The sequence below is a fragment of the Lynx rufus genome, unplaced genomic scaffold (genome assembly GCF_022079265.1).
Source record: "Lynx rufus isolate CCGP_SWC_20201006 ecotype Redwood Valley unplaced genomic scaffold, mLynRuf1.p SCAF_11, whole genome shotgun sequence".
Taxonomy (NCBI): Eukaryota; Metazoa; Chordata; class Mammalia; order Carnivora; family Felidae; genus Lynx; species Lynx rufus.
Window position 1 is genome coordinate 12,902,298 of NW_025814825.1, and position 141,206 is coordinate 13,043,503.

The 141,206-nt window shown below is 49.3% G+C and overlaps 3 protein-coding genes across 4 annotated transcripts; 1 reads left to right on the forward strand and 2 right to left on the reverse strand.

Moving 5' to 3' along the window:
* Nucleotides 1–12,301: 12,301 nt before the first annotated feature.
* Nucleotides 12,302–23,079, reverse strand: TBATA (thymus, brain and testes associated). The gene is made up of 10 exons (XM_047073701.1): nucleotides 23,033–23,079; nucleotides 21,435–21,670; nucleotides 20,333–20,488; nucleotides 19,396–19,472; nucleotides 18,240–18,245; nucleotides 17,768–17,944; nucleotides 15,782–15,863; nucleotides 14,925–15,069; nucleotides 13,398–13,450; nucleotides 12,302–12,387 (listed from the first exon to the last, which is right to left on the reverse strand). The coding sequence occupies exons 1-10, from the start codon at nucleotides 23,077–23,079 to the stop codon at nucleotides 12,302–12,304; spliced, it is 1,065 nt and encodes a 354-aa protein (XP_046929657.1).
* A 17,529-nt stretch (nucleotides 23,080–40,608) lies between these two features.
* On the forward strand, nucleotides 40,609–99,847 carry SGPL1 (sphingosine-1-phosphate lyase 1). Of its 2 annotated transcripts, none has more exons than XM_047072887.1 (15): nucleotides 40,609–40,683; nucleotides 41,467–41,528; nucleotides 65,746–65,911; nucleotides 72,388–72,455; nucleotides 75,976–76,123; nucleotides 79,128–79,204; nucleotides 81,331–81,459; nucleotides 88,307–88,395; nucleotides 89,808–89,913; nucleotides 91,524–91,622; nucleotides 92,250–92,399; nucleotides 93,952–94,190; nucleotides 95,501–95,647; nucleotides 96,616–96,736; nucleotides 97,237–99,847. In XM_047072887.1, exons 2-15 carry the CDS (start codon nucleotides 41,502–41,504, stop codon nucleotides 97,375–97,377), a joined length of 1,707 nt encoding a protein of 568 aa, XP_046928843.1. In that variant the 5' UTR covers nucleotides 40,609–40,683; nucleotides 41,467–41,501; the 3' UTR covers nucleotides 97,378–99,847. The 2 variants fall into 2 exon arrangements, with proteins under 2 accessions (XP_046928843.1, XP_046928844.1); XM_047072888.1 differs by lacking the exon at nucleotides 40,609–40,683 and adding an exon at nucleotides 40,730–40,818.
* Nucleotides 99,848–102,470: 2,623 nt separating this feature from the next.
* Nucleotides 102,471–107,169, reverse strand: PCBD1 (pterin-4 alpha-carbinolamine dehydratase 1). The gene is made up of 4 exons (XM_047072889.1): nucleotides 107,115–107,169; nucleotides 104,218–104,349; nucleotides 103,615–103,695; nucleotides 102,471–103,001 (listed from the first exon to the last, which is right to left on the reverse strand). The coding sequence occupies exons 1-4, from the start codon at nucleotides 107,115–107,117 to the stop codon at nucleotides 102,903–102,905; spliced, it is 315 nt and encodes a 104-aa protein (XP_046928845.1). The 5' UTR covers nucleotides 107,118–107,169; the 3' UTR covers nucleotides 102,471–102,902.
* Nucleotides 107,170–141,206: the final 34,037 nt, after the last annotated feature.

The following is a 141,206-nucleotide window of genomic DNA, read 5'->3' on the forward strand; positions in this document are numbered from 1 at the left end:
ACGAGGGCACGCGTTGGAGGCCGAGAGGGTAGAAGGAGGGCACAGTCAGGGCTTTCAGCCCTGCAAGGATTCCGAGTGGGCTGCCCTCTAGGGGTGTCAAGGTCCCAGCCCAGGGGCAAATCCTGGGGGAAAAGGAGCTGGGGGGTTGTTTTACCTGTGTCCGAGCAGTTAGATGGAGGGAGGGGCCTCTTAAGAGGCCTTGGCTATGCCACTTGGGGGGACATTGATACAAGGCAGGGTCCACCAGCACTAGGACTGCCAAAGGCTGCGAGCTGCTGTTGAAGAGCGAGGGGTGATATCTAGGGGCTTCTGCAGAGCTGATGGGGAGGGGGGCGGGAGGGGACCCTTGGTAGAATGGCAGGGGCTGACAGCACAGCTCTTCCCTGGGACCCACACATCTCCAGAGATCCCAAATGCACATCATGATTGGATTCCTCGTTGCAGTTGGTGTAGGAGTCCAATTCTGCATCTGGGTTAACGTGAAGGGCGGAGCAGGGGGCAGAGGCCGAGGGGCCCGAGATGCCGTCTGTAGGAGCTCTGGGAATCTGTAGGCTAGGGAAATTGGGAAGGTTCCTGGAATGCCACGGCAGGGGGTGGAGGGTCCCAGAGCCACACGGGACTAAATACTGGGCAGGGGCTCTGGACCAGGAGCCTGTTTTCCTCCACGTGTGTTAATACTGAACTTGGGTCTGACGTCGGCAGCTTGTCAGTTTGCGAGGTGCTGTCACTAAATGATTTTGTTCTGTTTTATTCTCCCACTTTATACGTGTGGACACTGATGTCCTGAGAAGTAAAGGGACCAGACCCAAGAAGGTGTTTGGAGCTGGAATGGGAACCCAGGTGCAGGGGGGCCTCTGTCCCTTTCAGGCCAGGAGGGAAAGGATTTGTCTAAGTCCCCTGGACCAGAGGGACACAGGTGACTCCAAAGGCCATTCTGAGGGACACCTACTCCCTGCCTCACTTCAGGTGCCCGAGGGCTTGGAGGAAGGCAGAGGTGTGGCTGGGGATGTGACCATACGGGAGAGAAGAGGGGCATTATGGCTGGGACAGTGCCCAGGGACCCAGCTTCCACTGCCTAGAATATCCCAGGGCCTCCACCTCAAGTCTTTTCTTCTTTAAGAAATTATGCAAGAAATTATATGCTCATTATTGAAAAAAAAGTCTGGAAACCAGGTGAGAAAAAAAATCCATATTCCTACTTAGCAGTAATCACTGTTACCCATTTGGTTATCCTTCTAGACACATGCAGATATGTGCATGTATGTGCATGCGTGTGTGCGCGTGCACGCGCACTCACACGCGCCTGGACGCTATCGTGCATGCCATCAGAAATAGGCTTCCCTCCCCCTCCGCCCCCGCGGAGGCGATGTAAGAGGGACAGCTTGCCAATCTGAAACATGTCAAGCCGCCTCTTCATCCTTAATGACACATAATACCCCATTATATGACTAGATGATCATTTATCTAACCAAATCCTCTAGTACTGGAAATTTACATTGTTTTAAAATTTTGCTATCATAAACAGTGACATAGGGTAAGTCTGTTTCCACTTACCTGGTTTTTCTTAGGAGACATATCCAGAAGTGAATCTGAGCGAAAAATGTACCCAAACCACATTCGGAGGGCCCTGAACGTATATTTCCCGATTAAGGCAATTGGGAAAGAGTGTTCCAGAAAGGCTGTTCAGATTTTAGTCTCTCCAATGGTGTAATAGGACCGTAGCCCAAACATTCTAAATTTGGATTTTCATCATCTTCTCTCAGAACTCTTAGAGAAGTCTTAGGCATCCAAATGGATGACATTGCCAGAACTTTTTGAATTTACTGTCTGCACGGCAAGAACTTGGCATTCATAGCGATGTTCCCAGAAGCCTAGTGCATTTGAGGGGCCTTCTGGATCACCACCACAGCTGATCTCATCTTGCTAAGCGGTCAGCAGGATAGAGGAGGACAGAATACTGGTCGAGGAGGCAGGATACCCAGGTTCTAGTCCGACTCTGCCTGTCTTCACGTCGGACCACCTGTCACCTGTCACCTGCAAGACGGCGAAAAACATCTGTGGCCCGATCCTTTCATGGGACCGTTGTGAAGATGGTATGGGAGAGTGGCCAGGAGAAGTTTTTGTGTTAGCCTGTTCCTTGTGTAATGAGTCGCCCAGAAAATAAGTATGGTAACAGTAATGTGGTTTGCATTCTAGACGAATGTTTGGAAATGGGTGCTTGAGTGTAGGGGTATATATTGCGAACATTTATTGAACACATACTATGTGCCAGGCACTGTGCCACGCCCTTCACCTAATATCTCACTAAATCCTTACGACAACCCTACGAAGTTGGTGCTGCTCTTATCCCCACTCCACAGATGAAGAACTGAGGCTCAGAGAGGTTGACTCACTTGCCTAAAGCCACACAGCTAGGAAACAGTAGACACAGTCTCCATATAAGCAGTCGGAGAGAGGCCATGCAGTGGACAAAACACAAGCCTGGGATTCTGTATGTGGGACAGCCTGTGTCATCCAGTAAGTGACAGTGTTCACTAAAAGGGCTCGATCTCAGATAACCCACTTACTGATTAATCTAATGCTCTGGCTGGGAACAGTTCTACCGAAGCAGAAGCTGAGAGAGTAACGAAGGAACTGAGGAGTGTCACACGATGAACGGCTGAGCCCCGCTGTGAAGCCACCAAATCTGTCCTTCCGCCACACCAAGCAATGGCAGACCTGGAACATGGTCAACCAGGCAGTCGATCCATGCTTTTTGCAACGAATGGAATTAGATCTCCTGCTGCTCGTTTTCTGTAATTTAGAAGGAAATGCCACAAAATATACTTCACGCAGAACTTCCCTGACCTGTGGGTGAAACCTTCCATTCTCCAGGGCTCAGCAAATTGAACTAAAAGCTCACTAAGCAATTGTTCCGGCCATAAGCGTGCCGGGTTGTCTCAGGGCCTTGAGGCCACTGCTACGTCCATGTGGAGCACAAGGGGGTGGCGAGCTGGGGAGTGAGGGGTGGAGGGGCCAGAAGAAGCAGAACAGCCCATAATAGACAACATGTGTGCCGGAGCAGGGCTCCCAGCCTCAGGGCAAATCTTGTAACCGAACGTAGGCACTATGGTGGGTGGGGACCCATGCCAGGCAGAACAGGGATCCACTGTTTCCATAGCTTCTGATGTTTCCGGAAGACACTCCAAATCTTGATTTTTAAGTTGTCGCAAGACATCGACTCCAAAGATCAAACGCACCTACCGATGGTCTGGGTTTGCTCCTTTGGCCACGTGCCGTCTCTGGTCTGCTGAGCTGGCCAAGGGGAGCTGGGCTGGACCCTTCCAGAGCCACCAGCACCTTTTCTCGAAGCCCCTCCTGTCCTCCTTTGTTTTCTCTCCTAGTGCAGTGCGTGCATTTCTAGGTCAGATTACTTTAAAGGGCCGGGACCCTACAAGGAGAGCCTGTTGGTGATTTTTATCACTGGGAACCCCACTTATTCTCCAGTTTGAACTTAGAATCATCATAGACTGTCCAAGCGGGAAGAGGGGGGCGTGGCGAGTGGAGGGGTGAACAGAGGCCCAAAGAGAGGAGGGACTTCCCCTGGGAGAGGTCGCCAGTTGGGGGCAAGGCCAAGTGCCTCCTTGGTTGTCCCCTGGCAGGTTTTGGAGAGAGCCCCTGGGTCGTCCTGATCGCCGGCCCTTCCATGCTGTCCGTGCTTGGGGCTCGCTGATTGCCCACCTTTCTGCGTGGGCAGCCATGTTTGGGGGCCCACCCCCATCTTAGCAGAAGTGAACAGATCTAGGAGAGCAGCTAATAGGCACCATTTTCCCCCTTTCTACTGGCAGGAAGAAAGAATTTAAGCCACCATTACCCTGGGTCAATTATCTCCAATGGCAAATAAAAGATGAGCTGAATGGAAAAAACCAGAGCTGGGCTATAGCAATTTAATACCAACTCTTATAGTCTAAGCAGCCACAGATTGCACAGGACAAGCCTGTGGTCCGATAAAATCAAATTTATTGACTTGGTGCGGTGAGCAAGTGTGGAATGCTATATGACAAGAGGCAGAGGGAGTGCCTTTTCTAAGGTTTGGGTTTCTACTGGAGAGTTCTGGAAGCATCCAAGGGAAGTAGGGGTCATTTCTGGATTGGTGACTGTTTCTGAGGCAGGATGAGGGATTAACCAGGGGGACAGGGTGCTCTCTGGAGGCAAGGGTGACTTAACAACTGAGTATCCCCAGGAATAAATCAAAATAGCAACACAGATCTGGGGGGCTCATTGGTAAGAGAGCGATCGTCACTCAAAGAGGGGGCGAGTACGGCATTTTACAACCGTTGCTTGACCTTGGGCAAACCAGCATTTCCTGTTAATGTTGCAGCTTGGTTTCATCTGTGTCTGTCCCCCAGCCTGATGCATGGCAGGACTGCTTTTGTTTTCAGTCTGAGGTGATTTTCACACTTTTAATCCTATTCGGGGCGGGGGGGTTGATTCCTCGGCCAAGTCAGCGAAAATTAAAACACAATTAGCACCACAGCATCTCTGTTGCTATTTTAATTTCCTTTTGCATATTGAAATGGCCCAGAGAAAAAACAAGTAGTAAGGAATGGGTCACTAGGCACTCAGCAAGGGTCTCAACCAAAACCACATGCCTCATGAAGATTACCCCAGAGACCATGCCATGATTTGGGCCAGAGTGAACGAACATTCCAGGAATAGATTCGTGCCTTGTTTTGTGAAAGTGGTACAATGATAGGAGTTGGGCAAAGAGAAGTCTCAAAAACTCATGGTTCCCCCAGTTTGGTGGAAAACGGACTGTGGATTTGTAGGTGCCCAGACGGCGTCAAAACACCTGCTATTTGTCTCCCGTGAAGGATAAAGAGCATCCCAGATAGAGATGGAAGGACGGCACTTTCCCAGGCACTTTCCCCTCCCAGATGGGAGGGAGAAAATATGCAAACAGTGAGTACCCTGTGTTAATAATCTCTGATGGCAAAAAAAAAAAAAAAAAGGCTTAGCTGGGTGGAATTAACCAAATGCTGGGCCAGCCCAAGAGCATACAAAAACTTGAGCCCCGCGAACCTAGGGGACTGGTGGGCTTCTCAGGGCAATCCCCATAGAACTAGGAAAGTCCCAGACAGGATGGAGTATCCCCATACACAAAATAGGACCTTTGCTGTCTTACAAACAACATCACATCTGAACAGACATTTTTTTCCAAAGCAGATGCACAAACGGGATAAGCACACGAAAAGATGCCCCAAATCATGAGGCATCAGGGAAACTCACATTAAAAACCACAGTAAGAGGGGTGCCTGGGTGGCTCAGTCCGTTAAGCGTCCGACTTTAGCTCAGGTCATGATCTTGCAGTTCGTGAGTTCGAGCTCCGAGCTGTCCGCACAGAGCCTAGAGAGTGCTTCAGATTCTGTGACTCCCTCTCTCTGCCCCTCCCCTGCTCTCTCTCTCTCTCTCAAAAATAAACATTAAAAAATGTTTAAATAAAAGAATAAAAACCGCAGTAAGATATCACTTCACGCTCACTAAGATGGTTATAATTTTTAAAAAGACAGATATCAAGCGTTGACAGGATGTGGAGAAATTCACACCCTCATACGCTGCTGGTGGTAATGCAAGATGGTGCACTTGCTTTGGAAAACCGTCCTCAAAGGGAGTAATCCTATGACCCAGCAATTCCACTCCTAGAGAGCTACCCCACAGAGTTGAAACATGTACGCACACAAAAACTTGTACATGACGGTTCCTAGCAATATTATTCACAAAAGCCAAAAGGTAGAAGCAATCCAAGTGTCCATCAGCGGATGAATGGATAAACAAACGTGCTGTGTCCATAGAATGGAATATTATTTGGCCATAAAAGGAATGAAATACTGACACACGTTACAACATGGATGAATCTTGAAAATGTTATGCTAAAGTGAAAGAAGTCAGGCACAAAAGCACAAGTTATATAATTCCATTTACATGAAAAGTCCAGAATAAGCTGTGTGTGAGTGTGTGTGTGTGTGTGTGTGTGTGTGTGGTGGAGGCATAGGGCAGAGGGAGTGCTGAGGGAAAAGGAGAGTACAGGAGTTTCTCTTTGGAGTGATGAAGACGTTCTGGAATGAGCTATATTGCACGACTCTGTGAATTCTAAAAACCGTTGAATTTTGTACTTTAAACGGGTGGATTTTGTAGTTTGTGAATTGGATTTCAATAAAGCTGTCATATAAAAATAATAGTGGGGGAAACTGGGTGAGGGAACTCTCTGAACTATTTTCACAAATTGTCTGTAAACCTGAAACAGTTCTAAGATTAATCTCTTATGTTTCAAAACTTACAGATGAAGTGAACAGAGACCAGACTGATTTCCTGGCTTCCCAGGACCCAGTCTTTTCCAATCCCTCTATCCCAGGCAGCTTGAAGAGGGCAATAGGGAACATATAAACCAGTGACACTCAGCCCTCAAGCTAATGTTCAGAGGGGAGATGCATGCAGGGCCCAGATAAACAAAGGCAAATGGGAGGGTTGGCTATAAATGTTCCAGATCCAATGTAAGCAAAGGCAAAAAACGGACGTGGTGCCTAGACAAGACTTCCACAGGAAAAAAGGGAGGAAGGAATCAAAGAAGAAAGAAACGAGAGAGAGGAAGGAGAGCCTACAAGGGAAAGATGAAGTATCCATTCTGGAAGAAGACACCCCCAGGAATTGGAGAAAACAGACAAGAAATGTTTTGCGTTCTCAAGAAATTAGAGATGACTTGAATTATTTGAAACGAGACATTCAAGTCAAGACGAGGCAATAGAATGAGTTGACAAGGACGTTGTGGGGACTAAGAAACCGAGGACAAAAATAACACCGCACTGCGAATGGTTATAGTAGAGTCAGATCAAGGGTATAATTGACACGATAGCAAAGTGGAAGACAGATTTGAGAAAAGTCACACAGCCTGGGGCAGAAATTAACCCAATGTGCAGTAGAGGTAAACTCGGAGACCGCCAATCCTCCCATGGGAAAGATGCACCAGCAAGCTGTTTAACCTCTCCTCTGATTTCTCATCCATGAAGTCGTGCTAATAACAATATCTGCTACACAAAGTTCTGGGGGTGTACAGGCTCAAGAGGATGGGCTCTGCCCATTCAAGCTGCTCAGGATTTAAATCCTGAGTCTCATTCTTATTACGTGTATAACCTTGACCAACTTACTTCTTTCTTCAGCCCCTTATCTGTAAAATTGTCGTAACAGCAGTAATACAGACTTTGTAAGTTTCCAGTGTGGATTAAACACTCAAGAACCGACGGATACTTCTTGACATAACTTAATGAGTATGTCATTGTTTCAGCTCATGTGTACTTCATAAGTAAATGTGCGTACTTATGACAAATGAGAAGCATCCCCATTAAATAATATTAAAATGCTCACTGTCATCATTCTTATTTAACATTAGTCCCTGGAAGTATTAGCTAGTGGAATCAGACCAGAAAAAAGGTATAAGTATTAGAAGGGAGGTAGGTGTGGTCTGATTGAGACTTACAAAAGAGTATTGACAAGCACAAAATTAGGTAGCCAGAGGAAGAAGGAAAGACTTGATCTCGGTGGCTGGGGACAGAACTAAGGTTTGAGAAGCCAGGAAAGGTAGTGACATCTCTGTTACTATAGCTCCAAGGTAAAGTTGGATACCACGTCATGGGTGGTCCAGTGAAGGTTACCCATGGTCTGGGAAGGTTGTTAGAGAGCTTCTGAGGGGTATCCAGCCATGGGATTCTAAGGTGCTACCAGTGAGGATACAACCTCCCCTGCCTTTGCTGCAAATGGGTCTCCTGCCTATTCTCCTCTATTTATGGGGAGTGGGGTGGGGGAGGGGTGGTTGTTGAGCCAGCAAACTGGGCCGGGAGAAGCTGACCCCCCACATGTGTCCTTCAGCTAGAGTCCCAAGTGTCTCATCTTTAAACCGCAATATGTTCTAGTCAATGTCACCCGAGGTGTGGGCGACATAACTCTGGGGGTGCGATGATGAACTTAGGTGGCACAAGGAGGAGGAGTGTTGATACACTGCTATTTATCTTCATGTGTTTGAGGAACTTTTATAAAGAACGCATCGAAAACATGATGCCATGGGCATTATTGCTTAGATCAAAACAATATTTAAGTAAAAAAACTAAGAAAAGTACCTTTAAAGAAACCTTAGGAATAGTACAGAGAGTGAAGCATCATAACACATTCGCGATGGGGGCATCAGAAGGGCTCAAGTTTGGGAACCCAGGGCTCTTGTCAGTGACTCCGGAGTCTGACAAACCTGGATTCTAATTCTGGAGGCTTCACTTACCAGTTGCATGGCCTTAGATTATCCAGGATCCCTTTCATCACGTGGCATAAAAATCAATACTTTCGCACACTCATCTCCTTAGCAACCCTGTTCACAACCCAAAGGTCCATCGATGGATGAATGGAGCAACAAAACGTGATGCGCACATTCGACGGAATGTTATTCAGCTTAAAAAAGGAAAGGAATTCTGATGTGGGCTGCAACACGGATGAATCTTGAGGGCGCCACGCTGAGTGAAATCAACCGGTCACAAAAAGGACAGCTACTGAATGGCTCCACTTACTCGAGGGACCTGGAAGGATCAAATCTATAGAGACAGAAAGTAGAAGGATGGTTGCCCAGGGCTGTGGGGACGGGAGGGAGAGTTCGTGTTCAACGGGTGCAGTTTTGCAAGATGGAGAGAGTTCTGGGGGTAGATGTGGTGATGGTCGCACAACATGCACATGTTATTACTGGACTATACACTTGACGATGGGTAAGGTGGTAAGTTTTACGTTAAAAATGCATAGAAATCAACTATAAGAAGTAATTTTATGGGCTCATATAGTGGGGAACGATGGGGGACAGTCAGGGGCTTCAGGTGTGACTGATGCTTTCCAGTGATGGCATCCCCTCAAAAGCCAATATTCCCCTCCTCCCCCCAAATCCAAGGACAGTCTGTGATTGGCCCAGCTTGGGTCACATGCTCATCCTACCCCTGAACCAGTCCCTGTGCCCAGGGATTGGGGGCGTGGTTGGATGGAACTAGTTTCAGTCCCACCCTAGAAGGAGGGTGGGGGACACCTTGGGCAGGCACAAACAGCGGCTACCACAGTGGCTAAGGACACTGGATCCCAAGAAGGACCCAGAGCCATAGGGGAGAAGGTTGGAAAGGACAGTCTATCTTCATGCTTCAGGCAGAGAGGCAAACGGTAGGGAGAAACTTCAGGGTCTGGAGCCAGGGGAAACCTAAGAGTGACCTAGAAGTGGCCAGTGTCCTGGCACCATGATGTCCAAGTGGGTGCAGAGTCACCGCAGACAGGGGGCGCTGCTAAGCATAGAGACTCTGCAGAACCCTTAGGAGCCACAGCCCTGGAACCAGCCTGGCCTCCAAACCACATAGGATCTGAGGGCACAGGTGACGAGGAAGGCAGGCTGGATGCCACTGGCATTTCCAAGAAGGCCAGCGACAACTCTGACCAGTGCTTTGTGATATGTCTGGAACCTCCGAGTGCCCTCTGCTGCCTGTCCCCATGGGGGTTAGCGGTGATTCCCTTAAAACCTGGAGATAGGACACGGGCCAGTTGAGGGACTTTGAAGAGAGTCAGGGAGTGACAACAAAGCCCGACTTGCTCCGTATCTGAGAGATGGGGGAAGAGGAAGCAGGAGGAAGGTGGGTGAAGTGGCTGGGAGTGAGAAAGCAGCAGGCCAAGGGTGGGTGGCCCGCAAGAAGGCGGCGTAGAAGGAAAGAGCACTGACTAAGGAGCCCCGCAGCCCTGCGTCTGATCCACTATTTATTGGCTGTGTGAACTCTGATGTGTTACTGTTGCTTATGCTCTAAGCCTCGGGTTTTCCACCTGTAAAATGTGGTCATGACTGCTGCCTTACAGGTTGTCTTGAGCGCCCAATGGGGTCAGGGTATCCGTACGAGCCCAGCTCGGTCCTCCACGTCCCTGCAAGGTAACAGTTTCCCATTGGTAGAGATTAGTGTTCTCTTCCACAGTGTTTTTCTGTGTGCGTGGTTCAGCTCGGACCCTTTATCTTTCTTTCTCCCGATAGACCGCAGGGCTGCGGAGAAAGATCTGTTGGCCATCTACCCTCCAAATATATGTATGAGAAGCCAGGCCCAGAACACCCTGTCTTTTAAGCGCAGTGATAAAGGGTGCAAAGGCCAGGCGGTGACACAGGCATTTTGCAGGGAGTTGCAAAAGCAAAATAGATAAATAAATCTCAAGGACCAGCTCAGCAGCTCTGGAGAGAGGGATACTCTCTGGAATAAGACAATGACGAGAATCTGCAGTGGCCAATATTAACCTCTTGGCAATACTTCCCGAACAGTTAAAGGGGAGGTAGGAGGCTTACCGAAAGAGCCAGGTGTTCTGTGCCAACAAGTATGATTTATTCTGGAAGCAGATACCTTCTAGGATGTTCTACTGTGTGGATGGCTAAAAATTATTCCTAAGGGAGGAGGGAGAGATTGTCATAACTACAATTGCCAAGGGGCAAGGGCCCTAGTCCAGGAACAGACCTCTAGGTCAGCCCGTTGACGGGGCTGGACAGCCCAAGGGAGGGGCTGGAGAGCCAGGGAACAGGGACTGGGGAGGGGGGAAGCTGAACTATTGCATCGGCAAAACTATTAAATGAGAGAAAATTCCTACACGGGCTACAACATGGATGAGCCTGGAGGACATCGTACTAAGTGAAATAAGCCAGTCACCAAAGGATAGATACTTTGTGACTCCACTGATACGAGGTACCTAGAGCAGTCCAGTTCCTAGGGGGTTGCTGGGGGCAAGGAGGGGGAACGCGGAACAAGTGTTTGATGGGCACAGACATTCAGTTTTGCAAGGTGAAGAGAGTTCTGTGGACAGATGGTTGGTGATGTTTGTACAACAACGTGAGTGTACTTAATCACCGAACTGTATACACCTGAAATGTGGGTAGAGTGGCAAGGTCTATGCTATGTGGATTTTAGCAAGATTAAGAAAAATGGAGAACAATGAAAGTACAATGAACGTGGGCTTTCTGGAGGCGAACGCGTGGTAGGGGTGCAGACGGGGGAGGACGAAGCCTGCAGGATGGCAAGGGGCGTGGTTATAAAAGAGGCTGCCGCAAGGGGGACGTCCTCTGTGGGAGAGGGGACTTTAAAAAAAACAAGGCGATCTCATACGACGTGAAGCTGTTGGCTGGATCCACAACCAATCCCCGTCCAGCCCCTGATCTGGACCGAAGCCTGCGGCACACACAAGGTTTGCGTGAACGGGGTATTTGAGGAAACCCGGAGGGACACAATCGGTCTGCGGTGCCGTGAGGTGGGGCCCAATCGTGTGGCCAGAAGAGGACGGAGCGGTGATCCACGGACCTAATTCAGTGGAAGCAGGAGCTCAGAGCCACAGGCGACCATGACACTGTAGATCCTCAGCGCCTCCCATATCTCCGCGCCCCGGCTTTCCAGGGAATCTGCAGAAATCCCAAGGCTCACGCTGGACTCCCCAGAGGGTCAAAGGCCATCTTGTCTAGATCGTAAAGGGGAGCGAAACCCCAGCAGGGTCACGTTTCCGCCACGTCCCCTCCTTGATCTTGCCGACCACCGTTTTTGTTAACGCTCACGCTTTTTGCATTGCAGCCACAACCTTTGGTGAGGGTTGCTGTCCGCAAGGCAGTAGAGCACAGCGGGGAAGAGCGGGGGTTCCCGAGCCAGACGTGCTGGATTTGGGTCCTGGATCCGCCACTTACAGTGTGGATTTGGACAGATGGTTTGAGCCCCGATTTATTCATCTAGCAAATGGGAGCGATGATATTAGGAGAGCTCCTGGGAGAAGCAAATATGGCACCTCATGTGAACTATGTAGAACGGCTCACACAGTGCTCACCACGATCTATTGTCTAGAGCCCGCCCCCACAGAGCCTGGTAGAACTCAACAGTTGATACTGATGGAGGTATTGGTATTACTTTATGGAGGGCTGTGGGTTCTTGACCTCCGCTCTGACCGACCCAGAGTCCTGTGTGTGTTGGCTCGGGAAGGACAGAGCCTCGTTCTCAGGCTGCCTTTCAGCTCTCAGGAACACAGAACCAGCTGAGCCCCGCGTGAGTGATTCCACTTGGGCGTTCTTCAAGGGAGTGGGGCACAGACCTACTACCGAGAGTAGGCATGGAATTGTCCTCTTAAAGGGAAGGCAGGTTTTTAATAGGCTCCCTGTGATAGGAAAGTCGGGGTTGCTGTTGAGGCCGTAGGGCTGGGAACAACCTTGAACCTGGGGGCTGCTCTTGAGCAGGGCGGGGAAAGTGGCTCGGACTCCTCAGCATTCTGCCTCTGGCTTTGACGGTTTCTCTGCTGCGTTCTGGCTTGAATGCATTCGGAGGACTTGGGCTTTCCCGACATACTCTGGGAGCAGGGAAGACATTGGTCAGGAGAGGACAGGGAAGGGACAGGCCCCAACTTGGGAGCTGCTCGGGAGACCCAGGTGGACCAAGATGTGGGTCAAGCCCCGCTTCTGCTCTGGGCTCCGCTGGTGACTCGGGAGGGGCCGACTCCCCTCCCTGAGCTTCACCACTGCCTCTTCTGTCTACACCCAGGGAACAAATACCCAAGGAGTGCCTACTCTGTGCCAAACACTCAGTCGGGCCCTTGGGGCCCCTTACAGTCTAGTGAGGGAGAACCGTGTACATGCTGGGTATCTGTCCTCTTCTCTCCCCCTGCCCTGGCCTAAGGCACCAGAACCATGTAGCAGCCTCCTCCCCGGTCTCCCCTCATCCCCGCCTGCCCCCAACAGTCCATTTTCTACTCAGCAGACAGAGGGGTCCCCCATGCCCTGCATCTAACCCTCCAGCGCACGCCTATGCCCTCTGCATGAGACCATGGGCCGGCCCTGCCCACCTGGCCCATTTCCCTTCTTACTACTGTCCTGCCCCACAAGGCCCCGGCCACCCTGGCCTGCTTATGCCTGCTCGTGCTCTCATGCACACACCGGGCAGGTGAGGGCCCTACTTCTGGGCTCTCCCCAGACCTGGACAGGGTTGGATCCTGCCTGTCGTTCAGCCCAAGGAGCCCTCCCCCAACCCTGCCAGTCCTTCTTACTGTCCCTCATTTTACCCTGCTTTATTTTCCTCTGGCACCTTCCCCTCAGGTGTTTTTATTTGTTGTCTGCACTCCTCCTCACGGGGCTAGAAGCTCTATAGCAGCAGGAACTTGTCTGGAATCTTCCCCAGAGCCCCGCTCACAGCCGCTAAGCAAGCCTCTCTCAAATGAATGAGTGAATAGATGAATGGATGGAATGGGCAGCTTCCCTAGGACAGGGACTCATCTCTGGGGTCCTTGACCCCCCCCCACCCGAGGAGTACAGCCAGGGTGGGCCTCGAGGAGCCCCCAGGATGATCCACTGCGTGGAATCTTACCCGGTTTGTCGCCTTTGGGTAGAGGCGGTGTCTTCGTCTTCTTCAAGGATTGGCTATAACCGACACAAAGACAAATCTGGGAAGGGGAGGCCTGAGCCCTCTGCTGCAGAGTGGAGGCAGGGAAGTGCTCCAGGGAGACGCAAGAGCCCCCCCTCCTGGAAAGCCCCAAAGTATCTGTCCCTGGCTGGCACCACCCAAGCGGGACCCCGACAGACAACTGTGACTCCATTGCCTGCTGTGGCCCCAAGGAGCCAAGGCCCTTCTGCCCCAGGAGCGGTAAGGGAGGCCCCCGCACCAGCCCACCCCAGCCCTCGCTTGGTCCCTGCTTCCTCGCAGAGAGGAAGCCTTCCCCCGTGAGTGGAGAAAACAGAATTTCTGCTGCCCTGATAGAGGACTTCAGCTTTGCACCAAAGCAAACCTTTTTACGCGCCCAGTGTAATTTTCTTCCCTAGGGGTCTGGGAGAGGGGTTTTGAGACGTGAAACGGAGGCCACCAGATGGGCGGTGGCTTGCCCCAGGTCATAGTGAAGCCTGCCTTCCTTCTGTGCCTCCCCTGGTCTCTCAAAGTGGAAAAGAGCACCCCGTTCCGGGCCAGAGCAAGAACCCAGGCCTTCTGGTTAATGAGCACGAACACCTGCCTCCTTCCCCCCTGCCCATGCTGCAGCCACCCCACACGTGTCCCCTGGAGCGAGCACATTCCTGCCTTCCCTTCCTGACTGCCCCCATGCTCTCATCTGCTCCTGCAAATCCTCCCTACCCCAGTAGTGTTCCCCAAGCTCTATCAGAAAAGCTCCGGAGATTGTCAAAATCACGCATCCCCTGGTTTGTCCCCAACCTGCTGTGTTGGAATCCCTAGGTATTCTCATTTTTTACAAGGTCTCCGGCAAATCTGCGCGCCGCTGGGCTCAGAAGCTAGACCAGCACAAGGCCGAATCAACTGTTCCCGAGCCTTAGGTGTCTCATCTGTAAAATGCAGGCGGTTGTATGGACCACAAACGTGTAAACTGTCTGTCTGGACGTGCCAGGCAGGCACGGTGGGCACCCGCTATTGCTAGTTCGTTGCTGACACCCAGGCCCTCCTCACCTGCTTCGTGAGGGCTTCCCTTTCCCCCTCTCCTCCAGCCATCCAAGGCGCTTAACCCCGGCATTAAGGTATTTCTGCTTGCCTGTGTTAACTTTCCTCCTCTACTTGTCTTCTCAAAGACCAAGAGCGTCTGGAGGGGTAGATGCGGCTTCTCCGGCCCTGTCTTGTTTATAGCTGACACAGGTCACCCCTTGGGCATCCCCCACAGCCAGCCGCCAAGGTCCGGTCTGGCAGAGGGGCCTTCATGCAGCACCGGCTGGACTGGAGGGTCCCTGGGGAAGGGCCCGGGCCCGCTCCCGCTCCCCCAGCATCGGCTCCCGCAGCCCAGGCGGTGGCCAGCGCCAGGATGCCTTTTCTGGACCACCCTTGGCCTCACCTGGGAGGACAGGAGGCTGAATGCGAGGGAACGGTTCTGGGAACTGCGGGGAGGGGTGCAAAGCTCACCTGCAGGGTGGCTGTTTCCTCTCTTGAGATGGCTCTTGGCCTTCCTGGAGCTGATCCAGAAGTTTTTCTACTGGGATGGAGTCTAGGGGCTGAGGAAGGAGCTGCGCCACCGCTGTCTGCAGGAGCCCCAGGGCCAAATCTTTCTCTGCAAGCACAGCCAGGGGGCGCAGTCCTCAGTGGCTACACCCACCCTGTCCTTGTCCCCACAAGGGACGGGCTGGAAGAGGGGCCTCCAGCTCTCCTGCTCAGCCTGGTCCAGGCAGCTTTCTGCCTCCAGCTCGCTCTTCTGTCGTGGCCCCTGTGGGCACGCGCCCCCCCCCCCCCGCCCTTTTCTGTCACTACTCTCTCATTTGTGTACACCTTGTTCTCGGCCCCCTCTGGCCCGCCCACCAGCCCACCGGTCCTGCCTCCTCCCCTGCCTTCTGCCCCTCCCCCGCCCCGCCTCCGCTCTCTCTCTGCTCGACCCTTGCTCGGATACACCTTCAGGCGCTGTCCCAGTGTGCGAGCGCATGCGCCTGTGTGCTTATGTGCACGTGTTGCGTCTGTGTGTGCGTCGTGTGCCCCACGGCGGTGGGTGAGGGGGTGTGTCTGCTGAGTACACCTTTGGACCCCTCCCTCCCAGGTGCCATGGCCAGTGGTCAGCGCAGAGGCGCCTCCGAGAAGCAGGCCCGCTGAGGACGGAGGAGGAGGGTGCAGGGGCGTGGTGCAGCTGGGAAAGGTTAGTTTGGGGCTCCAGAAAAGGAGAGGGGGCCCGGCGGAAGGCCCTGGGCGGGAGCCGAATGACACCCAAGTCCTGCAGAAGCAGAGCACAAGGCCCTCCACTTCGAGAAAGGCGTGGGCACGGGCTGCGTCCTCACCCTTCGGGGGAGCGTATAGTAGCCAGAACTGGATAGCGCTCAAGGAGTCTGTCTGCAGGATTTGGCAGAGGAGCTCCAGGATCTGTGGGCAGGAGAACAGGCCTTGGGTCAGGGTGCCTGGATGGCACGTGCCAGCCAGCAGCACAGACCCCCCTCCCGCTCCCACAGCCACATGCTTGGCTAAAATGGTCCCCGCGATGGACCCTGCCCCCCCAATGGTCCCCTTCCTTGTGACTTCACACTTTATGGAGTGCTTTCTCTCCCGCCAGTCCTGGAGGGAGATTCCTAACCTCCTCACTGGCCAGATGAGGAATCTGAGGCCTTGAAAGGACACCTAGCAGGGAGAGTGTGGCAGAACGCAGCCTCTGAATCAGGTACGTGGGCCCCTCATTTGTGAAGCCTGCGTGGGCTGATTTTACCCCCAAAGTCCCTCACTGGGGAGGCAAAGGCAGAGCTGGCCAGTCAGCTCCTCGGAGACGCACCGAATCCTTGGTGTGGGGGTTTCAGGGACCACACAGGCCTCCCCGCCCTGGAGTTCCCAGGGTCTGGAGATGCCAGCAAAGAGGTGGGGTGATCCCAATGGGCGGGCTGAGGGCCAGGGCTGGCTGATGCCGCAGATCGCCCAGCGTGGGGCTCCGTCCCGCCGAGCAGCGTGCACACTTCGCTGTCAGCCGGTTCCTCAGCCTCTGACACCTTTGCCACTTCGGGGCCCTCTTTCCCCCGTGTTCTCCAGGCACGGGTCATCGGGGGAAGATCCAGCTCTGTGTCAGATGGGCTAAGGGGGCGGCTGTGCCTATGGTCGGCCGGAGTTGGGGCCTGCGGTGGGAGGCGGAGCCCCTGCAGTCCTGGGAAAGTGGGGTCCCCTTAGTGCTTGGCGGTCAGTCTTCCCATGACCTGAAGGGGCCCCGTCAGTCCCCAGCAGGTCGGCCTCATTCTTGGCAGAGTGGGAACTAGGCCAAGGCTCTTCCCAGGCCTATGCCTGCTAGGGTGCCCCCTTATCCCCAGATACCCGCCTGCTGTTGTGACCCCCACCCTGGGTGTGCCCCTGGGCCCTTCTCCGTTCTCCGCATCCAACTTACCTGCCCTGTGCCCCCTCCCCACAGGACCTGAGAACCTAATTCCAGGCAAGATGAGGCCGCCCTATGGTGGAGAAAGTACTGCTCTAGTCCCAGCTATGCTGCTCCCTCTCTGGGGACCTGGGCCACAGAATGTCACCTGGCAGGGCCTTAGCCTCCCTATCCGTGGAACGGGGATCCTGGGCCCTGTCTGCTCTATCCACTTCACGGGACTGTTGTAAGTCTCCAAAGGGACCGCGTGCTCGGAAGTGCTGATCACGGGGAGGGTGTCGAGATGCTGGCTCAGTGTCTAACCTTTCCTGGAGAATACGTGTGCGTTGTCACAGGGGACCCTCAAGTCGCCTCAGCCCAGCGGAATCAGTCACGGACTCATGCTAGGCCTCGATGGGAAACTTGCACGCGGAGGAGGTGGGTTTCTGCTTCATGTGGTACAGACCAAACCCCCCAGAGTGTGCGGGGACCGGGCTGGGACTGGCCTTGCAGCCTGCAGGCTGCAGCACGCCAGGGCGTGGGCTGGGGACACGGCCGGCAGGACCCTGCTCTCCACGCGTGTCACTCCCTCCCTGAACTCATCCAGTGCCACGGCTGGAGCAGCCCCTCGAGACATGTTCCTGCTCCCAGCTTGGGTAGATCCTGGCACTAAAGCCCCGAGGGGAAAGGCCTTCAAAGAGGGGGGGTGGGGAAGGCTCACACAGAAACCTGGAGGCGGCAGGGGATTGGATCCAGGCTCCTGACTCCCAGGTCTCACAGCCTCGGGTACAAGCGTCCCTGGGAGAGGCCGCACTCGAAAGCAGTTTGTAAGCACCTTGTTGGGATTACTGTGAGCCTGGGAGCAGCAACCACCACGTTCTCAGCCCTCAAGACGAGGCCTCGGTTGGGCCTGTGGCCCCCAGCCTTCCCAGGGCCTCACCAGCAGCTCCTGATCCGGCAGCTTGAAGGTCTGGACTCTTCCATCTTTACCAGAGGGATAAATCCGTGGGTCCTGGCGGGAGTGACGGTGGCCAATGGCTCTGGTGCCAGTGGGGATGAGCCTGCCGGTCTCAGCTGAGTATTTTGCTCCCTGCTCCCGCGGAGGCTCCTCCTTCTGCTGGGAGCAAAGTAGCTAGAGACTCCAGGCAGTGAGAGACAGAGAGAGGGAGAGAGAGGCTCAAGGAAGAAGCCAGAGCAGAAGAGAAGGAGGCCCAGTCACACCTCCAGGGCACCATCACCTCCTGGAATCCCAGCGTCACAGCGTTGCAGGGACCTGGGAGGATGACCAGGCCAGCCCCACCCTATTCTGGACCCCTCTCCCCAGCCGGGAGCCCATCAGTTAAAGCCAAAGTTCTTCCTCCTGGAACTTCTTGAATGCTGGAGCCCCTGGTGGTCCTCTAAAGTCCTCATACTTCCTCCTGGGTAGACCCTCCCTGCCCAACCCCCCCAAGCCCATCAGAGATTTGAAAGCAGTGTCCTGGGCCAAGGCCCCCGTCACCTACCTTAATTCCTAGCTCAGCTGCCCCCAGGTCTTTCCCCCAGAGCTTGGCATCCTTTCTTTGCCCTGGGAAAACCCTTCTGAGCCAGGCCTGTGGGTACAAGGCCTGGGACCTCCTACCCCTGCAACCCCAGTTGAGACTGGTAGTATCTTTCTTCCCATTTTAAAGGTAGGAAAAGTGAGACCCAGACAGTTTAGCTGAGTTGCAGTGAGCATTGCAGTGAGTTAGCTGCAAAGCAGGGATGAGAACTCTGCTGCCCAAGACAAGGGCAGGGGGTGCCTGGGTGACTCAGTCGGTTGCTTTCAGCTCAGGTCATGATCTCATGGTTCGTGAGACTGTGCCCCATGTTGGGCTCTGCGCTGGTGGTATGGAGCCTACTTGGGATTCTCTTCCTCCCTCTCTCTCTGCCCCTTCCCCGCTGTTGTGCTCTCTCTCTCTCAAAATAAATAAACATTAAAAAAAAAAAAAAGACAAGGGCAGGACCAGACTCTGTCCCCAAGGGCCAGGCCTGTCCTAAGTCCAATTCCAACTACCTTCAAGCTGCCTCCCAATTGCCTTTACTGGCTTACCAGCAAATAGCACCCGTGAGGCCACCCCATCCTGTTTGAAATCCTTCGGTGGTCCTCCGCTCCTTAGGAGATCTGACACTCCACTAAGTTGAGAAACTAAGAACAAACGCCTCTTCTGGCCCACATTCAAAGTCGGCCCCTTCCCACCCTCCCCCCGATGGCTGCCCACTTCAATTCCCTGGACCTCAGCCCCGGTCTCTAAAGATGTCCCGCATTTCCCAGCTTCTGAGCGTTTGAGCCGCCTGCCCCCACGAGGAATGCCTCCCCGGTCGGGTTCTAAACATCCCACCTCTGTTATGAACGCTTCTTGGACTTCTCCACCTAGCCACGATGGACCCTCCCCCTTCTGCTGGTGCCGCGCAGCCCCTCCTCCCGTGCCAACAGAGCGCCCCTCGTGAGCGCTGTCTCTGCACCCCATTAGGTGGAATCCACTCGGGAGGGATTCCAAGGGACGGCCCCGTCGCACCCCTTCCCAGACAGCTCCTGTGTTCCGCACCCACCTCTTTGCTCTTCAGCTCGTTCTCGGTGAAGACAGCCACCCGAGAAGCCAGGTTCTTCAGTTCCTTCTTCCAGGCCTCTGGGACGAGGGGACAAGACGTTGCCAGCTGATACCCGGGGTCCTCCTCTTTGCCCTCCCTGCGGCACCCGGCACTGGGAGGGCTGTGGGGGGTGGGAAGAGCCTGCTCACCTCCCCAGCCTTCTGCCCTGTGTCCTACAGGGAGAGGGGGAGGCGGTGCCCTTGAGGGAAGGAGCGGCAATGCCCCTATTGGTAGGTGAGTGCGGTCGCTACTGGAGGGGGCTGAAGTTCATATCCCAGCCTGTGGCTTCCCCGGGGAGGTGCTGGAGATGCTTGGCTACAGGGGCCGAGCTGCCTGTGGTTTAATCTAGCTTTGCCTCTTTTAGGAGCCGGAGGCTGGCACCGAGGTTGGCTCAGTTGCTATGCTGTGCCAGTCACTCAGATACTGGACTGTTCCTGGCGAAGCCTCCCAAGCCTCTCTGCGCTGCAGGGCTGTCCTGGTTCCTCCTCCTTGGGGGCTCTCCCCACCCCCACCCCCGCCGGCGGGCTTTCCCTTGGCCCTTCCAGAAGGGTCAGACTGGGCAGGGCAGGGCAGGGGCCTCCGGAAAGCTTTTGCTCCAGCCCCGTCTCTGGCTGGATGGCTCTCACTGACTGGTGCCTGAACATACAAGCTGCTCAATATTTCCAATATCATTCCTGCCTGTAGTTGTCAATCACGTGACTATCTGCCCGTCCTCTGTGATAACGCCTCAAACACCTCAAATCTGAGTAGGGGCCACATTTCTGAGGACCTGGGCAGCGGGGAAAAACGCAGATTCTGCTGTCTGAGGAAATGTGGAAAACTCTAGGGTGCCCCACGGAACCCCACTGACCTAAGAGCACTGGTCCTTTCCTTCCCAGGCACCTGCCGAAGTACCCACCATAAGGAAGCCAGGGGTCCCGATTGGACTGCGGGTCTCCGATGGGGACAGGGATGGTGGGCATCGCCATCAGACAGCGGGATAAGAGTGTGGCTTGAGGCAAGGGGGCCAGAGAGAACTTGTCTCTGACGACACAGACGGGCTTCCCGGTGAAATCTGTGAAGGGTTAGAGGCTGTGGGAAGGAGGGCCTGGGCCTTACCTCTGATTATCTCTAGAGCAGGGCCACTAACTCTTCCGCTGCTACCTCCTTGGTCTACACCACCATCAGGCAGGCCAAGAGAGTCACTCCTGTCACTTCTTTGTCTTCAACCTTCCAGTGGCTCCCACTGACTCAGTGAGATGGTTTAATGGTAACTGGGGTGACCTCTAAGGCCCACACAATCTGGACCCCCCCCACCTCCTTTCTGGTTTATCTCCCTTCTACGCCTCCTTACTCTGTTCCAGCTGCACTGGCTTCCTTGCTGTTCTTCCAGCAGAACCAGGATACCTGCCTCAGGGCCTTTGAACTTGCTGTTCCCAGCTGGGACGTTCTTCCCCCAATATCCACATGGTTCACGCCCTCTCTGCTTTAGTTCTTTGCTCAAATCCTGTGCTGTTAATCAGGTCTCCTCCCCTCTAGAGCCTTGGCACTTACCACACTCTGACACCTATCTATTTCCTATCCTTCCCCGTCAGAGTCAGCTCCATGATGGCAGGGACTGTCTCATCCTGCTGTATCCCCGGGGCCTAAAAAAAGTGCCTGACCCAGAGTTCCCACTGAATAAGATACCTGATGAATGGATGGCTAAGTGGATGAATTGGCCTGCGTTAGAGAACAGAGTACAGTTCCGGGGCCGAACATTCATCCGTTTCTCTGATTTTTAAAATGGCAGAATCGGCAATGAGGGAAATCCTGTAGGGCTACACAGTCTGCCCTTGAAGTCTGCCCCACAAGTCCAGTCTTCCCTTGACCAAGTGCTTGCCAGTGGCCAGGCAGCTCTGTGACCCAAATCTCCATCCTCTCTGGGCCTCAGCTCCGAAACAGGGGCTGTGTCCTCCCCTTTCCAGTTCTCAAGACTGGCCCACCACCTTCAGCCAGGCCCTGACCTCCCCCAGGCCTACCTTGGATGTGGGTCACGTGTTGTGGGTGGGGGTGGTGCCGGGAGAAGAAGGAGTGGTGGCTGAGGCGGCCAAAGCGGTAGGCCCCGGGGCTTTGGGGCTTGGGGGTCCTCAGCGCCGCTTGGATCAGCTGGAAATCCACGATCCCTGGGATCATCAGTTCTTTCCGTGGTCTGCCATGCCCGTGGCTCCTTGGGCTGTGCCCTAACTTCTTTTCAGGCTTCAGCTGAGCCCTTGGACTGAAGGAGAAGGTCAAGGAGAAGCTAATGGAGCCTGCTGGCTGCAGTGCCCACCCAAGCTCTGAGCTCAGTGCTTATATGGAGTCTAGTCCCGAGACACGCTGAAGTCACTTTCCAGGATTTCACTTCCACCCCCATGGCACCCAAAGCCAGGCCTCCCCCGGGGTCCTTTCCCAACTGGCGCAATCCAGTCCCAGGGAGCCTTCTGTCTTCCTAAGGTGCTTTCACAGGGAGCTAGGATCTACTTGAGAAAACTCAGATGAATCTCCCAAGATCTCCGTTTTCTCCCGGAAACCATCTCTAAAGCCGGAAAAAGGACATAGACCCACCTACTCGTCCAAATACGTGGGTTGGAGCAAAGGTGCATCATATACCCCTCCAGGGGCAGGGGGCAGACAAAGAGCCTCTCCCCAAGCCAACTACTGGCAGCCCAGGAGAAGCCAGCTATAGGCAACACCCCCCCCGCCCCCCCACCCCACCCCCACCCCGTCCCTGTACCCTCCGGGCAGACTTGGCCCAGACTCAGCGTCCAAGGGCCAAAGCTGGAACAACAAGGCCAGACCATGTCAGCAAGTCCTTTGCGGTGGGGGCCGCTCCCAGGAGATGCCGAGCTGACGGGGCAGCTATCAGAGTTGCAACGCTTCGGGGAAGCGTCAAGCTCTTGCTTGGCTTCGCTGGAGACAAGCTTCTCAGGTTGTCTGTCCTCCACCCTGCACCCCTTCCCTCTCCTGACGATGCTGGGCCCTGCCTCCGGAGGAGGAGCTCGAGGTCAGTCCAGCAAGGATCCAAAGGGGGGTTGCTCTCCGCCTGGGGCCTGGTGAGACCACCTGCCTTCTCGCTGTCTGCATTCCCTTCTCCCGGTGGCCCTGGCTGAAGGGAGTCCCTCTGGAGAAGAGACGGACTCTGGATATGCTAAGCAAGACGCTCTGCCCCGGGACCCTCTGAGGATTTCGCTGACCAGGCCCCTGAGTTTTCGGTGCCGTCCTCCATCGGCCTCTAAGGGATCTGGGACTTAAAGAAATAAAGCAAACCTTCTCTGAAAGGTGCAGTTACTTGGTCTCTCCTACCCCAACTGACAGAGGGAGTCACCCCTTAAAAACCCCAGGAATTCTTGCACTTGGTGCCTCTACCCCCTGCCACCGTGTCCTTTCCCTCCCCAGGGAGGGACCCAGTCTGGGACCTGTGCTAACTTAGGCCTGAGAACCCACGGTGGGGGGGGCCTGGCGGATGGCAGCAGAGGGTGAGGGAAGGACTGTGTCTCTTGGCCCCTGGGTCAGGTGAGTTCCCCAGGCCACGTCTTCCCCCCCTGCCCCACCCCCCCCCCAAGCCTTTGGTCAGCAGGGCAGGCGCTTGGGGTCCTACCTCATCAGTGGATATTCAGCCAACGGGGTCTTCGCCTCTGTAGCCATTGTAGACTTTCTAATGGATAAAGGCCGGTGCACTTAACCCTAGCGTTGAAATTGGATAACAGGAACTCTCACAGACTGGCGGTTCCTGGAGTTGTAAACCGGCGCAGACCCTTGGGGGAGAGGAATGGACAGCATCTCATAAAACCGAATACTTGCGTATGCTGTACTGCTCAGCAATTCCCTTCCTAGACATGCAGCCAAGAGAAGGGCAACCGGGGCCATTTGTGAGACTGTTCAGACTAACATTGTTCAAATTGGCAAACACCAAACATCCCATGGCGGAAGAATGGAGCTGTGCTCCGTGTGGTCAGCTGAACATCACCTTGCAGTGAAAACGAACCACAGCCACACGGAATGACATGGGTGAATCTCACAAATACAATTGCAAAGTCAAGGCAAGCAAGTCCCAGAAAACCTTACGGCCCGAGATCCTTTTTAAAAATAAAGTATAAAGGCAAGCAAAAGTCTCACAAATGTGATCAAATGAGGGGAAAAAGGCAAGAAAATGCTAACTGCGGTGATTCAGCTAGTGGCTATTTCCAAGGGAAGTTGGGGGGGGGTGTTGAAATGGGGAGGGAGTACATAAGGTGTGTTGATGATGATATTCTCGTTCTTGGTTTGAGAGGCGCATTTGCTGGTGCCCATTATAATATGAAATAAACTAAATCAGTGGAGTGGATGAAGGATCATAGTTGTTGAGGAATTGTGATCAGTCTAAAAATCTATAGATCCGAATATAGCTATACAGCTATGCATATACACTTACATTTACATTTACATAGATGTATCTATTTATCTGTCCCCAAAGTGCAGGGATTGCGGGTGCTAGGAAGGGGGCTGGGACAGGAAGTCAGTGCATTCTGAAAATTAACTCTTGGTCACAAGATCTGCAAGGGACCCCAGAAATCCCCAGGGCCAAACGGTTATCAGGCTAGGGTGGAACTGGGGGGGGGCGGGCAGCACTGCCTGAGACTGGGGAAGGAGAGACTTGAGGTCCCAGAGCAAGGACCCAAACATCCTGACTTGACGCCTTTAAAGAGAAAAACAGTTGGCAGAACTTCCTTCGAGGGAAGCTGTGGATGTTCTCGATGATGGTTCTGCGATCTAGAGCACTTACATGCTGCAGGCTTGAGAACAGGCCATTTGGAAGCCCCAAACCCATCTGCCTACAGGAGAAAGTACTTGTTAGAACGGAGACTTTCGAACGCTCTTGACTGCCTCGTAGTAAGAAACTCATTGTTACATTGTGACCTGATTCACATGTGCGTGTGCACACGCTTTTGTGTATGTGAAACTGAAGCAGGAACATCCCGAAGCAACACTTATCCTTGCTACATCTGATGCACAGTGATATTTTCATCTCACTTTTTGTTTTTATTTTGTAAATGTTAGCTGTGACCCATTAAATTGATTTTATAAGCCACTGACGGGTCACAACCCACAGCTGCTGTGGAAAGGTCACCAGGGACTCGAGCAGGCCAGGCCTGCTTTTCCAGAGCGGGATGGGACGGGCCCCACTGGGTCTGCCTCTGCCCTCGCTTCCCTCTCTGCCTGGGGCCCCAACCAGCTGAGTCCAAGGGGTCTGAATGCTCACACCAAGCCTGAGACCGAACATCCCTTTCCTGTCTCAGCTCCCCCTGGGCCCCTGTCTGGCTCTGGTGTCCACTTCCTCCCCTGGAGAGATCCGTGGACTCACCGAGGTAAGTGCCTGCTACAGCATGTGGGTGAGAAGTCCCTGGTGCCCGAGCAGAAAGGAGCAAGAGGGCACATCAACAGGGAAGCTCGGCTGATTCTGCGGGCAAGCCTGTCGGGCTTTGTGACTACGTGAGCCAGTGGTTGCTAGGTTACCCCTTCCCCACAACTCCAGAACCAAGCTCCCCAGCGCCCCTCTCCTCACCACCCCAGCTCCTCTTACCCCTCCAAGTTCCCTTTCCTCCTGGCACTGTGTTTTCAGTGGGGGCCCAGGGAGACGATGAGAGTCTGGGGTTGCTTTCAGCCAGCAAGCAGCAGAGAAGGTTGATGGAGCTGGGGCCCTGCTCTGCCAGCCCGACCCGGTCTGATGCCACCATAGCGGGCTCTGCCTCCACACGTGCCGGGCCGTTTCTGGGGATTGACTGGCAACCAGCTGTCTCTTAGCCGGAGGGAAGGAGGCTGCCCAAGTGACCCAGAGCATCCCTCCAGCCCCGCTCTAGGCAGGATAGCTGGGTGGAAAGACTGGTCTTCAGTTGGGCTGGGGTTTTGACTGATTCTGTCAGATGTCCCACCTTAGGTAAGTCGCCTGTGCTGCCGGGGACACAGAACGGTGGTGAGAAGGCTCGGTTCGAATACCGGTTGTGCTCTTTCTCAGCTGTGTGGCCTCAGACAGATTACCTGATGTCTCTGACCCGCGATTTCCCATATCTCTGAAATGGAGATGCTACTTCCACTCACTCTCATGGGATTGTCGGGAAGACTGAGTGACTCAATGCATACTGAAGTGTTTCCGACAGTGTTAGGCACTAAGTAAGAACTCCTACCTCCTTGCCTGTAAGGCGGGGTGGCCTCCCCTGTTCCCGCGATTAGGGAAGCAATGCATCGAGGCTTATGCCTGGCACACAAGAGGTGCTCTAAAATGGTAGAAATAATACTCATTATGTCTTGATGGAGATAGGAATTTTTTTTTGAGGGAGACAAAAAACACGCGTGTGTGAGTGGGGCAGGGGCAGAGAGAGGGGGTCAGAGGATCTGACGCGGGCTCCGCACAGACAGCAGAGAGCCCGATGTGGGGCCCGAACTCACGAACTGTGAGATCGTGACCTGAGCCAGAGGCAGATGCTTAACTGACTGAGCCACCTGGGCGCCCCTAGGGATCGTATACAGGTGGGATGGGTCCTTAGTCTGAGGACTACCTTGGGTAATTCACTTGATTGCTCTGAGGCTCAACTTGGGCGTCCGTAAAATGAGACGAGGCTATCCCTCAGTCCCTACGGGTGTGAGGAGATCAGACACTGTGGCAGGGGCAAACAGGTAAACTAAGGGAAAGTACCTGATGCTGTGTCTTCTTCTTCCAAGGAAAAACAGGAAGGAGGAAAGCTAGAGACAGACCCGACTCTTTCAAAAGTTCTGCCCCTCCCAGCTGAGGGTGCTGACCACTTGTGGGGTAGTCCCTGATCTGTTCCTTGCCCCCAGTGCTTCTCCATCCATACAGGTCACGATGGTCTCCTTATAAGTATGGCTTTTCCGGGGCCTGTCTCTGCAGGAATGAGGGGACCCCTTTGAAACCATTCTGCAACCCCCCTCTTCCACCGTCCTGGGAATCCTGGCTACTATTGCGATAAACAATACTGTGTTTGAAAAAAAGACAAAGCTTTCTTCCCTCCTGCCCAGCCCCTCCCTGCTGCTTCCAGCTCACTTGGGGGATCTAAAGCCCCCCTCCCCCTTCCACTCCTTCCATTGTATTCTTCAGGACCAAACACCAGGCCTGCAGGGAGATTGCAGCTGCCTGCTGTGGAGGGAATACCTCAGGGAATACACTGTTGGGTAAGGTTGTTACCAAACTTGCTTCTAGTCGCGTCTTTTTAGAGCATCCAACACAGGAAGGTCTGTCTGCCTGGAAATGCTTTGAAGTTTAGCCCTCCTGCCTGGATGCCTCAGTTATAAGAGGAGCAATATAAACTTTTATAGAGCACTTGCTATGTGCCAGGCCCTGTGCTCATCCTTTCAGATGGGTTATCTCAGTTAGCCCCGTCGATGAGGACATTAATGATCAGAGAAGTCCTTAGTGACAGGTGCTACAAATGTTTATACGATTTCTGAAATTGCCACTTTGTTCTTTATAGCTTCTATTTCTTTGCTACAGCTTCCTATCCCCACCCGCCTTTATTGCAAATGTGTTTCTAAGTGCTCACTGAAACAATATTTTTTATCATGGCTGCTATAAAATCTTCATCGGATCATTCTAACATCTCTGTCATTTTGGTGTTGGCTTCCATTGTGTTTTGTGAGGAATTTCTCCAGAAATTTTCAAGTTTGGAGCATAGGCCGTACCTTTGCATTGTCTCCAGGAGGTATGGTGAGGCCTGCTTTTTCATTCCTGATATTGGACCGGATTTGTTCATTCTCTCTTTCTTTCTCTTTTGTTTTTCCTTGATTCATCCGGCCAAGGGTTATTATTTTTGTGAGTTTTTTTTTCCTTAAAAAACTCCATTTTTTAGGGAGTTTCTTTGGGCCTTGTGTTCCTTTCTTTGGGCCTTGTGTTCCTTTTATAATTTCTTGATAGGGATACTTACGTCATTGACCTTCGGTTTCCTTCTTTTCAAATCCATGCTACATTTAAGGCCACAATAGCTGCATCCCACACATTTTTCAAGTTTGCAGGAGATGAATGCTGCCTTAGTTCGGCTTTAATTTGCATTTTCTCTAGTCAGATTGAGCATCTTTTCCTATGCCTAAATGCTATTTGGATACTTCTTTTGTGTGATTTCTGTTCATATCTTTTATCCACTTCTTCTCTTTGTTAGTCCTTGTATGAATACATGCATTTATATATTAGAAGTTATCCCTTTGTAACATAAGTAAGAAAACATTTTTTTTCTGGTTCATTATTTTTCTTTTGACGTTGCCCAGGCCTTGAACTCAGTTTTGGATCCCCGTTCTGCTGAGGGCTTACTCACTGACTTCTGGAGTTCAAACAGGAGAGCTCATTTTGACCCTTTCTGCCTTGTTGGGCTTTCATTTATCGCCACGTAAGGTCCACAGAACAGAGGCCACAAACACAGGCTCCAGAGACCCTTGGGCCTGCCATCTCCTGGCTATGTGATCTCAGATAAGTTTTGACAACCTCTAGACCTCAGGTTCCTCTTCTGTAATGTAAACATAATAATTCTGCCCCTTATGGGGCCGTTCAGTCCCTAAATAAGATAACGCACCTATAATCACTCAGCACAGCGCCTGGCCCATAGTGAAGACTTGGGGCATGGTATTTTTTTTTAGATGATTGTTTACCCAAATCATGTGAACATTTCATGAATAGCTGCTGTGTTACCCTAGTGCTGTCCCCCATCAGTGCGGGAGAAAGTCCCGGGGTCACATGCCTCTTGGCTCACCTGCTGTGTCTTTTCTGTTTTGTATGTGGAGCTCTGGATTGTGGCCAGTCCCACTGGGTGCTTTGATGGCTGCCCTGAAAACGGAGAGTCGGCCAGGCTCTTGGGGTACACCTGCCATGGCATTGCCTGTGCCTCTGTTGTCTCCAAGTCCGTGTGACTAGCCTTCTGGTGGTCTTTTAGAGAAGAGGGGAGGAGAGAAGGGGTGTAACTAAAGACCACACATGGTTCCCCTGGGATGATCAAAGTTACCTGGTTACCTGTCAGCTGAGCAGGACTCACAGCTCCGGAGCTGACAGGTATAGACTGGCCTAAGCCAGCGCTCAGGAAGGTCACCCAACTGGAAGAGCAGGCATCACAGAAGAGGAAAGAAGCCTGAGCCCTCTAGAGACATCTAAGGTCATGGGACCACACAAGCTTCCTATATTCATCCTTTTGCAAGCTAAGTGTCTCTCTGACTCCCACCCCAAGTTGTCCCCTCACACCCCCTTTTGACACCCAATAGTTCATTCAATTACGTCTATTTCTTCGCCGCCGGGTCGGAGGCCAAATCTGCCTTGTTCATCGGCTCGCATAGGCCGCCACTCTGCACGGTGGTTACATGGGTGTGTTTGTTCTGTGTGGATTCATTGAGTTCCTGGTGCAATCCCTGGTCAGTAAATACTAGTTGAATACATGAATGGATGAATCATGGAGCATAACGTAGTTATTTAGGCCATTCACCCACTACATGCCCGAATCCTTGCCTCAAGATTCCTACCAAGCGTGTGCCACAATTTGTCAATAAAACAGCTCTGGTGACAGAAAGCTCTCTACTGCTCGAGGCTCCCTGTTTATTTTGTGTAGTCCTGTTGGGCGGCAAAGCTCTTCTTTTTTTTTTTTTTTAACGTTTATTTATTTTTGAGACAGAGAGAGACAGAGCATGAGCGGGGGAGGGGCAGAGAGAGACGGAGACACAGAATCGGAAGCAGGCTCCAGGCTCTGAGCCATCAGCCCAGAGCCCGATGCGGGGCTCGAACCCACGGACTGTGAGATCGTGACCTGAGCTGAAGTCGGACGCTCAACCGACTGAGCCACCCAGGCGCCCCAGCAAAGCTCTTCTTAATACTGAGCTGAAATATATTTCCATGAGGCTTCCAGTTGGTATTCTTGTTCTTCCCTTAGGGTCTCATAAAGCAAACGTAGGTCTTCCTTGTGATCACAACCCTCCAGACAAACGAAGCTAGTGGACACATCTACCTCTTGTCCAGGCTAATTATAAAATCATTGACTAGATACCTATTGAGTACCTACAGCATGGAATGGACTAGAGCGTACAAAGATGTCTTCAAGAGGTGTCTTGGGGGCACCTGGGTGGCTCAGTCGATTAAGCGTCCGTCTCTCGATTTCAGCTCAGGTCATGATCTCACGGTTCATGAGTTCGAGCCCCGCATCTGGCCCCGCACTGACAGCACAGAGCCTGCTTGAGATTCTCTCTCACCCCCTCTCTCTGCCCTCTCCCTGCTCATGCTCATGCATGTGCCACTTGCACACGCTCTCTGTCTCTCTCTCAAAATAAATAAACTTTAAAAAAAAAATGGAGGCTACAGGTCTTGTGGGGAGTCAGGGAAGTGGAGATAGAATGTGGTAAGTGCTGGGGACAGTGGAGACACAGGGAAGGAGAGCCCAAGCCCACCTAGTGGTCTTGGGGAAGCCTCCACGGAGGGATGGGTTATAGACAGTAGAGCAGGGAGGAGAGATGTTCCGAGAAGAGGAGAGCGTGTGCAAAAGTCTGGGGATACGAGAGCCGGAGGCATGTCGCAGGAACTCTAAGTAGTTCCACACAGCTGATGAGACCAGAAGACCCAGATTGGGCCAAACAGTTCAGTTTCCACCTGTTGTCCCAGAAAACTTCATGTGTCCTCGGCCTCAAAAGTGTCCCGGGTTGGATGATAAGCTATGTGGGCACTCGATGTCTGGGAAATAAAGTCTCAGTGTGGGGTAGAAGTGAGGGAGATGACGGTGAAGAGAGGCAGAGACTGATCATAAGGGGCCTTGTGGGCCAAGTTCAAGAAAAGCATTCCGTCGACTGAACTTTGTATGGTGTCTTCCCTTTGAAGTCATCTTCTCCAGAGGTAAGCTAACTCGCAGATCAGTGCATCTATTGACAGATGATTATTACGATGGGCTGCCATTTACGGAAGACTTCCCGGGCAGGTGCTTTCCACGCAGCCTGGGCTATGGCCCTGGCAGCCTTCGCGGACCCTTGTTGGCGCCCATACTGTAACTGATTCTCTGCCGGGAGACCTTGGTTTGGACTTGTTTTTTATGGTTGTAAGGTTGTGTCCTGAGACAACACTGGGAAATCCCCTCAGGGCTTTCTGTTCCCAGCTAGAAACTTTGTAAGGCTTCCCTGGAGGGGGCGAACTCCGGTGGAGGGTAGGCTTATTAGCGATAAACAACTCGCTTCAAAGGACTGGAATGATTTGTGTACTGGAGACACTTGTAAGAATATTCGAATGAAATGAGCTTAATTGGGTCTACCATGATGCAATACCCAGGGAGCCTTGACTTAGATGTTTGAAGGGCAGCCAATGGACATAGTTTAAATTTTTGCAATTCTTGAGATACACGAGGAGTGGACAGTCAGAGTGGGCATCTGAACTATGTCTGAACGAGCGGTTTCCTTTGCAGCACCTCCTGGAACATTCGGAAGTGGCAGGTGTTGGTGTATGTCCCCAAGGCTAAATGTAGCAGTCGCCTCAAGGATTAGCTTCAGGCTGCTTTTGCCCACCAGCCAGCAGTGGACCCGAGGGCTACTGGGGGCTCCCCGTCTCCGACCATTGTTCTGACACTTGGCTCAGAGGGGACATGAGGTTACTAGGAATGGATAGGTCACCCTGCCCTTCCCATGCTGCCCGTGTCAACCCACCGAAGTTTGAGTTGAGTTTGGGAATCTCAGTGTATTAATTTGCTAGGGCTGCTGCACCACGGGACCAGAAACTGGGTGGCTTGAATGACAGACCCTGTCTCGTAGTTCTGGAGACTTAGAAATCTGAGATCAAGCTGTCAGCAGCACTGGTTCCTTCTGAGTGCTGGGAGGAAGAATCTGGCCCATGCCTCTCCCCTCGGCTAGTGGTTTGCTGGCAATCTTTGGTGTTCTTTGGGTTGGAAAAGCATCATCTCGACCTCTGTCTCCATCTTCTTCATGGCATTCTTCCTATGTGCGTGTCTGTGTCCAAATCTCCCCCTTTCGAAAGACCTCTGTCACACTGGCTTAGGGGCCCACCCTACTCCAGTACGATCTCATCAGTCCAAGCACCCATCTTCTCTAGAAGAGAAGGTCATCTTCTCCAGGTACAATCTAACCTCACAGATAGATCAGTACATTTACTGATAGATGATTATTGCGATGGGCTGCTATTATGGAAGACTTACCAGGTAAGTGCTTTCCGCATAGCCTGGGCTATGGCCCCAGCAACCCTTGTCCTCCCCTGGAACCGACCAGCTCTACTCCTTGCCTAGATGAATGCAGAAGCCTTGGAACTAGTCTGTCCGTTTGTACCTGCAGCTAGCCATTCTCCACAGAGTGCAGAGGGACTGATTTAAGACCCAAATGTGATACAACCAGCCCCCTGATTAAAATGACTTCAATGTCTGCTTGCTGATATTTGGATAAAGATAAAAATGCTTCATCCTACGGGGCCCTGTGGCCTCAGACAGGAAGCTGAACATTCACCCCCAGCCTCAGTTGCTTTCATTTAAAAAACAATCGAGGGGCGCCTGGGTGGCTCAGTCGGTTGAGCGGCTGACTTCGGCTCAGGTCGTGGACTCGTGGTCTGTGGGTTCGAGCCCCATGTCGGGCTCTGTGCTGACAGCTCAGAGCCTGAGCCTGTTTCGGATTCTGTGTCTCCCTCTCTCTCTGCCCCTCCCCCGTTCATGCTCTGTCTCTCTCTGTCTCAGAAATAAATCAACATTACATGCTGGAATTTTTTTTTAGAATTGCATTAAATTTGTAGGTTAATATGGATATAATTACCATATTTTGAACTTGGAATATTACCACCAATAAATATTGTATATCTGCCCATAAAAAAAAAAGAAAGAAAGAAACATTAAATAAATAATTAATTAATTAAATAAAAATAAAAAACAATCGAATTGGCAACGCCCTTTTCCTTAGTAGAGGTGCTGAATACGGCTGTTGACTCCCTGAAGATTCATGAAGCTTGACTTTGATTTGTGGACTTGTGTGTCCACGGGGTATATTTCAATTAAAAGACAAAACTTCAAGACGTTTGGATAAGTTGCCCAATGTTCTGGGAGTTCCTAGGTCACATTCCCCTTTATAAAGGCCTTTTAGATCTCTTGACAACCACCATACAACTACAGATTCTGTCTCTCTCTCTCTCTCTCTCTCAGGGGGAGGAAAGCGGGAATTAACAAACCGGGGTGATTCAGCAAGTTACATCATGGTCACAAGATGAATTATGGAAATTGCAACAAGAAAAAACGACATGGTCCCTCAGCGTTTTTGAGCCCCTTTTGTCCGGAATTCATGCTGTTTCCTGTTGCTAACGGAGAATAAAGAGTGATCTGTATGTTGCGTCTGTCTCCCCAGTGCCCAGAGGGGTCAGGAGTGTGCTTGGGTGTCAGCACCGCGCGTCCTTTCTGCTCTAGGGAGGGCGGCTTCTCCGGAGCAACAGTCTTCCCGGCAGAACTTGGGCGAGCAGCGGGTTGTGGCCAGCTCCTCCGTGTCTGCCCCAAGGGACAGGGACTTCGAAATCGCTTGGGCACCTGAGAAAACAGGAAGAGCTCTCCACACAAGGCTGAAGGCGTCACTGGTAGTCTCTGAATGTGGCTTCTTTGGGGCAGTGACTGGCCCTGTAACTGGGCTCTGTCTCTCCGGGTGCTAAAGGCACTACAGGAGTCCTAGCAAAGAGAAGAAAGTAACTGCTGACTCTAGCAGGCTCCCAGGACATCACGATTTTAACGTTGAGAGATTTTACCAAAAAAGTCTGGATTTATAACTTACGTTGAAAAATGGAAACGTTGGGCCTATTCTCCCATTCTGCTTACAACTGCGGTGCCCATGACACCCTGCCTCATGCCCCACAGTTTCGGTTTCCCACACTCAGCTTTTATTTTATTTATTTATTTTCTTTGCTCCATCCTGGGCACTTTCTACCGAACTGTTGTAGTTTACTTATTACATTTATTTGTCTGACTCCTTCCACTAGACTCTGAGTCATGCTAGGAAAGAGATCTTTGTTCCATTCAGTGAAACATCCCCTGCCCAGGATACTGTCACCTAGCATTTGAGTGAATGAATGAGTGAATGAATGAGCCAGAGGCAGTCACTTCACCTGCTTGGGTCCCTGAAGGTGCGGCTGTGCACTTGCCCTACACAACTGTCCCTACTGACCTGCACCCCGGCCTCTCCCTCTCCTCCCTCTTTCTCTTGTCTCTCTGGCCACACCGGCCTTTTTGTCCCTGCCACTGGGCCTTGGCACATACAGTGTCCTCGGCCAGAACACTCTGTCTCTTCCTCTCTGTCTGGTTAACTCCCGTTCATCCTGTGCACTCAGCTCAAGCTCTCCTTGATCCCTCAGCCGGGTCAACCCCCCTGGGCATGGAGAATGACTGCCCTTAGTTTTTAAAAGCCTGCTAGAGAGGGGCGCTCGGGTGGCTCAGTCGGTAAGCATCCGACTTCGGCTCAGGTCAGGATTTCTTGGTTTGTGAGTTTGAGCCCCATGTAGGACTTTGTGCCAACAGCTTGGAACCTGGAGCCTGCTTTGGATTCTCTGTCTCCCTCCCTCTCTGCTCCGTCCCTGTTTGTGCTCTCTCTCTCTCTCTCAAATATAAATATAAAGTTTTTTTTTTTTAAACCTACTAGAGAAAATTACTTTAACTCTGTTTCTAACCCCCAAGGTTTTTATTTGCTGGTGGGGATGGACGTTCTCCCCTCCTCCGCTGACCCTGAGCTCAGTGTAAATCCAGAGCTCCTCTGAGTGAGTCAGCCTGGGAGCTGGTTCTGCAGGGCCAGGAAAGGAGTAACCACGGGCCAACGCTCATAATTACCCCCTTAGTCCTCTGTTTACACCGGACTTGTATTACCTGGACCTCTTCATTGCACCCTATCTGTGTCAACACTGCTGGGAGAGGGGGAGGGGGCCTGGCCTCCTTGGGCATTCTGGCCACACTGCTCACCCTGAGCTCAGGACTGGGACAGACATCCACCCCAACCAAGTAACTGCATGATGGAGGGCCCTTGCCGGGAACCTGGGGACAGAGAGGTGGTGTTTCCACGCAGAGGCTTCTGGGAAGTAGAACCAAAGTGAGGCGTAGAGAATTCTAGACTGCCAGAGTTGGACTGTAGCTTCCCCTCTGTACCCAATTTTGAGGTGAGAACATTGAGACCCAGAGAGGGTAAACGGTTCATCCAAGGCCACATAGCGCCCGAGTCCCAAAGCTGGCACAAGAACCCATACATTTCATTACATTTCCAGAGCCTGGGCTCCTGGAGCTGAAATGCCAGGAATTCTAGGTTCAGTCTCCACTAGCTGTGGGACCAAGGCATAGAAGCTGATGAGAATGGGTAGAACGTGGCACCTCTCACCTGGGAGTGTTCAAAATACAGACGTCTGGGCCCCACTCCCCATTCACTGGGTCTGCAGGAAAGCCCTGACATGTGGATTTCGAAAAGGTTCTTGGAGATTCTGACATGCAATGCTACCTGGGGAGGCTGGGCCTAGTTGGTGCTCAAGTCCCTTTTAGCTTGACAGATACTCAGCCTCAGATAATAAAATGAGGCTTGTGCTCAAGTGCATTCCTGGCCTCAGTCCACGGTAGCAGGTCTCAGTGGGTCGGCTCAGCTTCCAAGGGGGCATCCTACAAATTTAAAAATTTTGCTTGTCACATGATAAGGATAGCGATCTTGCCATACAGACATTGCAAGGGCAGCCCCTCACAGTGAAGAATTGCCCCTGGGTCCTGCACATCGTTTTGACATTTTGCCAGAATGTTCATGTAGGTAAAAAATCAGGTCATGGTCACATGAGCCAAAAACCCAATGTCACTTTCATGCGAGGAGTAGATTTCTTTGAAAACATGGTTTTATTAGGGGCACCTGGGTGGCTCATTCAGTTGAGTGTCCGACTCTTGATTTCGCCTCAGGTCATGATTTCACGGTTTGTGAGATCGAGCCCCATGTTGGGTTCTACTCTGACAGCATGGAGCCTGCTTGGGATTCTCTCTCTTCCTCTTTCTCTGCCCCTCCCTTGCTCATGCATGCGCTCTCTCTCTCTCTCTCTCTCTCTCTCTCACATGCTCTCTCCCCCTCCCCCCCCAAAAAACCCCATGATTTTATTATACATGCTTCCTGAAGTGCAGCCACCATGTGGAAAGTTGCATGTGAGTTGTCCTACCTTGCCTGAAACTTTACAACTCCTAATCCACCATTTTGGAAAATCACATCACCCATGGCAGGGCTACTAACATAGTGTTTGAGTCCCTGAGACAACACCTCCATACCGGTGTGCATTTGTAGCTTTCCAGGTCACAATGATTGTAGGTAGTTCTATAAGGATCCTGATTTAGCCCTTTTTTTTTTTTCAAATGTCAACAAAGGAAACGCGGCAATATTCAAACAATTACTCTTTTCTCTTAAAAACCTGCTTATCCATTGTAAGTCCACATATCTGCCAACTTCATGTATGATTTCATGATCCTGGCTTTCACTTTTTAAAAAAAAAAAATTTTTTTTTAACATTTATTTATTTTTGAGACAGAGAGAGACAGAGCATGAACGGGGGAGGGTCAGAGAGAGGGAGACACAGAATCTGAAACAGGCTCCAGGCTCCGAGCTTTCAGCACAGAGCCCGACGCGGGGCTCGAACCCACGGACCATGGGATCATGACCTGAGCCGAAGTCGGCCGCTCAACCGACTGAGCCACCCAGGCGCCCCTGGCTTTCACTTTTTTTTTTTTAATTTTTTTTTTCAACATTTATTTATTTTTGGGACAGAGAGAGACAGAGCATGAATGGGGGAGGGGCAGAGAGAGAGGGAGACACAGAATCGGAAACAGGCTCCAGGCTCTGAGCCATCAGCCCAGAGCCCGACACGGGGCTCGAACTCACGGACCGCGAGATCGTGACCTGAGCTGAAGTCGGACGCTTAACCGACTGCGCCACCCAGGCGCCCCTGGCTTTCACTTTTAAAATTAGGTCACTGTACTGCTTTGCGAGACAATTATATGCGTAGGTCGGTACACCCCCTGATTGTAACAAATGTATTTTGTAACCCCCATAACCAGAGAGTGTGAGGTCTGGTTGATTTGAGACGTACTGGTCTACCAAGAACAAAACCTGTAGCAACAAATAGATCTGAGGCTCTTGGACAAGCCTTGATAAGGCCTAGGGTGCCCTTATGGGGCAAGGGGAACTTTAGAAAGACTGACCAACCATGAAGATGGGGTCCCGGTGGGGAAGGAAGCGAGGCCAAGAGCAACACGGTGAGGGGGCTGGGCTTGGTTTAGCCAGTCACAGAGCCCAGATTTGGATCTCAACTGAGCTCACCCTAGACATGCGTGGTTCAGATTAAACTGATGTTCTTGGGTCCCTCTTGTGGGTCTGGGCCTGTGTTGGGTACACATGTTCCCCTCCCGAGGTACCACCACAGCCCTGGGGTAGATGCTATTAACCCTTGTTTGACAGCCGAGGAAGCCCAGGCTCAGCCCAGCAGACTGAGTTGTCTGAGGCCAAGCAGTAATCTCTGGGTGGAAGCCGCTCTGCCTGCCTTCAAAGCCATTTTGTCAGCACAGCCCCAGCTGGTTTCCTTCTGCCCCAGGAAGTTCGTATTTGTTTGCTTTCTGATAAGCAGCCGCTCTGGTTTTGATGCTTTGCTAGGAGTGATCACGCAGCCTAGACGGCAATGGGTGGCTTCCTCAGGAAAAGCGGGCTTCCTTGGGAAATGACTCTTGTTTCTCAGGGCTCGGCCGCTCCGACTTTTGGCACCTGGGACATGTACCTCGGTGGCCCACTGCACCTTGCAGCCTGTCCCAGAGTGGCAACCTCTGGGCACAGAGTGCTCCCGGCCTCAGGTGCTCCCATGTCTGGCTGGTCCTTAGCTCTCCCTTCTTCTCAAGGCCACTTCTGTTTGTGTTGGCTGGTTCCGTTGTGTCACCCCAATCTGCTGCTGTTGCCTAGTTTCCCACCTCTCCTTGGGGAGGGCACTTTAGACTCCATGAACAGAGGTCCTGCGGGGGGCTTTCCCGTGGGCCCTTCCTTTCCAGGAGGGGCTCAGAAGCTACGAGGACATCTGCCCACACCCCTGTCTTGAGGTGAGCTTCCACAGAAGGTCCCCAGTTGGGAGGGGAGGTGTCAGGGACAGGAATGGAGTCATGGGTAGCATGTGCCTGCGTTTTAGAGTGGGGCATGTGTCCTCATGGATGGGGGGAAGGCTGTCACTAACTTGGCCATGGATAGCTGTCATTTTAAGAGAACCAGATTTGCTGGCAAGAATTGTTTTGAAAGAAGCCGTGTAGGGAAAAAAAAAAATCCCAGACCATATTCCTTCTCACTCTGCCCCCTGGCACCCCAAGCCCTCTGTCATCAGCATGAATTTCAGTCCCTCACCTGGCTCCCCCTAGGTATTCCCAGTCCCTCCCAAGTGTTTGTTATCCTGGAAGGCACCATGACGCCACCAAAGGCCAACGTGGGGAGCATTAGTTCTCCTCCTCACCCCTCTAAATATTCACCACCCCCCTTAAACCGTCCCAAACATACGGTCTTAATAAAAACACCATGCTTCCTCTGCAAGCAGGGCATCCTGGGAAGTACTTCTCAAACTTTATGGTGTATGTCGATCACCAGGGGGTCTTGTTTAAATGTACCCTCGGATTCAGTCTTCTGGAGTGGGGTTCCAAGATCCAGCATTTCTAGCAAGCTTCCGGGTGATGCCAGTGGTGCTCCTTGGGAAACCACACTCTGGGTGTGGAAGTCACCCCACCTCTGTCTCCCACCAGCCAGCGAAGCCTCTCCTAGCGAAGCCCCTACTGTGGGAGTGTCTGATGGGGGCAGAGGGGAAGCAAAACTGCCCGTGTCCCTTCTTGAGCCCCCTCTTCTTTTTTCACATCCCTCTTCCCTCGGCACTGTAATTCCCTCTTTTATTTATATCTTCTTTGTTCTCGTTCCTCTTGCTTTCTCCCAAGGGCCCATCAGTATAGCTAGGACATGTGAGGTCGATAGGCAGTGGGGATTTTGTTCCATTTTGGTATAATGTGATTCCCCTGTGAAAGTTGAAATTATCTCCCTTAATCCCCATGCATCTTTTATCTTTAGCAGCTTTCTACTTGATGTTTCTCTTGTAATCCCTGATGTTATGTATAGTTAAGAGGAGTGTGGGGTAGAGGAGCAGGGGGCCCGAAGTCTCTCTCTCTCTGTCTCTCTCTCTGTCTCTCTCTCTGTCACACACACACACACACACACACACACACACACACACACAGATACAACTTCTGTGCTCTGCAAGGAACTTCCAAGAGTCAAGTTCCTTTCTGGTCCTTGGTTTCTTCATACATATACTATGGGGTTGTGCTGGCAAATAGGGGAAGGGTCCTCTCCCTCTAACATTCTTTGAGCTTAATAAATCAACCAGCATATTTTAGTTTCTCCCTACAAAATCTGGGGCTTTAACTTGCCATCCAACTCTACCCCATGCTTCTGTGTGTCTTCTGAGTGATCACTTATCTTCTCTGAGCCTTGGCACCCTTGTTTACAAGTTGGGAGATGATGAGAGTCGCCTGATCTGGGCAAGTTAGGACACAAACAGGGCCCCGGATGTGAAGGTGCCTATCATAGTTCTTGGCAAAATAAGTTTCTTACTCAGCTCGGGCTGTTATAACACAATGCAAGATAAAGGTGCTGGCAGGTTCAGTTTTGGGTGAGGAGCCTCTTTCTGGCTTGCAAACTGCTGCCATGGCATCATGTGCTCAAGTGACCTCTTTGTATGTGATTGGAGAGCGAGAGAGCTCTGGTGTCTCTTCCTTTTCTTGGAAGGACACTAATCCCCTTGCCGGGGCTCTGCCCTCATGATCTCATCTAAACCCAATGACTTCCCAGAAGCCTCACCACCACATTGGGGGTTAGGGCTTCAACATACGAATTTTTTTTGGGGGGGGGAAACAAACATTTAGTCCACAACAATAAGGATTAGTCAATGAGGCCGAATTGGTTGGTTCATCTGGGAAGAATGAACAGACCGTTCACGATGCGTGAGGAGCAGTGAAGTCGCACCACAGAGGTGTGGGGAGGAACCAGAGATGGACCCTGTCCTCCAGTCAGCTGGCACAGAGATTTTAGAGTAAAGGATGAGAGGTGGCAGTTAAGAAAGAGACCAGGGAGAGCAGATCCTGGGATGTGAAGAAGAAATAAAACACAGGGGTGGAAGTGGGGGTGTGGGGAGAACGTGCCTGGAATCCCAAAGTAACTCTTGATGGGTAGGCATCGGCTGGAGGTCCCAGGACATTTTTCTGACCCTCCGACGCTGAGAATGCGAGTCTGCTGGGAGACAGCAGCAAGAGCGGTAAGGGTCTGGGGGTGTCAGTGCCTGATGCAGGAGCTCTGAAAGGCAGACGTACCTCGGACTTCTGATGGGGTGGGGCTGAGGGCAAGGAAGCCCAGGGATAACTTGCTTGACTCTTTCAGAGGCTTCACCATTCTGGCTGGGAGTTTGGGAAATGCTGAGGGGGTGTGCAGAGAAGGGCCGGGCGATAAGGGATTTCATCCTTGAGAGAACTGGAGGAGTAACGATGGCGGTGATGCCACCCTAAGTTAGCGTCAGGAAGACATTTGCAAGGGGATGGAATTGGGTACCCTCGATTGGTGTCATCTTTGTTAAAATTTCAAGATTCCGCCTAGGGGTCATTCTAAAAATCGGTTGCAGAAAAATACCATATGCTGTTCGCTGTCAGTTACATGTAACTGTGGTGCCTTTGATTCTGCTGTATTAGTGTCGTGGGTAAGTCATGCAAAATGTATTTGAGACTTAGCTATTTCACCTGGAAACGAAGGGAGAAGGGGCAAATCTCTGAGTCACCTATTAAAATCCCAAAGGTCTCTCTAGAGACCCATCTTCGGTGGTTGCCTTGGATCAACCTGTACAGTGCTCGGCAGGCTGACTCTCCAGGGCCTCCAAATGACCAAATGTGACCAGGAAGTTCGTTTTTATAACCAACGTCTAGCCTTAAGGCGAAGTTGCGGACCCTCTGCCTCCAGCGGGTCGCACCTCCCCCGCCCAGCGCCCTGGTGCTGGCCTCTGTCTGGCCAGCAGGCGGCGCGCGGGGCGGGGGGGCCCGGAGGGGAGGCGGGTCTCTGGTCCGGGCCGGGACGTGCGCGCGCCCGACGCCGGCGCCGCGCACGCCGGGGCTGGGGAGCCATTTCCGGGCGGGGAGGGGCGGGGCCGCCGGCGGTGGGACCTCCAATCTCGGCGGCAGCGGCTGCAGGGGGAGCCCGCGCTCCGCCGCCCTGCGAGTCTGTCGCGTGGTGAGGAGGAGCCGGGCCGGCGAGAAGGGAGAGGCTGAGGGGAGGAGCGGGGAGGCGGACTCGGGGCAAAGGAGTGCAAGGGGGCCGTTGCGGCTCCGGAAAAGGGACGGTCGAGCTGGGGCCGAGGGCTCTCGGGTGGGCTGGGCAGGGCAGGGCAGGGCAGGGCCGGGCAGCGCGGGGGAGGAGGGAGGGTCCGGCAGAGCGAGGGGCTGGCGGATGCCCGCGGGCGCGCGCTGAGCCTGGGCGCGGGGGGCCCGTGAGTGGGTGCGGGAGAGCGCCGGGGCCGATAGGGAGCGGGCTCCGAAACCCCAGTCCCGCGGAGGTAGGAGCGGACGTCGGGCAGCCCGGATATGCGGCTCCTTGCGAAGAGAGGAAGGGCTCCGGGGTGGGAGGGATGGGGTCGCGGACGAGGCCAGGAGGCTGGACCCTGGGACGGGCTGCCCCCGGCGCCCGTCCTACTCTTCGCCCCGCTGCGTTTGTGGGCTGGGCCCCGGGCTCCGGTTGGCGGCGGGCTGGGCGTTTCCCCCGGGTGTCTACCTGGGGGGCTTGCTTCGTGGGAGGCTGGGCCTGGATTCGTTTGCTCAGCTGTGGGAGGGAAGGCCGGTGCCAGCAGGGTTCTCATTCGCTGGCCCGGGTGCTGGGGGTGGAGTGTCCTATCTGGGAGTGAAATCTGAGCTCTCAAAGGAGGGAGAGAACCATTTCTTGACTGCTCTAGCGACTCTGGGCGGGCAGACGCGACAGTTTAAAGCTTTGGAAGTAAACAAACCTGGTTCCCTTTTGCAGAGGGGAGGCTCCGTAAGGACAGCTGGAAGAGGAAGATGCCGAGTACGGACCTTCTGATGTTGGTGAGCTTTCCCAAACATCCCCTTTGTCATAAGGCGCTTGTCCCTTAAGTTTTATTTTTAGTCCAAAGGATCTGACTGTGTAACTCTCACTTCTGATGCTTGCTTTTCGTAGCTGAGCCTTCCTGCTACCTTTATTTTGGGTTTAATGTTTGAGATGGGTAAGTGACTGAATTAAACATATGAATATATTTGTATTTAATGAATGTGAAGAATCTTTTACAGAATTCTTGCAACTTATTTTAATCTCTCCCTTCCCGTACTACCGGAGCAGTATTAAAACTTGTATTTAATTTTGTTTGGGTCTGCCGTATATTCGTTTAAAAGCGTGGGTCTCCCAGACTAGAGTTATGATTCCTCAGAAAGCAGATATCCTGTCTTACTTGTTTAAAGAGGAATAAACAGGGGCGCCTGGGTGGCTCAGTCGGTTAAGCGGCCGACTTCGGCTCAGGTCATGATCTCACGGTCCGTGAGTTGGAGCCCCGCGTCGGGCTCTGTGCTGACAGCTCAGAGCCTGGAGCCTGTTTCAGATTCTGTGTCTCCCTCTCTCTGACCCTCCCCTGTTCATGCTCTGTCTCTCCCTGTCTCAAAAATAAATAAAAACGTAAAAAAAAATTAAAAAAAAATAAAGAGGAATAAACAGCTGTCATGGTGCCCTGTGTATAGTAAGTGCTTAACAAATGCTTGGTGAGTTAAACTGGTTTGAATTTGAGTTATTTTGTTGGACTGAGGAATATGCCTGCTTTGGTAGAAGCTGTTTTTCCCTCTTGAGATTTTCTGTGCCTTTTTTTTGTTTTGTTTTGTTTTGTTTTTTGTTTTTAAATAACTGAGCAGGGAGAATAGCATTGCCAAATGCATGTTTACCAAAATGAAGTTTTATTCTTGGGACCTTTAGGATTCCATAGAGGCTCTTTATTGTGAGAATTGCAGGGAGCCTATGGTTTTTCAGTAGCTATATAGAAAAAGAGAGTTTCATATTTTTTTAAAGTTTTTTTTTTATTTGTTTTACATTTATTCATTTTTGGGAGAGAGAGAGAGAGAGAGAATGTGAGTGGGGAAGGGGCAGAGAGAGAGGGAGACACAAAATCTGAAGCAGGCTCCAGGCTCCAGGCTCCAAGCTGTCAGCACAGAGCCCACGCGGGGCTCAAACCCACAGACCATGAGATCATGACCTGAGCTGAAGTCGGTCGGCCAACCGCCTGAGCCACCCATGCGCCCCAAGCATTTTATTTTTAATAAGCTATTTCTCTGAGTCTGAGGTCTCTTTGTGCAAAAGCATTGATTTAAAAACCATTCCTTTCCCTTTTTTTTTTTTTTTTTAATCTCACTATCGCAGAGAATTGGTAGCCATCACTGGGAATTTGGCAAAAGTGAGTAGTGAGGGCGTTTTTTGTACCCGGTGCTGACTTTCTGTAGTGGCAAAACCTATAAAGTCTGTGGGAAGGGTAAAGAGGGAAACTAAGTTGTGATAAGTTCAGGTGTGAGGCAGAGAGCAAGGATGATTTTAAAGACAGGTAAATACTTGGTTTATCCACAGATCCTGGTGAAGAGTTCCCCTATAATAGTTTCTTGCCTCAAATGTCATAGATTGTCAGTGGATAATAAATAGCCTTATGTGATTTTAAATTCTTACTGCAAGAGCCACATGTTAGGAAAATTGGGAGCTGTAAATAAATAAAAGGAAGCAGCCCCCAATAATTCCACTAGTCGGAAATAACTACCGTTAGTACCTTACAGGGTTAATGCAGAATGATTTGTAACTATTGACAATTTGCTTACAGATCAGTATCTTTATGTAAATTAGGATTTCTGTGTGTGAGTAGGATATACCCTCGTGCCCAGAGATGTGCTTATTACTTCTAGGGCCCGTGGGCTCTCTGTAGCAGTGCTTTTATTTAGAATGTTAACTTTGGAATCAGTTTTGTTTTGAAACATTTCTGTAGCAATCACCACTACTTTTCATTTTCTCATTTGATGATCTATAATATTTAGGGTGTTGATTTGCTTGTTGGTGTAGAGAATTAATTCACACGGATAATGACTGGCCCTCAAGAATCCTCATGCTCTAAAGATATGGCACTTGTTCTTGAGGTGCTTTCTCTGAAAAAGTTGTTATTCCTACTTTTCTTTTTTTTTTAAATTTTTTATTTAAAAAAAAATTTTTTTTTTAACGTTTATTTATTTTTGAGACAGAGAGAGACAGAGCATGAACAGGGGAGGGGCAGAGAGAGAGGGAGACACAGAATCTGAAACAGGCTCCAGGCTCTGAGCAGTCAGCACAGAGCCTGACCCGGGGCCCGAACTCATGGACCGCGAGATCATGACCTGAGCCAAAGTCAGACGCTTAACCAACCGAGCCACCCAGGCGCCCCTTCCTACTTTCTTTCCTTCCTTCCTTCCTTCCTTCCTCCCTCCCTCCCTCCCTCCCTCCCTCCCTGCCTGCCTCTTTCTTTCTTTCTTTCTTTCTTTCTTTCTTTCTTTCTCTCTCTCTCTCTCTCTCTCTCTCTCTCTTTCTTTCTTTCTTTCTTTCTTTCTTTCTTTCTTTCTTTCTTTCTTTTTGTTATTCATTCTTTGCCTGTGCTGTGCTAAAGAATCAATGGCCAGGGCCCGGTGTTCAATGGGGGCATTAAACCATCATTATCTCTGTTCTTTAGTTACTTTGTATGAAGCAGGAGACTTGTTCTGGGCCCTTTAACTGGGAAGAAAGGACCCTAGTTAATAAAAAATAGCCTGCATGCAGGGCAGCGTATTGTAGAACCTTAGAACCTCAGAATTAGAAGTAATCTCGGAGGCCGTATGATGCAACTTCTTACTTACGTTCTATAGGAGTCCTTTTTTGAGCATCTCTGATAAATGATGTCTAGTCATCCCTCCTTTCTGCTGGGGGAATAAGATAGACATAAGCTAGGAGATGGTACACGGTGGATCCAGGAATAATAGAAGTCTGATAGTTAATATTTATTGAACAGGTATTACATGTTAGGTGCAGAAATAGATACTCTACATATTTATTTAATTTTCACAATGACCCGTGGAAAAATATGCTGGCATCCTCCTTTTGTAGATGGAAAACTAGGCTTAGAGAGGGCACCACGGTGATGAAGTTTTAACCATACTTAAGTCTTACTTCGAATCCCTCCTTTTCTGCTTTGCAGTGCTGTCTCTGGGCCACATTCCCCATAAGGGACAGAAGAGGTTGGTGAGCTTTGTGACTGATGCGAGGGGGTTTGTGTGGACCGGGACTGGGGCAGGCTGAGTAGGATAGCTGTGCCCTCTAAGGGAGCACTTTGGAAGCGAGTGTGTGGGGTGCTTTTGTTTTCTAGTACGATCTTGTGTGAAAATCCATATTTTTAAAAAAATGTTTTTAAATGTTTATTTTTGAGAGAGATAGAGACAGAGTGCGAGCGAGGGAGGGGCAGAGAGAGAGGGAGATACAGAATCTGAAGCAGGCTCCAGGTTCCGAGCTGTCAGCACAGAGCCTGACACAGGGCTCGAACTCATGAACCGTGCGATCATGACCTGAGCCGAAGTCAGATGCTCAATCAGCTGAACCACCCAGGCACCCCTACATATTTTTTTATACAGGTCTTGTGTATTTTCTCTCACCTTGCAGTTAGGGCACTATATTGCAAACTTAAGAGTTATATTCATGTAAGTGTAATGCTGCAGTCTTTGAATTTCGTTTCAGAATAATAAAGGGGCATACCACATATTTGTTATAAAGAGAGGGCGTTGGGTTTGATAGGGTTGGAAACTATTGTGTGGACAGGATACTGTGAACCCAAAGCATGAAGATGAACTGGGGTCTGTCCATGACAGACCTTGTATTCCAGACTACAGAGCTTGGGCTAACAGCCCTCAGCGCTTTCTTGCCCTTAATTTTGTCCTCTTTTGATAAGGTGGTTTGCCTGCCTTCTTCCACTTGCTTACTTACGGCATGTCACGGCCTGTAATACTTTCCACCTGTGTCTCACAGAGAGTAAGAGGGGTGAGAGTATCCATCGGACACTTGCGATGCTTTCAGAAGAATGTCAAGTCCAGAAATTTTTTTAGGAGTTTTTCTCCACGTTGGCAACCATTCTTTTCATCCAAGTTCTCCTCCTTCCTAGTGCTAGGGAATGGTATCGCTTCGCAAGTTGTCAGATACTTCTGGTTTTTAAGAAAAGAATACTTTATGAAGCCAAGTCTTTTCCTTAGGTGGCTTTTCTCTTGTGAATGGTGCGGTGAATCGTATGCACCATGACAGTGCTGGGTAGAGTTTGAGATAGTTTATCTAGGGCCAAGGTTCTCAGATAAGTGTGATTTTGCCCCTCCCCCCCCCAACCTCGGAACATTTGGCAATGTCTGGAGACATTCTTGGTTGTCAAACTTGGGTGCTAGTGGTCAGGGATGCAACTAAAGGCCCTACTATGCACACAGTTGTCCACTCTCAAGAATTATCTGGCCTAAAATGTCCGTAGTGCTTGGGTTGAGAAACCCTGGTCTAGGGTTCCTTACCATAGGTAATGGCATCTGGGTAGCCCTTGCATTCATACAGGTAGGGGACTGAGTCTTGTCTTAGAGTTTAATGGGCCCGTTACAGTGTTACTTAGGGTTGTTTTGCCCATGGATGAAGTCCTGCTTTGGGATGTATATATTGGACAATATACAGCATAATCTTCCGTAACACAGTAAAATTGTAAGAAATGTTTTCCTTTGCAACATTTCTGCAGCACTCTCTTGATTTGGAAACAGTAAGCCTGTCTCCGTTTTGTGTTTTGGGTTCAGATGGAATGTTTCTAGACCTTAGAGCTTTATCTTTGAGCCTTGAACCTTTTTCAGGCATGCTTTCTTTCTGAATGTCTGATAGGATTTGAGCAATAAACCAAAAAATCGTCACTAAAAGCTCATTTGTAGTATTTGAATCTGGTGTCTTATTTGTAGGATTGTCTAGAAGAAAGGGAAAATTCATTGGGACTGGTAGGACCTTTAAAATTTTGTTGACAATTTGAATGGCCCTCATAAGATAAGTACTGTATTTGGCATTGTTCCAGCCTTATTAGTAAAGTAAAACTTTAATGGCAAGTTTGATAATTTTTCCAGCTGTTGGTCTAAAGGAAGGAGGGGTTATAAATAGAAAAACCTCAGATCCCAGTTTTTGGCTTGGCTTTGCTGTCTGAGTGTCAGGAACTTTTAGTAACGTTTGCCTTCTTAACTAGGCTTTGCCCAATGTCCTGTTGCATAGTTTGTATACATTGGTGGCACAATTGGCCGTCATCGTGGGATTAAGAATTTTCTATGGGAATTGATTTATAGTGAATCAGGAAACATGCAGAACAGAATTACTGGGAGAAAAACCATGCTGTGGGGTAAGAGGAAATACGAGGCATCTGGGAAGATAGAGTAGTACAGGCTGAGTCATCGGTTGGATATATCGATTATCTCCTGGGAGCCTCCAGTAGTGGGACTGAGGAGATGAGAGGACTATTTACAAACTGGGCAGAGTCGAGGAAGACCAGTAGGGGTTGGCGAAACATCTCGAGGCCAAGAGCCATTAGCATTGTTAGGCTTGAAGGGGCAAAGGTGCAGTAGTTTCTGGAACCTTGAGAGGTTAGCTGTAGGTGAGAGTGACCCATAGGATTTCTGCCACTGCCAGCCGGTAGCCCTGCAGGAAGGGAATCCAGGGGCATAAATACCTCAGACTCTGTCAAAATTTTCCCACCCTCTGATCTCATGCTGGAGCCTTTCGCTGGCCAAACCCAACCGGAAAGGGAGCCTGGGTGATTTACTTCATGGAGGGCAGCCCGTTGAGGCACATAGAGGTGGAAGGTTGGGCTGAGGGCGTGGAGGAACCAAGGGAGGATAGCCAGTGTGCTAAAGTTGAGGTCAAGTTAGTTTTGAAAGGCACAAGCGAGAAGACAGCTTGTTAGCAGACTCTGGTAAAATGGATAGGAGATGGAATGTTCTAGAGAAGGAATGTTCTCGCCTATAACAGAAGGATAGATTCAGAGGCAAAGTGTCGCCACGGCTTTGGCAAGGCCAGAGCTGCTTTTTTCCAGACGTAGCCTCAGAATCTTAATTGCCTCAAGGGCCTTTAGAAATCCTGCAGTCCAGCTTCCCTTTGCTCTGTGGAAATCCTTCCCCCAGTGCCCTGCCAGGGGTGGGTGTGGGATGCTTTCTCAGGGAGCTCTTGCCATTGTTGGACAGCTTGAATTGTCAGAAAGGTTTTCATTTGTCCAGATCACTGAACACATCCATTCGGGTTAGGTTTGGCTGCTTATGAGAGAAAAACTAAAGTCATGGCGATTTTTAAAAGGTAGAAAAAGACTTCTCTAAAGTAAGAGGAACCCAGAGTAGACAATTCGTGGCTGATGTGGCCATTCCTAGGTCTTTGAGGAGGTTCCCCCGCACACGGTGTGTCCCCTCCTGGTCCGGGATAGCCGTGCTGAGCTTGAGCTGTCAGATTCATGTTTTCTCAGGTAGGAAGAGGAAGGGCAGGAAGAAGGGCTTGCCCTGCTTTTGGGTTGAAGGTGTTTTCACGTGGAACTTAGCATACATGCACAAGACTGTATAAAGCACATCGCTGTGTTTTAATAAAACAGTCATAACATCTATCCCCCAGGCTAAAAAATAGAACATTTGGGGCGCCTGGGTGGCTCAGTCGGTTAAGCGTCCGACTTCAGCCCAGGTCATGATCTCACGGTTAGTGAGTTTGAGCCCTTCACCGGGCTCTGTGCTGTCGGTGCATAGCCCGCTTCCGATCCTCTGTCCCCCTCTCTCTCTGACCCTCCCCCACTCACGCTCACTCTCTTTGTCCCTCAAAAAAAAATAAACATTTACAAAACCCTTTAGAACATTTACCTCCAATCCCTGATGACATCTCCTTTCCTTCCCTCTAAGGAGAACTATCCTGATTTTGGGAATAATTATTCTCTTGCTGTGTTAAAGGAAAAAAAAAAAAGAAAAAAAGTGTTACCCCCATGTACACTTTCCCTAAGTTCAGTTTTGTTTGCTTTTTCACTTGCTGTAAATTGATTTATATGTATTTTTTGTGGTTTTCCCATGTTGCTCGGTGTTTGTGAGACTCATCCATGTTGGTCTGTGCAGTTTATTGGTTTTAGGTCCTTGATTTTCACTGTTGCATAATATTTCATTGTATGGCTGTCACAGATTATCCGTTCCATGATGGGCACTTGGGTGGCTTCCAGTTTGAGGCTTTTTTGAACATTACTGTTAGGAACTTTAGGAACTTTCTTGTATGTGACAGGGGGTCAGAATTGCAAGTTTTTCTGGGATTTAGTCCTCCTGGTGGAACTGCTGCATTATGACTTCGCTAGATAATGGCAGACTTTTCAGAAGAAGCTGCAACAGTTTATACTTCTAGCAATAGTATATGAGAGTTCTTGTTCCTACACAGCTTGGCAAACCTGGTATTTACAAGGCTTTTTTACTTTTTGCCAGTCCAGTAGGGGTGAAGTCTAATTGATTTCCAGGTGAATTCCCCTAATTACTAGTGAGGGTGAGTGTCCTTTTCAAGGTCTGTTGACTCTTTGGAGCTCCTGTTTTGTGCGGGCCTCTTCCAGCCTTATGCTTTATCAGTTATTTGTTTCTCCTTGTAGTTCTATTAGATTTTGCTGTATGTGTTTTGAGATTTTGTTACCAGGTGCATACAGATTTAAAATTGTTATATCTTACCCAGGAGGTTGTGCTTTTTATCTGACAGTGCTTTTTTGAGTTCATATAATACAGCTGTGTGAGCTTTTTGTCATGAAATGGGCAGATTGTAAATGTTTGAAGGAATGGCTTGCCTGTTGTATAGGCAGAAACTGTGGAACAGTCTTCCTCCTAGTCCATTCTTCTGGCACATTGTTATTTATGTGTCCTATTATCCCATGAAGTGGATAAATCACCTTTATTTTATTTTATTTTATTTTATTTTTTTAATTTACATCCAAATAGTTAGCATATGGTGCAACGATGATTTCAGGAGTAGATTCCTTAATGCCCCTTACCCATTTAGCCCATCCCCCCATCCCCCCTCCAGTAACCCTCAGTTCTCCATATTTAAGAGTCTCTTCTGTTTTGTCCCCTTCCCTCTTTTTATATTATTTTTGCTTTCCTTCCCTTATGTTCATCTGTTGTATCTCGTAAAGTCCTCCTATGAGTGAAGTCATATGATACTTGTCTTTCTCTAATTTCACTTAGCATAATACCCTCCAGTTCCATCCACGTAGTTGCAGATGGCAAGATTTCATTCTTTTTGATTGCCGAGTAATACTCCATTGTATATATATACACCATATCTTCTTTATCCATTCATCCATCGATGGACATTTGGGCTCTTTCCATACTTTGGCTATTGTTGATAGTGCTGCTATAAACATGGGGATGCATGTGTCCCTTCGAAACAGCACACCTGTGTCCCTTGGATAAATGCCTAGTAGTGCAATTGCTGGGTCATAGGGTAGTTCTATTTTTAGTTTTTTGAGGAACCTCCATACTGTTTTCCAGAGTGCACCAGCTTGCTTTCCCATAAATCACTTTTGAATTTAAAAATGAAGTAGAGGGGTGCCTGAGTGGCTCAGTCAGTTAAGCGTCCAACTTTGGCTCAGGTCATGATCTCACGGTTCGTGGGTTCAAGTCCCCCACCAGGCTCTTTGCTGACAGCTCAGAGCCTGGAGCCTGCTTCAGATTCTGTGTCTCCTGTCTCTGCCTCTCCTCGGCTCATGCGATGTCTCTCTCTCTCAAAAATAAAGAAACATTAAAAAAAATAATTACAAAAGAAGTAGAGTTCTCGGGTGCCTGGGTGGCTCAGTTGGTTAAGCGCCGACTCTTGATCTCGCCTCAGGTCGTGATCTCTCGGTTCTTGAGTTCAAGCTCCGTGTTGGGCTATGCACTGACAGCACGGAGCCTGCTTAGAATTTTCTTTCTCCCTCTGTCTCTGCTCCTCCCCCATTCGTGCACTCTCTCTTTCCCTCTCTGTCTCAAAATAAGTCAACTTAAAAAAAACATAAAAAAAAGAGGTTCTTTTTTTTGAGGTATATCTTACAGTAAAGGGCACAAACCTTAACGGTACAGGTCAGTTATATTTGCATATGAGTATGCTGTACTCGCTGCCCAGGTACAAAGAATGGCCAGCATCCCAACAAGTTCCCTCGCATTTGGTACCCACCAAAGGTTATCTTTCTTCTCACTGTAGGTTAGTTTTGCTGATTTTTGAACTTTGCATAAATGGAAACATACAGTTCACGTTATTTTCTGAGTATCCTTTTTGCTGAATCTGTGAGATTCAGCCATGCCCTTATATAGCAGTATTTTTTTTTTTTTAATTTTTTAACGTTTATTTTTTGAGATGCCAAGACAGAGCATGAGCAGGGGAGGGGCAGAGAGAGAGAGGGAGTCACAGAATCCGAAGCAGATTCCAGGCTCTGAGCTGTCAGCAGAGTCCGACGCGGGGCTTGAACTCACGAGCCACGAGATCATGATCTGAGCTGAAGTTGGACGCTTAACCGACTGAGCCACCCAGGCGCCCCCGGGTAGCAGTAGTTTTAAAACTCATGGCTGTGTAGTTGCACGATGTATAAAATCCCACCATTTATTCATTCTATAGTTGACGAACATTTCTGTTTCTGGTGTTGGCTGTTTTGAATGACACTTCTACATTCTTGATTGAACATGTCTTTTGGTAAGCACAGAATTGCCAGGTCATGAGGCGTACTGCCAGACAGGTTTCCCGAGTGGTTGTCTGATTTACACTCCCACAAGGTTTTCTTAATATGTAACTTTTGCATTTCGCTTTCCAGCAACAAATCTTAAATTTCTGTTACCTGCACACTACATGTGGGAGACAGCATGGAAAACTCTTTCCTGAAGCAGGTTAGGCACTTCTAAAGTGTGAACCACCCTTCCGTTTCTGTCATTTCCCCGGAAAGTAAAAGCCTACTGCATTCTTATTTACCTCGTCCATCACTATTAATAAACATTTGACGTAAAGAGAGCAGAGTTTTCTGTTAAGGGCAGACGTTTAGATTTGCAAAACCCCATTTGTAGCAGATAATTTGAAGGTAAAATCATAGTGCTCCGGAACTCTTTGGAGTCTAAGTAGCTGTTATAGTAGGTTTATACTTTGTGCTCCATATTGGGGAGACCTTTTTTTCTGGAGGCTTTTTCTGAAGGCATTTAAATGCACTCCTTTGAAATGCATTTTGGCTGATGGATCTAAAAAGGGATACATCAGTTCTGTCTTGAGTTCCAGTCTTACTGGTGCTGGGACAGGTGAGGCAAATAGAAGATTCTGTTTGCAAACTCTAACAGGAGGGACCAGAGGACAAAAACAAGAATGCCATGGGAGACCTGCTCCTTGGCTAGCTGCATTGCAGCCAGGGCAGACGAAGGCCTAAGGTTATATTGCCCAGCCCTTTTTGATAAGCTTGTGATTTCAGATGCTTTCCCAAGACTCGTAACTATAGCAGTCAACAGCAATCTGTCCAGATGCCTGAAATCAGCCTTATGATCTGTAAACATAAGTGGGTAACCAGTTTAGTCTTGTTTTGTAAGTAAGAGGACACTTGTAATCTTCTGATCGAATTAAATAGTGGAAGGCCGAGAGTTGATGTAACATCTGTCTTATTAAATTGAGGAGCAGCTCACTAGTCGCCGGCGTCTTACTACCATCCTCTGTAAGAAAACACAGTGTAGGGGCGCCTGGGTGGCTCAATCGGTTAAGCGTCCTACTTCCGCTTGGGTCATGGTCTCACCGTCCGTGAGTTCGGGGCCCTGCGTCCGGCTCTGTTCTGACAGCTCAGAGCCTGGAGCCTGTTTCAGATTCTGTGTCTCCCTCCTCTGTCTCTGCCCCTTCCCCACTCACACTCTGTCTCTGAAAAATGAATAAACCTTAAAAAAATTAAAAAGAAAAAAAGAAAACACGATGTAGGCATGGGAATCAAACCACTTACAGCCTCTCCCAGCTCTATCTGTGGGACTTTGCTTGAGACCTTGCAAAGGTTACTTGTCCTTGTTGCTTACTGAAAAGGAAAGGGGAATGTTTCCTCACAGAGATTCCGATTCTTCAAATACTTAGTGTTTATTATCTGCGGTTGCTTTCTTATTACCTTACTGCACTGAATACTCACAGCAGCCCTGAGAGTAGATAGATGGGGGTATCTTTTTGTCCGGTGAACTTTTTGTTGAATTATAGCAATGGCATCTGTTTTTGCAGATGAGCAAAATCCTGCTGCATCGAGACTTAGTAATGTGCCAGAGGCCACACAGAGCTAAAATTAGAGTAGAAGCTTTTGATTACCATTCCAGACTTTCCAGGGCACCACGGCTGCCTATAGAACACTAGTAACAGGCCACTCGGCGATCCCACAGAAGTCGTGACGAGTGTCAGTTCAGCACGGCACTCAGAGGTGGCTGTCCCTTTCACATACCCCGGGTAGTGGCTGGAGTGTGTGTTTATGAGCTGCCAAAGGAGAAAGTGTTTTTTAAAAACCTCATCTAAAAATGTAGCAGTTAATAATTCTGTTTATAAACTCTTAAAAATACATACCGTAAAACAATAGTGATCCACTTTGTCTAGTTTGTATATAATTTCTAAGTTAGTTTTAGATACCTAGGGTTGATTTCATTTGGAGTCCAAAGCTTTATTCTGTGTTTCTGGAATTGCAGAGTTTCTGCTGGTTTTTTGGCCCATATGGCAACTTGTTTTCAGAAAGGCTTTTGGGTTTTTGGGGGGTTTTTTGTGGTTCTTTTTTTGTTTTTGTTTTTAAAGAAAGCCTGTGAATCTTAGGTGGTTGGTCTTAGCTACGTTTGGTAGACAGAGATGAAATTGCTGGGTCATAATGCCCCCCCCCCTTTTTTTTAAAGTGTACAGTTCATCAATTTTTTATCGTGTTCTCATAGTTGTGCAGCCATCCCCACAATCTCAGAACATTTTCAGAAGAAACCCCCCAGTTGTAGCACTTACTCCCTTATGTGGCTGCAGTCCCCGGGCCTGGAAGCCGCCACCCTGCTTGTTGTCTGCACATATCCTTATTCCGAGTGCTGCATACACACAGAATTCTACAATGTCTGGTCTTTCGTGATCAGCTGTTTTCCTTAGCATGGTGTTTTGAGGGGTCATCCTGCTGTAACATGGATCAGAATGTCGTTCCTTTTTATTCTAGTGCTGAGGCTTTTCCTGGAGAATTTGAAGTAATGGATGCTAGTTCTCCTACAGGGAACACAGGAGTCTTGGGTTTACTTTACATATAATAGAATACTTCTAAGATTCGTTTTAGAGAGGGGGTCATTAACCTGGGGAAGATGGACCCCAGTGATGGCTTTTAGGATGTCCTGAGCCCTTTGTAATTATCTTCAGGTTTCGTGTTCCCAAGCATTTTTTTTTTGTGGGGAAGTTTGGGGACTGAGAGTTTTTAGCTTTTGTTAAAAGATAATTTTCAAAGGGTGCCTGGGTGATTCAGTTGGCTAAGCCTTTGACTCTTGATCTCAGCCTAGGTCCTTTTTTTGTTGTTGTTAAAATTTTTTTTTAATGTTTTATTTAATTTTGAGAGAGAGAGATTGTGTGTGTGAGCTGGGGAGGGGCAGACAGCGAGGGAGACTCAGAATGTGAAGCAGGCTCCAGGCTCCGAGCTGTCAGCACAGTGCCCGATGCAGGGCTCGAACTCACGAGTTGTGAGATCATGACCTGACCTGAAGTCAAGTGCTTAACCGACTGAGCCACCCAGGCGCCCCTCAGCTCAAGTCTTGATCTCAGGATCATGAGTTCAAGCCCCACGTTGGGCCCTATGCTAAGCAGGGAGCCTACTTAAAAAAAAAAAAAAATCACAAAAGGTAAAATCATGACACTGAAACAAATATAAAATGAACACACATTAAAATTTTACTTTGCTTATAAAGAGGAAACCAGGCAGATGTTCTAACCGGTTTGAAAGAAAGGTCTAAAGAACAGACACATTTTTATTTATTTATTTATTTTTTATTTTTTTCAATATATGAAGTTTATTGTCAAATTGGTTTCCATACAACACCCAGTGCTCATCCCAAAAGGTGCCCTCCTCAATACCCATCACCCACCCTCCCCTCCCTCCCACCCCCCATCAACCCTCAGTTTGTTCTCAGTTTTTAAGAGTCTCTTATGCTTTGGCTCTCTTCCACTCTAACCTCTTTTTTTTTTTTTCCTTCCCCTCCCCCATGGGTTTCTGTTAAGTTTCTCAGGATCCACATAAGAGTGAAACCATATGGTATCTGTCTTTCTCTGTATGGCTTATTTCACTTAGCATAACACTCTCCAGTTCCATCCATGTTGCTACAAAGGGCCATATTTCATTCTTTCTCATTGCCACATAGTACTCCATTGTGTATATAAACCACAGTTTTTTTTATCCATTCATCAGTTGATGGACATACAGGCTGTTTCCATAACTTGGCTATTGTTGAGAGTGCTGCTATAAACATTGGGGTACAAGTGCCCCTATGCATCAGTACTCCTGTATCCCTTGGGTAAATTCCTAGCAGTGCTATTGCTAGGTCATAGGGTAGATCTATTTTTAATTTTTTGAGGAACCTCCACGCTGTTTTCCAGAGTGGCTGTACCAGTTTGCATTCCCACCAACAGTGCAAGAGGGTTCCCGTGTCTCCACATCCTCTCCAGCATCTATAGTCTCCTGATTTGTTCATTTTGGCCACTCTGACTGGCGTGAGGTGATATCTGAGTGTGGTTTTGATTTGTATTTCCCTGATGAGGAGCGACGTTGAGCATCTTTTCATGTGCCTGAAGAACAGACACAGTTATAGATTAAGAACATTAAAATGAGTACACAAATGCCACCCAAACTATTTTCTTCCATAGTGGAGAGGGAAGTCACTTGAACCTTTACCATGTGGCAGGTTTTATGTGTTTATAGATGAAGAGTGGTTTGCATTGCTGTAATCATTTCCAACTTCCAGAGCTGTAAAATAGCTTCCTTAGAATCAGACTCTGGTAGCGTAGAGGGATGTCCTAGACAATGTATAATTTTCCATCGAAATCACACATTGTCTTCTGCACTTTTGATGATCACAAAAGTTTAAAACTCTTTCATATGTTAATTTTAAATTGAGTGTCTTACCTCAGTTTAAAAAAATAGCTCCTTTGTGACTGGATTTTAAAGGCCAACTTGCCAAAGGGTGTTTTACATCAATTGAGGGCCAGTCAGAGACCCAGGGATTGGTCTCTGGTTTGTGCTTTTGAATAAGATTACATGTTCGAAATCTCCAGAGAGGTAGACTTTGCAACTGACTTAGGTTCCACTTCTGGGCATACACTCAGTGTTTCTTATCTCTGACAGCAGCAGGACTATTGACAATGGAGATTTCTATAAATATAATCTGGAGAGTCTAGGTGTCATCACTCAGGGACAAAGGTAGATAATCCTTTTAGTAAACTAAGTGTGGGAAGGGAGAAGCCCTCTGACTTCTTCCCCAACTGTGGTATACTCAGGGAAGTCAAGACTTCCCCTTTATGTGTGTAGAATACGGGATTATTTCTGCTGGTCCTTGCTTGCAATCTAAGGAGTTACCATTTGTAGTGCTCAGAGGATAGTGAACTTTCGTAATTCGAAGATGACTTCTGTGTATGTGCACACTGGGCTACTTACCATGAGAGACTGGGAGTTAAGTTTGAGTAGTACCTTCTGCCCACATCTTACCGCCTTGCCTTTGGGTGACCATCTATTTAGCAAGGAAACCCGTAATTGCTCTTACCTCAACATCCCTCAGCCTGTTCCTCTGCTTATTGAACTTGGTTTTCTGCATTTAGCATTCGCTCCTAGTTTAAGCTCCCCATGGTGCCTTTCTTGATGCATTACAGAAGACAGGGGCTCAGAATCCTTAGTTGACAGAAACCACACCAGTCTTCACTTGATGCCTTGTCCTGACCATGAGTAGATAAATCAAAAACTGATCCACCCGTTTGGCAGGTTTAGGGCTGTCAGCTTTTACGAGCTCAGAAGCTTTGATTTTCCATGAGTACACTTTAAAAAAAATTTTTTTTTAATGTTTTTATTTATTTTTGAGACAGAGAGAGACAGAGCATGAGCAGGGGAGGGGCAGAGAGAGAGGGAGACACAGAGTCTGAAGCAGGCTCCAGGCTCTGAGCTGTCAGCACAGAGCCCGATGCGGGGCTTGAATTCACAGACTGTGAGATCATGACCTGAGGCTGAAGTCGGACGCTCAACCGACTGAGCCACCCAGGCGCCCCATCCATGAGTACGCTTCTAATGACTTGAGAACATGGCATGTCAGTCTCCTTTCTGAGGCCAAGATTGTGTCTCCGTGATGGTAAGGTGCTTTGCCTGAATAATCTAGGGCTAAGTGTAGGGCAGTTAGACTTGGTAAATGTTTGTGGAATAGTACCAAGCGTGTACCTCTGACTCTTGAGGCATGGCTGGAAGGGAAAACGTGGACTGTTAAGCTTGTTGGGTGAACTTCTCAGATACCGGATCTCTTGTTTCACATAGTGGAGTTTTGGAGGAAGTATATGGTTTGCTCTTTACCTCCTAAGAAATGATGGTTCAGTCCCTTCAAACATTTCTGTATTTGGTTTCATTGCTCAGTTCTTACTTCTTTAATGACCCAAGGGAGTTTTTCCTTCGGGCTTGTGATCTGGTTTTGCTGATAAACATTAATGTCTTTGAAGGCTTTAAAAACAATAGTGTTTTCTTACCTGTTTGCGCTTTGAAATTCTGCAGAATGTGATATGAAAGAGAACCATTTAATTAGCTTTGTTTTCTGTGTTTTTAGGGCAGAAGTGAAGTAGGAACGACTACACTAACTCTTCAGGGTCTCCTGTCCTTGAACTTTACTCCTTAACCTTAGTCCCGGGCTTTAGAGTACCATCTGATCGCAAGACATTAAGACAGTGGGTTAACTGGGTAAAACAGGTTTTTCTTTTCCTTAGCAGCCCATCTGCTTTCAAGCTTGGATTTCTGGCTCTTCTGGAAGAACTGTTGAATGGTGAAGTGTGTAGTTGTACTAGACGTAAAGAAAGTGGACGGAAGAGGAAAAACAAGTCCCTTTTTCTCTGCAGCATTGCAGGGTGGCAAGTTTTGATTTTCATTAGTGTTTGGCTTAAGAATAGTTATTAGCCAGGAGCAGTGAAGTGATCTTATGGATTGACGTGGCTGGGCCCTCACACTTCCAGGGATGCTTGGGGACTTCTTTTTACCCTCATCTAAAAGATGGATAGCCGCCGAGTTTGGTGACTGAGTCTTCGTAATATGTTAAGTCAATTATTGAGCGAGTCTTCTACAAAAGAAGGGGTGGGGAGGCTGTGTGACCTTTGGGTTTCAGCGTCTTCCTCTGTGAGGGATGGAGAGTGGTCATGTACTGGTCTTTAACCTGTCGGCCCTGGTGGCTGTGAGATGATGTATCCTGTGAGCTCATCAGAACGGTGCTGGTGTGTGCAGTCTGGTTACAAACACCAGCGATTCTGCTCCGCAGGTTCAAGTCAGTGGGAGAGATGCGGGAGAGGGGAGGCTGAATCCTCCCTGGGGTCTTACAGAGCAGTGCTGAGTAGATGCGGTACTGTAATTACTTCATTTCAGTTGAGTAATTGTTGGGTTCTTACCACATTAAAAGTAGTGTAGGACATACAAAAATTGTGTTGTTTGTATTCTAATCCGCACTTGGTACCATAAGAGAGGTCACGTGTGAAAACAGTTACTTGGCTATTCTCCCCCACCAGGGTTGAATGCTTTGCTGCTGGGACAGATGAACTCACAGTGCAGTTGGCCAGTGCAGTTTGGCCCTGACTGACTCTTGAGAAATAGCCCAAATGGAGGCATACTGGATATCTGGCATAGTAGAAATGCAAAGAAGTCATTGTGCTGTGATAGGAAGGTGAACCTTTAGCAGAAAAGTGGCTTTCCCAGAATCCCGATTTCACAGTGACTCCACGGTGATACCGTGAGGCGTCACTGTTGTGAGTTTCTCCTTTCTCCTCCCATGAGAGACGGACTCACGCTTGGACTCAGGTCTGCGTGTGGCCAGCAGCCCTCATTTGCACAAGCGAGCATTTCGAGTGGCGCAGGGTGTTACTGGAGCCAAAGGAAGCTGGGGAAACTAGCTCCCGGGCGCTTTGATTTTGACCAGAAAACCTTAGCCGACTCTGTGCTGGGTAATAATCAACTGAACACGGTTGCCACATTTTCTTTGGCAAGGAATCTGTGTCGCTGTGGCAGTTCGGAAATTATTAGTAGAGTCCGTCAGCCTGACAGTGGGAATGTTTTTCTTTGATCTTTAACCTGCTTTTCTTTGAGGTGGGAGGGGCAGGAAGGGGAACCTATGTTGGAATAACTTGTTGCTTCCTCTGCTGGGCCTCACAGCATTTGGTTTTCTTGAGTTCTCTTCTTTTAGGTCCGACTCCTCCAGTAAACGTTTAGATGTGTGTAATATTGTGGAGCCCTGAGAGATGGTTCCAGACATCTTGGAATTCAACTCTGCTCGTGAAGTCCTGTGTTTTAGTTCTGACTCTGCTACTGAATACTTTGCTGTAGAGCAAACTTAACCTTTCTGATTTCACTTTGCACCACCTAGGAAGTGAAACTGTTTATTCTATTGTTTTTAAAGTTTTTATTGCTATTTTATTTACTTTACATTTATTATTTTTTTGAATGTTTATTTTTGAGAGAGTGAGAAAGCATGCACTCACACACACACACACACACGCGTGAGTTGGGGAGGGGCAGGGAGAGAGAGAATCCCAAGCAGGCTACACGCTGTCAGCGCAGAGCCCTGTGCAGGGTTTGGTCTCATGGACCCGTGAGATCGTGACCTGGGCCGAAATCAAGAGTCGGGCATTTCACGGACTGAGCCGCCCAGGAGCCCCGAAACTGTTCATTCTTAACCTGAGGACCATGTGAGATTATAAAGTACGAATAAAATAATATGAAAGCCATTGAAAACTTCAAGTTACATAAATATTACTAAGTATTCTCTACAAGTAAATTAATGCTCCTGAGTGCTTCGCTCTTTCTTCTGCATGTTTGTCATGGCCCCTCTAGCCTTCTCTCAATTTTAGTCCCTCTGTGATCAGGTGGTCACGTAATCTTTGAGTTTGGCAGGGGAGAGAAAGTTCTAAGTGAAGCAAACAAGTGATCTCTGATCCTTATAAAGTAGCACCACGTGTACAGTAGGTGCTCGGAAAATCATTGTCGAGTGGCCGGGAGCTTCAGTAGCTGGGCATGTGCTGCCGAGAGACCTCCTCTTACGGGTGGGGGTGTGGGAGGCAGCCCTGGGGCCGCCGAGATCCGCCCTGGGAGGTGCTGGAGAGAGGATTGTTGTTATTTGTGTTAGCTCCGAGGAGGGAAGCACCGTCCGCTGTGGGCCTGGAAACGTCTGTCAGATGGTTTTTCTCTCTTGGTCCTATTCAGTGTTTCTTCTGGTATAAATTCGCAATGAAGAAATCCGACGTGGAAAAAATACCCCTGCCTCATTGGCAGTTGATCAAGTTCGGTGCTAGTTCTCGAAGGAGTTTTTTGGGGGAAGAGGTGTGGGTAGTGCCACGGTGGGAACTTGCTCGTGGAATCTTGTGCTCTTGAAGTCATTTAGGGACAGGAAGAGTTAGCAGTTGTTGGGAATCGCCTTGGGCTGGTACCAGTAAGGAAGAAACTTCTGCATCTCTTTGACTGACTTGTTTCATCACATCATAATCCTGGCCTCACAGAAATGTGAAGAGAATAAATCATAAGTGTAAAAAGTGCTGAGACCTTGTACGTGCACAATACCTCTGTGTTAACAGCCTTCACTGCATTACACAACCGCCTTCTCTAATTAAAGAAGCCGGGAATACCATCGCTGAGGCACTGCTTTTAAACCTGAATGTCAGGATCCATTTAGAGGGATCAATTCAATGGGTCAAACATCTAAAAAAAAGAAAGTAGACATAGGAAAAAAAAAGTGCATCACAAGTAATAAGGTGTTAGGTACAGTATTCTGGAAACTTTAGTTTTGGTTCCGTATCTTTCTGTTGCTATGTGTGTAGATGGTTGTAAAATGGTTTCTGTGTGTCTGTATTGGAAAAGTTTGAAATCCCATGGTCTAACAAATAACATGTCTCAGATTTTCAGAATTTGTAGACTTCCATTGCTGTGTTACTTTTAGGAAAGTGTCTTGCTCCCTTGACGTGATTTGGGGGTTGAAAGAGTTCACACATGATTGGGAATAGCACGCCACCAAGCTCCCATGAATTCTTGCAGCTGCCTTTTGTCTAACAATGATTAGGATGATTGAGTACTATTTCGATGTCTTCCAGGCATCAGCTAAAACCTAAACCATTTGATTAGAGATGGAATGAGTAAGAAGAGAAAGGCTGTGTAGTTTACTCGTCCTTATTTGACAGTAGCTTCTTAAAAGAGTTAATATTTTGAATCCTCCTACCACGAAGGTTTGTCTTTTCTTCTGTAATATTATGCTTTACAAAAATTTACGGTATTCTTTGTCACCATTTTACATATATTCGGTGGGCAAAGTGTTCTGCTTGTTTTTATCCTCTAGAGGAATACATTCCCAATTTGATGACAGACTGGAAAGGAAGGAGTACCGTACTTGGGGAGTTTTTACCAAAACCACCATTCTCTTAGGGGTCGGAGATAAATGCCCACACACCCCCACACGCCCCCACAGATACGCATAGACACAAACACAATTTATTTATTCTGTGACTGTTATTCTGTGTCCCTTTTTCTAGATAAAGAGTAGAGGCACAGCTTGGTGAAATAATTTGCCTGGCGTTGCACAGCAAGCTAGTGGCCTTCGTGGATGACCATTCAGAGTTCTTGTGTTTCCAGAGACAGTATGTAGGTTAAGTTGACATAAACAAAAGCTTGAGTATTGTAATCATTAATATATATGCAGGTGTATATAGACAAAAAATGTACTTCTGTAAGCAAAAAGACACGGTGGGAAATAGTAATTATAACTATATTAAGTTTCTGTGCTGTTTCTATGTAGACCTGTTTACCTGTAGTCATGACCCATGCATATAATTTTAGTTTGTTATGATCTGTGCAGTACATCCAAGGTAGATTCTGCCAAGAACATAAATTAGGAGAAGGAAACCCTAGGGATAGCACTGGAGGGTAATGTGTTAAGAGATCCTCTGTCCATGAACACTTAGAATGAGGAATTGAAGGAATACTGAACACTGAGTCAGGAGGCTTGGGTTCTGACAAGCCTGTCTGGATGGGCCTGGGCATGCTGTTTCACTTGGGGGCTTCTGTTTTATAAAGTGCAATTGTAGGCTTTATCTCTAAAGTTCCCTTCAGCATTTAGATTGTATTCTTCCCTAGGGCTGGAGTATTGCATCAGGATCCAGCCTGGGGTTTGTGCTGTTTGCAAGGCCCCAAGGGACTGCCTCATCCTTTTTTCCAAGGAGTTAGCACACCTTAGCCCACAGAGCCCTATAGAGCAGTGAGCCATTAGTGCTGTGAGGTGCTTATTCGTTGGGGACTGAGCCTAGGTTGTTTGTAGTAACCTAGAAGGACCTGGGACCGAGATGAGGAGATGTAATTTCCGTGACCAACTAGTTGCCTACTCAAAAAGCTCACTAGGACCTATCCAAATACAGTATCATTCTGTCTTTGGAGTAGGAGAATATAGAAATATATCTCTCCTTAAGGAGATGTGTTTAAGGACTTGGAATCTAAGGACTCCCATTATCTTCTTATAGCAGTTGGCAAGAACATATATTCTTGCTGAAAGTAATTTTATAAATATTAGCGAGGAATGCCTTCATATCTTAATAGGCTTTTTAAAAATTGACATAGTTTGCATTTGCTGATTTTTTTGCTCTCTCCCTAATGCTAATTATATTACTCTTTGTTCAGTGCCAAGAAAAGTTGAGAATATCTACGGGCATCTTTTGACATGGGTAACCTCTATTTTCTGGGTTAATTAGGAACTAGTATCACCAGAGGAAAAGCTGATCTGCATGATTATTTCTTCCATCATCCCATTCATACACACTATCTATCACTCTATTTATTTATTATTTTTTGAGTAGGACCCATGCCCAATGTGGGGCTTGAACTCCTGACCCTAAAACAGTTGCAGGCACTTCCGCATAAGCCAGCCAGGTGTCCCATATAACTATTTAGCCATCTGGTTAGATCATAGCCTTAACACCAGAAGATTCTTTATGATGATGGAAATCACGATACATCTTTGATGATGGTAGAGTCCTCTGGTCCTCCTCAGGTCCTGACCAGCACGGTCACTGTTGTGCAGGATTGAGGTTGTTGATAGCAACAGTGGGCTCTGGGGAATGGCCAGGAGCTATGAAGGAGTTGCAGATAAGCTGTGTTTCCATGGATAGCCCTCTAGGGAAGCCAGCACTTGCCTGATGTTAATGACCTTACACCGAAATCTAATTGCCAAGGATAGAAGTGTTTTCAGTAAACATTTGTTGAGCACCTGTCCTCCTCCTAAGCTTTCACACTCCTACTAGAACATTGTATGTAGATCTCTAACAGGCGCATAACTCAAACTAGTATCATTATCTTTATCTCAAAATCTCCTTTACCTTCTTCAGCTTCCCTTTCTCTTCTAGTCTACCATGGTTTAATGGTGACACCACTTACCCAGTCTCTCAAACATGAACTTGAAAAATTGGAATTACCTATATTCTTCCCACTCCTTCTATATGCCCTACTTCCTGTATCTGTGAAATTAGAAAACCCTGTTTGTACTACCTCCAAAAAGCATTTTTAAATCTGTGCTGCTTTTTAGCCCCAATGTCATGACTGCAAACCCAGTTTATTTCTCCCCTAGACTGCTTCAGCTCCTCTTAACGAAAATTTGTGTCTCTGACCTCTGGCTTCCTTCTCCTCTTCTCCCATCAGGTTGTTTAAAAAAAAAAAAAAAAAATTGCTCTCCTGATTAACAACCCATGCCTTTTGTTTGCTGCTGTTCTACAATTTGCCTTTTTTTTTACACTCAACATTATGTTCTGGAAAATTTTTAATGTGGTTTATTCAGATCTTTTTTAAAATACTGCATAGTATGAATACATAAAGTGTGTGTATTATAGATTATTTAAACATTCCTCCATGAATGGACATTTGGGATATTAAATTTCATTGTTATAAAGAATACTGAAGTGAATGTCCTTGAACCTGTCTCTTTGATATGTAGATATCAAAAAGGGGAGTATCTGGGTCAAAGTAAGTATGTTTAAAACGTTAATAGGCAGTGACAAATCACTTTACAAAAATTGCCTGTCAATTTATATTCCCACTGTACATGGTTTTTTTTGTTTGTTTGTCTTTTGTTTTTAAGACCATTTCTAATCTTTCTAATCTGGACCTAGTGTACTTCTCCCAGTCTCCGTTCTCCAACTGACATGTTCACTCATGCACTTGGTCCCGGTCAGCCACTATCCAAGTGCTGTGTGGTGTGGCCTGTGTGCTGGGCACTCTGCTCTGTGTTGCGGACCTAGACGTGCTGAGACAGATGGGTCCCTGTCCTCATCTCTGCTCTTAGACCATGCTGAATGTTTTTTGCCATCCCTAGACTTTTTTTTAATGCTTTTGCAGCTGTTGCTCTCTCTTCCTGGTATGACTTCTTTTTTTTTTTTTTTTCCTTTTAACTTTTTTGCCAAGAGAATTTTCTTTGATAGATCTTTTAAACCCTTTGAACCACATTTTCCCCACCTCCTCTTAGGTGAGTTCGATAGGCCTTCCTTAGTGGTCTTTCTTAGCACTTTACTTACATCCTTTCTGTAGTATTGATCCTAATGAATTTGAATGATTTGTTCATGTATGCATCAGCCTGTGTATGTTTGCGTGTGTGTACATATATATGCACACACACACGCACACACACACACACACACACACACCTCTTTCCCATTAGATTGTAAGCTTAGTGAGGGCAAGACCTTGTGATGGTTACCATAATGCTTCCTCAGCTTAATGCCTTAAATACTGATGATCCTTTGCAAATGTTGAATAAGTGAATGAATAACAAACTATCAGATGAACTTGTTTTGTACAGGGCACTGTGGGGGCTTATAAATATGATTAAGATCTGATCAGCCTTCAAGGACCCAACCACGTAGTCAGGGAGATAAAAAACAGATGAGTAGACTGACTGCAGGGCACATTGTGATAAGCGAGCCGCAAGTGACTACCTGATGAGAATTTAATGGGAGAGATGAATTTTCATGAGTGGGTCATGAAATTTTCAGGAGTCCAGATGAGAGGACTTTATTCTTGCTTGTGCCAGATATTGTGAGGGATACACATAATGATAAGAATTTAAGAGTTTCGTAGTCAAGGGGCACCTGGGTGGCTCTGTCAGTTAAATGTCTGACTCTTGATTTCAGCTCAGGTCATGATCTCATGGTTTGTCGGATCGAGTCCCACGTTGGGCTCCATGCTGATAGCACAGAGCCTGCTTGGGATTCTCCCTCCCCACCCTCCCCTTCTCTATCTCTTTCTTGAAGTAACTAAACCTTTAAAAAATTTTTTTAAAAAGTTATGAAAAGAGACTTTTGCAGTCAAGTTGGGCTTGAGAGCAGAGATTGGCAGACTGTGGCCTGTGGGCCAAATTGGGCCTGCCACCTGTTTTGGTACAGTCCGTGAGCTAAGAATGACATCTTACATTTTTAAAATTGTTTTTACAAAAAGAATATTTTGTGATCTGTGAAAGGATATGCAATTCCAGTTTTAGCATCTGTAACGAACTCTTGCCAGAACAGCCGTGGTCACTCATTTCCCGCCCTCCGTGGTGGTGTCTGTGCTACCAATGGCAGAATGGAGTAGTTGCAACAGAGGACTGGCTGACCTGTGGCGCCCGAACTGTTTCCTCTCTGGCCTTTTACAGAACGGTCTGCCCACCCCCTGCGTTAGCAGATGGGAGAGATTCCAATAAAGTAGAGAGGAAGAGAGAGCCCTTCGTATCCAGCGGATTTGTTTGAGTCAAGAGAGTGGGGCAACGAGCACTGCAGTCGTAGTGAAGCTTTAGAGCTGAAATGATGCAGCCGAACCATTTATTTTATAGACAAGGCAGAAGATCAAAACCCTTGTCAAAGTCCACCTGACTCGGAAGCAGAGCTTTGAGGACTGTAGAGCATGATAAGAGTATTGCCGGGGTGGGGCCAGGTCACGAATGGCTTTGCCCTTGAAAAAGGAGGGCCGCAGAACAGAAGTCCCTTCTCTCTCTGAATGTAATGTTCCTTTTTTTTCCCTTGTATTTCTAGAAGGCTTTTGAGCCCTACCTTGAGATCTTGGAAGTATATTCCACAAAGGCCAAGAATTATGTAAATGGACATTGTACTAAGTATGAGCCCTGGCAGCTGATTGCCTGCAGTGTCGTGAGCACCCTGCTGATAGTCTGGGTATATGGCTTCGTCTTCCAGCCAGAGAGTAAGTATACCGCCCCCTCCCGTCTGGAAAGGTAGCGTGGAGTTTCACCAGCTTTAGAACTCATGGCTGATGGATTGGACTAATTTCTTGCCTTTGGTTTGGTTCTGATTTTTAAAATCTGTTTAGATAGGAAGTGGGGCATTGTCTTCTGACTGTAAAATTATAATAAGGTTGTCTACATAAAGTTATAATAGCTACTCGAATGTAACTATTACTACTTTTGTTGATTTTTCTGGATCTGCAGCTTACATAAAAAGTCCTGAGAAATTAGTTGTTGTAAGGATCCACAGGTATCTCAAAGTATGGCTTAAGCCTTTCTCATGTTTAGTTTCTTGCCTGGAACATAATTGTATTGCCCAGAGTTCCCCAAGCAGGAATTTATTACTTTCATTTTAGGCCATCCTTTCACTACAGATTGTGTGAAATTGGGACAGCACTGTTGCAGTGACCATTTGAATGTCTGCTGTGTGCCAGGCACCGTGCTTGAGTCCGGGGATAGCGACGCAGGTTATACAGGGTCCCTGTGCTCTTGGAGTTGAACTTCTGATGTCAGGGGACAGACAGCACACTTTGAGCTTCCTGGGTAGTGACTCAGGGAGCCTAAGGGACATAGTGAAGAGGAGGTCCCTTCTCCGGGAGTGCAGGAAAGGTGAGAAGTGATGTGTTTGCAGATCCGCCATCCTTCCTAGGGTCGCACCCACCCTTCCTCCCCTGCCAAACCTGGTTGCGCGTTCCCTCCTTGTGGATTGTTTCCTCCTGCAGGTTGTGCTTGGTGAGTGAAGTAGGAGTGGTGGGTGTTTCTGTAACACTCCTCTGCACCCCGTCCCCACCCGTAGCAGCGGGTGCCTGAATTAATGGGATTAAAAAACCCAGTAACATTGAAGAGGACTGCTTGTCATTTCTCACTTGTTTAAAATTTCCAGGACCCTTTGCTTCCCTGATAACATCTGTTTCAAGGGGCTCTTTCACTGTACTTTTTCTGCTTTCCTCTTCTTTCCCCAGGAGAGTTAATGTAGAAGCCACATTCTGTTTTACCCGCTTACCCTGCAGAGAGCCACTGAGCTGTTCTAGTAACAGTGAAGGGTTATGGCGTAGTAAACATTGCACTTAAAGTGGAAACGAGAGTTGATGCCCTGTCTCAAATGTAGTTCACTCCAGCTTTAAAAACCCTGCCCTCAGTTTCGGCTCCTGGTCCTTGTAAGATTTTCCCTTAAACTCTGATGTATGGGACTGGCTAACCCTTCTGCCACATCTGCTCCATGGTTTGGAAGGGGACACACAGAGACACAAGGCCCTGTGTCTTTCTGCTCAGGCTTAGCCTGTCCAGGGAAGCATTCTGTTCAGTGGTGCCCACCATCTTGTCCTTCCAGGTGAAGCAGTCTGTTGCAGAGGACTCTAAGGAGTAGCAATAAATATACTTCCCCTTCTTTCTTTTTTATTGTGATTAAAATGTATGTAACATAAAATTTACTATTCTGTGCATTTTCAAGTACATTCAGTTTGTGGCGCAACCGCTCCTACCATCCATCTCCAAAACTTTCTCAGTACCCTGAACTGAAACCCTGGCCCCATTAAATGATAAGCCCCCATTAGCATATTTCCCCCCCAGCTCGTACCAGCCGCCACTCTAAGTACTTCTCCTTTTAAGGTGGTGCATTTGTATAAAGCAACATAAGGTTAGAAGTCTTGAGATTTATATTTCTTTGAGATTTATATTTCTTTGCTCTGATGAGTATGAGCTTCAGGCATTGACTTCCGGCTTTACTTCTGCTGGCCATGGTGCCTGCTTGCATTTTGCTTACCTGGTGGTAGAAGCATGGCCGTCTTAGGTCCTGGTACTTACCTGCCTTTAATGTCGCAAACAGAATATGCTGGCTTCTGTGCACTCTGTGAGAAAATTACTAGTAGCGGCGTGTTTGTGGTATGTGCCATGTAAATCTTTGTAAGCCCAACTCCACATTATTTATTTTTAAAAAAATTTAAGTAGGCTCCATGCCCAATGTGGGGCTTGAACTCACGACCCTGAGATCAAGAGTCACATGCTCCACTGACCAAGATACCCAGGTACCCCTTTTAACTTTATTTATATATTTTTTAATGTTTATTTATTTGAATTTTTTTTAATGTTTATTTTTGACAGAGAGAGAGAGAGAGTGAGGGAGCGAGTGTGAGTGGGGGAGGGGCAGAGAGAGAGATGGAGACACAATGGAAGCAGGCTCCAGGCTCTGAGCTGTCAGCACAGAGCCCGACGTGGGGCTCGAACTCACAGACCATGAGATTGTGACCTGAGCTGAAGTCAGACACTTACCCGACTGAGCCACTCAGGCACCCCATAAGTCGTTTTTAATAACATGTTTTTCTTATTACGAAAGTAGTACATGTCCACTGCAGAAAGGTAGGCAATACCGATAAGCCATAAGAACAAAATGAAAATCTTACTACCTAGAGCTAACCACTATTTACATATGTCTTTTCCTACATTTAAATCTAGTTGAACCAGGGGCGCCTGGGTGGCGCAGTCGGTTAAGCGTCCAACTTCAGCCAGGTCACGATCTCGCGGTCCGTGAGTTCGAGCCCCGCGTCAGGCTCTGGGCTGATGGCTCGGAGCCTGGAGCCTGTTTCCGATTCTGTGTCTCCCTCTCTCTCTGCCCCTCCCCCGTTCATGCTCTGTCTCTCTCTGTCCCAAAAATAAATAAACGTTGAAAAAAAAAAAAATCCAGTTGAACCATACAAAATATCTTTTGTAGGTAAAAGTTTTGAATGTCAACAATTTCATATAGTTTCACACACAACACTTTTTATTTTGTAACTTCTAACTTGAATTTTAGACACAGATCAAAATGTCTTCTCTCTAGAGGTTGGAGATAGTCTTGATAAAATTGCCGTTTTTTTCAGTACCTTGCTCACGTAGGAGAATTGTGCTTACCACTGAACAGTCGAGTTATTTTTAGCATATTGCCCCAGAGGAGTCTAAAGTCTGGACTAGTGATAAATTCTGCTGATCTTCAAACTCTGAATACACTTCTGAGAGGAGAGGATAATTCTGCAACACAGGATGGACGCTGCTACAGATAAGAACAGCAGGCTGTAGGAAGATGGGGGTAGGAGTGTGGGCAGGGGTCAGCAGCCCTCTACGGTGTTATCTCTTCCCTAATTCTGCTCTGTGATTATCAGCTCATATCGCTATAACTTGATGTTGATTTAACTGTGGGGTTGTCCATAGTTCATGAATAGGAATCAGAGTTATGTGGTGGGAGGAGGTCATAACACTCCCAGTTTCTAGCCTTGGCACCTTAACTAACACCCATAAGCTCTCTCAGGCTGTTTCCTCACAGTAAAATGGGCAGAAGTACTACCCGCCTTGCTTAGTCATAGGGTAATATGAGTATCGAGAGGCATAATTTGAAAGGAATCTGTAAGCTGCAAGGAGCTATACGTTGTCCTTGCATTGGCACTTACTATTTCATTACCTTAAAACACTATAATTACTTTTCTTTATGTACCTCTGGGGACTTTTACTTTTGAGATTATCTTTTCGGGTCATGACCACATGATCTTTTCATTTCTAATTTCTCCATCTCCGATCTTACATTTCTGTTCTTCCTACCTGTACTGTTAAATCGCACGCAGAGTTGACTCTGTCCTCCCCGACCCAGCCACATTACTGTACTTCTCAAGGGACTCCTTTTTGCTGAGTTTTAGACCTCTTTCTGCCCCATTAGTTATTTATTTCATCTGTTAAATAAGGGAATTGTTCTGAATTTTTACAGCTTTAATACAGTTAGAAATATCAAATAACAAGCAGCTTAAACGTCCAACGCTAAATTACATGCATTTGATGGGCTGTTATGGTAGTATTTAAAACTATGTTTAGGACGCGTTCTTCACGTAGAAAATTCTGTAATCGAAAAGAAGGCACGGCATTGTACATGCTCTAGGATCACAGCTGTGTACTTCAGTGTGTAGAACTTAAGAGTGGAAGGAAGTACAGTAAAACCTTGGTGTGCGAGCATAATTTGTTCCAGAAGCATGCTTGTAATCCAAAGCACTTGTATATCAAAGTGAATTTCCCCATAAGAAATAATGGAAGCTCAGATGATTCGTTCCACAATCCAAAAATATTCATATAAAAATGAGTATAGTACTGTAATATAATACAAAATAGAAAAATAAGCAGCCTGCACGTTAGAAAACCTTCGTGACTGGTGTGCGGGAGACAAGAGAGAGGAGGGTTATTGTGTAGGACAGCTTTCACTATCACTAACAGAATCACTGCTATCTGTTGACTCAATGGAATCTTTCTTTTTGTGCAATTTTAACAAGGAACCTATCCAATGACCTAGAATAAAGCAGAGCATTCCTAAGCTCACTCTTGGAGGGAAAAGCAAAGGGCCGTCCATAGATGCTTTGAAGTGACAAAAAATACACTAGTGCCAGTTGTGGGCACCTTTGAATGGTCTGAAAAATCACCGATTTCTGCCAAACACTGCGGCCTGAGACCGTGCATCCGAGCATGGGAGATGATTACCCACAATCCTGCAGAGAGAGAGAGAGAGGAAAGAACCATTGGTTCAGTTGCGATCATGTGACATTGGGCGTCATGTACTGCTCGTATTGCAAGACATCGCTTGTTTATCAAGTTAAAATTGATTAGAAATGTTTGCTCGTCTTGTGGAATGTCTTGCTCGCAGAACAAGTTACTTGCAATCCAAGGTTTTACTGTCTTCCAAAGTGTAAACAAAATAGCAACTACAAACAAGTGATTTCAATCCCTTTGTCTTCTTATTCAGTCTCAGACTCAGTTACCTGCTTTGCTCCAGGCATTGACAGAGTATTGGCTCCAGTGCTGGGCCACAGAGGGCAAGGTGGAAAGACAGGCCTGCAACCCAAGCAAAACAACTAGTAAAGATGCAAGGTGTCCTGTCATCAGTGCTAACAGAAGGCACAGATGTAGTCTATGCTTGTCAGAGAGAGTTCCACTGGCCGGGGAAGTTGGAATGCCCACATCTAGAAATGTAGCAGTTCATATTCATTTCCTGCCTGCACAGAAGCTAGGTCTAGGTTCCTTATAGACTCATTTGGGATAACTGAGAATTCCTGCTGTGCATAGAGTCCTGGGTGTCTAGGGCTAAGAAAATTGAGGCTTCAGTGTATTTATTTATTTTTTAATGTTTATTTTTGAGAGAGAGAGAGAGACAGAGGCAGAGTGTGAGCAGGGGAGGGGCAGAGAGAGAGGGAGACCCAGAATCTGAAGCAGGCTCCAGGCTCTGAGCTGTCAGCACAGAGCCCGATGTGGGGCTCGAACTCACGAAACGTGAGATCATGACCTGAGCCAAAGTTGGACACTTAATCGACTAAGCCACCCATGTGCCCCTTGCTTCAGTTGAAGTCCGTGCTCCATCACTGATGTGATCTGTGGCCTTGAGCAAGTTATTAATGCTTGATCCTTAGTTGCCTTTGGATGGTAGGTAATGCTTTCTGTATTGAATCTGAATTCATTAAAAGTTATGATAGTCTGTTTAGATGCCATGCACTTACAATTATTATAACGGACAGGATCAGAATTCCCTATTTGTCCTGTACTCTGCCTGACAGGGAGTCCGATTGGTGTCCGTGATACTGAAGCCCTTTTTAGGTCCAAAAAATGTTGAAATGCTGTCAGGGTGTATGTTGAATGAGAGACTGGAGCATAGATCCTGAAGAAAAAGCGTGGCTTGGTCATTTGTTTTGGGGAAGGGAAGAGAGCTTTTGGGCATCTGAAACCTCAGGAAGGTCACCAGCTCTGAAATGATGTTATTCGACCCAGCATTCTGCTTCTGGGAATTTATGCTCTAGGCACGCGCTGACGTGTGCAGTACCTGTTGCAAAGTTCTTGTTTCACTGTTGTTGGTAATAGGAAACACCAGAAATAACCTAACTGTCCACCATGAAGGAGCAGGTTGAATCAGTTATGATGCATCCATATGGTGGAATATTTTAGAGCTACAAAAATGAGTGAGGAAGTTCTGAGCTTTAAGAGAATATTCCTAAGTAGAAAAACAAGGTCTAATACAGTTACTAGAGTGTGCTACCTTCTGTTTAAAAGGTGAGACAAATAAGATTTTATTTTTATTATTGCTTGTAGAAGCATAAAGAAAGAAAAAAAAGAAAAAAACTCTAGGTAGGTATTGTAGAAATGAATAGTAATAGTGTTTCCCTGAGGGTAGGATGAAAGTCTAGGGAACCGATAAGAGGGAAACTTTTAACTCTGTGTGTGTTTGTTAATTTAAATAACTTTTTGAACCATGTAAATACATTACTTATTTGAAAATTTAAATGTCAGAGCTTTTTTTTTTTTTTACAAAGGAAAGAAACTACGTTTACAATCGGAAGGCAGGTGAGATCGCAGAAGGCGCGCGGAACAGTTCATATATTATGGCTAGCGGGTCGTATCCATGCAAACTTAGGTGGGTAACGGAGCCAATTGTATCTTTTAGGTTTATGGTCAAGGTTTAAAAAGAGATGTTTTAAGCTCATCAGGAAGATGCCTATTATTGGTCGCAAGGTAAGTGGAATCTGTACAGATCTTCTCCCCTACCGCCATCCCCATAATCATTTCCTCTTTCTTCTATTTACCGAACCTAGTGCGAATTCCCAAGGGTGATTTCGTTCCCCACCTCCAAGGAACATCTGACAATGTTTGAAGACCTTTCTGGTTATCACAGCTGAAGGGGAGTGCTATTGGCATTTAGTGGATAGTGGCCGGGGGTGCTGCTAAATATCCTACAGTCCCCCACAGAAAATTATCTGCTCCAAATGTCAGAAGTGCCAAGGTTCAGAAATCCGACTTAACCCTTTCTCGAGCATATTTGACCAAAGGAGAAAGGCCATGTCTGTTAAGGAAGAACTTGAAATTAGAAAACCTGACAGAAGTGGCTTTAGAGCAATATCTGGCCGTGCTGACTTTAGGTATAAATCTGGGGTTGGGTGCTTACTTGGTTTAGACCAGGGTTGGCAGACTTTCTCCGTAAAGGACTAGATAGATAGGAGAGGTCTAGACTTCGCAGGCCATCCCGTGTTTTTCCGAACTCTTCAAGTCTGCCCCTGCAGCAGGAAAGCAGCACAGGGTGATGGGTAAAGGGATGAGCTTGGCTGTGTTCCAGTGAAACTATCTTGATGAAACAGGCCGGGGTCAGATTTGGGCTGTAATTTGCTGACAGGGTTAGAAACTTAGCACTGTTCTCTTGCTCTTTGTACCTGTCTGCGATATAGTATGTTCCCTTCACTGTGTCCTCTCTCCCCTCACCCACGCTGAGGATAAAGACTGTCACCTCTGTACCCTTCCCTCAGGCTCCTTATCACAGAAGAAGATAACAGTGCAGGCCCTGGGCATGCTCGGAAGAAGGCACATGAGTCCCTAATGTCGTCATCTCTCCCAGGGTCCTGCCTGCCCCTCAGCTTTCCTTCAAGCTTCCTTTCACTTTTGGCTCTCAATTCCCTTTCCCTTTTCCCCTCTCCTGACCAAACCAGAAAAGATGTCAGTCATCTTTAACGTTTGACCAAAATTCATTCAGACCCCTGTGCTAACTCTCCCATAACTGTGTATTTATTTTCAGGTGCATTTCCTATAGGGGAAGTAGAAGCAGTTATTGGAGGTAGAAAAGGGGAATGGGAGTGGATAGGCTTTTATTTGACTCCAAATCACCGTAAGCCCTAAAAGGAAATCTACTTGAGTCCTGCTAGAGTTAAGGGATAGGGGGAGGGTGGACTGGATCTCGAAGGATACTAGCATTTTCCCTTCTCACTCCCTGGATTTTTCTGCTCTTTTTCTTCACACATTTCTCCTTCAGTTTCAGATTTTGAGACAAATAAATTCCAGACACTATTATTAAATTCATAAAATAACAATTGGAAGGCACTTAAAACCCATATAATCACCTTTCGTTTTTTAGAACCAGATTTTGAGGCTCAGAGGCAAAAGTTCTTTGTTTCGAGTGACGTGTGTATCCTTGTGTCATTCATTCCCGTAAATTCACTTACTCAACATACAATTAGCACATGCTCTGTCAGATACTACTCTGGATGCTGGGGATATAGAGGGGAGCAAGACCAAGTCCTTGCTCTGTGGAGCTTATATTTTTGTAGGAAAATCAGAAAATAGGTAAACACATAAGAATTTCATTTTTTTTAAAAAGTTTATTTATTTTGAAAGAGACAGTGCACGTGGGGGAGGCGCAGAGAGAGAGAGAGAGACAGACAGAGGATCCCAGGCAGGCTCGATGCTGTCAGCACAGAGCCCAACACAGGACTCGAGCTCATGAAACCTCGACATTACGACCTGAGCCGAAACCAAGAGTCAGATGCTTAACCAACTGAGCCAGCTAGGCACCCCAAGAATTTCATTTTGAAATAAATGTTGTGAAGAAATTAAAATGTAATAGAGGTTCTGAGGCAGGAATGGGGGGGGGTGCTTTCTAATATAACTCATTATCATTTTTTTGTCTCTCTTATTACAACAGCATAGTCTGTGCGTGGAAACTCAGCTTTTTTTTTAATGTTTATTTATTTATTTAGAGAGAGAAAACACAAGTGGGGGAGGGGCAGAGAGAGAGGGAGACAGAATCTCAGGCAGGCTCCACGCTGTCAGCACAAGAGCCCGACTCAGGGCTCGAACTCACGAGCTGTGAGATCATGACCTGAGCTGAAATCAAGAGTCAGACATGGAACCGACTGAGCCGCCCAAGCGCCCCCAAGGCCCAGCTTTCATAGTTTGCTCCTGTTGCACGCTCTCCATTTATGCGGCATAATTCTTCGCGTACATCTTTAAAAATATTTTCGCTTCCGTCACACGCCTTGTGTCCATCACGTGCCTGAGAGCGTGGCCTCTGCTGTCTGCCGGCGCTCGCTCGCGAGGCTGTCGCAGGCGTGTTTCAAAGGTGCGGCTTTCCCTGTGGTTTCACTGGGGGCCACGTCTAAGGAGGTGCTCTTGTGTTGGAATCATCCGAGGCTACAGATGGGAAAATCTAAATGTTTGCAGTCAGATCGTGGGCCTGACACTTTCACCAGTGTGTTGCTGAAACCTTCTCGCTGTCACAGACACAAATTGTGACATGTAGCCCTTTTTCCAGATCTAGCGCCTGACAGTCTCTTAGCACAGATAGCAGCCCCTGCTCTGTTTTGTTTTGTTTTTTCAAACCCTGTTTCTCCTCCCCACCCCTCAGCACTCCCCCAGCACTTTTCACTACCTGACCTTCATTTTTGGTCTCTGCTGCTAAAGATAAGCCTCATGAGAACAGGGGTTATTTTCACTTGTACTGCCTCCCTTATTTTGTCCACTGCGTATCCCTGGCCCATAGTAGTAGTTCAAAAAAGTAGTTCACAGGCTGTTGCGGTGAGGATGAAGAGAAAATAGCCATAGTTGATGAACTGTAGCAGAAAGGACCCCAGCCCCTCCTAGCACTTGAGGGCCAAACAGGACAGGCAGTGGACAACCTGAGGAGGTAGAGTGCAGTCCCCCTGGCATTCTACCAGGGATGTCTTGTGCACGCACGTGAGAAGTTGTGGAGGGCCCCCGGGTTCTGGGTGTGCCCCACATGTGTCTGTCTGTTCAAGGAGCTCATCACCCCCTTGAATACTAGGATCCCTCTTACCGCTTGGCTTATTTTCTGGTGGCTGTTTGTGACTCTACCTCTGTTTCTTTAGCACACACATTGTAGCTGTTGCCAGGACAGGAATAAGGTCCAAGTACTGCTCTCAGAGAGGTGCCGACCCTGGCAAACGCGAAGCGTTCACGTTTACGCGCTCACCACATAAAGCAGTGGTGAGGTGAGCACGGCAGAGGAAAGGTGTGGGGAATTGGATGCATCTTTGACTTTCAGAGAGAAAGATGACGTTTAGTCTTCTAAGAGACATTCCAGAAAATAGCAGGTAGTCAGAGTGGCACCACATCTTGTTAAGAACAAGATGCCGTCGTCCCCGTTTTGCACGCTCGTGTCATGCCCGGCCTTGAGCGGCTGACTTGGTCTCTGCTCACCACACTGTATGCTTCCATCTCCGTGTTAACTTTCTCTCTCTTACCTTTGGAGATCCAAGATAACTTGAACAAGACCAAGGATGATATTAGCAAGAATATGTCGTTCCTGAAAGTGGACAAAGAATACGTGAAAGCCCTGCCCGTTCAAGGTCTGAGCTCGTCGGCGGTTCTGGAGAAACTCAAGGAATACAGCTCTATGGGTATGATTCTTGGCAAATGCGAGCTGTTGACTTCCTTAACGTGGCTGGTCTGGTCATCGTTTCATGATTGTACAGGTTAAGAACAGTTCACCCTTGGAACTTAGATGCTCGTGAGAGCCCATCCCGTCTCAGAGGCTGAATTTCTTTCTTTTTTTTTTTTTTTAAAGTTTAGTATTTTTTTTTGACGGAGAGAGAGTGAGAGACAGAGCATGAGTGGGGGAGGGGCAGAGAGAGAGGGAGACACAGAATCCAAAGCAGGCTCCAGGCTCTGAGCTGTCAGCGCAGAGCCCGATGCGGGGCTCGAACTCACGGACCGCGAGATCATGACCTGAGCCGGAGTCAGAGACTCAACTGACTAAGCCACCCAAGTGCCCCTGAATTTCTTTTTTTAAAAAATTATATGTAAATTCATCCTTCATCCATAAAGCAAAACAGTCTCCTGAGACAGTGGAACTTGGTCCCATTTCCTTTGGTAAGCCTGAATAAAATAGGTACATTTGTCTTTTAAAAAAACAATGAAAATGAAATACGGATTCATTATAGAAATTGTGAAATCTGCACAAAGGCACAAAAGAAAATAAAAAGTGACTCTAATTCTATTATCCAAGATAAACACAGATGAGATCCACATATAAGTCAGAGGTGTCAGTGTTTTTGTGTAACACAAACACACGTACACATACATGTACATGCATGAGTGTATAAAGGAAGGATGAATATACCGAGTAGCTCAATGTTTAAGAGTGTAGCCCACGGAGTCAGCCTGGATTCCCACTCTGGTTAGGCCACCTAAATATGATCTTGGGTGAGTTACTTGACCTGTGTCTCAGTCTCTGTCTTTCTACAGTAGGGATCATGATAATAGAATTTACTTGAATAATCATAGAGATCAAACAGGATGATACAGGTAAATGTATAATAACTGGCATATTGTAAGTACTCAATAAATGTTAACTTATGAATACAAATACATGTTTGTTGCAGATTAAGATCATATTACAAATATTTTAAAAAATAAGCTTTCTGGTTTGTCATCGTTTTAGATTAGAAGAGAACTTGCAAATGTCATACATACAGAGATTTCCCATACGCCCCTCACCCTGCTTCTCCTGATGTTAACACCTAAACTAACCACGTTAACACTGGTTAAAACAGTAGTTAACTAAACTGCAAATTCTGTTCCTGTTTCACCAGCTTTTCCTCTAGTGTCCAGGATACCACATTGCATTTCAACAAACACACTTAAAATTTTCTACTTTGACGTGTTGAGTTTTTGACATCAGATTGTATAAAATTAGATGCAGTCCAGGATTTATAGGTGATGGAAAGCAGGGATCAGCACTCTGAGACCTTTGTATTGAAAGTTTCCATGATTATGAGGGCAGGTTGCTGCCACTATATTTCCTTCCTTTCCATTTTTAACTCATTGTCCATTGCCATATTCTGTAGCACAGGTAAAATGACAGGAAATGAAACCATGTATCCTATTTTCGGAAGGCTGGTGGCCTCTAATCTGAAGACATACATGATACAGTCAGTCCAGTGTCCTTTAAGGAAGAGGGAAAGTCACACTGGCAGCAAGCCAGAGTTTGGCAGATGAGCTGAGAGTGAGGACGTTCACTGCTCAGTCTTCTCTCTTGTTGGAGCTGAAGATCTTGGCTTGATAGAGCCCATGGCTACAGTTTTCAGTCCGTACGTCTCTGTAATTGCCTTCTCACTGTGCACTTTCAGTAGGGCACAGCTGTCCTGTAGCGAAAGGACCTGGGATAGCCACGCCGGCAGATTTGTTGATAACAATGTAGACTGCCTTTGGAGAAGCACGTCAGACAGGAAGTGGAAAGTTAGACCTCACGTTCTGGTCAGGAACCTTTCTTCTGAGCTTGATCCCAGTGTTGACCGCGTTCCTGATGCTGAGTGCTACTACATGTGTTGCCAGAAGGATGTGGCTAATTGTCGGGGGAGTGGGTTCCAGGCTCGTGCGAAGGAGGGGACACTGAGACCAGGGGCCGATGGTACGTGCATCATCGTGGTTTGTCTGGTCAGGGATTCAGTTCCCGGACTCCAACTCTGATGAGAGTGTACTGCCAGTTCATACTTTCTGCCAACTCTGCTCGTAACGCTCCTCACACTTCTTTGACTGGGTAGGAAGGGAGAGAAGAAGGAACCTCTTGCAGAAAAAAGTCAAGTTAGTCATACAGAGACCAGAAAATGAGTAGAAGTAAAGGAAAATTTTTCTCCTTAGAAGATAGTTGGGGATGATGACAGCGTCTTCATTGCACTATATATTTTTTTAATGTTTGTTTATTTTTGAGAGAGAGCATGCACAAGGGGAGGGGCAAAGAGAAGGGAGACACAGAACTCGAAGCAGGTTCCACACTCAGAGCTGTCAGCACAGAGCTGGATGCAGGACTCGAACCCACAAACTGATATCATGACCTGGGCCATAGTCAGATGCTCAACCGACCGAGCCACCCAGGCGCCCCTGGACTATCTGTATTATACCTGGGTGCTGTGAATATCTTTGCACACCGTTGTTGATAGTAACGGAAGATCTTTCATCTTTATTTTGCTGCGATAGCTCTTTATTGGAATGCTTTTTCTTGATTTATTATAAGAACACCTTTGAGTTTCCACTCAGACTTTGGGGTTTCTTTTGTACCAGTGGGATTAACTTCTTATTTCTTCCTTATTAGAACCTGAGTGTAGGGGCGCCTGGGTGGCTCAGTCGGTTGAGCATCGGACTTCGGCTCAGGTCATGATCTCGCGGTCTGTGAGTTCAAGCCCCGCGTTGGGCTCTGTGCTGACCTCTTGTTCAGAGCCTGGAGCTTGCATCAGATTCTGTGTCTCCCTCTCTCTCTGCCCCTACCCCGCTTGTGCTCTGTCTCTCTCTGTCAAAAATAAATAAATATTAGAAAAAAATTTTTTTTTAATAAAAAAAAAAGAACCTAAGTGTCTTCCCAAAAGTTCCTGTTTACTGACTCACTGGTTTTAACTTTCTCTACAGATGTCTTCTGGCAAGAAGGGAAGGCGTCCGGAGCTGTGTACAGTGGGGAGGAAGAGCTCACCGAACTCCTCGTGAAGGTGAGTGCCAGTCAGTTTTTCTCCTTAGGTGGGTAATTAAAATAAAATATTACGTAGGGGCGCCTGGGTGGCTCAGTTGGCTAAGCATCCGACTTCCGCTCGGGTTATGATCTCATGGTTCGTGGGTTTGAGCCTTGCGTTGGGGCTCTGTGCTAACAGCTCGGAGCCTGGAGCCTGCTTCGGATTCTGGGTCTGCCTCTCTCTCTGCCCCTCCCCTGCTCATGCGCGTGCTCTCTCCCCCCCTCTCTCTCTCTCTCTCTCTCTCTCTCTCTCTCTCTCTGAAAAATAAATAAACATTAAAAAAATTACTTAAGGAAAGCGTATTGTTAAAAATAACTTCAGAGAGTCTCTCTTTACCCACACATAGGTGAATATGAATCGTACTGTTAGAGATCTCTTCAGTCTGTAAAAAAGTACAACATGACCTATGTTTTTAGGCTTTATACATGCCCTGTGTAGAAGGCAGATTGCTAGGGAAGGTAGTCCCCCATCATTTGAGGTTATTAATGACCAGACATATTTTGTTTGCTAAGAAGGGATGAGGAACAGAAATTTGGTCATCATTTCCTATACTTCCCACATCTCAAATCAGATGATCTGAGAATGAGCAGTAGGCTCACTCATAATTCAGATAATTCTTGTTTTCTGTTGACTTTAGAGTTGCCTATAGCTTCTTCCTTTTCTAATCAAATTTATTTCTTAAACCCTACTTTGTCATGTAAAATTGGCATGGGCCTTATGGTCTCTAAGGTCTTTGTGTTTGATTATAATAACTATGAAACTGCTCATACCTTACTAAATATTACAGGTTTTGCTCTGCTATGTCTTGACATAGTGCTCTGATCTTATTCTCTGCTTAAAAATCTTTCAGTGGCGAGGTGCCTGCGTGGCTCAGTCAATTAAGTGTCTGACTCTTGGTTTTGGCTCAGGTCATGATCTCACCACCATGAGACCAAGCCCTACTTTGGGCTCCACGCTGAGTGTGGAGCCTACTCGGGATTTTCTCTCTCTCTCTCTCTCTCTCTCCCTCCCTCTCCCCAAAACAAACAAACAAAACAAAAACAAAACCACAAAAAAACAAAAAACAAAAAACTTACAGTGGCTTCCCACTACCTACAGGATAAAACCCAAGCTGCTTTTGTAGCAGAAGATGTAAACCCCGTCAGGAGCCAGCTTCCTACCTGTATTTTTAACCACTTTGTTACTTTCCCACGTAAACTTAAACTTTCACGTTTTCTCTTCGCGGCACATAGCTCACTCATACCATGTTTTCCTCCCCTTCACTCCGCCTGTTCTAAATGATGAATTCCTATTGATCTGTCACATTCCTAGTGATTCCACTCTACAGACACCTCAGACCCCTGGGGATGTTTGTTATTCCCTCCTTAGGGCCCCTTTCATCGCTTGCATGCTTCTGGTACTGCACTGACCACAATAGCTGGTTTGTGCTGGATGCCCTACTAAGTGCTTTGCATGCATGTTATGTTATTTACTCATCGCTAGAACTCTAGCAGGTAGGGACCATAATTATCCCCTTGAGCATATGAGGAAACAGCCTCAGAGAGGTTATTTGACCTAAGATTACACAACTAGAGGTAACAGGCAAAGCTAAGATTGCAAAACGGGTCTGTTTGGTGTTTTATTTTATTTTTTATTTATTTTTTTTAATTAATTTTTTTTTTAACGTTTATTTTTGAGACAGAGAGAGACAGAGCGTGAATAGGGGAGGGGCAGAGAGAGAGAGACACAGAATCTGAAACAGGCTCCAGGCTCTGAGCTGTCAGCACAGAGCCCGACGTGGGGCTCGAACTCACGGACCGCGAGATCATGACCTGAGCCGAAGTCGGGCGCTTAACCGACTGAGCCACCCTGGCGCCCCTGTTTGGTGTTTTAGTATGTGCTTTTAACCACATCTACGCTTCCTTTCTCACTGGCTGTAAAATAATTTATTTGCATGTCTGTTTCCTCCACTATATGTTGATCTTCTTTATGTTGGAGAACACATCTTACCGTTTTTCCGGTTTCTAGTGTTGTGCCTGATACTTAGAAACTTTTGTGTAGTGCATGGTTCTTTGTCCCATGCGGTGTATTTATCATACTTCATATCTGCTTGCATTTCTTTGCAGGCTTACGGAAATTTTGCGTGGAGTAATCCATTGCATCCAGATATCTTCCCAGGACTGCGAAAGATCGAGGCAGAGATTGTAAGAATAGCTTGTTCCCTGTTCAATGGGGGACCGGATTCCTGTGGATGTGTAAGTATATGCAGGGGCCTCCAACTATCTTATTTTGTTAGCTTAAAATAGAAGTTTGTTGAAAACATTTTATTATACAGATAATACGTGATTATTGTAGGAAGATCCAGATTAACAGCAATGTAAAAATGTTAACTTTTGCAATTAAAAAAAACTTTGTTTTTAAGTTTATTTATTTTGAGAAAGAGAGCAGGAGCAGGGGAGGGGCAGAGAGAGAGAGGGAGGGAGAGAATTCCCAAGCTGGCTTCACACTGTCAGCACAGAGCCCCACATGGGGCTCGATCTCACAATCTGTGAGATCGTGACCTGAGCCGAAACCAAGAGTCAGGAGCTTAACTCACCGAGACACCCAGGTGCCCCAACTTTTACAGTTTTTAGAGCATCGACATTTTATTGTACATTTTTAAAAAAAAATTTTTCATGTTTATTTTTGAGAGAGAGAGAGAGAGACAGAGTGTGAGCAGGGAAGGGGCAGAGAGAGAGGGAGACACAGAATCCAAAGCAGGCTCCGGGCCCTGAGCTGTCAGCACAGAGCCCCACGTGGGGCTTGAACTCATCAACTGTGAGATCATGACCTGAGCTGAAGTCGGACACTTAACCGGCTGAGCCACCCAGGCACCCCTTATTGTACATTTTTAAAGTTTTTTTTTTCTTTTCAGGTTTTTATTTTGAAAAATTTTAAACTTTATATGAGTTCCTATAACAGTTTAGAGAACACCGTAGATTCACTAAATGTAAATGTTTTGCACATCTGCCCTGTCTATTCTTTTCTTTCTCTCCCTCCCTCTTTCCTCCATCCACTGACACAGCCACTGCCTACCCATTGGTCTATATAATTTTGTCAAGCCATCACAGTGTTTTTGATATACTTCTCATTTTACTCGAGCTGGAAGTTTATTATTTTGCTATAAATCAAAGCTCTTTTAGTTGGTTTAGGAATAAAGGAAGGGGAAGTTATCGTTATATTTAAAGACACATGTAAGGATTTTTTTGTTTCAGCTGTTCTTTCTAGTAGATGTTTGTTAATTTTCCTAAACTGTGATTGATAAACTTCTGTTTAGATTTGTTACTACAGACTGATACTTGCTTTCTCTAGAAGAAACTCAGGTCTCTCAATCTCTGCTTATGCAGGGTAGTTAGATTTAACTCAGCATGCTGTAGTGGTAACCTAGAGGCACTAAGCCTATCAGATAGTTTTATAATCATTATAATATCTGCAAATTTAACTATTTTTTTTTATTAAAAAAAATTTTTTTTTTAACATTTATTTATTTTTGAGACAGAGACAGAGCATGAACAGGGGAGGGGCAGAGAGAGAGGGAGACACAGAATCCGAAACGGGCTCCAGGCTCTGAGCTGTCAGCACAGAGCCCGACACGGGGCTCGAACTCACGGATCGTGAGATCGTGACCTGAGCCGAAGTCAGTCGCTTAACCGACTGAGCCACCCAGGCGCCCCTCTGCAAATTTAACTATTGAAGGGCCTGTCCAAAGGCAAGAACATTTTATAGTTTTTTGTTTTTTCCAATAAGCAGTAGTTGTTTTACTTTATGTTGGCACCATGAAAAATCAACACATTCGTATATTCTGTATCTAACAGAATGGTATTCCTGGCATTCATTCCCCCCCAGAATTCCAAAGCTGTTAAAAACTGAGCCAACCATAATCCAGCAATGGGTTCCTTTATGGCATTTATATGAACAGGTGGCATGGTGGGAGAGGCCAGTATACTCAGAGTATGTGGGTATTTTCTAGTGCCACAGACTCTGTGGACTTCTAAGAGGCCATCAGTGAAGCAACCAGAACATGTTTGGCCTTGTCTGGTCAAGTCAAGGGTACACGTATCTCATGACCCTGAAATGTCACTACTCAGGGCGTACCCTAGGAAAACTGGTACATGTGTGTGTCGGGATGGATGTATACTCATAGCAGCACTGTCCATGGTAGCTGCAAACTGGCAGTAACCAGTGGCTGTCAATAGTGCGGTGGAACATTGTAGAGTAATTTGCTTCAGTCCATTGGAGCTGCTGCTCCGATTAATGCTCAAATTGGCCCATTTTGACCAGTGGGAGCCTCTTAGTTTTGGCTCTTGAGTCCTTCTGTGTGACTCATGTAGTCTTTGAAAGCTTCCTTTCTTTTTCTCTTTTTTTGAGAAAATACTTTTATTTGATGAAATATTCCAGGTTGACCTTGCATGCTTCCAGACCCTGATTCAGCCACTTGTCCAAAGAGCCCAGTCTCATTTAGAATTCTGTAAAATACTCACGTGGTTTGTGAGTCAAACTTACGGAACAAGACAGATAAAAACTCAGCCAGAATAAAATCCAGAGAGACAAATAGAAGGCACAGAAGAGGTTGAGAGCCATGAGGCTAGAGTGAGAAGGGCTGACACACATCCGACAGGTGGTTAATTAGCCAGGAGACATGGGGAACTTGGACAGGCGTAGCCGTTAGAGCAGCGATGTTCTCCGTAGCAGCAGTGGCTGGGGTGGCTGTGGGTAGAGGGAAGATGGGCTGTGAGGTGATAATCGTTGGAGCCGGGAGATGATTACAGAGCTTCCATTGATTCAAGTAATCGATCAATGAATTAATTTTTAAAGTAAGCTCTGTGCCCAGTGTGGGTCTTGAACTCCCAACCCTGAGGTCAAGCGTCACATGCTCTATGCACTGAGCCAGCTAGGCACCCCTGCGTGGCAGTTCTTTATCGTTCCTTTGCTTGGCGTATATTTTGTTTCTTTAAATATATTGCACGTGATTATTTTCTATTCTGTGTCTAATTCCACCACTTCTGAGCCTCAACCTGTCTCTGCCGGTTTCACTCATGTTGTCTTGTGTTGTCTTATTTGTGACTTTGTTGTTGTTTCAACTGTGAGCCACTCGTCTTCCCGGGAACCTATCTTTGAGGCCTAGATGGAAATGAAGGTCTGGCAGAGAAGATGTGCAGCAGCTCCTGCCAGATGCCGGGGAGTCGCTGGGAAGCGATCTGCGTCCGATGCTCAGCTTGCAGTTTCGTGCTACGGCGGTGGCGTGAGTTCACAGCACAGACTCATGTGAAAGCGGTCTTGTTATCCGTTCCTGAGAGTTCTTTGTTTTTCTTCACCTGCCCGTCAGAGCAGAGATAGCAGTTTTCTTGCTGCCCTCTTCTGCACCACTGGGGTATTTCTTGTTCCCCTGAGAATGTGGGTGCGGGTCCCAGGTCTTCAGCCGTGTGCTGTCAGAGTCCTTACCGGGGGCAGGCCCTGAGTTGATCTCCTGTCAGTTGTCACAACGGGAGTTTGGTGTCCCGGGGCGGCAGCAGCCCTCACGGCCTAGGTGGGCTCTGGCCCTCCCGTATCTGTAGGATTCTCGATGTCGCTTTGTCCGGGTTCAGCTTACTCCTTCGTGTTAGCTCAGTGGCGGGTGTAAAAAACTCTTACTGTTTCCTCAGGCTTTTGGTCGTCTCTCGCGGGAGGCCCAGCTATACGGTCAGTGTTGCCGGAGATGGGGTTCCGGGGTGGTTGTTTTCCCACGTGACCATGCGCACTTCGCAGCCTCTTTCCCTCTGGATTTTCTCTTCCCCGCTTTGCCCTAGGCTGCTCAGCTCTTCCTTGGAGAATAGGATTTCCCAGATTTGCGACCGTCCCTGTGTTTCTTGTTGGAACCCCGTTTGGTTCCCCGTGTCTAGCCAGGAGGACGCAGCTCTCCATGTGCGGAGCGGCGTCCGTCTTTCAGTCTGTCTTTTGCTAATCTGGTTCGCTACACTTGCCTCAACCTTTCCTCCAAGTCATTGTTTTTGTTCTCGGCAGGGCTTATTCTGTTTCCTATGCCTTAATTCTGTGTTGGGATCGTTTGGTACTCTGTGCTTTGGGGTCTGTGGTCTCATGATCTTGTTTTTGGTGTCCAGTCATTCAGTGCTTGTTCTCTTGAATCCACGTTCTTTTTTTTTTTTTGAATCCACGTTCTTATCGTATTGTCCTATAGCGACCAACAGGTGTGTGGATTTCCCCTCTCTTTAGGCTGTTACCATTTTTTGAGTTTGGCTTTTGTTTTGCGTGCTGCTTTTTTTTTTTTTCTTTTTGAATATTTGCATGGTTACCGTGCCATTTTCTTTCATCATGGCTCATGCTCCTCAGAACATTCGAGTTTGTTCTGCTGCATGGTGGCCGATCTCTCATGTGAGAGCATTTGGTTAAGAGCCGCTTTGTTGCACCTGTGTTGGGTTCAGTGGGTCTCTTCTGAGATTTTGTTAAGAGTTATCTCTTAGAGTTCACTCTGCCTAGTTGGAAGAGAGTAACACCCTTGGGCTTTGATTGTTTCTTTAACCTGTTCTATATCCCTGAAGCCCTGACTTCAGGGGTCAGTCCCCACATTCTCTTCTCATTTTGCTGGTTTCTCCTTAGCCGCCAGGGCTACCACTCACTGATCTGAAGATAAGGACACCCCCTCCATTGTTTCTCTGAAGATTTGGGGGCTTTAATGAGAATTCTCAGGATTTTGCTGGCCCACAGGACAATTTTCAGGGCCTGGAGGGGGGATTAGGAACTGTATTCTGCTGTCTGCTCTACTTTAGAAACTTCTCCTTTTTCCTTGCCACTATTTGAAGTATATTGCTTCCGAGTATCTGTTTCTTTGTTTGGTGATTGTTACTGCAGGTTTCTGCTGCTTCTTTTCTTCCTTCTTCTAGGTCCTGGGGGAGAGAAGGTAGTTGTGGAGCGGTTTCAGCCTTCCATCTTAATCCAGAAGTCCAGCCCTGGTTTTTGTTTTTGTTTTGTGTTTTGTTTTTGCATTGCTACAGTTAAACCATGCCTCTTCCATTTTGATCTTTTTTAGTGGCTGTGTCAGGGATCAGGAGAAGAATGGAGTCTGAGATCTCCAGTCTTTTCTATTACATAAAATTTTATAAGAGAACTAATTACCTCTGGGATTATTTCAGTTTCTCTGTCTCTCACCCTTCTCTATTTCTGTCTCTCTCTTATATCTCTCTCACATCTCTCTGTCTCTCTCTCTCTCACATGTCTCTGTCTCTGCTGCTTTTGCTGAAAACAGTTCGGGGTTCAGAGATGGGAAAGAAGACGACAGAGCCTCATGGCTGGGCTGTCTGTAGCATGCTCCCAACTAAGATCTTAGCTCTTTTTGTTCTTTGTTCTTCAACTTAAGCTGTTTTTCCTTTTATTAACTTCATTTGCCTCAGAACGGATGAGAGGTTATCTCGTATACTAAAAGAAATTCTGTTGCCACGGAGAACAGTCTTGGCTTGTGCAAATGCCTTTGGCTACAAACAGCATCTGAAAGAAAATTCTCCAAGTAGGCCATGTTCTACTCTTGTTCTCTGACGTACTTACATGTTAACAGCGAGAGTTTTTATAATGTTGGAAGAAGTTGACTAACATTACAAGTAGTTATTGAGGCTTTTCTCACTTCACGATTAAATTTCCATTTTTTTCTTTGGGCACACAGAGCAGTGGGAGATTAGCAGCATAGTTAAACGCAGAATTGGAGTGCCTGACTGGCTTAGTTGGAAAGGCATGCTACTCTTGATCTCAGGGTTGTGAGTTCAAGCCCCTTGTTGGGCATGGAGCCTACCGAATAAAAATTAAACAAAAATAAATAAACATAGAAATTGGGGGATCAGCAATAAAAATCAGAAGTAGAATGTAGATATTCCTGCCTTTACAGTCAAAGTGCACTGTTGTTTGCCCAACAAATAATGATGTTGATTTGATTCGTTATTGGACTAAAAATAGGGTGTGTGCGCTGGGTGACTAGGGGTTTGGAAATACTTTTGCTTAGGTCATCACGGGACCTTAGTAAGAGACTGACGCACTGGAGACTTGGACGTTGCTGGTCCTTTACTGACTTTCTTCACAGCTGGTTTGGCTCCTCATGTGACATTCTGAGGTCTTATGCTAGACCACAGGACGTGCTGCTGGTTTGCAGAGCTGACCTCCTCTGTAAGCATTTTCATTGTCTCCAGCACAGAAGTGCCGGGATTTGTAAACCGGTCTCCCTTGCCCAAGTTCAGTGCATTACCTTGTGGGTGATGGTCACATGTTTCACGAAGACTTCCTGAATCAAAATGTGACTGACTTCTCTCAGCTAATCTTCCATGTAACTGCTGACCACTGGGATTTTGTAGCCAATGGTATTTTTGTCCTATATGTGGTTACTTTAGGAAATTTCAGAAATCGCCGTCTCTTATTCCATCTCCTGTTAAGCTGTACTAAATGAACAAATGTAGAAAGTTTTACTTCTCAGCAGCAGATGCTAATGGATGGCATTGGGTGAATTATTTTAGTCTTCGGGGCTTCTCAGCTGTACAATGAGGAAGTTATCTAAGCTTGTATGAATCTTCGGAGATGAGAAGTCTAAGAAAATAACCACCTAGCTCAGTGCTGTGGCTTTTTGTTTGATTGTTTATTTGTTTGTTTGTTTGTTTTGAAATGATTCATTCTTAGATGCTATCTAAGAAGATAGCCTGATGGGTATGACATGCCTGTGTTGGTCATGGTTTATGAGAGTCACATCAGGCTTTGAAAAGTGTTAGTTGAGGTTGTATTAGGTGTCAGCTGTTAGGCTCAGTGCTCAGAATATTGTCATGAGCAGATCGGTCCCCACCTTCATGAGTTTGTAGTCCAGTGAGGGAGATCGGGCTCATGACAGGCCCTCTGAGTGTTGGGAACCAAGATTGGGCTTAGCTGATAAAGCCAGATTTCCTTCTGGAAGACATAGCAGTGTCTGCTCTGCAGAATGCATTCGAGACCTTATCTGCTTCTGCATCAGACCACCATCAAGATCAAGGTGGCATCGATGTGCTTGCTGATCGTTGTCCCTCACTCCACTCCATGGATGTCGTCTCTTCTTTATTACAGGTGACCTCTGGGGGGACAGAAAGCATACTGATGGCCTGCAAAGCTTATCGGGACCTGGCCTTTGCGAACGGCATCAGAACTCCAGAAATGTATGTATGTGTGGCCTTTAGATTATCTGTTTGGAGTACCGCTGTTGCAAACAGCCTGACCATCTATTTTCTGCTTCTTCTCTTCCCTCTTCCTCTGGCAGTTCCAGTCCTCCTTCTTCCTTTCCTTTGCCCTTGACCCTCATCCCTTCACATTCTGCAATGTCCTGGGTGGATCAGCCAGTTAATTTTAAAGGTCATTCCCTTTCCCAGCTCACAAGTTTGTACACGGCATATACCGATAGCAAGAATGAGATCCTTTTTCTAAAAGTGACAGAGTGACGGGACTCCATCTTTGAATTCTGTGATTTTATTATAAGTAATCTGGAGCCTAAGGAAAACTCTAATTACCTAGTTCAGTGAAAGTTACTTAAATATAATAGGCTGCCTCGGGGTGCTTCCTGAGAAGATTTCAGCCTGAGGGCTGTTTTTTGGGAGGAAAACTTTAAAAAATTTTTTTGAGATTCATCCATAATGGCACCCCATGGGCATAATTTTGATATTTGGCTGCATTTTTTTCTCTAGACCCTCTCCTTATCCAGTGTGTTTATACTGCATCCTCTGGGTTACTGTTTTCCTGCAAATGTCACTAAGGGTTTTGTTGCAGGTGATCTCATGCCTGAGAGAATAAATCACAGTGCCATCTTTCTCACACATAAATCTTAGTGCCTGGTACTTAGTAATCGAGACTTTTCCTTCCTTAAGGGGAACAGATTGATTTTGAGAGTGGAGTAATTGAGAGAAGTCTGAAAGCAAATACATAACCATGGCTCAGTCTCCTTTTCAGTGCTATTTGTCTTTTTTTTTTTTTTTTTTTTTTTTAAGTGAGCTCTGTGCCCAGCGTGGGGCTTGAACTCATGACCCTGAGATCAAGAGTCACATACTCTACCAACGGAGCCAGCCAGGCGCCCCCCATTTCAGTGCTATTTGAAATGCTGCTTCCAAGTTTACAGGAACAATGGGAATTTTCGTTTCTCACAGGCTGTGGGCTTTCAGAGATGGAAGGAACCACTGACTTGGTAGAACACCCCAGCCAAGCGGTCTTGGGTTCCTGCTTGGCTGTGTATTGTGTCAGGCAGCATGTTCCCACCAGGGTCTCCCGGCTTTGGATGGCCAACACAAAAAGGCTCTGCTTGATGCTGGTCTGATCCAAATTCCCAATCCCTCGTCTTTTACCTGTCAGCCCTCATTTATGCTTCGGATTTGCTAAATCATAGGGAGAAATTTTCTATAGAAAATCATTTGACCTCTTTTTATTTGTGGTTAAAAAGAAAAACAACATAAACACTTGTAAAAAGGTGAGGAAAAATAATTAGAAGTTTGCTCTTGGGGATTTAGATGAGCTGCTAATGAGGCTCTCTCTTGAACCCTGCTTTTATCTGAATTTCATTATTTTCCTCTTCTCTATCATTTAGTGTGGCCCCCCAGAGTGCCCATGCTGCATTTGACAAAGCAGCCAATTATTTTGGGATGAAGATTATACGGGTTCCACTGAACAAAATGATGGAGGTGGATGTTCGGGTGAGTTCCCCTGAAGGGCCATTTCCTGCTGGGGACTGTGAGGTGCAGGAATGTACCCGACCGGCTGACTTTTTCCAATGTCGTGCACACATGGGCTCCAGAGGCCTTGGACTGTAGCAGCCAGAGCCGACGAGCTGCTGCTGGCAGTGGTGATTGAGTGTTTTCATAAATTCAGAGGTCTGATAGCAAGATGATCTATCTAGTCCCTGACTTGAGACTTCGCAGACCTTGATTTTGCTTCAGCAACATCACTTTCCCCTTTGTCTTTGTACCATGAGCACGGACTCACCTGCCCCCAGACTCTTCTTGTGGTTTTTATTGGCCTGAATCAGTATCCTTGCCAACAGGATAGTTACAATATTTATTCAGAACCAAACTACCCAAGTTATTAGCACTGGCGTTATTTCTGCCTGCCATCTTTACTGATTTATGAACTGACAAATTAATGAGTTGACAAATAAAAAATATATTGAGGGGCGCCTGGGTGGCGCAGTCGGTTAAGCGTCCGACTTCAGCCAGGTCACGATCTCGCGGTCCTTGAGTTCGAGCCCCGCGTCAGGCTCTGTCTGGGCTGATGGCTCGGAGCCTGGAGCCTGTTTCCGATTCTGTGTCTCCCTCTCTCTCTGCCCCTCCCCCGTTCATGCTCTGTCTCTCTCTGTCCCAAAAATAAATAAACGTTAAAAAAAAAAAAAAATTAAAGAAAAAAAAATATATTGAAGGTGCCAGCTTGATGTTTTGAGATGTGTATACACTGCAAAATAATCCCCACAGTCATACTATTGAACATACCCATCTCCTCAAATAGTTACTGTTTTCTTTCTTTTTTTTTTTTTCCTCCTTGGTTGGCATACTTAAGACTCCCTCTTCGACCTCCAGCTGATTTCAAGCATACAGTGCAGTATTGTTGTTTCGTGGTCACATGGCCATCCCCTAGCCATCCAGAACTTGCTGTTAGACATCACTGAAACTCGGTGCCCCTCATCCCCCAGCCCCCAGCAAGCAGCATTCCACTCTCTGCTTCTGAGATTGACTGCTGTACCTGCCGTGTACGTGATATCATGCAGTATTTATCTTTCTGTTCCTGGCCTGCTTAGCAGTATGCCTTCCAGATTCATCCCTGTTGTCATAAATGGCAGGCTTTCTTTTTTTAAGACTGAATTGTAGTCCTTTATTTTTATGCCTTGCCTTTGTGGAGAACTTTCTAGTTTCTGGAGTGCTATACAAATTGCATCTGAGCTTTATGACAGCCCAGGGAAGTTGTAGAAGCTGTTAGTATTTTTGCAGTGCACAGGTGAGGAAACAGACCGGGGCGGGTAAGTAGTTTACCTCCGGTTTCAGCGCTAGTAAGTGGGGCCGGGACATGCTCCGCGGCATCTTCGCCCGATGCTGTTTCCTCCCACAGTGATTTGCTGTATTGTGGCCTCAGACTTTTTCCCAGATGGACCCCTCTGGCCTGCTTTTCTGTGCTGCCCCCATGGCAGGGGCGGTCTTCTCTCGGGTTGGAGAGGTGGAGGCAGCGGCGCTGGAGGAGCGCAGACCCCGAACCAGTAGCGACAGAGGAGAGTAATGTTGACGTGGCTTCTCATTTTCCTTTCGACTTTAACCCCTAGGCGATGAGGAGAGCCATCTCCAGGAACACTGCCATGCTCGTCTGTTCTGCCCCCCAGTTTCCTCACGGTATCCTAGATCCTGTCCCTGAAGTGGCCAAGGTACGCGGGAGAAATGGGCCGCTTGCTGGGCGGTCAGGTTGAGATTTTATGATAGAATCTAATGGTGCGGGACTCGGCAAGGAGAAGCAAGTGCGAGTTCAGATTTGTGCACAAATCCCAGGAGCCCCAGAGGAAGCCTTCCAGCTCCCTTCGGAGCCTCTGCTGTGGGGGAGGGATGACACAAGGTAGAGCCTTTGTTGAAGCTGGATACTCTGGATACTCTGAAAGAGCGCCGCTGTTTCCATTCAGCCGGGAGATGGGCTGCTTGTTAAGGGTGTGCCTCGCAGGGGGCGGTGTCCCACAGGCTCCCCACCCCGCCGTTACTAAAGCGGCACCTTTCCCCCCTAAATCAGAGCGCTGCTTGTGTCCTGTTCGGCTTTGCATTGCGTTTGGGGCCCTGCAGTATTTAGATATAAAATGCCACATTTCAGATGAATTCTTTTGAAGGCTAAATACATTTGGAAGATGAGCTTTATTAGGAATGTCGAAACTAGCCAGTTTTTTAAAACATGAAAGCCATCGTGCATAACGGCCTTGGGATTACAGCACACCTTTCCACCTGTGTCTTACAAAGTTTTTGTTAGATGGCTATAAATGAAATTCTCTTGCGGTCTCTTTTGGAACTAGCTGGCTGTCAGATACAAAATACCTCTTCATGTAGACGCTTGTCTGGGGGGCTTCCTCATCGTCTTTATGGAGAAAGCAGGATACCCGCTGGAGCAGCCGTTTGATTTCCGGGTGAAAGGCGTGACCAGCATTTCAGCTGATACCCACAAGGTGAGGCGGGGAAGGACCGAATGTTAAAGTAGCCATTTGATTATTTCGACTACTATCAACAAAATAAATTGGTTAGAGCGTTAGCGTCTGCCAGAAATGTAAAATTAAATCTGGCTCTTTGCTCTCACCAGGGTAGCTGGTTCAGGTGACAAGTAATAGCGAAAAGAGACCCATTATCTTGGCGGCATGTGGCTAAGAGAATTTCTGTGCCCGCTGACGGCATGTGACTGGGACATGCTGGTACCTAGGCATGTGGCCCACAGAACAAAGTTCCCTGAAGCTTTCGGATCCTTTGGGGTGAGGTCGATGGTAGAACTCCTAAGAGGGTGTATGTTAGTGCTGTAGCTCCGCGCTGCTGGGGCTCCTGCCCTGAGCGACCGGTGCGGGCTAACGGGAGAGTCCTGTGGAAAAAGGGAAGAGCTTAGGTGCTTGGGAATGTTCGGATGCTGCCGCCCCTGGGGGACCGAGACCAAGTGTAGGTTGGTCAGGAACGCTTTTAAAATTTTTTTTTTTTTCAACGTTTTTTATTTATTTTTGGGACAGAGAGAGACAGAGCATGAACGGGGGAGGGGCAGAGAGAGAGGGAGACACAGAATCGGAAACAGGCTCCAGGCTCCGAGCCATCAGCCCAGAGCCTGACGCGGGGCTCGAACTCACGGACCGCGAGATTGTGACCTGGCTGAAGTCGGACGCTTAACCGACTGCGCCACCCAGGCGCCCCGGTCAGGAACGCTTTTAAACGGCATCCAGATGTGGAGACGGAATAGCGGCCTCAGGATGCGTGCTCTGTCTTGGCTGCACTGGCAGAGTTCTTTTTAATTTCCAGTGTAGTGGGGACCTGGTTCTCAGACTCTAAAAAACGTGTACGGATCTTCCGTCAGGATCTGATCCGATTTCACCTCGGCCCCCAGCAACCCCTGTGCCCCCTTCCTTACCATCTCTCCCGGTGTCTGTCAGGGAGTGAACTTAGCTCCACGTGAGCTGCAGGGACAGTTCGTTAGGAGGGCACATTTTCTATAAGGAAACCAAGCGCACAGTTTATTTTTCAGCTGCATCAAGTAGCTTCTGGATTCTGAGCACTGTGATTTTTTTAAAAGGAAGTATAATACTAATAACAATAACGGGAAGGGAGTCAGCTCGTGATTTGAGTTGTTCCGAGTGACACGAATTCCACCCTTCTCCCCTCAAAGAGAGTTCCCTCCAGCCTTTAACCTCCTGACTTTGAATTCTTTTTTTAAATTTTTTAAGTTTATTTATTTTTGAGAGAGAGGGTGAGAGCAGCGAGAGAGGGAGACAGAGGCCGCGACGTGGGCTCTGCGCTGACAGCGGCGAGCCCACAGCGGGGCTTGGACTCCCGAACCGTGAGATCGTGGCCTGAGCTGCAGTCGGACGCTCACCCGACTGAGCCACCCGGGCGCCCCCTGACTTTGAATGTTTCACGTGGGCGGGAAGCAGAGAGAAGCGGGCGCGTGAGAGAGAGGTTTGCGGGCTGAGTTTGTGGGGCAGGCGTGCCCGGCAGAACCGTGGACTCACCTGTGCTTCTCCCCCTCAGTATGGCTATGCCCCCAAAGGCTCGTCCGTGGTGTTGTACAGTGACAAGAAGTACAGGAGCCATCAGTTCTTCGTTGCTACCGATTGGCAGGGTGGTATCTACGCTTCCCCGACCATCGCGGGCTCACGGCCTGGAGGCATTAGCGCGGCCTGTTGGGCTGCCTTGATGTACTTCGGTGAGAGTGGCTATGTTGAAGCTACCAAACAGATCATCAAAACCACTCGCTTCCTCAAGTCAGAGTATGTGTGCAAGATCGGGATTCTGCCTCGTCTCTTGCTTTGTCTGCTCGTAGGTTTGAGGCGTCTGCCTGGCTAAGCACCCGTACTCCCAGCCCGTTTACCGTCCTCTGGAGACCGGGGCTTTAGGACAGCAGCTCAGGAGTGTGGTGCTGGCCCGAGAGGATAAGTTCCCTTGCTCTGCTGTGACTTGGAGGGTCAGATCCAGGCTTCGTCTTGAGCCATCGTGTCTCAAAGGACGTGTCAGCAACCGGCAGCTCTTACCAAGGGCTGATAGACAGTTCAGTGCGAACTTGAGCATGTGTCCTAACCATCCGGAGGATGTGTTTAAAATGCAGAATTCTCATTCAGTAGATCTGGAAAGGGAGTCTGAGGGTGTGCGTCTCTAGGAAGTTCCCAGTGGGAACTGAAGCTGCCAGTCTAGGAATCACACGTGGAGAATCGCTAGTGTAGGAAAAGAATTGGGGATGAGGCGGAATGAATGGGGGCGGGGCAAGTGAGGAAATCCAGGGCTGAGCTAAGGCTGGAACTAGGCTGCGTGCTGGCTGACTTACCTGTGCACATATTACCTGCCTGTCTCTGTGGCTCACCCGGGCTGGGGAGGCTTTTGCAGAGTCCTGAAGGTGAATGAAAGTGGCCAGTTAGGCCTGTCTCATTTGAAAGAAGCCTGCGTATACCCAGCTGGTAGACCTGTGTGTTGAGAGCTGCTGTACCATTTCATGCATTAGGCATGACATGTAGGACTTTAAACTGTGGAGATAGATGATTTTGCCAGGATTTTTTTTTTTTTTACTGTGTATTTTTTTTTTAATTTTTTAAATGTTTACTTATTGTTGAGAGAGAGAAAAAAAATGCGAGTGGGGGAGGGGCAGAGAGAGGGAGACAGAATCCGAAGTAGGCTCCAGGCTCCGAGCTATCAGCACAGAGCCTGACGTGGGGCTCGAACCCACGAGGCCCGAGATCATCACCTGAGCTATCGGACACTCAACTGACTGAACCACCCAGGCGCCCCTTAACGTGCATCTTTTATGCCTCAGATGCCTCTCAGGCATATCAGAATTTCGGAGTTGGGCAGATAGGGTAAGAGCCGATGATTCTGACTCATTGGAGCTTGGTGGGATTTGGGCCTTTGAATACTTGTAATGTTTGGGGACCACTGCTCTCAGTCTAGCCACCTGATTTTAGAAGGTGAGAGAGCTGAGGCCCTAAAAGAGTAGATTGTGTTATAGGGGAGACATTGAATGATTAGAGAGGTGATGGCCCGAGGAGTGTATGTGGCTGAACTTCCTTTCTGTTCCTTTTTTTGTTTTCAGGCTGGAAAATATCAAAGGCATCTTTGTTTTTGGGAATCCTCAGTTGTCAGTCATAGCTCTGGGCTCCCGAGATTTTGACATCTACCGACTGTTTAACCTGATGACTGCCAAGGGATGGAACCTGAACCACCTGCAGTTCCCACCCAGGTAAGCTGGAGGAGCCTCTTCCCTTCCTGCGTGCCGTGGCTCCCAAAGAACTTGGGTGGCAAGGTGACCCGAAGCGTAGAGATCGGCTATGAGGCCGGGCACCGCAGTGGCAACTGTAGTAGCTGTAGGATTGCGTCTTGCCATCTGGAATTACTCTGTATCCAGAACAAGACGATTAGTTTTAAAACTAGCAAAATTAGGTGGCAGCCTCTTGAGACCAGTGGCCGGTCATGAGACGCCTCCCCACCGCCCCTGCCGTCTTTCTAGGCTGTGCTGTCTCTACCCGTCTTGTGCACCGCCATCACATGGTGCCTACAAACTGACTGCTTCCCTCAAAACCTCCCTTAGGGCCTCTAATCGTTCAGGCCCGCTGCTCTCTCCTTTAATATGCCTTTGTAATCTAACCTTCCATGATGCTTATAAATAAATAAACACTCCACCACAACGGCAGAGGTCTCTCCTGTGTCTTCTATGTACCCCGATCCCTTTGACTTCGTGGTGCCATTGCCAGTCCTGTGTGGACTCAGTTTATTCCTCTTCACTATCCCTCTGTTCCTCAGTCTCCCTCCAGGGGGAGTTAGAGTTGCTTCTTTGCCTTGAAGTCCTTCAAGACCCCAGCCCTGTGGCCCTGTCCCCATGAAGGTGTATCATCTAAGATGAAAGCATCCCCTTGGTGGTCACGTGGCTCAAGGCCTAGCAGTTGACCGTTTTGGAGGGGAGGGGTGGGACAGAGCTGGCAGCTGTATTCATTCTGTCAGGATGTTCTCGATCATGCTGAGGCATGAAGCCCTCGTGTCAGCCCATGCTCGACAGCCCATGTATTTGATCTCCCTGATTCCCAGGACTGGGAACACTCATCACAAATCACATGAAGAAGCAAGCGATAAATTCCTGTGTGGGGGGCTGCTTTATTTTAGAACTTTTTTCCCCCGAGGTTCATCTCTGTCTGTGTCTGTCTTCTCCCGTAGTATTCATTTCTGCATCACGCTGGTACACACTCGGAAGCGAGTAGCCATACAGTTCCTAAAGGACATCCGGGAGTCTGTCACTCAGATCATGAAGAATCCTAAAGCAAAGACCACAGGAATGGTAGGGACACTTGGGATTTTTTTCTTCCTGTGGAAGTTTAGGTATCCTGGGGGGGTTGGAAGAACCAAGTGACCTCGAGTCTGTTCCTGCCTCTGTTATGTCTCCACAAACCTTATTACTCCAAGCTTATAATCTCTGCCTCACCCGTGTCCAAGGTGTTTGGTCTCAAATGAAGTATGCTATGTAGAAAGCACCTTATAAATTTAAAAGTGCCATACAAAGGCAGGTGGTAGTCCTGTCCCTTTGAAAAGAAAGTTTTGACACAGGAAAGGCAATAGCCTGACTTTTCTGGAATTTTCTACAGCAAATCCCATAGGCTGGTTCCTTTGGGCAGAAAGGCAGACTGGCAAGTACCTGTGAAAAACTGTCTGGGTGGGCATGGAGTGGGGAGAAGAGGGACATGGAAGTCAGGGATGGGAGGAGGGGGAGATCAGAGCCACAGCTTCATCTCCATCCCTGTCCCCCTCATTGCCAGTAATGATCTCTGACTGGATTTGTAGGGTGCGATCTACGGCATGGCCCAGACGACCGTCGACAGGAACCTGGTGGCAGAATTGACCTCAGTCTTCTTGGACAGCCTTTTCAGCACTGACGCTGTAACTCCGAGCAGCCAGATGAACGGTTCTTCGAAACCCCGCTGAGTCTGGACCCTTCGTTGCCCTGAGGGGCTCCTGGCCTTCAGAAGGTTCTGGGGGTGTGGAACAGGCCGCGCACAGTTCGAACATCTGGTCTTGCTCCGTAGATCACGACGAGATGGACCACGAGACGGCTTGATCCTCAGGATTCTTGTTCCTCCTATCATCCTTTTGTGGTTTTGAATGTGGAGATCCCAAAGGAGTCCATTACCTAATTATTTTGCCCTTGCTCTCAAATGTTACCCTAGGAATCGTTTTAGCCATTTCCTTCTCTAACCTTCTAGCTTTCCACTTCACTTCATCATTGTGTGACAGCTCCGACCTGTCCTGATTCCTTAGGGAGGCTGGGGTATGGTTTATGCGATACGAGAGGGTTTTCTTTGTTCTCTCAGGCAGATGGGCGAGGCAGCTCGGAAGCGTCCGTGTGACACGCGTCTCCCCGGGTGGTGTTAGGTGTACTCTAAGCACGCGGCCTTCTCGGCCCTCCTCTTTGAGTAGGTGAGTCGTCCCTCTTAGAGTCGCTTTTAGCACACCTCACTTTATTTTTCCAGGACACAGCTGGACAGGCCGCTGTTCCTGGTTTGCAGGATTGGAGTGGCCAAGCAGATCTGCTCAGTCTATCAAGGCAGGCTCTGGAACGGCCCTCTTTCGTGCTCCAGTCCCTGGTCTGATACTTGGTTGCTGCCGTCTTTGGAGATACGTGTTTGAAGTCATGCTCTCATTGGTTTGCTATTGTTCCCCTGGATTAAGAAGAGAATGTGGTTTCTAGAGAACCCAGGACTTTCCGGCCCTCGTGCTGCCTGTCTGAATTGGCAGTGTTCGGAGCACACCTGTACCCTCCCTCTCCCAGGCTGGTGATGATCGGAAACCAGGGCCCTTTCCCTGCGTCTCTGACTGTCAGAGCAGGATGAGTGCCCAGAGTCACATCTCTGTCGCCAGAGTTGGTGGTCCTCCCCTCCCCACCCCCCACCGTTGTAAGCCATCATGTAGGAGTATGTTCACTTGAAGGAACAGCTCAGAGCACCTTCACGAGTTGCCTTGACTTACCCTAGGTGGGTGCCAGTAGGGTGTGAGAGAGAGCCCCCACGGCAAGGAAAATTTTTCTCCCCATTAGTGTGTTCGTCCTGCCTCTTTCCCTATATTCATCTCGCAAAGGTACTATGGCAGTTTAGCCTCAGGTACTGGACACTTCTCAGCCCTGGCTAGAATGAGACAAACTTGTTAGGATAGGAAAGCATGACGGCAACCGTCAGTTGCGGCCTAGGGCCTGGGATTCCTTCCTAAGACTAGTTGCTCAGGGTGGTGCAGGGACAGGACCAAACCCTGCACCCACTTCCTACCCCCTTCTCCCTTGCATGGGGCCCTGATCTAGGTGGAGCCACTGTCTTCCTATGAAGACGACATATTGTGTGCCTTTTTCTTCACAGTGAGCAGTGGTGGGCTATTCCTGACCCAGGCCCTGGGGGAGGTGCAGCAGTCTTTGAGATTTTTGTTTGGGTAGGGGAGTACTTTAGGATGAGTCAGGAGAAAATCTCCTCTGTTCCATTACCCTTCTCAGGGACTCCTGAACCATTCAGCCTCTTGAGGCTGGTATCCTCTGGCCTCCCTCACTGGGAATACTGGCCAGGAGAGCCAAGACGACCAGACTTCCCCCGCCCCCAGGCCTTTAGCACTGTACTTCCTCCACAATAACTGTGATTAGCTGGCTGTGTCACTGCAGGGCTGGTGTGGTATGTGTTCCTCCTGTCCATTGTGGGTTCCAGGAGAGGTTGGGGCATGTGTGTGTGTGTGTGTGTGTGTGTGTGTGTGTGTGTGTGTGTTAGAGGGAGAGGCTAGGATCCTTTGGACCCGGGGGTCACGTTCCCTCCAGTTACCGAACTGGTGGGCACCCCCCCAAGAGAGGAGCTCTGTGTGAACTGTCTCTTGGGTCTCCGGTGCATTCGTGGCGCTGGACAAACCACCCAGCAGGCACCACTGTGGTCTGTTAGCTGCTAAACTGGAGAAGCACATGCCCTACAGAGCAAGCTGTTGCTTCCAGTGTCTGCAGGCCCCCCTCTTCCGTGACAGCACTGCTGCCCTGGGGGCAGTGGCATTTTTTAAAGGGACCTACTGTAGCCACTTTATGATCATGAGCCTTAGTTTGACTCAACACTTGTGGGCTTTCCATTCTCTGTGTATCTGTGCACATAGTAACACCTAGTCTGGCAGAGGTGGGCAGAAGTCTTCACGATGTCATGTTGCTAGCAGATGTCACATTGGCCTCTGCAGAAACCGTACTGTCTTGTTTCTACATTAAGTACTCGCGTGAATATACTGCCGTGTAACTTTTAATATTACCAGTTTTATACTTGGAAAATGGTACTTGCCTCTTCTAAATCTTTTCTGTATTAACCTCCTTCTTCCCATCTCAATGCTCCCTTCCTAACTGCAGCAATAATATCTTAAAAAGCAATTAATTAAATGTCCCAAATCTTAACTAATGTGGATGGTTGTATTCAATGATTTGGATGCAGGTGGTTGATCCAGGGGGAGGGGGTCGGGCTGGGGCAGTTCTAGAACGGGCTGCTGGTGGGACATCGCCCCCTTGTGGTGAAACGGTTGTGTGTGGCCGCTGATACTCAGGGCCGTAGCCCTGGGCGAGAGCACCTTTGCCGGTGGCTTCTCCAAGAGTGGTGGTCATACCGGTTTTAAGGAGTTCTAGAACTTAGGTCTTTAGCTCCAGGACCTGGGCCCTGCCTTGTGTTTTCTGTCATCTTCATCATTACTTCTGCTGATACCTTAATGATGGATTGAGCCCTCTGAGGTGGGCCCCAGCCAGCTGGGCACTGGCTTCGAGGCCCGCATTTGATTTGGGAGTTGGTGGAACCCCTCAGAATAGCTCTGCACATGTAACCACTGGACACCTTGTTCCGTTACGAATAAGAAGTGAGCAGTCTTTCCAAAGGGTTATTCGGGTCTTGGAGGCTGTCCTTCAGGTAACCCAGTTTCTCAATTCCATTTGGACTTTGTCAGAATCAAGCCAAGGAATGTTGTCTTTGCTACAGTTTTCTGCTAAATGACTTGGTTTCCTGAGCACCTAGTTGCTCTGGGTAAACCCTAGAGAATAAGAGGCCAGGATATGCTTGGTTAGGGGACCTGGCCCATCCAAGAGTTGCTGTTTGAATGCTTACTCCTGCTACTTACTCTGAACCCTTTTGCCTTCCCTGTGGGTTCTTGGTAGCAATGAGCCACTTTTCACTAGACCTGGCAGTGACAGAAGTGATGATGGAGGCCGGATTTGATAGCCACCAGCTACAGCCTGGGTAAGCAAGAGTCAGCTGTTTGAAACCTTTCTTGAGTTGTGAGTCTTAATTGCCTTTTTCTTGGCCTTGCTTTTTCATAATTTCTCCTTAACATCTTCCCATATAACTTCAGTTATTTGCATGAATTTTAGAACAAACATTTATTTCGGAAAAAGTATTGCTTATAGGTCTTTGTCCCACAGAAAAGTCCTTCATATGACTGTAGTGTCCTCCAGGATGGTGTTTTCAACCCCTGACCCCTGAGTAAGCAGAGGCAGGAAGGTGACGTAACGTGTGCTCCATACTTCCATGTCTGGTGGCTTCTGTCCCCTAATCCGCAGTCATCAGATCAGAGCCCACTTAGGAAAAGTTAAGTCAGAAGTGGGGCAGACGGGAGAGCATCTGAATCTCATTGGTTTTGATATTAAGCTTTGCTAAGAACTTGTTGTTGACCTAGGTATTGTTATCTTTAGATCCTGCTAGTACCTCTTACCAACAGTATGCTGATTTCTCAGCCACCAACCTTTCTTTTCTGGCCCTTGTTGCAGGACCAACTCATCCAGGGTAACTGGGTTGTGACACCCTGTTCCAAGGGACTGTGGCATTTGCAAGTCAGCTTAGTATGCCGGCACCTTCAGGCTAGGGGGTCATAGGTGAGGGAGAAGGGCTTCCCCAAATCTTGCATAATGGCATCCGCAAAAGGACATCCATGTGGCATGCGCTGGGGAGAGAGATTACTGTGCTCTGTGGCTCCCACTTCTCCCAGACACAGCACATTATGGGAATATTCTACCCTAGAGTCTCTAGGTTGGAGGACTGGTCTGTAGGAATTGGCTCCTTAGCTGCTCAGGTGGTAAAATAGCCCATCACCTCCTTAAGCTAGGATTTTTGTCCTCTCCCTTATGTAGTAAAAGCAAGTAATTCTTGAGGATTAGAAATCTCCCCATGGGATGGGGCACCAGGGTGGCTTCATTAAGCGTCCGACTCTGGCTCAAGTCATGATCTAGCGGTTCGTGAGTTTGAGCCCCGTGTCGGGCTCTGTGCTGACAGCTCAGAGCCTGGAACCTGCTTCAGATTCTGTTTCTCTCTCTCTCTCTCTCTCTCTCTCCCTCTCTCTCTCCCTCCCTCTCCCCCACCGCCCCACTCATGCTTGCTCTCAAAAATAAACATTAAAAACATTAAAAACAAATCTTCCCATGGGATGTAGACCAGACAGATCATACAGCCTAAGACTGCCTTTTTTTTTTTTTAAATTTTAGTGCAAGTGTGAGTGGGGGAGGGGCAGAGAGAGAGAATCCCAAGCAGCCTCAAGTCAGCACAGAGCCCGACATGGGGCTTGATCCCACAAATGGTGAGAGCATGACCTGAGCCAGGATCAAGAGTTGGACACTTAACCAACTGAGCCACCCAGGCGCCCCACGCAGACTGCCTTCCTAGTCACAGGTCCCACCACGGATAAACACAGTGTCCTACACACCTTTACTTTTATTCATGGTGCCCCCTCAGCCATCTCTGCCTCAAGAATTCCATTCAGGTCTTCGAAGCATAATTTAAATGAAGCCTCCAGAGTCACCCTTGTCAATCGCCTCATGTTTCCTTAGCTCATTTCTTATCCTCGCCTGTAGCACTGACTTCATTCATCCTGCCTAGTGATAGTTAACTGCTTCCTGCTTAATTCCCCTACATGACCGTGAACTCCATGCAGACAGGGTGGCTTGGTCCTACTTTTCCTCCGGTGCCTTCATTGAGTAAGTGCTCTAAATGCCTCTTGACTCCAGTTTGGACTGACCTGTGGAAAACCATGTTCCAGAGCTGAGGCCGAGTGAAACAGTAGTTTTATTTGAGGCATAAAAGCACACGTGTTTCTGTCACATACGATGGGGTTGACTTTAGGGTCCTGGCTTCTGAGTTAAGACTGTGCATCTTAGACACAGCTTCTTGGGAAATGAATCAGAAAAGGAGCAAGACGCAGCCTGGCAAGAAGACCATTACTGTTGTTGGGAAGTCCTACAGAAGGGGAAGATCGTACTCGATTAGCACACGTGTGCCAGAGCGCTGGGGACAAAGAGTGGTCGGCAGTGAGGCTGGCACCTCCTCTTACCACAGCAAGGACTCTCCCCTAAACGGAGGCAGCGGAGTCCACTTGGCAATTCTGGCTGTAGAACATCTCAGGGCTCCCCAGCTCCCTCCCTGGATTCCCAAATCAGTCCCTCCACTTCCCCCAAAGACTTCCACGAGGAAGGGCAGGGCCTATGTCATGGACACTGCTACTTGTTCGATGAAGCTGGCCAGGTTTATGTCCCGTTCTGAAAGGCCTGCACACTCATGGGTGCTCAGGGTGATGTGGACCTGAAACAAAACCAGCGATTAGGGCCCAGCTCATCCGCTGCCTTCGCCAAGAGCAGGAGAGGGTCACGGCTACGGGGCTCAGCCACACCAAGGATTCCAGAACAGCGGCCAGGCACTGCAATCTCTCCTGGGGGCTGCCTTGCCTGCCTGAGAGTCTCTAGCAACAGTGTAAACCCGCCACTCGCACAAGGAGGGCATTGAATGACAGCGTTTGTTTGGCAGGCAGGCCGATCTGTTTGCTGTGCGTGGGTATTAGCTCAAGTTATTACTTTTTCATTCCTCCACACCTCCAGGAGGATTTAAGTCATTTGGAGCTATTAGCAATGAATACGCCCGATTCCCACAGTCTTGCCTTTTGTGGGTTTTGCCGCCTTAATGTCTCCTTACTCTCTACCTCAACCGCAAGTTCTCTCACGAGTGTTTTAATTGGCACCTTCTTTAATTTGTAGTGAGACTGACTGTTTTGCAGGGGTGTTCACGTTCATTCCAGGAACGAGCTGAAAGGACCAGGAGGAGTGGACAGGCAGCCCCTGGGTGGTGAGGCCCCTAGGGAAGCCCAGGGAAGGGCCTTCAGAACAGGCTGGGCTGGACCCAGCAGGCAGGCATCGCTCACCTTGTTGTACACGTTAAACCATTCGGGGTGGTGGTCCAGTTTCTCCGCCTGTAGGGCCACCCTCGTCATGAAGCCAAAAGCCTATGTAGTGAAGTGAGACCCGAGTTAGTGCTCTGAGAGACAGAGGGCTGCTAGGCCCCTTTTCGAGCTGGCGTGAGACCTAGGTGCAGGATGGACCCGCTCCCCACAAGGAGACCCGTCCAGCTTTAGTCACCCCCCTGGCACCCTGCGGCTGGTTCTGCGCCGGAGTTTGAGGCGGTCCTTCCGAAGTGGGAAGAAAGTCTGGTTCCTAGGGCCCCTACCTAACTAGGTGGAAACACCACAGAGATGTTGAGTCCTGGCCAGTCTTTTGGTTATCTACTGAGATGTCTTGTTTCCTACTTGACCCGTTTCCTCTAAGGATTGTTTCTAAAAGTTCCAGGTGTGGAGGGCCCAAGACCCATCTCCCCCCCTCTCCAGTCCCCAAGGATGACACTCCCAAGTCATCCGGACCAGGGTAGTGTCTGAGGGTCTCGGGTAGGAGGGCTTTAAGGGAGAGAACAAGTCCTGGAATGGGACCCCATCGCCCCAGTCTCAGACGCTCTGTCCCACCCGGTGCCATACCCGATTGAAGTCTTTGAAATGGAACTGCTTGAAGATGGCATCACGGCCTTCCAGCTCATTCCACCCCACGGCCCTCAGGTTTGGCAGCAGCTGGTCCCTCTCCTCGGCACTTAGCCTGTGTGCTTTGCCAGCCTAGGAGAGAAAATCAACAGAGGCCCAAGGGCATTTCTTTTTGCGATCCAGGAGAGTGCCCCATCCCTGGGGAAATAAATGTAGCCAGCCTGGGAGGGCTGTTCTAAAGCAATTGACAGGGAGGTGTTGAGGGTGGCGCCCTGCCCTGGAGGTGGGGCCCTGGCTCAGGCACTGATTGTTTCTTAGATTTGGACACTTGTCTCTAAGAACAGAAAATCCTGAGGTGTGATGCAAGTCCCTGGGGTTGAGCAATAGTCCCCCTCACCCCATCCCAAAGCCTGACAGATTCCCCCCTCCCCCTCCCCCCCCCCCCCCCCCCCCCGCACACACACCAAATAGGTCTCTTAAGTTAATGAGACAGATCAAGCCCAGATTCGAATGTACATGACCTTTCAGAAAAAGAGTACCCAGGATTTTCCAAACTGCTTCTGTTCTGGGCTTCATCCAGTTCACCCTATGCCAGTGCTGTTGTTACTCAAGGAAACTGAGGCCTAGAAAGGCAAAATGACCACTGTGCTCCTCCCCCTACTTTCCCCTCAGTCCAAGAGAACACAGGCATTGTTCTCAAAGGGGTTCTGAGTCTGCCTCCTGGGGCTGGGCAGAGGAGCCAGCACCTAAAACACCTTCCAGATGACTCTTAGCCATAGCACAGTTGACATCCACTGGCCCTACCTCCCAGTGGGTATTCATCATGGTCCCATGTAGCCTCTGAGTACCGGCTGCCGGGCCTAGGGGTTTCAGACTCCCACCTTTTCTATTCTGTCAGCTTGGGGAGCCCGAGCCAACAGAGCTCAGTCCCAAAGTGGAAGTAACTTGGCCAAGGGCAACTGGCAAACCTTGGGCCTCATCCTATTTACCTATTGTGCAAAGTGCCCTCAAGGCAGCCCAAACTGGCACAGCCATGGGTGGAACCCTCAGAGACAGAAGGAAGCCAAGGTCAGTTCCACTCCCTAGGAGGATCCAGGCCTGGCACCAGGGATCCCAGAATCGAGACTTCTGAAAAGCACTCCCCCAGGACAGAATACAGAGTGCTAAAGGAGAAGTGAATCAATGAGATCAGGGGAGAGAACGTGAGGGAGGTTAGTTTAGCTTTCCTGAGGCAGCGGGCAGCCGGTAGGCGTGGGCCGAGTTGGCAGGGCCGGTTCAAGCCCCAGTCCTGCCATCCTCCAGCCAGGCGACCCTGTGGCCCTCACCTCCCTTGGCTTCAAGGGCAGAAGGGGCCAAGAACTTCCACTGTCAGATCAGCAAGAGGAGCCAGTGGGACACTTTTAGTAGACTCCACTGTTACCAAGGGCACGGCACCTGCATTTATAAAAGGAGGCTCCTGGGGCTGGCAGGCCTGATGGGCCTCTCCGGTGTGGGGGGAGATCCGGAAAAGGATTGCAGCCTCCTCGAGGTCCATCTGTCTCTGCCTCCTGAAAACACTTGTTTTCTCTGGACTGACCTGGCTTCGTCAGGCTCCTTTCCTCAGCTCTGAGAGATCTGCATCCAGCGCCCCACCCCTGCTCCCTTCCCAGAGCTGGCCCTTTCTCAGTGGCTGATAAGCCTGGTCCACGTATCCAGGCAACTGGCTTAACTGATGTCAGCCCTGGCATCAGAACCCACTGCTTAGTTCTTTGGCCCAGAAATAAGTGGATGGGTACCCTTGTCCCCTGGGAGGCACCCCTTCCTCGAGAGTCTTCTGGGGACCCCCAAGTGTCACAGCCTGGGGCTGAAATGACAAGCTCCTCCCAGATCTGGGATCGGGTGGGGGGAAGGGGCAGTGTTTGCTCGGTAAATCACAGGTCAGGCCTGGCCTCTGCCTTGTGGGGGAGTGTGCTGTCGGGTTACTGATTACCCACCCTGCCCTGCATCTTTGGGGCCTCAGTGCACCACACAATCAGCCTCACTCCCCACCGCCCCTCCCTCCAAGCCACAGCTTTCCAAATGCCCTCTCAGCTGTTACCACAGTCCCCCCTGCTCCGGAGGCTTTGGGACCACAAAGGGGCTGTTTAGTAAAGCTTCCCCAGGCTAGGCTCTCCTCCCCTGCCAGGGCCCACCTTCACCTGCCCAAGGGTGGAGGTGTTGACGCAGAGCTGAGCACAGGGCCAGGGCCCTCCTGGGGGGAAACCCAGCCTGGAGGAGGGCTGATCCTGAGCAATCAGGTCCCTATTGCTGAGCACAGTCCTGGAGCTAGGCACCAGGGGCTGGCTCTGAGGCCAGGGGGCAGCACAGGGTGCACAGAGGGCTTGGCCGGACCCTGTGCCAAAAGTGCACGAGAGAAAGGCGGTAAACAGGCGCGCAGAACACAGAACCAGCCTCCCTCCTTCTCACACTCAGACACTCAGACGCCCCCCTTCCCTCAATACGGAAGAGGACTGGCGACCGAGGGGGAAGAGGTCTGCGGGCTCACTAGATGCCTCTCCCCACTCCCCACTGACCGCCCTGGAACCACCGCCCAAGCCCCGCCCGCGGCAGCGAGGGGGCCGGGTTATACGGGCCTGGGAGCAGGACCAGGCCTGGGCTCCCGCCTCGCTGTCACACGGACCCGCCACCGCCCCTCTCCCGGTCTCGGCTCACCCTGGGACACTACAAGGGGTGCGGGCGGCCGCGGGGCGGACACCCCGGCTCTCCGAGCCCGCGCGCGGCCAGCGGGCGCAGAGCTCGCAGGCACCGTACTCCACCCTCGTCGCCCCCCGCCACGCCCCCGCGGTCGGACCCTTTCCTCTCCTCCGCCCTCCCGCGCGCCCCGGCCCCCACGGGCGGCGGGCGCGCGACCCCCTCACCATGGCGGGCGCGACGCAGGTGCGGACGCGGCCGAGCGGCAGGTGGCGGCGGGGCGACAGGGCGGCGCCGGGCGCTCGGGGCAGCGGGCGGGGCGGGACCGCGAGGGCCCGCCCACCGGTAATCGTTAACTCGGCCGAGGTCCGCGCTGGGCCTCTGCCCCGTTCCAGCACTTTCTTCAGGGCTCTAGTCACCGGGAGCTCAGGGACTGAGAACGTGGGGCTCTAGGCGCGGACTTCTGCGTTTGGATCGCTCTGTGCCACTTAACCAGCCCTGTCACTCTGGGCGCGAGATTACCTTTCCTTTTTTTAAAGACAACTGATTGAGGTATTGACCTACAAGAAACTGCACGTAACCAAAGGGTACAGTTTGCTGCGTTTTGAGGTATGTGTGCTCTCGTGCAAGCATCGCTGCAACCAAGTTCATGAACATATATACATCATGCCTACAAGTTTCCCCCTTTCTCAGCCATTGATCTGCTTCTGGTCACAATATGTTAGGTTGCATTTCCTAGAATTTTATGTGGATGGAAATCATACAGTACATACACTTGTGTCTGGCTTCTTATCTCTCAGCATAATTACTTTGAGGTTCACCCATGTGGTTGCGTGTATCAATAGTTTCTTCCTTTCTATGGCCAAGTAAAATTTATTTTATCGTATGATATCGTATGGATATACCACAATTTGTTCATCCGTTCTCTTGTTGATGGGATTTGGGTTGTGGGCAGTTTTTCACTATAACGAATAAAGCTGCTGTGAACATTTCCATCCAAGTCTGTATACATGCATGGTTTCATTTTTCTTGAGTAAATGTCCAGGAGTGGAATGACTAGGTCATATGGCAGACGTGTTCATAAGCTTGTTAGGAAACTGCCAGACTGCTTTCCAAAGCGGTTGTACTGTTTTAGGTCCCACCAGCAGTGTCTCAGAGTTCTAGTTTCCCTATGATGAGGAAAACAAAGGCAAGAGAAATGCAGCTTAAATTATGTCTGCGTACAGCTTGCAGCCCACGGATAGACACCTGAAACATGCAGAGTGTGATGTTGCTCAAGGCACTCATGGCTGCCTTACTGCATTGATGTTGTTTTATTAAAGACTAAAAGTAACCTTATCTTAATAGCAGCCAGCCCCTCAAGGTCCTGAAAGCCTTGCTTCCAAATTCCTTAGAGACTTACACTATCCCTACCCCCACTAACCTAAGAGTATATAAGCAGTCACTCCTCACAACCCCAGTGCAGCTCTTTCTGCCCCCCGGGTCCTGTTGGTCCTGTCCCTGTGCTGTAATAAAATCACCTTTTTGCACCAAAGATGTCTCAAGAATTCTTTCTTAGCTGTTTGCTCACAAACCCTCGCAGATGCACCAATGCTTATTATGGTCAATTTTTTTTTTAAGTTTATTCATTTTTACAGAGAGACAGAGGGAGAGAGAGCATTTGCACACTCATGAGTGGGAGAGGGGCAGAGAAAGAGAGAGAGAGAGAATCCCAGGCAGGCCCCAAGCTCAGCGTGGAGCCTATCCCGAGGCTCGACCTCAGGACTACAAGATCCTGACCCGAGTCGAGATCAAGAGTCAGGCACCTAACTGACTGAGCCACGCAGGAGCCCCAGTGGTCAGTGTTTTAAATTTTAGTCATTCTAATTGGTGTGTAATGGTATCTCATTGTGGTTTTCCTTTGAGTTTCTGTAATGGCTAAAGATATTGAACACCTTTTCATGTGTTTATTTGCCATTGGTAAATCTGCTGAATTGCCTGTTCAAATTTCTTGCCCTTTTTGTTTATTTGTTTGTTTGTTTGTTTTTGAGTTGTTTGTTTTCTTACTGGGTTTTGAGGGTTCTTTATTCTGGATATGAACACTTTATCAGAGATCTGGCTTGCCATTTTTTAAAAATGTTATATATGTTTTTATTATATATATAATACAAACATGTTATGTAAACATGTACTAAACTTGTACTAATACAAGTATATGTTCATATGCCAATTCCCAGAACTAACGACAACTATTTTAATCTACCTACTTTTGTGCTTTCTTTTTAATTTTTTTCTAAGGGAACATAGTGCGTATTCAATTATTTTAAATGCTCAGTCTAATATACTAACCATATTTTTAAAAAAAATTGTTTATTTTTAAATTTACATCCCTGTTAGCATATAGTGCACCAATGATTTCAGGAGTAGATTCCTCAATGCCCCTTACCCATTTAGCCCATCCCCCCTCCCACAACCCCTCCAGTAACCCTCTGTTTGTTTTCCATATTTAAGAGTTTCTTATGTTTTGTCCCCCTCCCTGTTTTTGTATTCTTTTTGCTTCCCTTCCCTTATGTTCATCTGTTTTGTATCTTAAAGTCCTCCTATGAGTGAAGTCATATGATATTTGTCTTTCTCTAATTTCACTTAGCATAATACCCTCCAGTTCCATCCACATAATTGCAAATGGCAAGATTTCATTCTTTTTAATTGCCGAGTAATACTCCATTGTGTATATATATATATATATATATATATATATATATATACCACATCTTCTTTATCCATTCATCTGTCAATGGACATTTGGGCTCTTTCCATACTTTAGCTATTGTTGATAGTGCTGCTATAAACATTGGGGTGCATGTGCCCCTTCGAAACAGCATGCCTGTATCTCTTGGGTAAATAGCTAGTAGGGCAATTGCCAGGTCGTAGGGTAGTTCTATTTTTAATTTTTTGAGGAACCTCCGTACTGTTTTCCAGAGTGGCTGCAACAGTTTGCATTCCCATCAGCAGTGCAGAAGAGATCCTCTTTCTCTGCATCCTTGCCAACATCTGTTGTTGCCTGAGTTGTTCATGTTAGCCATTCTGACAGGTGTGAGGTTGTATCTCATTGTAGTTTTGATTTGTGTTTCCATGATGATGAGTGACGTTGAGCATTTTTTCATGTGTCAGTTGGCCATCTGGATGTCTTCTTTGGAGAAGTGTCTATTCATGTCTTTTGCCCATTTCTTCACTGTATTATTTGGTTTTTGGGTGTTGAGTTTGAGAAGTTCTTTATAGATTTTGGATACTAGCACTTTATCTGATATGTCATTTGCAAATATCTTCTCCCATTCTGTAGGTTGCCTTTTAGTTTTGTTGATTGTTTCCTTCGCTGTGCAGAAGCTTTTTATCTTGTTGAGGTCCCAATAGTTCATTTTTGCTTTTGTTTCCCTTGCCTCCAGAGACGTGTTGAGTAAGAAGTTGCTGCAGCCAAGGTCAAAGAGGTTTTTGCCTGTTTTCTCCTCGAGGATTTTGATGGCTTCCTGTCTTCCATTGAGGTCTTTCATCCATTTTGAGTTTATTTTTGTGTATGGTGTAAGAAAGTGGTCCAGGTTCATTCTTCTGCATGTCGCTGTCCAGTTTTCCCAGTACCGTTTGCTGAAGAGACTGTCTTTATTCCACTGAATATTCTTTCCTGCTTTGTCAAAGACTAGTTGGCCATACGTTTGTGAGTCCATTTCTGGGTTCTCTATTCTGTTCCATTGATCTGAGCGGCTGTTTTTGTGCCAGTACCGTACTGTCTTGATGAATACAGCTTTGTAATACAGCTTGAAGTCTGGGATTGTGATGCTTCCAGCTTTGGTTTTCTTTTTCAAGGTTGCTTTGGCTATTCAGGATCTTTTCTGGTCCCATACAAATTTTAGGATTGTTCTAGTTATGTGAAGAATGCTGGTGTTATTGTGATAGGTATTGCATTGAATATGTAGATTGCTTTGGGTAGTATTGATATTTTTTTTTAATTTTTTTTAACTTTTATTTATTTTTGAGACAGAGAGAGACAGAGCATGAACGGGGGAGGGGCAGAGAGAGAGGGAGACACAGGATCGGAAGCAGGCATCCAGGCTCTGAGCCATCAGCCCAGAGCCCGACGCAGGGCTCGAACTCACAGACCGCGAGATCGTGACCTGGGCCGAAGTCGGCCGCTTAACCGACTGAGCCACCCAGGCGCCCCGGTAGTATTGATATTTTAACAATATTTCTTCTTCCTATCCAGGAGCATGGAATGTTTTTCCATTGTTTCGTAAGCTTTCTATAGTTTTCAGTGTATAGATTTTTTCACCTCGTTGGTTAGATTTATTCCTAGGTATTTGATAGGTTTTGGTGCAGTTGTAAATGGGATAGATTCCTTGATTTCTCTTTCTGTTGCTTCATTATTGGTGTATAGGAATGCAACCAATTTCTGTGCATTGAGTCTATATCCTGCGACTTAGCTGAAATCATGGATCAGTTCTAGCAGTTTTTTGGCGGAATTTTTTGGGTTTTCCATATAGAGTATCATGTCATCTGTGAAGAGTGAAAGTCTGACTTCCTTCTGGTCGATTTGGATGCCTTTTATTCCTTTGTGTTGTCTGATTGCTGAGGCTAGGACTTCCAATACTACGTTGAATAACAGTGACTAGAGTGGACATCCCTGTCGTGTTCCTGACCTTAGGGGGAAGGCTCTCAGGTTTTTCCCTTTTGAGGATGACATTAACATTGGGTCTTTCATATATGACTTTTAAGATCTTGAGGTATGATCTTTCTATCCCTACTTTCTTGAGGGTTTTTATCAAGAAAGATGCTATATTTTCTCAAATGCTTTCTCTGCATCTACTGAAAGGATCGTCTGGTTTTTGTCCTTTCTGTTGATGTGATGAATCATATTGAATGTTTTGTGGATATGCCAGTTTTTAATTTGCGCTCCACACTGTCTTTCAAAGAGAAAATGCTCTTAATTATGATGAATTCCAATTTATCAAATGTTTCTTTTATGGATTAGTTTTTTTGGTGCTGCAACTAAGAAATCTTTACCTAACCCAATGTCACAAAGATTTTTCTGGTATGTTTCCTTTTTGTGATGTTTTCTCCCATGTTTTATAGTTTTTGGTTTTGCATTTAGGTCTATGATCCATTTCGAGTTGATTTTTCCTGTGCTTTGAGTTATAAATCCGAATTCACTTTTTGCATATGAATATTCAATTCTTCCTTTCTCCACGGAATTGCTTTTATACCTTTGTGAAAACTCAGTTGAAGGTATATGTGTGGTTTACTTATAACTGACCTATACGTGTGGACTCTATCCTGTTCCATTGATCTGTTTGTCCATCTTTTAAAAAAATTATTTTTTTTAACATTTATTCGTTTTTGAGAGACAGAGACACTGAGTATGTGTGGGAGAGGAACAGAGAGAGGGAGACACAGAATCCGCAGCCGTCTCCAGGCTCTGAGCTGTCAGCACAGAGCCCAACGCGGGGCTTGAACCCACGAACAGTGAGATCGTGACCTGAGCCACAGTCGGGCGCTCAACCGACTGAGCCACCCAGGCGCCCCCAACTGTAGGTATTTTTAATTTTTGTAAATGGATCGCTGTGCCATATCTCATTCGGTTTCTTCCACCCATGTCTGCTATCTGTGTACTTGGTCTGTAGCTTCTAACTGCTGCTGAGTGTCCCAAGTTATCCTTCTTCCAGGGAGGGACACACAGGTAGCTTCCGGCTCCCTGCTCCCACCACCACCACTACCATTCCCCCCACCCCCGGCATGTGAGTGTGCAACACACACATAGCAAAACAACAAAGAATGATGTCGCAGTCGGCACCTCTTCCAACCCTATGGCTCCCCGGCTTCTGGGGAGTTAGGCAATTTAAATATCAATGTCAATATATAAATATGTAAATATATATACATATATAAATACAAATATATAAATATGTAGCCTATAAATCCAGCAATTCCCTCATGGGTATGTATCGCAAAATAGCTTCCGATGCTCTGGACAATGGCCATGCTGGTCCTTATGTCACACGCATCGTGTGAGGGTTCCTATCACACCTAAGTCTACACTGGACACTCTCCAGCTTTTTAATTTCTGCCAAGTGAATCAGTATAAGCTGATAGCTCACTGCTTTACTTTGTGTTTTTCTGATTACTAAGGATTCTGAGCCCCTCTTCATATGTTTGTTAGCACTTGGGGCTTATGGCTTGTCAATTACCTTTTTTTTTTTTATTTTAAAGATTTTTTTTTATCTTTAAGTAATCTCTGCACCAACGTGGATCTCGAACTCACAACCCGGAGATCAAGAGTCGCATGCTCCACAGACTGAGCCAGCCAGGCCCCCCCCCCTTCCGTAAATTACCTTTTAATAGTCTTCCCATTTTTATTTATTTATTTATTTATTTATTTTTAAATTTTTTTTAATGTTTATTTATTTTTGAGACAGAGAGACAGAGCATGAACGGGGGAGGGTCAGAGAGAGAGGGAGACACAGAATTTGAAACAGGCTCCAGGCTCCGAGCAGTCAGCACAGAGCCCGACGCGGGGCTCGAACTCACAGACCGTGAGATCATGACCTGAGCCGAAGTCGGCCGCTTAACCGACTGAGCCACCCAGGCGCCCCAAGTCTTCCCATTTTTAAAAGAGTTTACAGTGTTCTCTCTCTTTTTTTTTTTTTTAGTTGATTTGCAAGAGTTTATATCTAGACACTAATCGCTTTGTCCACTTTCGATATTGCAAATATGTCCTCCCGTTTGGCCATCGGCATACTAACTTCTTCCGTGGTGTCCTTTGTTGGGAGAAATTTTGTGTTTTGGTGTACTAGGCTTGTCCCTTTTTTTTTCTCTGCCTTATAACTTTGTGCCTTTGAAGATTTATCTGATAATTTCCCTGCCATGACAATATTCTTCCTTTTCTTTTGTTAACTCTATGGTTAGATAAATGTAAGACCTAAATGTAAAAGGTCCCCTTTTATATGCAGTGTTAGGCAGGATGTTAGCTAGTCTCCAAAGACCACATCCAATGGACCTTGACTGTCCGTGTTCATGCCTCGTGGCTTCTGCTCATCATCTGCCAGTGTGGGACTGGGGCTCCGTGGCCGTCCAGACCTTCAGATGACTTCAGCCCCAGCAGACATCTGCCTGCAGTCCCAGGTGAGACCCCAAGTGAGAACACTGCCCAGCAGAGACCAGTCAACCCATGGAATTATGAAAACTAGTAGTACGTTTTCATTTTAAGCCACCAGATTTGGGGGTGGCTTGCCATCCAGCAATACAGGGAACAGGACACATAGATTCCCGAACAAAACTTAGTACCTGGAAGTGGAGTGCTAAAAACAAGCTGCCTGGGAATGGTGGGTGGGGAGAAGGCAGAAGGAAGGCTGCAAAGACAGTAAGGAAGGTGCCCTCGCACTCAGGAGGTAGAAAGCTATAAAGAGTGTTGCTCCCACACTAACATGGGGAAGGCTGGATATACTACAAACTCATCACTTTTCTTCTGTTGGCCATGAAGCTGAGCTCTCAGGGCGAGGAGCCTGAAGTCCAAGGGAGGAATGCAGACCGGCTCTGGCACCCGGGGAGGGAGGGGGGACACACACAGCTTCCCTAACAGCGAGCAAGAAGAAATCAGCTAAAACCTTAACAAGTAGTTGGGAGCCAGGGCGCATGCTGGAATAGCAGCCCAGAAGAGCTGGGGCCACAGACTCAGGGACAGTTTGCCTTCCGAACTCCAGCAGGTGCAGAGGTGAAAGATGGGAGGGAGACCCCTCAGCGGGGCAGGGACCGGAGGGGATTGGCTGCTACTGTGGGGAAAGTGCCAAACCCCGCCCTCCTCCAGACCCTGGTCGCAAAGGAGCAAAAGCCTCAGTCACTCGGAGAGGACCCACACACTCTCACTTCCAGAGCCCAAAGACCCACCGTGGCTTTATTTCCAGTAGGAGAAAAAAAATCCCTCTGCCCCTCAGGTTTGGTGCAGGAAACTGTTCCGAGCCCGGATCCTATACCAACACTTTTAGACGTCAGCTACCTGTTGATGAGGATGTGGGCCCGCTGGAGCTCTCACACATTGCCGGTGGAAATCCAAAATAATTCAGCCACTTTGGAAAGCAATTTGGCAACTTTTTATGAAGTTACACATACACTTGCCTTATAGATCGGCAATCACACTCCAAGAGAAATGAAAATAGGTCCATGCAAAAACCTATGTGCAAGTGTGTATAGCAGCTATATCTGGAAGTAATCCAAATGTCTATCAACAGATGAGTGAATAAACACATATGCATTCATACATTGGAATACTACTCAGCAATGTAAAAAAATGGGCTGTGGGCTCATTCAATGTAATGGCTGAATCCCAAATCCATTATGGTAAGTGACAGCAGCCCAAATGTCAATTGTACTGTATTATTATTTATATAATATTCTGAAAAATACATTATTCTACACAAAGATTAGTGATTGACTACAAGAGGCTGGAGGGGAAGGACCCGGCTCCAGAGGGGTGCAAGGGAATTTTGGGGGTGGCAATTAAAATATTTTGAATTCTGATTGTGATGTGTCAAATGACTGGATGCCTTCGCCAAAAAGTATGAAAATGTAAATTATAACTCAGTAACCTTGAATTAAAAAACAAATTTAGGGTATGAAGTCTCAGGACAGTCATAACCATTGGATAGTTAGGTTCAGAAAGATGGCGAGTGGGCTTCTGGTAATGCTTTGTCTCTTAGCCTGCGTGTTGGCTTTGTGGGTATGTCGGTGAAAAGTCCTCAAGCTGTACATCTATGAATTACGAACTGTTTTAGATGTATATTATACGTCAATAAAAAACGTTTAAAAGACAGTGATGAGATTCTTATTGGAAAAAAAAAGAGGACTCAAGAACAATTAGGAAGATTGTCTCTTCAAGTCACCTGCAAGAGAGAAGGGGCTACCTAATGACCTTGTGCTTAGCTCCTAGCTGTCTATGATGACATTGAGAAAAGAGGGAATGGTGAGCTGGCAGTGAGCTGTTGGGTTGGTTGGATGGTTGGTTTTAAGAAATCTCTCCACCCAGTGTGGGGCTTGAACTCACGACCCTGAGATCAAGAGTCATGTGCTCTACCAACTGAGCCAGCCAGGCATACTGAGCTGTTTGTTTTTTTGAGCAGAATTTAGATGGAACAGAGAGGAGTCAGGACAGTCTTTCCAGTTAGCAGAAGGTTCTCAAAGTAAGAAATGCCTTCACAGTAAAGATCAAGTCAGGGCTGTCATTGTAAGACTCTCTGTTATGACCTTAGATTTGGGCTGCGTCTCATAGATACTTTCAGGTAGACAACAGGTCTTCTAGAAAAATCTTTAGGATGTGGCTCTTAGAACAACTTTACCAAGCAGGAGAGCTGTTAACAATCTTAAGGACATTATTCTGCAGTTCCCTGACTCACAGCCAAGGCAGAGAGGGGCCTCTCTTGAGGACATTTGTGGCTGGAATTTTTGTCTAATAGAATAAACCTCCATAAGATTCATAGGAACCTCAAATTTTTTTTTTAAAAGAATTGTATTGGTAATAGCACTACCAACTTGGAATGAAAAGATAGAGACAATTCACAAGGAAAAGAGTCTACTGTACTTCCTACCTTCTAGGAGTAGGATTCAGACAGAAAAAGCTATTTCACTTCAAACAGGAGCATTTCTTATCAAGAAGAAAAAGCCTCATTTCAGAGAGAAGAACTCAGTGTTCTAAGCCAATAGATATGAAGATTTACTCCCAGGGGCAGGACTGGATCCAGGATCATGTGATCTATGATCATACCGTGATGGATTTCAGAATTGCTAAGGCCCACTGACTACCACGTGCCCCTTCTCTGTCCCTCCCCCACCACCACCATTTTTAGAGAGAGAGAAAGAGAGAGAGAGAGAGAGAGAGCAAGTGAGCATGAGCAGTGGAGAGGGGCAGAGGGAGACAGAATCTCAAGCAGGCTCCACGCTCAGTGTGGAGACCGACGCGGGGCTCGATCCCACAACCCTGGTGTTAAGAGGGCAAGTTTGAAGCAGAACCATATTCTGGTGAAAGTGAAAAGGACTTACCATCTTCCTATAGGAAGGGTCATTTCCCTGTCACCCCTTTCTCCCCAGTGGGGCAAGCTTTGATTCATGAGCCATGTTCTCTGTGGTGGAGTATGAACAGATGAACTAACCAGGGGTCTGGGGGCCTCACATCGGGCTAAGCGGCCTCAGTCCCTCCATTTAATGCCTCTGTCTGTCAGCATGGGGTTATGCTGCAGAAACAAGTAACCCCCCAAACCTCAGTGGCTCAACATAACGAGAGTTTCTTTCTCTCACAACATATCCAATGCAGGTTGACAGGTGAATTCTACCCACTGTTGTTGCACAGGGACCTAGGCCAATGGACATTCCATGTCTTCGGTGTTTCCACAATCACTACAAAGCTGGGATGGGGATGTGGTAGATTAACATTGGATCTTTTTTCAAAGAATTTTTTTTAAATGTTTATTTATTTTTGAGGTGGGGGAGGGGCAGAGAGAGAGGGAGACACCGAATCCGAGGCAGGCTCCAGGCTCCGAGCTGTGAGCACAGAGCCCGATGTGGGGCTCGAACTCGTGAACCGCGAGATCATGACCCGGGCGGAAGTCAGAGGCTTAACCGACTGAGCCACTGAGGCGTCTGGATTAGGGTTGTATCTTAAGTTTTAGCTCACAGGGCTGTGCCCAGATTCAGAGGGAGTGGGGAAGTGCAATTCTACCACGTGCCTGGGAAAGGATGCTGGAAATATCTGATGAGTTACATGAAGGACCCCTATGACGGAGCCCCTGGAGAAGTTGGATGCCGACCCCGGTGGAAAGAGAGGCTGTCCTTTAGGCCACACAGCATGGGACTGGGCGTCAGGCATGTGCATAGCCCCAGGGGCACGTTCTGCCCAAGGGAAACTTCTGAGGCCCCTAGGTGAGTCTAGAGGTTCATAATGTCTGGATTTGTTTGGGCCATCTTCTTCTGATTATCCCATTCTACCCCTAAAATGTCACCCTCCATTAAATGACTTAATAATGACCTCTTCCAAGGAGCAGGTACAGATCCAGAATTTTTGTATAAGCCTAATGTATTTTTTTTTTAAGGTTTATTTTGAGAGAGCACGCGCACATGCACAAGCCCGCACACAGCAGGGGAGGGGCAGAGAGAGAGAGAGAGAGAGGGAGAGAAAGAATCCTAGGCAGGCTCCGCATGCTGTCAGCACAGAGCCCGATGTGGGGCTTGATCCCATGAACCGCGAGATCATGATATGAGCCCAAATCAAGGGTCAGTGGATTAACCCACTGAGCCACCCAGGCACCGCCGGGGCGGCCCTCTTTTCTTTAAGAAAAAGAACACAAAGTACAGAAAAAGGCTCCTCCCTCAAATTTAAACTCAAACCTGAATATTTACTCAGAAGGAGAAAGGCAGTTGCAACAAATTGCAAATTTAAACGAACTGCTACAAACATCACAGAGTTCAGAGAAATAATATAATATTTTAATTGGGGGCCTGACATGCCACCTATAATAGTATTTATTTCCTACGATTTCATCTACGTTTTGATCACCTCTTCCTATGATGGTAGTTTTTCATTAGCCTTTTGTAAAGAGAGCCTAGGAAGATTCATTTCGATAACTACGCTAGAAGAAAGAAGGGATTATTTTGTTGAGAATTTCGAGGCATAAACTGACTTCACACATACGTGCTTGCCAGTACAATCTGGATCTGACGATGGAATGCTGATACATTCTGTCTGTGCACTACAAACGGAAAAAACCCAGCAGTGAATATGTTAATATTAATTAATTAATAATTAATAACTGAATATGTTACATTATTGAGGATTTCCCTAACAAAGGAGAAGATGTCTTGTTTGACCAGGTGTTGATGAAAATGAAAACACGCGTTTTACAAATGTTACACAACTGACAACTGGAAGAATTTTCCAGAGGTTCGGTACTGGCTCTGTACCTAGGGAGGCTTTTTCCTCCTATATGGCCCACCTGCCTTTTGCCAGGGTCCAAGAGACACATGCAGGTCACATGCAGTGTCTGCCCCGCCGCACCTTTCTGTTGCTGGCCGGATGTGTTAGCATAGCAGGAGAAGAGAATATTTCTGGAAGCTGTTCCTACAACCAGAATGGCCAGCAATAGCTAATGCAGACACGGCAGTGACTGAGAATTACTTACGTGTATCTATCCCTCTGAACCCAAATTCAGTGCGTTCCTAACTCAGCTTGCCCGTAGCCAGATCCCCAAACACATCAACATCTAGTCTAACACAACCCTACCTGAGGTGAGCAACACCAGGAAAGTGGGAAAGTCCGAGAGACAAAAGACAAGGGGGCTTAGCCTATTGGGTTTAAACTACCAAAATATCTTTCTTATAAATTTTATTCTTTTAAGGTTTATTTATATATTTTGAGAGAGAGAGCGAGAGAGCGAGAGAGAGTGAGCGAGAGAAAGAGCATGCAGGTGTGGGGGGTGGGGGGCAGAGAGAGAGAGAGAATCCCAAGCAGACTCCGAACCGTAGCGCAGAGCCCGACGCGGGGCCCGAACCTGTGAAACTTGAGATCATGACCTGAGCCAAAATCAAGAGTCTGATGCTTCACCAACTGAGCCACCCAGGCGCTCCCCCAAATACCTTTCTTTTGCAACTTTCACAAAAACACGTACGTCATCTGGGTTGGTCCTTGGATGGGTCCCATGGAGGGGAAGGCCCCGAGACTCAGAATCTGTTTGCTCCAGTAAATGCAGCCCTGCCAGGTGGCCTTCCCCACGGACTTCACCCACTTCCGGACTGAGCTTTATTTGGTCTCTTTCTTCTTTCCTTTCTTTCCCCTGCTCTCAGGGATGAAAAATGGCATCTCTGAATTCCCTACGGTGTCTGACCCTACGTCTTGTACTTAATACCCTCTCAACAAATGTTTCCCAGATCCGCGCTCACGTACTGTTCGTATGCTGGTTGAGATGGCTGCCGAACAGCATATAAGCTATTCTAGAAGGGCTGTCTCGGGGTGACATCTCTGTCACCAACATTTACGTACCGCTATTTTTTTTTTTTTTTTGCCAGATCCGAGGCTAAGGATCTAGAAGTTAAAACAAAAAACAGGGGCGCCTGGGTGGCGCAGTCGGTTAAGCGTCCGACTTCAGCCAGGTCACGATCTCGCGGTCCGTGAGATCGAGCCCCGCGTCAGGCTCTGGGCTGATGGCTCGGAGCCTGGAGCCTGTTTCCGATTCTGTGTCTCCCTCTCTCTCTGCCCTCCCCCGTTCATGCTCTGTCTCTCTCTGTCCCAAAAATGGAAAATAAACGTTGAAAAAAAAAATTAAGAAAAAAAAATGAAACAAAAAACAAACGCAAACCCACACAACCTTTGAAAAAATTAAAAAAAAAATTTATTGAGGTAGACTTGCCATTTGGTGACGCTACATTAATTTCAGGTCGTACACATGGTGATTGAACAAGTCACACAGCCTTTTTTTTTTTTTTTTTAGTTATAGAAGGAGCACATACTGATAGTAAAAAAACAAACACGGCAAAAAATCACAAAAAGATTGTGGATATTACAACTGGGTGAAAACCGTCTTTCCACGTTGCTTTGTACCCACCCAGGGTCACCACGCAGAGGCAACCGCAGGAACTGGGCTGGCGTCTGTGCTGAGGTCTGGCTCCTTCCCCAGCGTAATTGTGGGATCTTGAGCAAGTTACTTAACTTTTTGGAGCCTCAGTGTACTCGACTGTAAAATGGGGATGATGATGATGATGACGATTATAATGATAATAATAATAATAGTTGCCTTGTAGGGGCGCCTGGGTGGATCAGTCAGTTAAGCGTCTGACTTGACCTCAGCTCAGGTCATGATCTTGTAGTTCATGGGTTCAAGCCCGCATTGGGCTCTCTGCTGTCAGCGCAGAGCCTGCTTTGGGTCCTCTGTCTCCCTCTCTCTGCCCCTTCCTTGCTCTCTCTCTCTCTCTCTCTCAAAAATAAATATAACATTAAAAAAAAATTAGCTGCCTTATAGGGTTTTTGCGATGACTAAATGGGCTATTCCATGACAAGTGCCTGGCATTGTGCCTATGTCCTGTTAACCCCACATGAAGGTCACCTGCACCGTCTGCCCACTGATGCTATCTGCCTCCCTCTGCCTGAGGACATTCTCGGCCCCTAGAACAAGCTCCGTATAGACAGATGTAGAGGGAGGGTAATACCCTGTTCCCCACCAACATGGACCAGGACTTAGTGGGTACAGTCTGCTTCCTTGCCCCTTGGGGGAGCAATCCTGGCATGTTATACAGCGTCTCTCAGGGTCCCCAGCGGATTCAACCCATTGCCCTCAGTGCTGTCCTGCTCTTCAACCCACATGCCCTTGATTCTCCTTCCTCCCCCACCTACCCGCCCGCTCTCTCTTTTGTTTTTCTTAATTCAAGATGGTCCTTTTCCTGTTGATTTGTAGGATAACAGCCCTTCGTTTGTTACAGATGCTGTAAATATTTTCTCGGAATCTCATTTGCCTTTTAGCTTAGTGGTACAGCGAAATGTTAAATTTTTAGAGGGTCAAGTCTGTCTGACTCTTCCCTTGTGGTTGCAGGGTCTCATGTCTAGTTTAGAAAGGGCTTCCTCGCGCCAGGATGAACAAATATTTGACAGCTGGTAAAGTGTTCAGATTATTAATCTCTCTGGAATTTACTTTTGGGTGGCGTGTGAGACAAAATAATACTAGTAACAAAATCAACAAAAACAGCGATACTTACCAGTTTGTTGTCCAAGTGGATAAGGAAGAACCCCACCCTATTTGTTCAGACCTCAACTAGTCTATTTCCCGGCCCCCCTCCCCCAATCTGGGTGCTGCTCTCGCATTTTCCCCGAGTTCCCATAATCCCCGTAGCATGGCTTCTGGAGTCTTTGTTCAATTCCTTTGATGCAGCAACTCTGCCCTGTTTTAATCACTCTAGCTTTACAGCGCATTTTGATATTTGGTAGGTCGAGTCTCATCTCACTTTTTTTTTCTTTTTTCAAAATGTTACTCTTCCAGATGAGCTTGAAAACCAGCCTCTGTCAAGTTCTATAAAAATCCCGTGAGGGTTCCGATTGGAAATGCGTTGAATTTATAGATTTAATTTGGGAAGAATTGACATCTTCATATTATTGAGGCTTCGTGTCCAGAGTATGATATACCACTCCATTTATACAGGCCTTCTTTACGTCCTTCAGTAAAGTTTTATTGTGTTCCTTGTACGGGACTTGGACATTTCTCATTAAGTTTACTCTTAGGTATTTTATAGTCTCGGTTGGCCATTGTGCATAGGATATTTTTCCCATTACATTTGTAATTGGCCATGGTTGGGTGTGCAGGTGGGTGTGAATTTTGATAGTAGCTTGTCTGCAGCCACACCAATGCACTATTTAGTTTTAGTGTTTTCCTGTGGATTAGCACAACTCTCAACCAGCCGTGCCTGTGCCACATGGGACAGGCCCCCCTCCAAAGCGGAGGTCTCTGTTGTACCTGGTTGGATGCACTGACCCCTGTGGGGCTGCCTGGGGCAAAACTTTCCATTCATGGTCTCTAGATCGCTTCCAGTTCTCAGGTTCTCTGAGTTCATAATTCTGGTCGCCGTGCCTGTTTTCACATGAGCGAAGAATCTTGCTTCCTCTTCCGGGCTTTGAGCCTCAACGTTTGCCGCAGGGGGCGCTGCTGTCCCATCCTGGACCCCTGCTCTGTTGCCTGTGCTTCTGTTCCGGTAACTGGCCTTCCCTGAGGCCCAAGTGGGGGTGTCCCCTTTCTCAGCAAATGAGGCTGCTCCTCAGGGACTCTCTCAGCAGTTCTCCAGGGGTGCAGAGCCTCAGAGCCAGTAGGCAAGGACAGCAGGGTCTGCCGGCTGGAATCCTGAACCCGGTCACCTTTGCGCCCTGTCCTAGGCCCACAGAGCCACCCGCGGGGCAGCTGCTCCCCGCCTCCACCCCCAACACAAATGGCTCTTTCCCACTCATCTCTCACAGGGAGCATGCTTACCTATCAGAAGGGTCTGGAACAGTGGTTCTCAATCAGGATGGTGGTGACGGTGATGATTTTGCCCCCCACCCCCCCACCCCCCGCCGAGATCATTTGGTCCCTCCCCATCACATGTCTGATGCTCAGCTTGGCACCCGGCTCAGATAGGCACTCACTAAATGTTGTTGAATGAACTGAGGTCTGAAAGACAGCTTAGGAGTCACCCAAGAGTCCTGAGACACTTGGAGGTGGCCACTAGTGTTTAGGAAGAGATGTCCCTGGGGTTGCTCAATGCCTCCAGTCACGGAACACTCACTGTCTTAGACGTACTCCATTCTGGGATGGCTCCAGCCATCTGGGCAGAAGTCCTTGCTGATGGGGGAGGGGTAGGTCAGGTGCTTTCCACTGTCTGAAGGCCACGTGTGACTGGGGACTGGTGGCAGCCATGCTGGACAGCACAGGTCTAGACATCAGAAATAGAAAGTCTCAGTTTCTTCCTGAGGGAGAGAAAAACCACCACATCCTCCTGGCTGATGAGTCAGCCTTCCTTCCAAAGGACAGCAGGGAGCTTTGGCAATAGTGGTAGAACCCAAAATCACCAGTTCAGTTCCTTTTTTTTTTTTAAGTTTATTACTATTTTTAAATTTGTTTTGAGAGAGAGACAGAATGCATGTGTGCAAGCGGGGCAGGGGCGGGGTGGGGTGGGGGCGTGGGGCAGAGAGAGAAATCCCAAGCAGGCTCTGCACTGTCAGCACAGAGCCCGACGCGGGGCTCGATCCCATGAACTGCGAGATCACGACCTGAGCCGAAATCAAGAGTCGGAAGCTCAACCGACCGAGCCACCCAGGCGGCTCCACAAAGTCAGTTCTTAATGGGTCTCTGCCATGCTGAGACCAGTGTCCTCTCTCAGGGACCCTCCGGTCTAGGGAAGGAGACAGTTATACCGGTAATACACGTGACAAGTGCTATCCTAGAGGGATGTGGTGGGGCCGTAGTAGAGTGACACAGCGTAACTCTACAAGTGGGTGACAGTGTAGCGTCCACATGGAGGCATGACCGGCTCAGGTCTTGAAGATTCCCCGGGAGCTGGCCAGGCAGAGACAAGGTATGTGTTGGGGGCGGGGGGGCGCCTGGCAAACGTCAGCTGGCCTGAGGGAGGGCATGGCCTGTTCCTCAGGCGAGTTCTCAGTGAGCTGACCTGGGAGCCCCGAGGCGTTAGGAGAGGCGAACAGTGATGGGTTGTGCATGCTTCCGTGGCGGGCTTCCCCATCTCCCAGCCTGGTTCAGAGCTCTGTGGAACGGCAGCCCTAGGCTTTGGGGGCCTGGGGAGTCCAGTTTTGCTTCCAGCCATCCTTGCAAAGCTACTTTCCACCAACAGGGGGCAGGGCGACCTCAGGAAATGATCCCCATTCTTCGGGCTTTGGGCAGCCAGACGAAGACCCGCGTTAGGTGAGACCTCTCCGTACTCAGTGGACAATTACCGAGCTTCAGGCTTGGTGCTAGGCTCTGGGCGCACGAAGACAAACCCTGCCCCTTGCAGCCCGTGTCCCTGAGGGCTTGTAGGGGCTGCAGGGAAGCAGTGATCAGTTCCATCAGGGTAGAGGCCAGTGGAGAGGTAGGAACTGCTCCCTAGAGAGGGCCACTCTTTGGCTCAACCAAGACCTCTTGGCACACGGGGTTTCACGATGTGCCACCGAGGGGACAGAGCCCGGTGCATTGGGGGTGAGACACAGACTGCAGTGCCTGGCTGCTGACTGCAGTCCTGGATCCCAGAGCATGAGGTACAGGTAGGTACAGGGGCCAGAGAGCTGGGACAGTGGCAGGTGCGGCTGAAGGGACAGCTCGTGAAGGACCCTGGAGCCGCGCTAAGGAGCCCCGTCCTGGGGCAGCAAGGAGGAGCAGACAGAATTTCCTTTCAGGACACAAGATCGAAAACAACTTTTCGTCGTGAAAATGTACAAATACACCCCAAAGTATGTAGTATAATGACTCCCCTGTGCCCACCGCCAATGATCACATCCTGCCACGTTTTCATCTACTCTCCCTCTACGTTTTAAAAGCTTCCTGGGGCGCTTGGGTGGCTCAGTCGGTTGAGCGTCCGACTTTGGCCCAGGTCATGATCTCGCGGTCCGTGAGTTCGAGCCCCGCGTCGGGCTCTGGGCTGATGGCTCAGAGCCTGGAGCCTGCTTCGGATTCTGTGTCTCCCTTTCTCTCTGCCCCTCTCCCGCTCACACTCTGTCTCTGTCTCAAAAACAAATTTAAAAAAATAAATAAAAGCTTCTTACTGTAGGAAATTTCAAATACGCAGAAAAGCTGGGAGCTGGTGTAATAACCCCCATAGACCACCACCTGCCTGGCTCAACAATGAATGATTTGCCAAGCTCGTTTCAGCTCTACCCACACCCTCAGATTATTTTGAAACAAATCACACTATCAGTTCATATATCAATATTTCAGTATGTATCTCTAAAAGTTAAGAACTCTCTAAAAACAAAAACGTAACCGCACTACTGTAGCAAAGTTTCCAGTCATTCTTTAATTTCGTCCCTTATCCAGGACAGAATTTTAAGCCCAGAAATGGCCAGACTTGGGTTAGCGTGTCAGGATCCTCGCCGTGGCGGAGAGTGCGGGACGAAATGGAGGGACGAGGGGCTGGTGTCGAGGCATCAGCCAGGAGACTTTTATGAGAGACCGGGGTAAAGCAATGAGCGCGTGAACTTGGCTAAGGCAAGGCCGTAAAGGTAGGAGCCGTGGAGAGCTTACCGGCTGCCAGACGCTACGCGTGTCGTGTTAATCCTCACAAAGCCCACGAGGGACGTCTTGTTATCTCCCGTTTGCAGGTTGGAGACCATGGCTCGGATGGACTGAATTGGAGAGCATCATTCCCGAAGCCTTGGTTCCTCACCTCGGAGGCAATGCGTTCCTGCGGCGTGGGGGCCACAGAACCGGGGGTGGGGGGGTGGGGCTCAGGTGCAGGGGTGTCAGCGGAGCCTCTGGCAGGTGAGGGGTGGGGGAGGGAGCTGTCTCTTTTCCAATTCCCACGGGTGCCCGTGGAGAGTCCGGGTGCTGGTGGTGGGTGAAGGGTCCCCTTTGCTGACCTGTACCAACGACACGCCACGCATCCCAACGCACTCTGCCCTTTCCCTACTTTCCTCTCCCTGTCCCCCAAGCGGACTGCCGATCCCCATTCTCCATGTGAATGAGGCGGGGGGGGGGGGCTCATCTCTCAGAATCCAACTTAACACTGTGCTAGCTTGGTCAAGCCGGGGCTGACAGAGTCCCTTTTGATTGTCCTTGTGACATATCCTTAGAAGAAGATTGTGCTCCCCGCCCCCCATTCTTCACCCCGCGGAATCTCCCGTCTGTAATCGACACGGGGGACGGAGGGCTGTCCACTTCTCTTCTGGGAAGCATCCCTCTTCCCAGGGCCAGCAGCCAGGGGGAGGGGTGGCCGTTTGTCCGGGGCAGGTGAGCACAGACCTCCTGCTTGCTCAGATTGGGAGTCCCGAGGTGGTGGGAGCAAGTCCACAGCCAAGTTCAGGCCCATGCTGGGTGACGCGGTAGGGGTCTCCGGCCCTTCCTGGGCCTCCGTGTCTCAGCTGTGAAATGAAGCGTCTTGTCTCATGGAGACTCCAGGAGACCGTCTCGGGGAATTCTGGCAAACCGAAGGACTGTGCCCGGTGAAGAGGGCGCCATGGCCGGTTTTGTTCCCCGTCGCTTCTGGACCTTGTGGCTGAGATCATTTCTGCTGTTCCTTCCCTCCCCAAAGTCAGGGGATGCGGCCCCTCCCACCCTGAGAGCCTACAAAGCTGCAGCCCTGCGTGCCCCAGGGGCACTTTCTCTGGAGGAGGCCCGGGGACCGTCCTGCCCGCGTTAGTCCCTCTCCTCATCTTTCTGGATCGCGAATCACTTCTCCCCTCCAGCCCCTGCCCATCTGACAGCTGCCACAGTCCCGGCCCCGCACACCTACCTCCCCTGCGGCCCAGACGAGCCCGTCTGTCTTCATTAACCAGGGATTTTGGCCACTAGTGCTGTGGGGAGCTGGGTCCTGGGAGGAGCCTCCAAGGCCTGGGCACCCTGGGCCAGAGCTCTGGGGACAGTGGCTTTGGAGGAAATTGAACAGGGCCTCATTGGTGTCTGTTGCCTGGTGACCCAGGAAAGCTGGGTGACCGATGTTTATCGACGTCTGATTCAGACTCCTGCATGCCCAAATCAGCCAACTATGAGCTGCTTTCCCGGGGAGCCTCAGGTGTGGCCTCCCCAGGGCCAGAAGGGGCAGCAGCGTGGTCCCTTATTTGATAGATGAGAAGATAGATGACCAGAGAGTAAAGGACTTGCCCAAGGTCACTGCCAGCTGTGATAGAAAGCCAGGGGTCCTGTGTCACTGGTTGGGTTCTCCCTTCTGCAGTGGGCGCCCCCAGACATGTTGGGGCCAGGCCGGGCTTGCCCCACCCCCACCCAAACATCCCAGAGGGGCTCTGGCCGGCATGACTCTGGCACCAGACCTCAGGCTCCTCAAGACCTCAGAACCAGAGGGAACCTGGGGGCTCACCTTGTCCAGCCCCAACCTCAAATGGCAATTGTGGAAAGGGAGGCACAAAGAGGGGAGCTACTTGCCTTCAGTCAGGCCACTGGGGAGCTCCCCTTCCGTCTGGGCCCTCTCATTCCTCTTCCTTTTCCTCCTTCACAAGCAACTGTGGGCCAAGGAAGGGAGAGGACTGGACAGCCCTCCCCCCCCCTGCGCCCTGAGGAACTAACAGGACCAAGTCTCCCTCTCTGTCATAGAACCCACCTCGTTGTTCCCCCGGAGCCTCTCCAACTCAGCTCCCGCCCTGGTTAGAGCGCTGGATGGGGAGGCCAGAGACCTGGATTCGAGTCCTCTCCCTGCCCTTTGCTGTGTGATCTTTAGTAAGTTGCTTCGCTTCTCTGAGCCTCCCCTGCACAATGGTAGCATTAATTCCACTGCCTTGATCACGTGGAGGAAGATGAACAGGGAGAAACACTAGACAAGTATAAGGGGTGGGCTTGTTCTGAGATGGCTAGAGGGACACCGAGAGAATCAGTGAGTATACAGAAGGTGGGTTCTTTCTGGGCCCCAGAAGACTGGGAGCGCTGACTCTAGCTCTGTCGCTGATTTGCTGTGTGGCCCTAAGCAGGTGGCCTAACCTCTCTGTGCCTCCGCCGAAGAGCACGGCGATCTATGCTTCTCCACGCTGTGGTAGCGACCTCCTGGCAACAGGCGAAGCTAAATGCGGAAGAGCTTGAGGATCCTTGGAAGAAAGACTGTTTATAAACCTAAGAGATTATTAACAACATCCAATAATCACGCTGTCTGCTAACAAGAGTAATGACGCCCTAAAGTTGGGCAGAGAAACCAGCCCTGTCAGCACAGCAGCTCCTCGCTGGTCTTCCTCTCAGGCTCTGAGGGCTAATAACCCTCTGTGTTCATGTGGGGCTTTGCCTCTGCGAACCAGCCGCTAATTAGTTCCTCCACGGGCGTGCCCAGGAGGTAGGCAGGAAGGGCATGGGGCTGGGAGGGAACTCGAGCTCTGGGAAGGTGGGGGGGTCCAGCCCGGCCACCCAGCTGCTCAGGGGCAGGGCGGGCCGGGAACAGAAAGATCTCCTGGTTCTCAGCGCCTGCTTCTGCTGCTGCGGTGAGCACCAGGGCAGACGGCTGGCCCTTTCCAGGCCTCAGTTTTGCCCCCCAGAGCTGCCGGTGCAGAAAGGCCAGATCGCCTTCGACTCGTCTCTCTGCCCTCCTTGAAGCTGGGCGCTGCCACAGGGAGGGCACTCGGCCGGAGGGGGGGCCCGCATCTTTAATTCCGAGCCTGGGGACTCCCACAGGGCGTCTGTCCTCTCTGGGGCCAGGTCCTCTCGGTGGTGCCCAGGAGTCAGGCCTGTGAGATGGCTCTCTTGAGTCTCAGTTTCCCCATCTGTACAGTGGGGTTGGAACTACCACCCTGCCAGGTCTGGGTGCCCAGTCCCTGGCTCCGGGCCAACCGAGCGGCTGCACGGGTGGGTTATACCTGCGCGGAAGGATGCCCAGAGCCCCGGGTGAGGACCTGGGCGGGAGGCGGCAGCCGCGGCCTCATCTTGGCTGAGGCCTGCGGGGACACTCCTCCTGGTCCGGCTCCGGACGGCTTGCTTCAGCCGCCTGCTCTCATTCTGTCTCTCTTGCACCACACAACCTATTTTTAACTTTCAGCGTTGGGGGAGGCGAGGAAGGGCTCCGTGGCAGTGGTTTCTCCTCTCCTTTCCTTCGTCTTTTGCTCCCGGGTCCTCTCTGCTCCCTGGGCCCTCCCCCTGCTCCCCCTGCCTCCCCATCCTGTCCTGCCGTCCTTCCTCCTCGGCTCCACTCGTCCCCTCCCTGCCTCCCGCTCTCCATCAGGGTGCCCCCCTCCTCCCGCTGCCTCCTCCCAGTCCTCCCCCCGACCCCCGGCCCCACCCCTGTCCAGGATGGCATCCCCTCAGTGGCAGCAGGTCAGTCACTTGCGACCGCTGGTGGCCCATCTTGTGGACGCTTTGTGGCCACAGCTGACCCTGTGACCACGTCCTCCTGCTGCAAAGCTGACTTCGTTCTGGTCTCTCCTCCCACCTTGCTAGACGAGCCTCTGGGTGCCACTCCGTCCCTGCCGCTGGCTGCTGGTGTCGGCCAGCGAGTCAGGTGGCTGCGGGGACAACTTCCGGGCGCCCCTCCACCGTCTTTGGCTTCCAGCCTGTGGATTTTCCTGAGTCCCCCTCCTCACCCACCCACCTCACCTCTGTCCTTATTGCCCTTGTCAGCCCCGTCCCCCTCCTGGCTTCAGGCCATGCGCGTGACCAGGCCCAGCCACCGGGAGCCCATCCTGGGTTTTTGCTGGATTAGGAAAGAGGGTCTTTCAGCTTGGTGGGATGAAGGCGTGACGTCCACTCAGAGCTGCCCGGGGCCTGTCGCCCACGTCAGGGAAGACCCGCCTGAGGAAGAGGTCAGCAGGGAGGAAAAGGGAACCATGAGATAGAAGGAGAGGGCAGATCTCCAAGCCCGCAGCTGAGCACCTGGATTCAACCCGGGGCGCTCTCAGTGCCTGTCCCCACCCCCACCCCGGGTGGCTGCCCCCCAGGTAGGAGGCTGTCTTCGGGTGCACCGTGGGAAGCCACACGGGGGGGGGGGGTGCGGGCAGAGACTAGAGCCCATCTTGTGGCCCACAACATCTGGGAGGCCGGGGCCCCCTGCGAGGACCTGCGGGAACACCGACCTGAGGCTCGGGGCAGGCCCGGGAAGGTGGGGCTGGGGTCACCCGGCTGTCCCAGCCCCAGCCAGCCGCACTGCTCTTGGGCCAACACCGCTGTCCCGTCCCTGGGAAAGAGAGGGGGGTGTGGAGCGTGGGCTGGGGCTGCCCCGGGAGGGGCTGGGGTGAGGGCGGGGGACCCCTTCCTATTTGTGGGGCGTATCTGGAAGTCAGTGTCGCGACTGTAGAGGTCCACACTCGGGCCTCCCTTCCAGAGAAGCTGCCCCAAGAGACGCGGCTGGCCGCTGGCTCCCAGCCGTCGCCCCTAAGAACCTGCTGCAGTCTCCCCAGCCAGGCCGCCCCCCTCCGGCCCCCGTTAATGGCCCAGCACTGGGGGGACCGGAGCTGGGGAGGACAGTGCGGCCCGGCACGCCTCTCCAGCCCGTGGCCCCGGACTCTCCTGTCTGCCGCTGTGGGGGACCCCCCGGCCCAGCCCCAGCTGGCCCTGCCGGCTCCTGGGGTCACCTCCAGCCTTTACTCCCTGCCTTCCTCCTGCCCCAGGGCTGTCTCCCCTGCTGGGACACAGCCACCTCTGAGAAGGCTTCTCTGGCCCCAGACCAAGGAGCCCGCCTCCGGGCCACCCCGGGCCCTCAGCCTTGACTTCTGGTTTGGGGCCCCGGCTCGGTGTGGCCCACAGCAGTGGGCCTTGTGGTACTTTACCCCCTTGTGAGCGTCTCCTGGCTCAGAACGAGTCCCTGTATGCCGTGAGGGCTAGGGGTTCAAATCCTGGCTACACCATTAGCCCAGCTGTCTGGGCTCATTGAAACAGAGAGAAGAAAGTCCATGGGCTTTGGAGTCGGGCAGACCCGCAGCTTGGTCTCTTCATGTCTCTGGGCTTCAGTTTACTTGTATGTAAAACGGGGAAAGGACGACCCTAAGAACGTCTGGGGAGTGCCTGGGCCGGCCGGTGGCCGCCTCTCCCCTCCCCTGCCTGCCTTCGGGCCTGGCTCAGGGCCTGGCACCCAGGAGGTGGGGAGGAGAGGGGAGGTGGTGGGAGGAGGCCGCGGGCGGGCTCTGCCGGGCGGTTCGAGGGCTATCCTGGCCCCGGAGGGCTCAGAAACACCGTTGCTGCACTGGCTCCAGTGTGAGGCTCCGTGGGGCAGGGGCCGGCTGGGAGACAGGGAGAGCAGGAGGCGGGGGATGAAGGGCAGAAGGCACAGAGACAAGGAGGGAGAGAGACCGAAAGAGAGGAGATGGGACACACGGTAGGGGAGCTGGAGGGAGGCTGGCAGAGAAGGACGTGAAGGCACAAAGGTGTAGAGAGGCACCGCGTGGAGAGAAGTAGGCGCAGGAGAGCCGCAGGCCAGGCCCCCTGTGCCCCGCGCGGGTGACTCCCCACAGGGCACGTGGGAGGTTGACATGTGAGTGAGGGTTTCTGGGGGCTGTCGTTTTCCTGGGCAAAGGCCACGGCTTCCCATGCCCCCGTGAGTGCTGACGAGGGGTCCTGAAGCCCGGGGGCGCAACTGAGGAGTGGGCGGCGACCTGATTAGTAAGGGCTCTGGGGGCCCGGGAGCGTTGTGAGCAGCCCCTGGGAGGGGCCACCCCTGCACTGGCCACTCAGAGAACACCCGGACTGCAGGGGCTCCGGCGGCAGGGCAGAGGAGGGGCAGGAAGGACAGTTGTGGACTTGTGGTGAGGCTGGCAGGACTTAAGGGCTCATGGAGGAGGAAGAGAAGGAGCGTGAGTGACCAGATGTCCGGGTATCTCTGGGATGGAAAGGTCCCCTCATCATTCCACTGCCGCGGCTTGGATGCCTCCAGCGTCAGGCAGCTCCCCACCCCTGCTCTGATCCGAGAAAGCCTGCTCTGACACCGAGAAGGTCTTTGCTAGGTTGATGCTTTCACTCTGGCCTTGGCCATAGGGTGTGTGTGTGTGTGTGTGTGTGTGTGTGTGTGTCTGCACTGGGGTGAGCTGTAAACCAGCATATGATGCTACAGGATTGCTGGCAGGGAGAGAATTCTAGGAACTTTTGTCCGCGCCCCAAGAGGAAGCAGAGGTCTTTCTCTTCGGGTCCTTTATTCGCTCTTGGGCCTCTATTGCCCCAGAGAAGGACTTCTGACAAATTCACTTATACTGAGATGCTAGAAAATTACTTCCTAACTTCCTCTGTAAAGAGGGCAGTTTTTAACCCAAGGCGACACTTCACTTTCGGTGGAATGACAGGCAAGGGGAAGCTGATGGGAGAGCCTTAGACGAGAGAGTACACTCTCCACTAAAATCTCTTTTTCATGTCTTAATTGCAGGTTCTTGGCCGATGGGGGCTATCTCTTCTGCTTTTTTCTGTGGACCCCCCCGCCCCCGAATCAGGGTCCAGTGACCCCCCATTACCCCAGGGGACTCTCTGTGAGTGGCAAGGATGGGATAGTAAGCATAGCCTTTGCACCCATGAACCACATACGAAGCAAGTTCTCAACTAAGGCATGAGTCCTGGCTGTGGCTGGCTTGCTGTGCAGCCTCGGGCAAGTCATTGCCCTCTCTGGGCCGCCATTGCCCATCTGGGAAAGGCAGAGTTTGGACCATAGTGTCCTTGAAGTCTCCTCCAGCTACAGAAATCCAAGGTCCTGGGCCTCTGATCCTTCTCAGGTTGCTGGGCAATACCTGGGCGAGGCTCTGGGTGCAGCGGGACACGGGGCATGGGCTACACATGGCCCCATGGCCCTCGGCCAGCCAGGCACCTGACCCCCTCCACACATGATAGGAGAGTTCTCACTGCTGGAGGCCCAGAGGCTCTCTTGTCCGACTTCCTGGGTGACAGATGGAGAAACTGAGTCCTGGGTAGAGGGATGGCTTGCCTGAGTCCCTGAGCAGGTTAGCATTGGGTCGGACCTATAAACAGGTTTCCCGTTGTTCTGTGCAGTTGGTAGGTCTTGCGGACAAATCCTGGTGGGCTCCCTGTTAGAGGTGAGAGCTAAGATAGGTTCTAAAGGAAAGCATGGGTAGAGGATGGTCTTCTAGGGAGGGGCCCCAGGGGGAGAGGAAGGGGAAGGGGTTGCGTTGCGCACCTGTCCTTGGCCCTAGAAGCCCTGGTGTCTGAGGCGGCCGTTCTGCACTCAGTCCCTGGCGTGCAGTGATGGAGGACAGCTCTCCCTGTGGGGTGCGCTGTCCCCGGACCAGGGGCTGGACTGGGCTGGACGTGGTTGCAAATCAGCCATGGGGCAGAGCTAGAGGAGATAGTTTATACATCTCAGGCACCTATCCTGTAACTCAGAATGGGCAGCGACATGTCATTCTAATGAGCTTGTAAATTTCCTTGTCACCCGGGAGGTTGACAGCCACGACCAGCGCCACGTCGCTCACCCTAGGCTCCTCCAGGGCCTCCCCGGGCTGGGAGTGGATACGGAAGGTGACGAGGCTTCAGGTTCGATCAAGCAGGCCGAGGACCTGACTTTGGGCACCCCCCTCCCCCCCGCCTCCCTCTCCTCTCCTGGATGTCTCTCCCCTCCGGCAGCTGATCCCACCGTCCTTGAATATGCTGCGCAGATTTTTCTCTCCAGATCCCGACTGACACGGCTCCTGCCTCCTAGAACACCCTCTCTGCTCTCTTCAACTCTCCAGAGTCTTCTTTCAAGGCCTAGGGAAGACTTCCGCCTCCAGGAAGCCTCCCGTAGCTAGCCCAGCTATAACCCCGAGACCTCTGGGGAGAGCTGAACCCTGTTTCGCTTGCTAACTCCAGTGAGGAGGCTGGGGGCGGCCTGGAGCACCAGAAAGGAAGGGCCAGGAGGCTGCAACCTGGCTCAGCGGGGAAGAGTTGTGGGATCTATTCGTGATGTCTGCCAGGGTCAGGAAATAGAAGACTGCAGGGCCTTCTGTTTGCTTTCCGTGCCGAGGCATCTGGGCCAGGTGGCCGTTTATTTTAACATTTTCACACGCGTTGACATTAAACCTCTCTCGTTTTTTTTTTTTTTTTTTTTTTTTTTAACTTTCTGTCTACCCAGGGGAGACATAGCCTTTTGATGGCTGGCGCTTTCCTTTTGAATCCCCTGGGTCCCTCAGAGTGGTGGGCATGTGTGAAGACGCGGCAGACCACGGTCAGATCGAGGGGCATGAGTAAAATGCTGTCACTGTCCCTGGAGTTGGGAACCTGGGTCATAAGGCTTCAGAGCCATTTACAGAGGAGGGCTGTAGGGGGCACAAAGCGGGGAAAATGTTCCTCAAGGTCCCGGAGGAAATGAATGCTGGGAAAATCTCTAGTAGATTGGAGGTTGCTGGGTTGCTGGTGTTTCTTGGACCAGTGGGGCTGGGCCCAGCGTCCAGCCTGGCGTCAGGGTCCCCCAGGCTGCTGCCTTATGTCCCCTGGGTCCCACAGAGGCTCCCCCTTTTCTCTTCTGAGGCTCTGAAAGCATTCATTAGTGCACGGCCTCCCACATGTGAGATCCACACCTGTCATTTCCCCATTTTATAGATGGGAAAATGAAGGGCGCTCAGAGTTCATGGCTGAACCCCAGGGCCCACCCAGCAGTTTGGTGGTGTCTAAAGTGACTCTGGCTGCAAACAGAAGCTCTCTGTTCAGGCCAGGCCCCCGGCTCGTCAAAGACGTCGTTCTCCCCTTACAGACCCTGATGAAGAGTGTCTGAGCTAGAGGGTCACTTACAGATTGTCAATTCCGAGTCCCCTGTGACCAGAAGGAGAAAATGAGACCTAGAGAGGACCAGGGCTGGTCCCAGGCCACACAGCCTCCCCTCACGGACAGGCTTCCTGACAATCGAGTCCCCTGAGAAACCAGAATATAGGGTGAGCAGGGCTGCTCGCCCGGGCCTTTGCCAGGGCCCCACACTGCCCAGACCCAGAGACGCTGAAGCAAGGGACCCTGCAGGACTCCTGCTGTGGTAGCCAGCCTTGGTTAGCACTAGTATATGCCTTTATTTTCCCCCAAGTCAGACACTTTGACTTCCCACCAAAGACCTTGACATGGGGATGCTGTGCAGCATGACGACCATGGTACAGGCCTGGTGCTCAGAAGTTTTCAGCCTGGCCACCGATGCCCTGGGGCATTTAGCCCTCCTAGCCTCAGCTCCTCCGTCGCCCAAATGATGTGGCATCAGGGCATCTCTGCGGTCTTGTCCAGCTTCAAATTCTTACTATGGTGTAAATGACTGATAGCAGACTTTCCCTGAAGCCATGTTGGTGGGAAGTGGGAAGGAGACCCTGAAGGCGAGAACAAGACCCTGGAGGGATACTGCAGATATGGGTCATGATGTGGTCCGGAGAGGAGGTCTGGGGGCCAGGACACTCGACCTGCTTCCGAGCTCCCTTCCTCTCTGGCCTTTCTCTTCTTCCTTCTTTTCCTCCGCTCTCTCTCCCCCTTTCTTGTTCTCCTGCTGCAGCACTCCCCTCAGCATGGAGCACGAGAGAGCTGGCCCTTGGCCAGATTTGCATTGGTGGTTTATTGGTTTAATTAATCCGGGGCTGTAAACAGTGCCCCTCCTCCGTGTGAGGTTGGGCAGAGGCTGGGCCGAGGATCCGCAGGGCAGCTGGCAGGCATGAAAGAGCCAAGGAGGCCGCTGACGTCAGGGGCAGCCTGTTTCGAGGACCTGTGATTCCTGTAACCTTTGTCCCTTTCGGACTCTACCTAGAGGGACAGTGCAAGTGGCAGTGACAGCTTAACCAAGCCCGGAGCCTCAGCCAGGGAAAGGGGGGCCCAGGAGACAGCCAGACGGAGGGAGCCTGGCCCCAGCAGCCCGGATTCCACCTGGGCCACCTCTTCTCCGGCAGGTGCCCTGCTCGGGGCCCCGGGGAAAGCTGTTCTTTAGTCCTCAGCCACGGAGCGGCGGTTCCAGGGCCCACGCTTGCCTGGCATCTCCAGATGCCATCACGGAGCAAGCATTTGCTGTGTCTGTAGAAGAGGGAGGAGTGGTTTCAGGCGACCTGCCTCCTTCTAGACCAGGGAGCACTGGCCTGGGAGCCAGAACCTTGGGCTCTGTGCCTGCTTTCCAGCTGCCTTCTCTAGATGTGAGTGAGGATTGGGGTCAGCATTGTCTGAAGTCCCTTCTAACTCCATGGTCGTCTTTGCTCCCGTGCCTGGGAGATGTCCTTATGCCACGGAGTGCTGGGCACTGGGTGGGGGCCTCCCACGGCTCCAGGGTCAGTCAGTCTTCACTCCAGCTCTGTAAAGTGGGCAACCTCATCTGCACGTTATTGAGAGCAACTCAGAGAGGTTGAGTTACCTGCCTGTGGTCACACAGTTGTTAGGTGGCAAAGCTTGGTTTGAGCCCAGGCAGTTCTAGGAGGGGTGACAATGATGTTGATGGATTTCTCCTGGCGTCCTCACACCCTACTGTCCATCGGCCCCTCCAGTCAGCCGCAAGGCACCTCCCTCCCTCCAGAGCACGAGAAAAGGGTCTGCCTGGGGGGACGGGGAGACGGAGGTGCTGCAGTCAGCCTTTGGTCTCATCTTTTTTTTTTTTTAACGTTTGTTTATTTTTGAGAGAGAAAGACAGAGCATGAGTGGGGGAGGGGCAGAGAGAGAGGGAGACCCAGTATCCGAAGCAGGTTCCAGGCTCCGAGCCATCAGCCCAGAGCCCGATGCAGGGCTCGAACTCACGAACCATGAGATCATGACCTGAGCTGAAGTCAGATGCTTAACTGACTGGGCCACCCAGGCACCCCTGCCTCATCTTTTTTATATGGGACGCTTCAAGACTTTGTGTGTCCTCCTTGGGCCGTGCTAATGTCCATATTGTTTCAGCGTTAGTGTATGTGCTGCCGGAGAGAGCACACCCCGTCCTTCGGAAAGGAAGCTGGGGCTCCAGGCTGGTAGTGCTGAGTTGGCTACACTTCACAGGGAGCCAGGAGGCTCCCTGTGACGGGGGGTGACAGGGGGTGGAGAGCTTCAGGGTGTCATCTCTGCAGGAGTGAGGCTGGGGGCAGGGGAAATGCCTTGGTGGCTCAGAGCCTGACAGCGCTGGCAGGGTCTTTGGGGCCCATTGCCCAGATGAGATCGCTGAGGCCCAGGGTCACGTGGTCTGGCTGGGGGTCTCTCTGGGAGAGTCTGGCCTGGCCTCCTGCCGATCCTCTCCCAGTTTCCGCCCCAATTTCCTCCTGGACCAGGGTGGCCAGAGGGCGGGCGGGGGTGGGGGTAGGCAGGAGCAGGGACCTGCCCCGCAAGCCTGTGTCAGCAGAACTCACGTCTGTCTCGTGAGTTCACAGCTGCTGGCGACATCTGCTCCGTCTCCCACCTCGGCACCACCTGCTTCCCCGCCACCCGGCCCCGCCCGCTCTGTCTACTGCTTCTCTCGGTTTCTTTGCGTCTCTGGTCTTCCGCCCTCCTCTCTCATTCTCTGGCTCTCTCAGAATTGCTCATCTCTGCCCCATCCCCTGGGCGGAGCCAGACCCTCCCGGTGCCCAGGACCCACGGGGCGGTGGCGGGGAGTGACAGGCGAACGTGACAGGCTGGGCTTGGAGACTGCACGGCGGGAGCCTTTGCCGTGTCCTGGCTGACCACTCTGACCTTCCAGCTCCTCATCTGTGAAACGGGATGGGGATGCAAGGTGGTGCCCCTGCTCAGCCCTCGGAGCCTCAGTTTGCCCATCTGTGAAATAGGAAGAATAAGGCCTTCTTCCCGGGCTTGATGAGAGAGCTCTCACCACAGGGCCTTGCAGACGTCGGAAGGGCCCAACAAACGGGGGCCGATTATTCTCGTTGAACCCGCCAGTGTGGGGAGCTCACCCCCTCTGAGACGGGAAGCAGGAGTGCCTGGTCTAGACGACACCTGGCCATGTTGACATGCGTCGGTGCCTCAAGGGGTCCTTGCCTCTGCCGGCTGGCCGAGTCCCTCTTTCTCCTTCCGGGGCCTCCCCCAGCTGCCCACACTGCTGACATCTTCCTCTGGCCTCCTGGAGCATGACTGGCTGAGCCCACGCCTGGCACCTGTTTCCTGCTGGCTTACTCATGCTCTCTCATCTGCAGTGTTGCAACAAGTCTCCCAAGAGGTTGTCCTTCCTTCCCTCGCTCTCTCCACTCCGTTCTTGAACTTTAACTCGAGGGATTAAGAAACGCTTTATGGGGCGGGGGGGGGGGGCGGATTTTGTAGTACGAAGTGCTCAGATCTTAAGTGGATGGATTTCTACGTGCATATACTCTGTGTAAATGCCTCACTGATCAAGGGACAGACAATTCCAACAGCCCAGGAGGTTCCCCTGGGCCCCTTTCCAGTCAATAATCTCCGGGAGGTAACCCCTCTTCAGACCTCGATCCCCCAAATTCACTTCATATAGCCCTGAGCTTATTCAACTGGAGTCACACAGCATACATGCGTTTCTGTCGGCTTTCTTTCACTCCGCCTTATGTCTGTGGGATCCATCCGCGCAGTTCAGTGTGTCCTAATCTGTCCCTTTTCACGGCTGCGTAGCAGTTCATCGAACGGATGTGCCTTTGCGTATTGAACCACCCCACGGCCGATGGGCCTGAGGCTGGTTTTCAGTTCCCAGCTATCGTGGGTAAATCTGGGATGACCATTTTGTTCACACTGCCAAGTGGGGAATTAACGTGCCCACGAGCAGCGTGTGAGAGTTCTGGTGGCTCCACATTCTTGTCCACACTGGAGGCTCGCATTCCTTCTTAATTGTAGCCACGGTGGTGGGAGTATAATGGGATCCCATTGTGGTGTCAATTTGCTTTGCCCCCGTGATTGATGGGGTTGGGAGCTTTTCACATGCTCCCTGGGCAGCTGGACACGTGCTCCCTGAACAGTGCCGGTTCAGGTCCTTGGCCGATGCTCTTTTTACTGGGCTGCTTTTTGCCCTTGATTTGGAGGTTTTCTCCTTTTTTTTTTTTAACATGGTCCGGATTTGATTTGCCTGTGGATCTGTGTGTAGGCGATGTGCTTCTCGATCTTTCCCACCTGCTTTCTCACCCTCTCACAACCCCTCGCTTTGCCTTCTTGGGCAGTACACTGTCCCACCACAGAGCGTTTGAATGTGGGGGGCCCTCTGCCGGGTGGGATCTCCCCCCTCTTCTCCTCCTCACCACGTTTGCTTTCCAAGACCTGAATCAAACTCCACTTCCTCTATGAAGTCAGCCCCTTCCTGTTCCTGCTCCGCGGTTCACAGCCCTGTGCTTTGTGTGCATCAGTGTGGAGCCCCTTGGATACAATACACGTACGCTGGGGGTGCATCTGGGCATCCGTGTGCGCCTCTGGGGCAGGACGGTGCCTTCTCTTTGTCACAGCTGCTCTGTACCTCGCACAATGCTGGTTCCCAACCCACTTATGCGGTATGTGTTCAAAGGTAGGGTTGAGGCATGGCCCAGTTTGCCTGGACACAGCACGACGGCATTAATAGTCCCTCCTGGAGGCTCCGAGGCGGGGGGAGCAGATGAGGGCACCAAGGGGCTGATGGGGGAAAGAACATTCGTCTCAGGGACAGACCTGGGTCTAGTGCTGACCTGCCACCGTGGACTGTGTGCTCTCGGGTAGCTGCCTCACCCTCTGTGCCTCAGTTTCCTCTTCTGTGAAACGGAGGGAATACATCTTTCTTCACCCGTGCCTCACCAGGTGGTTATGAGGGTAAATGAGATGTCAGAGGAGCTTGCGTGTGACACAACCCAGCGCAGAGGCACAGAGAAGCCACCCCTGTCCTACGCGAGCCCCTGCTTGTGAAGGAGGCGTCAGGCACACCCGCCCCACTGCAGCCGGGAGGGGCGCTGGGTGTGCTCTGAGCTGGAGACACATGTCCCTTGTTAATACTGACATCGAAATCCGGGACGTGGCTAAATGTCCTTTTCTGAATGTTCAAACTATTTCATAATTTACGTTATCTTTCAATGGAAAAACAAAAGCCCAGATTGGGCTCTTCCAGTGCCCTGGGCTGCTTACGAGAGGCCACCCTCCTGTCGCTCCATCAGGTGCCACATGTCGATCAGGCTGGCCCATGCAAGGCCGCCGCGAGCACCGCACGTAGGAGTCACCTCTCACAGAGGAGGACACACACCCTTGGATGCCAGCCAGCTGAGGACAGGTGTGCAAGGCGTGGAGGGAAGGTGACCCAGTGCCTGGGGCTCTGCGGAGGGCGGGGTGCCAGACCCGGGGAGGGAGCAGAGGCCGGAAGTCACAAAGGCAAACTCCGCTGACTTGCAGAGGCCGGAGTGGGGCCCCTTAGAGGTCACGGCCCTCGGGTCTCTCCTCTGTACAGATGGGGAGTCCAGGACCCAGAAGGCAGAGAGGACTTGGTCAAAGTCATGCGGGAAATTCTTGCGGCCACGTCTCCCCCACTGACTTCACTTCCCACTATCCTTGCCAGGGATCGGAAATGCTTTCCTGGGTTGCCCTCAGGCTTCGAAAGCCCGAAACTGCCTAGCAAACCCTCAGGCTTGGGCCGACCTCTGTTTCTTGGACCTGGGCTGCCCAACGTTGAGATCCTCTGAGTCCTGGGGTGTCCAGGGAAGAGCCCAGGAGGTTCGGTGCGTAGCTCTGGGTGCTGGTGCCGGTCCACAGGCTTGTGGAGTTAACTATGGGCATCTCTTCCCGGCTCTGAGTTCACTAACGAGAGCCTGGAAGCCTGCAAACCAGCCCTTTGCATCAGCAAATGCTCCAAGGCAGGGCCTTTCCCTGGCCGCTGAGTGTTGTGTGTTTCCGAGCACCGGTGCAGGCCTCCCCACCCCCCCCCCCACCGCCAGCACCGCTGCCTCCTCCCCCCCCCAGCCCCCCACCGCACCCTGACCCAACCCACGCCAGCCCCACTTTGTTGGTTTTACCACTGGGTTCTAGGTGAGAAGGTTTCATTTGAAGGAAAGCTCCACTGCTTTAAAATTTTTTGAAGAATTGTTCTCTTGGACCAACTTATTTGTGGTAATCTGTCCTGGGTGTGCCAAGGAAGCCTACGTGTCGGGGACTAACCTGGCCTAACTTGCGTGTGCTGGGCTGACCCCTGAGTCCTGGGCTATCCTGGGCTCACAGGTGTTCCAAACCCACCCAGGTGTTCTAGGATAGCATGTGTCTCTGGGCTAACCTGGGATAACGTGTGTGTCCCGCATGAATGTGTGGGGCTGGGCTAGCCTGCGAGCTAGTTCCAGGCTAGGCTGGGCTAAGCTACATGTTCAGAGATGGCTTGCAGGCTCTGGGCCACTCTAG

Excerpts from the sequence above, each read along its gene's own strand:
- TBATA (XM_047073701.1), bottom strand. The coding sequence starts at position 23,079 with ATGGCTACAGAGGCGAAGACCCCGTTGGCTGAATATCCACTGATGAG. Across the intron at positions 15,864-17,767 it reads TGCCGGATCAGGAGCTGCTG|ATCCTGGAGCTCCTCTGCCA; the intron begins GTGAGGCCCTGG and ends TCCTGCCCACAG. Across the intron at positions 13,451-14,924 it reads AGGAAACAGCCACCCTGCAG|CCAATCCTTGAAGAAGACGA; the intron begins GTGAGCTTTGCA and ends TGTCGGTTATAG.
- SGPL1 (XM_047072887.1), top strand. The coding sequence starts at position 41,502 with ATGCCGAGTACGGACCTTCTGATGTTG. Across the intron at positions 72,456-75,975 it reads TGCCTATTATTGGTCGCAAG|ATCCAAGATAACTTGAACAA; the intron begins GTAAGTGGAATC and ends TTACCTTTGGAG. Across the intron at positions 94,191-95,500 it reads ACTCGCTTCCTCAAGTCAGA|GCTGGAAAATATCAAAGGCA; the intron begins GTATGTGTGCAA and ends TTTTGTTTTCAG.
- PCBD1 (XM_047072889.1), bottom strand. Across the intron at positions 103,696-104,217 it reads ATTTCAAAGACTTCAATCGG|GCTTTTGGCTTCATGACGAG; the intron begins GTATGGCACCGG and ends TTCACTACATAG. Across the intron at positions 103,002-103,614 it reads GGTTTAACGTGTACAACAAG|GTCCACATCACCCTGAGCAC; the intron begins GTGAGCGATGCC and ends GTTTTGTTTCAG.